This window comes from Lynx rufus, unplaced genomic scaffold, assembly GCF_022079265.1.
Source record: "Lynx rufus isolate CCGP_SWC_20201006 ecotype Redwood Valley unplaced genomic scaffold, mLynRuf1.p SCAF_9, whole genome shotgun sequence".
Lineage (NCBI taxonomy): Eukaryota > Metazoa > Chordata > Mammalia > Carnivora > Felidae > Lynx > Lynx rufus.
Window position 1 is genome coordinate 110,405,627 of NW_025814897.1, and position 124,275 is coordinate 110,529,901.

Genomic DNA, 124,275 nt, shown 5'->3' on the forward strand with positions numbered 1-124,275 from the left:
CAGAGATGTGTTAATATCTTATTAAGGTACCAGCTTATTTCAACCAGGGGTCCTCTTCTCCATGTCTCTAGAAGGCACCTTTCTTTCCTTCTCATCTACTACTCTCTGCATCTCCCTGCAGTTACAGTTGAAGCCATACAGTTCATAGCTCTACTGCCCTTCTTGGGGAATCACCCAAAGTCTATTCTTGACAATGTCCTTTTAGGGCAAGCAGCGAGCCTCAAAATTACACCTTTGCCAATTGGGATTTGGGAGGAATCACTAGGCACCTGACTATCTCTTATCTCACCCTGCACATCTTTCAAATATTAACAAAGAATGCTTGTGTATATCTGTTTAAACGCTATTCCTCCCCCCCCCCCCCCCGCCCCGGCCCCGCCATGCAATGCACACTAGTTAAATAGCTTTCAACTGGAAAAGAGCTGGTTGCAATCTGACAAACTTTTACTCGCAGTTCTGTTCAAATGAAGTATTACTGTTACTGCTCTTAGAGCCTTCTTAGGTTTCCTCCCAGCGTACCAACTGGGTTAAATCTGTAGGAGGTATCTTTTTGCTGAAAATGAGCAACTCACTCGGTGTTGACGGTTAATTACTTAAGGGGGTCGGAACCATAAGAAAAAGGGCAAAAACAAGTTGAGCTACTGCTAGAGACCTCCTTCTCCTCTTTTCGCTGAAGTATCCCACGGGTTACAAGGACAGGTGGCAAGGTAATAAAGCCATTTATTTTGCAAACAGCAATGAGGCCTAACACTTAATCTAAGGCTAGCAAGAGTCCTCCTCTTCTACTTAAAAACAAAGCAAGCTGCTGCCTTTTTCTATACCGATAGACAGCCAGTAGCCTCTGGGACCATGTCTGGTAGCACCAATGTGAAAGACTGCTGCTTTTAAGGTATATTTTACTGTAGTCTGAAAGACTTAAAAAGGCTTTGGACCTGATAAAGTTTTGGTGAAGATCTTCACATCCGTGCTCCTGAAAATCTAAGAAGTCTGAACAAAAACTGGTATCAGTATAAAGAATATTTCCCAGTGACTGGAATGCAAGAGGGTAAGGCCATATTAACAAATCTTTTTTTTTTTAATTTTAATTTTAATCCCAGTTAACATACAGTCTAAGTTTCAGGTGTACCGTACGGTGATTCTAGAATTCCACACACCACTCGGTGCTCATCACCCCAAGCGTGCTAACAAACCTTTCATTTTGTTGTGAGATGTTGCGGTCTGCTATCGCAGAGCGCTGGACTCCTCTCCGTTAGAGTAATTAGGCAAGCTGTTTAACCTTTCCAAACTTCAACTGTCTATCTTTAACAGGAGTATAATACTACCAGGCACGTTTGCTTGACTCCTAAGGATGCTGTGAAACAAAGTAGAGAATGTCTGTAAAACTCCCGACGTATGCATGTAGAAAAGCACCGTGTGGTAATAAATAATAATACCTTGGGTTTACATAGTGCCTTTACCCAAGAGTTCAAATCTTAATAGAAATAGAAGCTATCATTATTTCAATTGTCTTTATCATCTTCCTAAAAGAGTTGAAGGCTGTTTATAGAAGTTATATGATTCACTCCATTCCTCCCCTGCCCTGCATCCCCGGATCCCAGGAATCAGAGGTTAAAGAGTGGGAACCCAAGGCAGGGAGAAAAAGATCTGTGTGACACCTCTCGGCAAGAGTGTAGTGCAGCCAACAGTGCCGACCCGGATGCGTAACGCCCAAGCCACGGTCCTTTATGGGATTTATAATTTAAACGGGCCCCAAAGCACGAGATTGGCTGGGGAAATGCCCTGATCGCGGTTGGGCTGCTCGCATGGCGTTGCTCAGATACCTCTGGCCGGGCTCCGTCGACGTCCCCAGCCTGCTAGCCCGTCGGGCAGCTGTCGAGCTGCGGGAGCCTGTTCGTGGGCAGGGCCGGCGCGGCTCGGGCGGCCGCTGCCCCGTCGCTGACCCTCGCGCGAAGCTGCGCGCACCGAGAGGAGACATCTTCCCGGCCGGGCCTCCCGCGCCCGCCGCGGCCCGGGGCGGCGGGGTCGGCCCGGGGGCCGGGGCGACCCGCGCACCCCTCCGTGGGGGCGCCCCGACTCGCCGGGGGCGGGGTCACGTCCCACCCGGGGCGCCGGGGGGCACCGGCGCTGCGGAAACCTGAGCGTGGCCGAGGAGCGGGGGCTTCCAGGGCCACCTCCCCGGGCGCCTCGGGCCCGCAGTGGGCGCGCCGGCCGCCGCCGCCCCCGGGCCGTCGCGGAGACCACTCCCGCGCCTGGTACCTGTGGACGCCCTTGTCAAGCGCCTGGAGCTCCCCCGGGGGAGCCGAGCCCAGGACAGACATGCTACTCCCGTTTCCTGCCCCTTCGGAGCGGCGAGGAGTGGGTGAGGCGGGGCCGAGCCGCTGCACCGAGGAGACCCCGAGCCGGGGGCGAACGGGCCCCGCGGCGGGGGCGCTGGGGCCTGCCCGGGGATGGCGGGCAGGCCGTCCTCGGCCCACTGGCCGGCGGGCGAGGGGAGGGCAGCCAGCGCAAAGGCGCCCCTTCTCTGCGGCCCCTCGCCCTGGACAGGCCCGAACACGGCGCCGAGGTCGGACCGGCCGGGCCCAGCAGCCTGACCCCGGGAGACCCCCGCTTTGAGGCGGGCAACGGCTGCTCTGGCCCAGGCCGCCTGGCCTTCAGGTTGTGTGACTGTGACGGGCCGACTGGGGCAGAGGGCGGTTGAAAGGGAATGGGGCGCTTCTCCCTACTGCTTGGGGGGGGGGTTGGTTGTGCTTTGTGGGGGGTCGGGGGGGGTCACCACCCTCCCGGGAGAGGTGGGGGAGGGCCGCCGGCGCAGCTGGCCGGCAAGGGGCGGGGTCACAGAGGCGAAGTCTGTGTGTTCGAGCGAGGGCGTGTGGGAGGGGAGGGCGCGCGCGGAGGAGGATCCTGGCCTGCGCGCAGGCGCGAGCAGCAGGTCGGGCCCGAGCCCAGGAAGAAGGCCCTCGGGGAGCGGGGGCGGTGGGCCGGCGGGAGGGCGGGCGGGCTGACGCGAAGGGGGGCGGGGAGCCGCGTCGGCGTCGTCGGGCGCGGGCGATTCGAGGCCGACGCATCCGCGCGTGCGCGCGCCGCGGAGTGTCCGCGTTAGAGGGGAGTGACGCGTGCGCGTTCACGTGCGCCCTGGAGAGCGGTAAGAAACGAAGGGAGGCTTGGAGGGGGGGTGGGGGTGGAGGCGAGCCGGAGGAGGGGTGGGGGGGCGGCGCCTGCGCAGTGCGCCGCGGAGCTGTGTGTATGTGAGAGTCTGACGGGTTCAAAATGGCGGCGGCTGCTTCAGCGGCTCCTCCTGTGTGAGGGAAACAACACCCCTCCCCGGCGGCAGCGGCGGCGGCGGCGGAGGCTGCGGCTCGCAGAGCACCTTCCCAGCGGCTGGGCCTGTCGCCGCTCCGTCTATCCTGGGCAGGGGGCGCTCCGGGAGGAGGGGCAACGCCAGGGGGCCCATCCCCCGGAGTCCCTCCTCTGCGACTGGGGAGTAGCCGGGGGCTCGTCCCGCAGCGCGGAGCCCCGGCTGAGGGGGAGACGCGAGGGGAGCCCGGGCCCCCAGCCCGGCGCGCCGCGCCGCTCCCGCCCTCTCCGCCCCCCGGGGCCGGGGCCCGCGTTCCGGGGGGCCGGGGCGGCGCGGGGAACCTCGGGCCGGCCGGTCTCAGCTGATCGGCCGCCGCTCCTGGGCTCCGGAGGCGGCCGGGCGGCTGCTTGCCTAGGGCACGGCGAAGAGGGCGCTCCCCGCGGCCGGGGCTGGCTCGGGGCTCGGGCTCGGGCTGCTGACCGCTGGCCCGGGGGAGGCGGGGGCGCCCCGGGCTCGGCGCCGAGGGGTCGCGCTCCCCTCTCCTGACGCCTCCGACTGCTGGTCTCCGAAGCCTGAAGAGGAGGTTTGATTCAGCAACTGTTTCCTCTTTTCCGGGTCGCCCTGACCCTCTCTGGATAGTGGGTTGATCCACGGAAAAAACCGAAGACGACGTTTGGGATTTAATTTTTCCTCTCAGTTTTTGGAATCTTTTACTTCTCACTTGGACAAGAACTCACGAGCAAAATCCCCGGTGAGATTCCCCCTCCGCGCCCCCCCCCCCCTCCTGGAAGTTTGGTTCACCGTGGTATCTAAAGTCTTAATGTAAAGTTTCTATTTCTTTTTCCGATGGGCGAACCATTGAAACGCCTTTCCTTTCGGGGATCCCGGCGAGATTTGCCATTTTCCTGGCCGGCCCTGGCTGCTCTCAGTCCCGGGCGACACTCGCCCAGGGGGTGCAAACACGGTTTCTTTCCCTCCCGACTTGGGACAAGGGCTTCCTCTAGGAGGGCTCTGCCACCAACTGCTCTTGCAAACTGTGTCATTGGGTCCTCTGGTCTTGGAGCAGTTTTGAAAGGATGCTATTAACGTGGCTGTAATGTAGTTACAAAAAGGAGAAAAAAAATCTGCGTTCCCTATGGAAGCCATTATCCTTGAGAATATTTAGAAAAAAGAGAAACCTTTCTTGGTATTGTAGATCGACCGTGGTGCAAACCGGTCGTAATTTTTGGAAAAGATGTATTTTACTTATTTCTCTGGATGGATTCGCTCATTTTATTACTTTATCCCAAAGGATCTAATGGAATTTTTGAACCTGATATGCAACTCTCTTGAATTTGTTTCGGAGTTGTACACATCTTGGTTGGGGTGGAGTGTTGGTTTGGGAATGAAAATATCCAGGGAGTCTGGGAAGGAAGGCGACGATTGTGTACGGCTTTGCTAGAGGGGTATGGGAAATTGTTTTGGAATCTTTCTTTATAAATCCTGATTTCTTGTCCTCTTTTTATGTAGTCTGCCCTTTTTCTCCCCCCCCCCCCCCTTTAGTTTCTAATTACCATTGAGAGAGAACTAATTTGATTGGGATCTGGATTAGTTCAGTGCCTGCTTCACCTGGTCAGCTCTCTACAGATAAAAGTCTCCCCCCACCTCTTTTTTTTTTTTTTTTTTTTTTGCTATCGCTGCCATCAAGGGGAGGCTTGCTTATTGTAGTCCTGTGGGGAGAAACAGTGGTGTGGCCCATCCACCAGGAACTGAAACCAGCATCACCTCCTTTTGCCTAGGCCTCGGACAGTTGTAATGTGATTAATGTTGGTCATGACATGGAACCACTTGCCCGAGAGCAGAGGGGTCTCAGACTGATGAACAGGAACCAGATTTGTCAGCCTTTAACTTACACGTATCTTAAATCTTCCTTCTCTGAAAGAAAGCTTGAGTTTGAGGATGAGTTCTCATCTCTGCTCATATCATTATTCTTTAGTGTTGCAATCTGGTTCCTAAGGAGGAAGAGGAAGGCAGCCCTGGAGTGGTTTCTTTACAGTAATTTCAACAGAAGAGTGAGAGATGGAACCCGAAGAAGAAAGGATTCGTTACAGCCAGAGATTGGTTAGTATTTTATCCTCTTTTTTTTTTTTTTTGTTCAATTTTGAAGCACAATAACTATTTTGTTTCTATTTGTGAACCTACTATCATTAAAACTTTTCAGGTGGCTTTTCTGTGTACCAGAGGAAAGAAGGTATATTCATTTGGTTTTTAGGCCAAGCAGTTAGAGCCTTAATACTCATCCTGTTTGGAAATGGACTTGTATATGTAGTCTTAGTTTCTATACAAACTATTGTAAATCAAAGGATTTTGTGGATTACAACGTGACAAGGATTACTAATTTTGCAATACTGATACGTAATCTGATTAAGTTAGATTAGAATGTAAATCTTAGGGGCGAAACTGAGGAAGGATAGTTCTATATTATTTTGTAGATTATGGTGTGTCAGGATTTGTGGCTTTGAGCTGGGGAGTAGAACTATGGATTTTTATTTTTATTTTTTAACACACAAGTAATACTGATAGGTTTAGAGGGTTGGTGGGGACTGAGTGAAAATGTGGAATACCAAAAGTTCTGTGTTTTGTATTTTTGGGAGGGAAATATGAGATGCATCTTGTTGAAAGAAATTTTTACTTAGTAATGATTTGGAGGGAATTTCCTTGTGTGTGCATATGAATGCTTGCTGCTTTAAGACCTACTTTCAGGGTTTCCCTACTGGAGTTTAAGAATTTGATTTTGGTATTTCTTAGTGAAAGAGAACTTTATTAATATTCTCACCATATATTTCAGAAATTTGAATTGTGTCTGTAGAGTAAGGTTTGGGGAAAACCAAAGAATTGTCTGTACTGTGTGAATTTTGGTAAACTGAAAGACCTAGAAGATTACTGAAGGAATTTGTGGTGGTCTTCTTTAGGTCTGCATTTTAGACTGAATTTGGGGGGGGGGGGAAAGAGTGATTCTATAATCTATCTTCTGATGATCTCCACTCTTTTTGAGAAAAGGCTACTTTTTCTTTTTTTAAGTGTGACTCTTACAAAGGTGTGGAGTGCATTGGCAAGTATATCTAGCAGGCGTATGTTCTGGCAAGTCTTATTTCAGAGATTTGCCTCTTGTCTCCCAATTCGTGTATTGAGAATGCATTTCTTTAGCTTTTAGAAATAAACTACGTGTATCAGTAGTGAAATTTTGTGTGCTAAGGATTGGTTTTTGTTTTGACATTTCTTAAGCTTTGGGAACGTGGAAGAAAGGATGCTGCAAAATTCTCTTCCCAGGTGATTATTCCCAGCTCTATATGGGGAATTCATTTGTATCATGTCAGGCCTGTAAGAATTGTTGAGCTGTTACATAAATACCTGAGGGATCTTGGATCTTGGGATCCAGTCATTCAAAGGAAGAGCCTTTTCTTCAGCTAGCAAAAGTTCTTCACATTTTTTAACATTTTTAAGATAGGGAGGTAGCGGTAAGGAGATCCAAGGAATCTGTGACTTTTGTCCTGGCAAGTTTTTTTTTTTGTTGTTTTTTTTTTTTAAATCATAAAGTGCTACCTGTTGCACACATTAATCCTTTCCTTATCTAGCATATTTTTTCTTTTGGTTCATGTGCTATTGTAGCAGTGTTGTATAAGAGGGTACATCAGGTATTTTGGGGGCTCTTATTTAGAATCTTGGGTGATAATTCTGAAGTTTAGAGTGACTGATGTCTGTTTTCCTTTTTTTTTAGTTTTTTTAAATGTTCACGTATTTTAGAGAGAGCTCGCACACACACGGGAGGGGCAGAGAGAGAGGGAGACGCAGAATCCGAAGCAGGCTCCAGGCTCCTCACTGTCCGCACAGAGCCCTGCGGCGCAAGGCTCAGACTCACTAACTGTGAGATCATGATCTGAGCTGAAGTCGGATGCTTAACCAGCTGAGCCACCCAGGCGTCCCATGTATTTTCCTTTCTAAGATTACATGACCAAATTATATCTGAAGTGTAAATCCCTTCTATACCATAATTTTTGATGTGAGAGCATGTTGGCAGCTTATTTGAGTGACAAGTTTGCCTACTGAACTTCATGTCTCTCTCTCTCTCTCTCTCTCTCTCTCTCTCTCTCTCTCTCTCTGGTGAGTGCTCCTATTGATCCAACATTGATTAAGTTAGATCTTACTCGAGGAATTTTAAGGCTATAAAGGCTGATTTTTATAGTAGTTAACTATTTTTTAACACCTTGTCTTTAGGCTAAAGTGTAGAACTTATTTTTGTTTTGCAGCTGTTGGTCATAGAGGATAAAGTTTGAAAGAGACAAATGACAGGTTTACTTATTTGGCTTAGTGATTAAAATTTTCATGGTCTCGTATAATATATATTTGTCAAATTGAATGGAATTATCTGGTACATTGATTATAGTGTTTTTAAATGTTACTTCCATGTTGTTTTAGGGGACAAAACCTAAATAGGCATCCCTCTGTGATATACCTTCAAAGTAGCCTCTTGAGAGAGAAAACAGAATACCAGTATTAAAAGCCTGAGTCTAGACTCATTTTGGAATGACTTTTTTGTATTTTGGACCTTTTACCTATCTTTAAGAAAAAAAAGTGGTATTTTTATTAGTAAGAATGCTGTTAATAGTAATGATCTAACAATAGATCATATCAGTGCTTTTTGCTGATGATATAGCTATTTCTCAAGTGCATAGGCTGAATTTGACAAGTTTTGATTATGTTTGTGTCCTCTTTGTCATTTTTTTTTTTTCAACGTTTATTTTTGGGACAGAGAGAGACAGAGCATGAACGGGGGAGGGGCAGAGAGAGAGGGAGACACAGAATCGGAAACAGGCTCCAGGCTCTGAGCCATCAGCCCAGAGCCTGACGTGGGGCTTGAACTCATGGACCGCAAGATCGTGACCTGGCTGAAGTCGGACGCTCAACCGACTGCGCCACCCAGGCGCCCCCTCTTTGTCATTTTTTAAAGTCAGAAACAGCTCGTTTAAAAAAAAATGGCATGCCTTTTGCCAATCTGTTTACTATTACATGTGGAAGAGAAATTGTACCTTTGAAGATGGTGTGTATGTAGTACATTTGGGATATTCGCTCTACTTTCTGGAGCGAGAATGCTTGTTTTGCAGAGTAGGAAATGACAAGGGTGGGCGAACAATGTTTGATTATTCCTAAGCAAGACATTGTTTTGTTTTGTTTTGTTTTGTTTTGTTTTGTTTTTTAATGAGAAGATTAGTAGTTTTGTGTATAGATTCCTAGAACAAAGCCAGATAGATCTCTAAGGCAAATTGATACACTTGAAAGGGTAATCCAGTGAGAGGGATAGAAGCTTCAGTGTTGGCGATGGGTGGGTATTTGGTTGTCCTGAGGTAAAGAGGATTTATTTCTATGTTTCTGGTAAATTTAGATGGAGAACCTTATTGAGAAATATTGACAAGTACTGAAGATGGAACTTTTTTTTTTCCCATTTGATTTCACGAGCCAAAGTGTTGGAGCAGTTTTGGATGTTTGTTACTGTTCGTGTATATTTAAGTATTTATTTGTAGAGAATGTTCAGTATAATACCTTACAGTTTCTTAATCTAAAATGTTAAGTTAAATCCTTAGCAATTATAATGATCTTTCAGGTTTCTAAAATCATACCAATCCAGAGCAATCCTTATTATTGTATAGAAAATCAAGGGCAAAATAATGTGCATTTAAATGCTTAAGATTTCTATGCTATGTAGTATCACTTTAACATGGGACTTTTTCCATTTTTATTGGAAGAGATGGCCCTTGTTAAATATTTTAATACACTGGATTATGATATGTGCCTTCAACGTGTATAATATTTTGTACACATTGTTACATTTAGTATGGAAAAAATTCATTAGCTTCTGCCAAAGGCAATTGTAGAAACAAACGGACACCTAAATCATTGTAAAAGAAAGTGAAGACAGTATACTTCCTGGTAAAAGAAATTATGTAACCTGAATATTTTTCCTCCTGAATTCGCCTAAGTCTAGTGGTGTTATCTGAAGAAGGAGTTGTCGATTTACTTGAGAATTCAGTTTGCTTGTCAATCTTGATGATGACATTAAGAGATATTCTAAAGGATGTTCTTATACTATTGGATGTTCAGTACTGTTAACGTTCCCAACATACGGTTTTCTTCGAAACAGCTAAATCATTTATCTTTTGTAAGAAACTGGGGGCACTGAAGCCCTAGTGATATTCTCACCATTCTTTGGGGTACCCTTAAAAATTGTCTTCCCAGATTCAGCAGCAGTTACCAGATCATCCCTTTTGCAAACAGTCCTACTCTGAGTGAGTGGTCTTTCTGACCACACTAAGGTCTATTCTGACCAAGAATGGACTAGGCAAAATAAAATCCTAGTTTTAAGCCATTTTTTTTCCTAGCATGAAAGTATCATACTGTTAACAACTGGAAAAAAAATTAAGACGATCTAAATTGTTGAATTTGCTTACTTATAATTATTTCATTAGACTTATAACCTTCAACTGTGTTGGTGGAGGAGTACATTGTTCCGAGTGTTGCAGCCTCCTTACTGATGATGTAGGAAAAACTTGTTGCCCATTTTTTGGGTGATTCAAAATGCAAATAATGAGGGAGCTAATTCTTTATTCTTATGCATCAGTCTTCCACAGTAAGCTATATTTTAGGGACACATAATGAGGACTGTATTTAAGCCCTATCACTTTCTCTTGTTTTATTTTGCTGAGCACTAATCAGTACCATACTTGTTTGTTTGTTTGTGCATCTCTCTCCTTTGGAGTATATGCTCCTTGAGAGTTGAGACTTTCTTTTTGTTTATGGTATATACTGGATGCTTCAAATAGTGCCTTACACATAGAAAGTGCTCAATAAGTAGCCTCAAAAAAAAGAGAAAGTACTCCGTCTACAACACAGAAAGGGCTCAATAAGTATTTGTTGATGTTGTTGAAAGCCCTGATAAATACTTTTCTTTGCTACCAATTTCTTGAGTGCTAGGAATAAGCCACTGGAATGGAGGATAATTTGGTGACTGGGGATGAGCCAAATACCTGGGTATGTCTTGCAGTGTACATAGAACCAGAAGCTACTTTTGAGAGAGAGAATGAGTGGTAGAGGGATAGAGAGAATCCCAAGCAGGCTCCACGCTGAGCATGGACGTGAGGCTCAATCTCACAACCATGAGATCATGACCTAAGCTGATATCAAGAGTGAGATGCTTAATCAACTGAGCCACCCAGGCACCTTGAACCAGAAGCTTTAAGCTATGACGATATATATACAGATATGATATATATACACATACATATATATGTGCATGTATATATATGTAATATATGTATATATATCGTATATGCTTAGCACACATCCCAGATGAACATATTTACATATTTATAGTGTTTGGGCCATTACAAATGAAAAAATGTTAACTTTAAAAGCTCATTCTGAATTTTAAGTTCTCCTACCTCTAATCCTGTCCTAAATCATCTATTTCAAGGTTTTAGCTGGCTTTTAGATAGCCTTAAAGTTGCAAAGTTGCAAGTGATGGTGTTTGTGTTATTCTCAAGTTTTGGTTTTGATCATTAAGCCAAAGAATTGATATATTTACTGTATACCATTCAGAGAGACATGGCATTATTTTATGTCCTGCAAAATTTTTCTTCTTGGGGGCGCCTGGGTGGGTCAGTCAGTTAAGCATCCAACTCTTGATTTTGGCTCAAGTCACGATCTCATGGATCATGAGATCAAGCCCCATGGTCAGGCTCTGTGCATGGAGCCTGCTTGTGATTCTCTCTCTCCCTCTGCCCCTCGCCTGCTTGCTCGCTCTCTCAAAATAAATAAACGTTAAAAAAATTTTTTTTTTCTTCTTGGGAAGTGGACATCCTTGACTGTAGTTTTCATTGATTTGCTCTGTGTAATCTCATTTTTGGAATAATCCTATATTGTTGCTTTGTGCTTTTATGTCAACAAATGTTAGAATTCAGTAAGCATTTATGAGCCACATACTAGGCTGAGTTCTTTCATATACATTACCTTATTTAATTCTCAAAACTGCCTATAAGGTAGATGGTATAGTTTTAAACTTTTTTTTTTTTTTAATGGAAATGGAACCTTTAGCCTGTGACTTGGCCAAGATCACAAAGTTGGTGAGGAATGGAACCAGACCTTGAACCCCATGTTTCTTGTGTCACACCTTGTCATCTTTCTAGCAGTGTTATCTCATACAGAAAACAAATGATAGCCACTCCTGTTGTAGAAAGTTGCAGACTAAGTACTTTCTCGTTTTTTGAAACTGCTTTTAAAATTTCTTCCCTCACAGATCCTAACATCCTAAATGAGATAGCTACAAATATTTGACAGTCAGTGTTTTATCATGTTTAGCTAAAGTTGGCACATTCTTTTTGTGAACTTTGAGCTTATTGCACTTGATCTATTAAAACAGCAGTATTTGTGCAGTTTGTGTGTATGTCAAGCCTTTTATTTATGCATGTCACTCATATCATTGTTTTCTGTTTTAAATTTTAGGTTCTTGGGGGTTTTCTCTATCTGTGAGTACTTGGTAAAAACTTAAACCATAAAGATAGAAGGCAGCAGATAGTGACCAAGCGAGTGGTTTTGGCAGATACAGTGGTGAAGGCCTCCTTCAGGTAGGTAGAGAGGAGGAGGGAAGAGGGTGGCCTTACAGGAGGTAAAGACAGCATAAGCTTTACTATGGAGTGGGACACTTATTAGGCCTATCCTGAGGATGCTCATTAGATTCATAGGACTAAAGTAGATTTGTTTTGGGAGGCACTGTTCATAATGTTGGGAACATACTTTAAACAATTATGAAGGCCAGGTATGGACCATAGAGAGCCATTGGAAGTTGTGGTTTGTTTTTAATCAAATAGCAATTTGATCAAAGTGGTGTTTTAGGAGTAATATTTTTGCAGTTTCAGGTCTGGGATGTGTCCGAAAGAATATTGAAATAAGTTACCTCTTAAGGTGATGGGTATCTGAGCTCTAGGGCAGTGGTTCTCCAAGTGTGGTTCCCTCACCAGCAGCATCAGCATTATCTGGGTATCTGGGAACATGTTAGAAATGCAAATTTGGGGGACCCTGCTCTGTATTTACTGTATTAGAAACCCTGTGTTGGGGCCCAGCAATTTGTGCTTTAACAGGCCAGGAGATTCTGATACATGCAGAAGTTTGAGAACCACTGTTCTGGAGAATAGTTAATAGAAATAGAAAGGGAGGAAAAATGAAGGACTCACAAAACTTGGTGACTGATGGCTAGCAGCATGTTATGATGGAAAAAAGTGCTTGATTGGGGATCACAAGTGCCGAGTTTCAGTATCATCTTAATCACCAGCTGTTTCGACAAGAGAACTGACCTGTCATAGAGGGAATTGTACTTAGGGATTTCTGAGGATTTGGGAGGCGAATGAAGAATTAAGGTGGACCCTGGGATTAAGTCTGGGTTATTAGGAAGATCAGGAAGGAGTTTAAAAATTTTTTTTTAATTTTTTTTTATGTTTATTCATTTTTGAAAGACAGAGAGAGACAGAGCACAAGCAGGGGTGGGGTGGTAAGAAAGGGGGACACAGAATCTAAAGCAGGCTCCAGGCTCTGAGCTGTCAGCACCAGGGCCCGACATGGGGCTTGAACTCATGAACTGCGAGATCATGACCTGAGCCGAAGTCGGACGCTCAACCGACTGAGCCACCCAGGCGCCCCTTTAAATTTTTTTTAATGTGTATTTATTTTTGAGAGAGAGACAGAGCATGAGTGGGGGAGGGTCAGAGAGAGAGGGAGACACAGAATCTGAAGCAGGCTCCAGGCTCTGAGCTGTCAGCACAGAGCCAGACACGGGGCTCGAACTCACAGACCGTGAGATCTTGACCTGAGCCGAAGTCGGAAGCTCAACCGACTGAGCCACCCAGGTGCCCCAAAGGAAGGAGTTTTGAAAGGGAGAGGAGAAAATATTGGGTAGATGTTTTAGAAAATTGGAACAGATTACTTAAAGCAAGGGTTCTCGACTGGGTGTGAGTTTGCCTCTTTGGGATATTTGGCAATATCAGGAGACATTTTTTTTTAATGTTTATTTATTTTTGAGAGAGAGAGACAGAGTGTGGGCAGGGGAGGGTCAGAGAGAGAGGGGGACACAGAATCTGAAGCAGGCTCTAGGCTCCAAGGAGGTGTCAGCACAGAGCCTGACATGGGGCTTGAACCCATGAACTGTGAGATCATGACCTGAGCTGAAGTTGGATGCTTAACCAGCTGAGCCACCCAGGTGCCCCTGGAGACATTTTTGATTGTCAGATTAGGGAAGTACTACTGGTATTCTAGTGAGTAGAGGCCAAGGATGCTGTTAAAATATCCTAAACGCACAGCTCAACCCCCCACAGAGGAGGGTTATCTAGTCCAGAATGTCAACAGTGTGAGATTGAAAACCCTGATTTAAAGAGAAATATCCAGTAGATAGGTTCTATGTTTCCATCCTGATTTTCTGCTGTTAATCTTAAGAGTTTTAAGTCTAACACAACATTTCAAAAGCCTTCTCAAACTGCGTTTCCCTAGGGCTTTGCCCAAAGTAAGTATGAAGGGTTTTGTTGTCAATTGTCAAAAACTAAATGGTTATGGAAAATCCTCAACCCAGGTGCCGATTTAATACTCCTTTTAATTTATCTTGAAATCAGCTTATTTGGATAACCAAAGTAAGTAAGTATGCACTGTCTTGAGATCAATAATTAAGTTACAACAAGAAATTTCCTTTTGATATTCTCTTTGAAGGATAGAAAAATGAGATAAAAGCTGTGGTATTGATGTGAGCAAATATTGAAATATAATGAATTGCCCTGTAGCTCAATACCCTGTGACCATTCTTAAGAAACAACTTCATGAGCTGGTTGTGGCCCTCAGTGTGAATTCAGGGTAGCCCCAATCTTAATCCATCTCTTTATATCCATGGATCATGGAAGCTAGGAACTCTTTCCTGTCAGGGCAGTAATCTGGCCAACACACTCTTGTTCCTGACAGTGACTTCAAGAGAATGTAGATTCATAAATAGTACTGTATAGTACTTTCATAGTTTCCAAAGTACTTCTCTGTTTCTTGTGTCTTTTGATCATCTTTATCTTCTGATCATCATAATCCAGGGGGAGGGGGTTGCCAGAACTTGAGGATGGTGCTACCATGTTGCACAATTCCCAAAGGTGCCATTCAGATATCTGAATCTATCTGAAAGGTGCCCTTGGAGTTGTGTGGTGAACAACAACAAAAAAAAAACATGGTGAGCCTTTTTGAGTGGATAAGATAAAGGAAAAGTCACCCTGTGTATTTAAAACAAGGTAGGAAAAAGTCCGATCTGATGGATAATAGTACACATTAATTGAGTGCATACTGTGTGCTTGGTGCTGCACTTTACACATATAACTGACTTAATTCTCAGCAACCCTTTGAGATAGGTTCTGTGATTCCCATTTTCTGGTTTGGAAACTGAGGCAAGTACAATTAAGTAACTTGTCTGAGGTTAGGTTATCCAGCCAACAAGAGTAAGAGTCCGGATCCAAAGTGGGCAGTCTGGCTACCAAGCCTTCTAAACTGTACTGCTTCTTTTTCTACTTTGTTGAAGGACAGTTTGTATATGTTTTGTTGCTGAACTTTGGGTGTTCCCCAGGTAATCTTTTCTCATTCAGGAGATTCATTCGCATAAATGTTTGTTCAGTGCTTTCACTGTGCCAGCTACTTGGGCCTTACTTTTTAGAACTTCCAAATACTGTGCTTTCAGATAGTGCTGATTGCTTTGAAGAAATTAAGAAGTTGATGAAATACAGTTGAGCCTGGGACAACATGGGGGCTAGGGGCAGTGACCCTCTGCACAGTTGAAAATCCGTGTGTAACTTGTGACTCCCCAAACACTTAAGTCGTAATAGCCTATTTTGACTGGAAGCCTTCCTGCAACATAAATAGTCAATTAACATAAGTTTTGTATGTTATATATATGTTGTATTCTCTTTTTAAATGTTTATTTTGAGAGACAGTGTGCACACGCATGCATGTGAATATGAGCAGGAGTGGGGGCAGAGAGAGAGAATCCCAAGCAGACTCCATGCTACCAGTGCAGACCCTGCAGGGCTCGATCCCACGAACTGTGAGCTCATGACCTAAGCTGAAATTAAGACGCTCAACCAACTGAACCAACCACCCAGGCACCCCTGTTGTATTCTTATGATAAAGTAAGTTAGAGAAAATGTAAAGAAAATCATAAGGAAGAGAAAATACATCTACAATACTGTGCTATGTTGATCAGAAAAAATCTGCATGTAGGTGAACCCATGCAGTTCAAACCCATGTCGTTCAAGGGTCATCTGTACTTACTAGGGTAAGGATTGCTCCTTGAGATTAGATGATCACTAAAGGCTCCCTGAGAAGATGGCATTTTGTGACTGAGACTTGAAGGATGTGTGGAGTCATTCTTGTGAAGTTCAAGGGCTTAGGGGACCAAATCTGTGTCAAAAGAGCTCTGGGTAGAGGGACCAGCTAATGTAAAATCCTGTGGTATGAATGAGAAAATATTATAACTTTGTGTCAGACACCAAACAAAGACACTGGGATACAGTGATGAGCAAGACAGGCATGGTCCTTTTGTCATGAAGCTTACAGTCCGGTGGGGAAGTCAGTAATTAAATATTTCTGCTAGTAATGTCAATTATAGTTATGCAAAGGACTACAAAGGTAAATATAGGATGCAGTGAGAATATATAATAAGGTGACCTAATCTAAACTTCAGGAGTGGGAGGAGGCATCAGAGAACACTTTTCCTGAGAAAGCCTTTAAAACTGAGACCTGGGGGCTCCTGGATGGCTCAGTTGGGCATAAGCGCCCGACTTCAGTTCAGGTCATGATCTCGCGGTTCATGTGTTGGGCTCTCCACTGTCAGCATGGAACCGGCTTTGGATCCTTGGTCTCCCTCTTTCTCTGCCCCTACCTCCCCCCACTGCCCAAAAGTAAGTAAACTTAAAAAGTAAAACTGAGACCGGAAGGGTAAGAGGTAACCAGTCAAAAAGGAAGTCATTAGCATATGCAGAAACCCTGAGATTGGAAGGAATCTGATGTGTTTGAAGAACCTACCAACCAAGCAAGACCAAAAAGGCTAGTGTAGTGCAAAGAAGTAGATGGAGGAGAGAGTTAAAATCTTGACAAGATAGTCAGGGGTCAGGTCAAGTAAGGCTTTATCTTGAAGATGGTGGGAAGGCAGAAGTTTATCAGAGGACTAATATGGGTGGACTGATAAACAGCTGCAGGATAGGGAAGGGATCAGGGAGGGAGGGAGAATGGATTTGATGACGCCAAGTAGGAGGCTACTACAGTGGTTGAGGTAAGACGGCAATATAGTTGCGAATGTGAGCAGTGGAATTCAGGAGGTTATGGAATATTTAGAAAATAGAATCATAGGACTTTGGTTCCTTGGATACATGGGAGGGTGAGTTTAAGGGGGTACCTGTAAACATGCCTCTCAAGGTTTTCTCATGTGAATGGCTTGTGGTGTAGTCCTTTTATCAAGATAGGGCACACTGAAGGAAGGGCAGGGCTGGAGATAGAAGGGAAGAACATAAGCTCAGTTTTGAGTAAGTTTGGATAGATTGAATGTGAGATACCTATGAGACATCTGGTAGAACTGTTGAGTAGGTAACTGGTTCTGGGCCACAGGAAGGGTTTGTTGTGTCTCGTTGGCATAGGTATGGTCAATGAAGTTGGGTAGACGTGGAGTAAGCTTACAAAGGTATTGCGGGGGGTAGGGGTGTGCAGAAAAGTATGAGGAAAATCAAGAGAGACTGGTATCTTGGAAGACAGGAAACTGTGGTACTGTTCATCAAGCACCGTGTTAAGCATTAGTGTATTTTTACTCACTTAATGCTCATAACTATGAAGAAGGTGCTTTTATTTCAATTTTATAGGTCAGGAAAATGACAGAAGAAGGGGCTACATAAACAACATTTCATACTGAGAATGTAAAAAAAGAGGAGGGCAGTGGTCAAGTGAGGTGGATGCTACCCAGAGGCTGAGATTTTCATTGGATTTGGCAACATAGAGGTTAATGGTGACTAAACGGGTTTCAGTGGCATTTGGGAGAACACATCAGATAAATGTTACATTAAACATCATGAAAGAAGAGACATTTAGAGACATTGGCTGTGAAGAGAGAAGGGGAGCAGGTTGTAGCTACAAGTTAAAGTGTAGGATCCAGAGAAGGCTCTCTTAGGTTTTTGTGTGTTATATTTTAAGATGGAAGAGACCACTGCTTTTTTTTTTTTTTAATGGTGTTATCAACTATTACTCCTTTGTCTGTTATCCCTCATGTTTAATCAGTAGCTAAGACCCGATGAATTACTAGTATTCATTGTTTGATAGTTCCCACTGCCATTTAAATTAAAAAAAAAATTTTTTTTTAATTTGTTTTAATGTTTATTTATTTTTGAGACAATGTGAGAGACAGAGTGCAAGCAGCAGAGGGACAGACAGAGGGAGACACAGAATCTGAGGCAGGCTCCAGGCTCCAAGCCATCAGCACAGAGCCCAACGCGGGGCCTGAACTCACGAACCGTGAGATCATGACCTGAGCCGAAGTCAGACGCTTAACCGACTGAGCCACTCAGGAACCCCTAAATTAAAAAAATTTTAATTTTATTTATTTATTTTTTAAGTAGACTTCACGCCCAATGTAGAGCTTGAATTCATGACTCTAAGGTTAAGAGTCAGATGCTCTACTGACTGAGCCAGCCAGCCAGGTGTCCCTCCGTCATTTCTTAATGTTTATGCTCCAAGGTTCTGATCGTGTTGTTCCTATTCTCTGTAGCTTTCCCATTCTGTAGTCACTGGTGGTATGGGAGGGACACTAGGCTTTGGTTCATGTGACCTGGCTTTGAATTTCAGCTTATTAAACTTACCTTTTTTTAACTTCATTTCTTTATTATTATTTTTATTTTTTATTAAGTAAACTCTACCCCCCATGCGAGGCTTGAACTCAATGATCCTATGATCAAGAGTTGTATGCTCTACGACTGAGCCAGCCAAGCACCCCTGGGAACTTTAATTTTTCATGTGTGGAATTAGTGAAAATAAAACTTACTTTTTGGAAATTGTTTATAAGTGCTTGGTTAACTTAAGCGTTTGCCATTGTAGGCACAAACTCCTTAGCCTGATATTCAGGCCCTAATTGACTATAGTCTTATTAGCTACTCTTAACTTATATACGTTCCAGCCAAACCAAGCTACCTTCTTGTTTTTTTCCACACACTTGTGCTATTTTGTCTCCCTGTCTCTACCCTAGTTCTCATTTTTTTTTTTAAAGGTAAAGTTTATCCTTTTTCTCTTTCTGTCTGTCTTTCTTTCTTTCTAGAATCCTAAGCAGGCTCCATGCTCAGCATGGAACCCAGTGCGGGACTCAGTCTCGACCCTGAAATCACGCCTGAGTTGAAATCAGGAGTCAGATACTTAACCGATGGAGCCACCCAGGTGCCCCTTTAGTTCTCATCTTCTAAAGCTCATTTGTGATACTCTTCCTTAGTCCTGTGTGTAGAAGGAAACCTCTTTCTTGAATCCTCATAATTTTTTCCGTATCTCTCATGATGTCTAACTGCGTACAAGATAGAAATTTTTTTATGTTTACTTACTTTTGAGAGAGAGACAGAGACAGAGACAGCACAAGTTGGAGAGGGGCAGAGAGAGAGGGAGACATAGAATCTGAAGCAGGCTCTAGGTTCCGAGCTGTCAGCACAGAGCCCAACGCGGGGCTTGAACCCACAAACTGTGAGATGATGACCTGAGCTGAAGTTGGTTGCTCAACCAACTGAGCCACCCAGGCGCCCCCAAGGTAGAAAATTTAATTATGTCTATATTGTATGCTCCATGAGGACAGGGCATGGTTTCCCTGGCATATACATAGCATAGTACTGTTTACATCATTAAGACTCATATTGCTGGTTGGTTAACTTTTTATGAAGACAAAGCATAATGTAATAAAATTAATCTATTCCATTCTGTGGTTGAGTGCTCACAGTTATGAGGAGGGTGATGTTTAGAACAGAATCAAAGAGAAGGGAGACAAGGAACAAGAATTTGCCATGTCTGATTGCTTCACTTGTTATGGTCACTGGATAGAGAAAGAAGGAACACACTACTCATTTCTTAAGACCATCTGGTTACCCTTGCTCTTATACTGTGTTCGCCAGGCTATTTTCATAATTAGTAAAGTTCCCCTGTTTGTTGATATTGGGAAATGGGTTTCCTAGATAATGGGCATGAGTATTCATAGTCATTGCCAGGCAGTGTGAAGAAGCTAATTGACAGTCTTTTTGTCTTGTAGAGTTGAGTAGTAGCCTACCAATATCCCTCCTTTGAACTTTGAAAGGAGACACAGTGTTCACTTAACAGTAATAGTGTCTACAAACATTCTTACGCACAAAGGTTTGAACATGTTGTATAGAATGCCAAGGTACCATCCTTCAGACCCTTTTTGTAGGGAAGCATTTCTTTGACTAGATCTTCCTGTTATACATTCTCATAAAATATCTCTTACGCATAACACTTATCAAAATTGCGACTTTATGTTTACTTGAATTATTGTTTGTTTCCCTTTCAGATTGTAAGCCTCATTAAAGGCTACTACCATACCTTTTCTCACTGTTCTATCCCCATACTTAGTACGGTGTCTGGTCCACAGTAGGTGCTTGATAGATTTTTTTTTTTTTTTTTCTGTGAATGTGCATCTCTAAAATGCTCTCCCTCCCACCCCGTTCTGTCCTCCTGGTACGCTCCTAATTACCCTCCAAAGTCCCCAGATAGTCTTCTCTGGAGTTCTCCTCCGTTACATTCCTGAGGCACATTACATGCATTTCTGTTGTGGGACCAGTCACTTTGGGTTGTAATTATTTGACAGTGAGTCTCTTTTCATCCAGCTAGAGTAGACTTCTTTAAGGCAAGGATCATGTCTTATATAAGTGTTCAGAAAAATGTCTGTTGAATTGGACAAAATTGCACTTCCTAAAGATACATGAAATATTTATAACATAATAGCTGAACCCTAACAATGGAAAGAACCTTAGATTGGTAATCAGAAAGACTGTGGTAGTTGTTCAGGCTTTATGTTATTCATCTGCGAGGTCTTTTTCAGTTCTAATTGTTTAAACTAGTTGTTTTCAAAGTGCTCCTGACCACATCATCTGGGAGCTTGTTAGAAATACATTCTCAGGTCCTACCCCAAACTTATTGAATCAGACACTCTGGGTTCAATAAGCCCACCAGGTGATTCTGGTAGATGGTAAAGTTTGAGAACCAGTGGAATTATTTTAGTTTGTTTTCTGCATGTTCAAAAAAAAAATTATAGTTACTGTAATTTAAGCTTCATAGCTTAAAGTTATTTAAAAGAATTTTTTTTTAATGCTCACTTATTTTTGAGAAAGCGACAGAACACGAATGGGGGAGGGGCAAAGGGAGAAGGAGACACAGAATCTGAAGCAGGCTCCAGGCTCTGAGCTGTCAGCACAGAGCCAGATGCAGGGCTTGAACCCACGAACTCTGAGATCATGACCTGACCCGAAGTCAGACGCTCAACCAACTGAGCCACCCAGGTGCCCCTTAAAGTTATTTTTTTAAAAATAAGTTTAAAAAAAAGTTTTAACTTTTCTCAGGGTGCCTGGGTGGCTCAGTCGGTTGAGCATCCAACTTTGGCTCAGGTCATGATCTCATAGCTGATGAGTTCGAGCCCCGCGTCAGGCTCTGTGCTGACAACTCGGAGCCTGGAGCCTGCTTCGGATTCTGTCTCTGCCTCTCTATGCCCCTTCCCTGCTCATGATTTCTCTCTCTCTTTCTCTTTCTCTCTCAAAAATAAACATTAAAAATTTTTTAAAGAAAAAAAACAAAAACTTTTCTTCATATGTTGAATTTTGGACATTTTTCTAAGCTACTGATCATAGCTGTATAGCCAGAGTGTCTTTGAATGAGAGGCAGTCCAGAAGTATTTGAAGACTGCTGCTTAATGCTGCTAGCAAAAGCGAAATGTGTGTGTGTGTGTGTGTGTGTATGTATGTATTTATATCTTTATATATGCACCTAGCACACACGCATGGCTTTCTGTCAGTGGAAACTTCTCCATGATTGGTTAAAGGAAGGAAAGATAAAGTACAGGCCTTAATTAGGCAGACTTGAGTGAATGGTATAGCAGAATAAGAATAATATCAAAAAGTAGAGGTTGCTTTTTTGCTGTAGCAGGTGTACATGCTCATTCACTTTCTATACCAAGGAGCTTATTTTATTTATTTTAATTCTAGTATAGTTAACAGTGTTAAATTAGTTTCAGGTGTACAATATAGTGATTACCAAGGTGCTTTCTTAGCAATAAACGTCTGCCTCAGTGTTACCTGCGACAGGTTGTTGTGGACTGAAAAGTGCTTATTGTTGGTATTCATTGACTTCCTGTAGAGGGAGTTGCACACTTTACTGATAGAAACCATGTAATAGTATATCTCAGATGTAAATTTTGTGCTTGGCATCATGCTAAGTGCTTCATATGTGGCCCACTTCCACCATTGTTTTGGCTGAATACCTTGAGTTTAAATTTATTCTCTGTTAAATAAAGGGAATTTTTTAGAAATGGAATTCCTAAAAAGAACTCCTTTTAAGATACTGTGTTGCTGCCTGGTTGCATGCTTTCAGGATTTAGTAAACAGTATCGTCCCGTTTTCTTTTTGTACCTTTAGTTATAAAACATCTCAGACTTTCTAAATTGAAGAAGCCTATTTAGTCTTTCCTTACATGGAAGTTGCTTTTTTTTCTTTAATTATTATAATTGCCTTTTCTCCACATCTTTTTCTACCTGTTAACTATTTTTTAGTGTGGTTATTAAAACTACAGGAATTATAGGTTCAGAAGTTTTGTTCTTTTTGGCTTTGTGCTCATTTATTTAACAAACATTGTCAGGCATACTGTTGGTGCTTAATGAATGTACTGCGTATATAGAAATGAATATCTTGTAACCTCTCATAGTCTGATAAGAGCCATATAAACAAATAATTATGCTATACTGTGATAAATGAAATTTAGGAAGTACAAAGTATAGAGGCAAGAGAAAGGAGAGAATGAGAAGGAAACTACTAAGTTGGGTATTGGAACATTAAGTATGGTCCAAGCATGTCAGAGGGCAAGGAAGGAAATTCCAAGTAGAGGAAGCAGCATGTCCAGAGGCAAATGCATATGAGACAGCGTTACAAGCTCAAAAGAGCATTGCCAGTAGTTTAGAGTTATTGGAACATAAGGATGGGAGGGAATCTGCGATGCAAAAAGTCAATCCTGTAATGTTGTATGTACTTTATTCAATTGGAAATGGGAAGATGTTAGAGGAACTGTAAATGTGGAAGAGGCCTGATGATGCTTTTGTTTTAGAGAGATTGCCCTTGGAGGGTGTTGTGGAGGATAGGCTGGTAGCGGAAAAATTGCAGAGGCAAGGGAATGAAATAAGAATCTACTATTATAGTTAACTTTTATTGTTTTTTTAAGTTTATTTATTTATTTTAAGAGAGAGAGCACAAACAGGTGAGGCGCAGAGAGGAGAGACAGAATCCCAAGCCAGCTCTGTGCCGTAAGCACAGAGCCCAATGCAGGGCTCGAACTCACGAGGTATCAAAAGTTTGACGCTTAACCAACTGAACCACCCAGGCGCCTTAAGAATCTATTATAATAGTTTAGAAAGAAATGATAACTAGAGGTTTGGTATCAAGAATGGAGGTAGAGGCTAGACTGAGTCAAGGTATTTTGACACAGAGTTGATGGGACTTGGTGATCTCATTCGATGTTCTTGGAGAGGAGGGTGACTTCTGGGTTCTTGGCTTTAGTTGTTGGTTGATGGGTGGTGCCATTGACTGGGAGAGAATACCATGGTTTTATACAGAGGTAAAAATACAATTTTGATTTATTTATATTAATCTTTACATCTGTGGTAGTATTTAATTTACCACTTTTGGAGAGTACTTTATGAACAACCCTACCAGAGATTCTTGGCTAATGTAATAAGGTGTCAGCATAGATTTGGGTGACTTTTTATTGGATAAAACTAGTTCAGATTAATTATTATATGTATTATTCTCTAGGCCTTCTCCCTTACACTTGCCCAAGTGAAAGGCTAATTATACAACATTCATTCACTTGGCTTGTGAGCTCTTTCTCAATTTATCTCCCTCTGTTTGTATTGTTACCCCATGTTGTCTTCTATGTCATTTATGAAAATACTAGGAACTGTCCCTAGCATTATGTTATGGGGGACACATTTGGAGATACCTATTTTCTTCTTTACTTTTTTTTTTTTTTTTTTTTACCAGTTCTTCATATGTGGTACAGAATTATTCTAGATTCTATATTTTAAAAATTCTGAGGGTGCCTGATTCAGTTGGTAGAGCATGTGACTTTTGATCTCTGGATTGTGAGTTTGAGCTCCACATTGGGTGTAGAGTTTAATTAAAAAAAAAAAAAAGGGGCATTGTAAAAATTCCGTACAAAGCCTTACTAAAGGTTTTTATAATTCTAAATAAATAAATTATACTTCTTTTCTCCTTTTATGGAATCCATGTGGCCATTGTAATAGCCCATTCAGGACAGCCTCTCTTGATACTTGTGCCATCTTTTTTTTTCTTTAAGTGTATTTATTTTGAGAGAGAGAACCAGTGAGGGAGGGCCAGAGGGAGGGTGGGACAGAAGATCTGAAATAGGCTCTGTGCTGACAACAGAGAGCCCCGATGCCAGGTTCCAACTCACAAACTGCAGGATGATGACCTGAGCCGAAGTCAAGGCACTCAACCGACTATGCCACCCAGGTGCCCCATACTTGTGCCAACTTTGTACCAGGTGTGAGCCAAAGAACTCCACTGGGTAAAAGTAGAATAGGAATTTCTAAGCCATGGTCACGTGTGTGTGATGGTTTTAGGTGTGGGGAGATAGCACATCTCTATGACTCTCAGCCTTCCCCCCTGTAAGAACAGCCTTCTCTCATTTTTCATAGGTTGAGAGTTTTCTAATTACCTAGCTATTTGATGAAAGACTTAGTTTTAAGACCCATCTGAAAACAACTATTGGCTAAAATTTCTCAATCTTGTTCTATTATAATCATTTGAATGATTATGTGTACCTGCCTATATTAATAAAATTCATTGGCTTCTGCTAAAGCTCTAATGGGAGTAGAATCACAAGCTGACACATGTCTGTTTGAATCAAAATGTGTCTGTTCATTTCACAAGCATCTGATAGGTTCATTGCCACGGGATTTTAAACCAGAAACACTGGCTTAGCTGTGAAATAGTCTCTATTCAGTTTCTGAAAAGAAGAAGTTCCTTTGGGTGTATAATGCTTTTTTATATGCTATTAAATTCTAAAAATAGTTTATTGGCTAGTTGTACTCTAGAATTGTAATTAAATATAGGGATAATACAAAGGACTTGAGAAAAGTTCAAATGGGATTTTCCCATGGGTAAAATTTTGTTTACCTTTTTCCATACTGATCAGTCTTTTGAATATAATAGTGATGACTTCTTTATTAGTGTTCTTGCTTTCTTCCCTCTACTTTGATAGAATCAATATTTTTAAGAGGATTTCCCCCCACCCAGGGATAAAAGTTACAAAGGCTGGTGGTGAAAAATACAAGAAGGTAACTCATAATCCCTGACTTAACCAGCATCACCATTTTAGCATATCTTCCAATTTTTTCCCATGCATAAAAGTATTTTATGTAGCTGAGATTATGCTTGATATAATTTTATATATCTTTCAAAATTTATTATGATCATTTCCATGTCACTAAACTTTTGTGAAAGTTACGCTGTGACCTTCTATAGTTCATTTGCTCGTTTTTCTGTTATTGGGCACTAGGTTATATTCGCTTTTAGGGGCGTTAAAGATAACACAGTGAACTTAATTATATATTTGTTTTTCTGTGTTTCTAGTATATTCTTATCATTCCTAGAAGTGAAGTAGTTAAGGTTATGAACATTAAAAACTTATGGAAAAATTTAAACATGCATGGAGTAAAGAATAGTGTAATAGGGGCGCCTGGGTGGCGCAGTCGGTTAAGCGTCCGACTTCAGCCAGGTCACGATCTCGCGGTCCGTGAGTTCGAGCCCTGCGTCAGGCTCTGGGCTGATGGCTCGGAGCCTGGAGCCTGTTTCCGATTCTGTGTCTCCCTCTCTCTGCCCCTCCCCCGTTCATGCTCTGTCTCTCTCTCTGTCCCAAAAATAAATAAATGTAAAAAAAAAAAAAAAAAGAATAGTGTAATAAATAATAAATTCCTGTATATTTATCACCAACTGCAAAAATCATTAACATGAGGAACTCTTCTTTCACCCCAGTCCTCTACTCCCTCTCAATTATTTTGAATTAAATCCCAGATAGGTTCATTTACTTCATCTGCATATATTTAAGTTATATATATCTAAGTGTTTTTTTTGTTTGTTTGTTTTTTTAAGTTTATTACCTTGAGAGAGAGGGCCTGGGTGTGCAAGTGGGGGAGGGGCAAAAAGAGGGAGAGAGAACTGTGAGATCTCATGAAGCGTGAGATCATGCCGTAGCCGAAATTTCACAGTTGGACACTTAACTGACTCAGCCACCCAGGTGCCCCTATATCTAAGTTTTTAGTAAGTAAATAGTAAAAGTAAAATTTACTGTTTGTGAAGTATAATGCACATACAGAAAAGAGCATAAAATGTAAATTTATTATAGTTCAGTGAATGATCACAAAATGAATACCCTGGTAACTACCACTTGGTCAAGATTTGGAATTACCACCACCTCAGAAGCTTTCTCATGCCCCTCCCAGTCACTGGTTTGTTTTTCTTCACTAGTGGAGACTGCTGGCTCTATAATTTAGTTTTACTTCATTTTGAGCTTTTAAGAAATGGAATAATATAGTGTGTATTCTTTTGTGTCTGGCTTGTTTTGCCCAACATTGTGAGATTCATCCATGTTTCTCTGTAATACACAAAGACTTCAAAAGCATAGCCATATTGCCAGTATCTCAGTAAAACAATGAACAGTTTTTTTCTTCCTTTTCTTTCTTTTCTTTTCTTTTCTTTTCTTTTCTTTTCTTTTCTTTTCTTTTCTTTTCTTTTCTTTTCTTTTCTTTCTTTCAGATTTTAGTTTTAAGTAATTTATACATCCATTGTGGGGCTTGAACTCACCACTCCAAGACCAAGAGCTGTATGCTCTACCTACTGAGCCAGGCAGATGCCTCTGAAAAATTTCTTAATATCTTTATTGTTCAAATTTCCCTAATCATCTGACTTTTTTTTAATGGTTGGCTGTCTCATTTTTCTTTCTTTCTTTTTTTTTTAATTTTTTTTAACATTTATTTATTTTTGAGACACAGAAAGAGACAGAGCATGAGCAGGGGAGGGACAGAGAGAGACAGGGAGACACAGAATCTGAAACAGGTTCCATGCTGTGAGCTGTCAGCACAGAGCCCGAAGCAGGGCTTGAACCCACAAACTGTTGAGATCATGACCTAAGTTGAAGTCAGATGCTCAACCAACTGAGCCACCCAGGTGCCCTATCTCATTTTTCAAACAAGGCTATCCACATGTTTTGTATGGTTGCTCTGTGTCTGAAGTCTCTCAATCTGTTGGTCACTTCTCCCCTTTTTTCTTTTTCTTTTCTTGTGGAAATATTTGGTCACTTGTCTTCTAGAATTTCCCACCTTCTGGATTTTGCTGATAGGATATCTGTGGCGTCATTTAAAATGTTTTAAACTTATTTTTATGTTTTTTAATGTTTATTTTGAGAGAGGGAGAGAGTGCGCACATGAGCAGGGGAGGGGGAGAGAGAGAGAGAGGGAAAGAGAGAATCCCAATCAGGCCCCACACTCAGTGTGGAGCCCAGTGTGGGGCTTGATGTCAGGACTGTGAGATCACGACCTGAGCCAATAGGAGAGTCTGATGCTTAACCGAATGAGCCACTCAGGCGCCCCTTGATGGACATTTACATTGTTTTCCATTTGGGGCTATTATGAATAAGGTTGTGGTAAATATTCTTATATAGGTAGATGCAGACTTGTTTTTACATACAAAGGAGAAATTGCTAGGCCATGTGATAAATATATGTGTAACTTTAGAGATTGCTAAGCTCTTGAAATGCTATTCCATTTTATATCTCCCCCCACACAATGATATTTGAGATTGCATTTTATACCTCCTGCCCATAATGATATATGGGATTCCATTTTATACCTCCCCCCCCCCCACAATGATACATGAGATCTGCTGTTGCTCCATATTCCTGCCAGCATTTTGTTTTTGATATTGGCCATTCTAATGAGTACAAAGTAATATCTTGTTACTTTAATTCGTATTTCTCTGATGACCAATGATGTTGAATGTTTTTCCATGTGCTTATTGGCCATTTGTGTATCTTCTTTGATAAAATGTCTGTTCAGATCTTTTGCCTCCCACCCCCTTTTTATTGGTTCGTCTTTTCATTTTTGATTTGTAGGTACTTTATATATTTGGATACAAATTCTTTGTTAGATGTATGTGCTACAAATACTTTTTCCAGTCTGTGACTTGTCATTTTATTATTATTATTTTTAAGGTTATTTATTTATTTTGAGAGAAAGGAAGAGACAGTGCAGGGGAGGGGCATAAAGAGGGAGAAAGAGAGAATCCCAAGCAGGCTCTGCACTGTCAGCACAGAGCCCAAAGCAAGGCTCCAACCCATGAACTGTGAGATCATGACCTGAGCCGAAGTCAGATACTTAACCAACTGAGCCACCCAGGTGCCCCAGATTGTAACATATTTTAAAGTGAGGGTTATAAAATTTTATTTTTCATTCCCCATATACCTAGGAAGAGTTAAAAATTATTGAGTTTGTCTTTGAATAGCAGACATTGATTCACATCTTTCATTTGTGGAAAATAATAGATAGGTTTTTAAAAAGTAACTTGAAGAATTTACAACTGTTCTGTGGTTAGATTAAAGAATACTTTTTTTTTTAAACTTACTTTTAAGAGAGAGAGAGAGGTGGAGGGGGGAGGAGCAGAGGATCCAAAGTGGGCTCTGCACTAACAGTAGAGAGCCTAATGTAGGTCTTAACTCATGAAATGTGAGATCATAGCCTGAGCTGAAGTCGGATGCTTAACCAACTGAGCCACCCAGGTGCCCCTTGTTTTTATAATGTTTATTTATTTATTTTGAGAGAGAGAGTGCACACGCGAGTCAAGGAGGAGCAGAGAAGGAGGGAGACAGAGAATCCCAAGCAGGCTCTGGCATGTCAGTGCAGAGCCTGATGCAGGGCTCAATCTCCGATCTCATGGTTCATGAAATTGTGACCTGAGCCAAAATCAAGAGTTGGACGTTCAACCAGCTGAGCCACCCAGATGCCTCATGAAGTGACATTTTAATTTTTTGTTAAAATATTTAAAAACTGGGGCGCCTGGGTGGCTCAGTCTGTTGAGCATCCGACTTCAGCTCAGGTCATGATCTCACCAGTTGTGAGTTCGAGCCCCGCATCGGGCTCTGTGCTGGCAGCTCAGAGCCTGGAGCCTGCTTCAGATTCGGATTCTGTGTCTCTCTCTCTGCCCCTCCCCTGCTCGTGATCTCTCTGTGTCTGTCTCTCAATAATAAATGCTAAAAAATTTGAAAAAATATATTTAAAAACTATTTCATTATTGGTTATAAATATATGAGGAAATGAAAAACTAGCAAAACTAATATTTATTTGGTACACTAATTTAAACATTAGAAACATTGAATGTTAAAGTGTTTTATTTTGGGGGGCACCTCACTGGCTTAGTCGATGGAGCGTGTACCTCTTGATCTTGCAGTTGTGAGTATGGGCCCCATTTTGGGTATAGGGATTACTTAAAAAATAAAATATTAAAAAAATTTTTTTTTAATGTTTGTTTTTGAGAGAGAGAGAGAGAGAGACAGCACGAGTGGGGGAGGGGCAGAGAGAGAGGGACGCACAGAATCTGAAGCAAGCTCCGGGCTCTGAGCTGACAGCACAGAGCCTGATGCGGGGCTTGAACTAACGAACCATGAGATCATGACCTGAGCCAAAGCCAGACACTTAACTAACTGAATCACCCAGACGCCCCCAAAAATAAAATCTTTAAAAAAAAAAGAAGTTTTTATTTCTTTGTTTAAAAACGTATTGAGTAGTTTAAATAGTGCTTGCCTGCTTCTTGTCATAACTTACAATATGGAGCAAGTATCTTTTGGGTGTTGTGGCTTCCATCCTTTGTACTTTCAGGGTCATGTAATATCTTTGAGAGTTCCTTTAAGAACTCTTCCTCTGGGACATCTTCATCCTTGTCATAATCGCTTTCCTTATTTATGTTGAAAAGTTTGCCTGTACTAATTTTCTCTGATGTGTGTAACTCCCATTTATTTTCTTTCCAGGTTTTACTTCTAGCATTATCACTTTTCGTTTCTTTGCTTCATTTTCGTCTTGTTGGCCAGCTCCCTCTCTTGATTGTCCATTTTGTAAATGGGTTTATCACTGGTAGAGTAGGAGGCAATACAACTATATACTTTGCTGTTTGTGTGTGAACTGAATAACGTGTCCAATGACTCATCACTAACAGACTTTGAAAGAAGTGATGTGATTGGTTACGGATCATGATGTACATCTGTTGTTTACATGGTGAATTGTGGACTAAGGAACTCGCAGTAAAGTTTATATTTTATGCAACAACTCAGAGTTCATATACCATGGTAATTAAAATTTGAAGTATGTTGTTGGGGGACTGATGTTATTTAATTAACCTGTGGTAACTGAAATTTGTGCATATTAGGAGTATGCAAAACAAGTACTACCTGTGTAAAGAGCATGTACGAATGAATACAAATTTTTCTAATGTTAGATTAACTCCTTGCAGGTAGATTTATGTTAATTGTATTTGTTACTGAATTGTAGCTATGGTTTACAGGGAGGATCAGATGATGAGACTGGATGTATATAAAAGTCCTTTGTTAACCACAACACATAGAGAACAAATGTGTGTTATGGTAGGGCAACCAACATATACTGAATAGTTCTAATATACCAGGCAGTATTTTAGATATTTTACATGTATTAGATACGTTATTTGATTATTGTAGCAACCTCTGAAGTTTGGTGGTGTTTTATACTATCTCATTTTATAGATGAAGAAACTGAGGTACAGAGCTAATGTAAGTTTAGTAATTAGCATCAGATCCAGGATTCAAAGTTAGATATCTCTGGCTCCAAATCCATATGTATTTTACAACTCCCATTTTTCATGGTGGTTGTTGGGGATCCTCCCAGAGGCCATTTGATAGTGACTAAATTGAGAGTAAAACATGAGGAAAGGAGCATTTAGCTATATTTTATTTTGTTTGTGGGGCTTTAGGTGATGAAATTCAAGTTAAGTATTTTGGCAAAAATACTGTACCACTGTGTACATATATTGCATTATATCATGAGACACCGTGTCAGGTTACCTCACTCCTGATGATGCTAGGTTTGACTCTGTTACAGTTATGATTGTCAGGTCTTTCCTGTAAAAATGTAGTTTTTCCTTTGTAATTGGAAAGTAATTTGTGGTGTGGTACCTTGAGGTTCTTCAGCAATTTCACTGATCATCCATTTATTTTTATTTTTATTTTATTTTATTTTATTTTATTTTATTTTATTTTATTTTATTTTATTTTATTTTATTTTATTTTATTTTATTTTATTTTTTATTTTATGTATTTTTTTACCGATCATCAATTTATTGTCTTTTCTCAGATATATTTTTATCTTTACAGGTAACCAAAAAAAATTTTTTTGAAGATTTTATTTTTAAATAATATCTGCACCCAACATAGGGCTAGAATTCATAACCCTGAGATAAAGAGTTGCATGCTCCACCAACTGAGCCAGGCAGGCACTCCAAAAATTATTAAAAATTAAAAAAATTAAATAACATATTTTTTATTGTAGGAAAGAATTAGATGAGCTCGGGAAAAAAGATCCAAAGCACCATTGAACTTCTTTTTATTTTTTTTTTATAACTTCGTAATTCCTAAATTATTTTGGAATCATGTGTTCTATGAAGTATGTCAAAGGCACTGTTACTGTATTTTAATTGTTAACACACAAATGCACATTTGACCTGCTAAACTTTTGGAGTTTTTTTCTTACTAAAAAAATTTTTTTTAAATGTTTATTGTTTTTGAGAGAGAGCGCATGAGTCGGGGAGGGGCAGAGAGAGATGGAGACACAGAATCTGAAGCAGGCTCCAGTCTGAGCTGTCAGCACAGAGCCTGACATGGGGCTCAAACTCCCGAACCGCAAGATCATGACCTGAGCCAAAGTCAGACCCTCAACCGACTAAGCCACCCAGGTGCCCTGACTTTCTTTTTAAATTTTTATCAGTAAGCAAAATATAGCACTCAGTTGCAGAAACTCACGAGAAGGTAGAATTTGAGCTCTGCTCGGTTGGTCTAGATGTAGTGGCAAAGAAAAAGAGAAGAGTTCTACTTATGGTTACTGGGTGGATTGTGGTGACAGGAATTCAGGAATCGGGATTAAGTAATGGCTTCTCTGGAAACGGTGAGTCTTGAACTGGTGAGGGAAGAGAGCCAAAGAAATAATAATCTTAGAAAGGAAGACCAGAAAAGCACAATATAGAACTTAGTTGTCTTGACATCGGACTGAATTTCCTGAGACCCAGTGAGAAAGTATCTTAATGTTGGGGGCAAGATCAAAGAGGGTGCGGTTGTCCCAACATGGTGGGGGAGGAAAGCTGTAATTGTTAGCTTTTAAGTTTTGATGTTCTTTGTAAAGTAAGTTATGAGGTCATCATTTGTAAGGAAAGATGATAGAATGGGGAATAGAGTTTGGGAAAGGAACTTGAAACAGCATGTGTAGTATGAACTGATGCTACTAAATACAAAATGAGCAGTACCAAAACTGGAAGGAAAGTAACCATTTACATTTATTTATTTATTTATTTATTTACTTACTTACTTACTTGCTATAGAAAGCTCTTCAGTTTATAATTGGTTACAAACTATAATGCCATGTTTTCCCTATCACTTTAGTGGGTTTTATCTATTTATTCCTTAATCAGAGGATAAGTGTTTTATAAAAGTTCTCAAAGGTACTAGCTTTCTGGTCTCATTTGGGATCATGTTAATGATTGAAACTCCTTGATAACCTGGCTGAGGTCTAAAGTTAATTTGTGGCACTAACAGTAAAGATTTCCTGAGCCAGGTAAAAACAGCCAGAAACGCAATGCAAGATGGAAGTTGAAACAGAACTAAAATTTATGAAAGTGTCTGCCATGTGAGTCTACAGTATGTAATCAACTTAAAAACAATGCTATTATGAAAGATTTGGTGTATGAAAGTAGAAATAAGCCTTGTGTGTATTTCATCCAGGCTTAACCATATCTCTTGTGCCATCTTAGGAAAGGTCAGGTTAAAAGATAGGCCTTTCACTGGATTTCAGGAGTCATTGAACCTAGCTAAAACTTATTAAAGTAAGAAGGAAAGAGAATTTCAGGGATCAAGGGCTTACCCAGGGACTGAGTAATTCCATTACATTAGACATTCTTATAGTAAGACTTCTGGCTGAAATAGTGGTGATGTAAATCGACTTGATACATACATTTTGATTGATTAATGTAGAGTCTTTACTAGATCATAATACTTGGTGTAAGTACTTGTTGCTGTCACTGTCGTTAAAGAAAATGATGGGGTATTTTGGTAGGTAAACTCAAATCATAGATTTTTTTCCCTTTATTAGAAACAAATAATCCATGCCATAAAGTGCAATCCGCTGAAATTGTCTATTGTACTTCACCTAGAATAAACCAAAAGAGCTGAGGTATGGGCCTGTGGTAGGTACCTAACTCAGTACTACAGTTCTACTTAAATCTCTTAAAACTTTCAATAGGTTCAGGATGCCACAGCCCTATTCAGCTTTTCAAAAAGCCAATCAAATACGGATGTTCCTACTGCTTCCTTTATTGAGGCAGACAGGTAAATAAGCAGATTTTCTTTCGGAGCTCTTTAAGGGCAAAAGCTAAAAAGTGTTTTCTCTTTATTCCTGAATTAACTCAATATTCCTTTAGCAGGACTATATATAACCAGTGTGTTAAGTTCCCTATGGTATGCTTTAGTGTCGTTTTGGAGTTCCTTCTGGGTCCCAACATTTGTGTGACCTTAAACAAGATACTTCTTAACCTCTCTGAGTCTCAGTTTACTCATTTCTAAATGGGGGTGGGGGGGGCAATAATGATACCTTTTTACGGTTGTTTGAGGATTTAATGGGATAACGACTGTAGACTGCTTTGTGAACAATGAACTTTTAATAAATGGTATATATTATAATTTTCAAAACTAAGTTATATAATGAACTAGTTCTACATATTTCAAGTCTGACTGGTTTTTAATTATGCAAATAAAATATGAATGCATTATTGCATAAAATTAAAGTTTTACAGATAAGGTTTTTTTTTAATGTTTATTTTTGAGAAAGAGGGAGTGTGCGTGCGCGCGTGCTCGAGCGGGGGAGGGGCAGAGAGAGAGGGAGACACAGAATCCTAAGCAGGCTCCAGGATCTGAGCGGTCAGCACAGAACCTGATGCAGGGCTCGAACTCACAAACCGTGAGATCATGACCTGAGCTAAAGTCAGATACTTAACTGACAGGGGCCCCAAGTTTTACAGAGAAGGTTAAAGAGGCCCTTAACTCTCTAGCCCCAATCCCTTCCCCAGAAGTAACTATTTTATCTCTTCATGTATCCTTCCATGTCTTTTTCTTTACACACAGTTTCTACTTCATAGGTCAAGAATTAAAAAGATAGTGATTTAGTAATTTTGAAAATATTTACAGTTTCTGGTTATTAGAATATGTATTTTTATAGACTCAGTAACAAAATGATAGCAAAATTCAACGATTTGTTACATAGTGTCTGATCTTGAGCCAAATTGTAGAATTCTTTATAACCCTCGAAAGGTTTAGTCAAGGGGAAGAAGCCAGAAGAAATAAACATAGCTTAAGCCATTTAGCTCAAAAATATACATTTGCTTTTCCAGCCAATAAATATAGGTCAGAACTTTATGAAATTTACTGTCTTTCAGCTTATCTTAAATTCCACAACTATGAGTCAAAGATATTGTTTGTTAGTCTGACAAGTAAAAAAGTTTTCCTTTTCTCAAAAATGGGAAAATGTTGCCACTTTCTTTGGGGGCAAGGAAAGCGTTTGGGGGAGGATAATAGGAAAGTGTAATTGAAGCTATTCTTTTCATATCACTGATCCTCAAGTATACTTAAATTATTTTTGTAGTGACCTGTGGCATTTTTGTTAGCAGTATGTACACATTGGGAAGTAGATTCCAGCCCACTTCGGGAAGATTGATCTTGAAGTGATGTTACTCGTTCTCCTAAAGCCACTTGTTCGGACAGAATTTTCTTTTTAAGTAAGGGAAGGTCAAGAGGAAGAGGCTATAGTTAATTTGGGAGCAGGGATCTAAGAGTTGGAGAATATGGATTTGACATGATCTCTCCTCTGTGGAGAATTAGAGGTAAGTTGGACAGAATTATGTGGAGAGGGGTTAGTGGACGAAGGAAAATACCAGTTTAGAGTGGTGTTATTTCTAATCACTTTGGGAGAGTGATGGTGGAGAGTGGAGCAAAAGACTCAGCTCCTCCTCTTTCACTCTCATGTTAGACTGAACCTGGCAATGAAGGTCAAAGAAAAGAACTCCCAGCCCAGTATGTGTGTGACATGGTGTAGTAAAGTTCCTTTTGCCCAGAATAGAGATGTGATAACTTTTTTTGTTTGTAGGGTGTCATGCGGGATACCAGAGTAGGGATTGAAGTTAGTTTGTAAGTTATACCTTGATAAATAGTTGTTGTTTACCTGATTATCATATGAAAATATAGAACATTTCCAGCCTATGTTGCCTTGGGAGATTCATATACATATATTAATCATTTTGTTGGTAGCTCATTTTCCAAGCTTTGCTTTTGTTTCTTTTTCCAAGAGTTAGATCGTCCTGTCCAGTGTAGTAAGCCACTAGTCACATGTGGCTGTTGAGCATATGAAATGTGACTCATCTAAATTGAGACGAGAGTATAAAATACACACTGAATTTTGAAGACTTAGTATGGGAAAAGAATGTAAATTATCCCCGTAATTTTTTCATAATGATAACATACTGAATGCTATTATGTATTACATATGAATAGATTTAATGATTTAAATAAAACAAATTAAAATTAATATCACCTTTGGGCTGCCTGGGTGGCTCAGTCGGTTAAGCATCCAACTTCAGCTCAGGTCATGACCTCACAGTTTGTGAGTTTGAGCCCCGCTTTGGGCTCTGTGCTGACAGCTCAGTGCCTGGAGCCTGCTTCCGATTCTGTCCCCTCTCTTTCTGCCCCTCCCCTGCTCATACTCTGTTTCTGTCTCTCTCTCAAAAATAAATAAAGCATTAAAAAAACATTAAAAATTAATATCACCTTTAAAAAATACAGCTACTAGAAAAAATTGTACATGTAGCTGACATTATGTTTCTTTTGGGCTCTGCTGGTCTACAACAACCTGCGTTAGGGATAAGTAATTTTTTTCTTGCTGTAAAATTTCATATGGGTGGTTCTAGAGATGTTATGTGATTTAGTTCCATAAAAATGCTTCAGGGGTCATTTAACTTGTATAGTCAGATATTTTTCCCCTTTGGGGGAAATTTTTTTTTTCAAGTTTTTATTTAAATTCCAGTTAGTAGTTAACATACAGTGTAGGGGTGCCTGGGTGGCTTAGTTGGTTGAGTGTCCAACTCTATCTGACTCTTGATTTTGGCTCAGGTCATGATCTCAGGGTCATGGGATTGAGACCCGCGTCAGACTCTGCACTGAACATGGAGCCTGCTTAAGATTCTCTCCCTCTGCCCCTCTCCCCACCTCCCCCAGGGTGCTCTCTTTCTAAAATAAATAACACCAAACATACAGTGTAATACTGGTTTTAGGAGTAGAAGTTAGTGATTCAACACTTGCATACAACAACACCCGGTAGTCATAACAAGTGCCCTTCTTAATACTCACCGTTCATTTAAACCATGCCTCTGCCTAGGAGGAGAATTTAAATTTAGTTTTATCTAAATCAGTGGGAATATAGGCTTACAGTGCCAAATTGTGTGTGTTTTGTGTTATGTGCATGCACATATGTGTTATTTTCCAGGAATTCCTATTCTAGTGATCATGGTGCATCTTATACCCATGGGCCTTATGCCCATCAGAAGGCCCGGGTCCTACCAGTCTTCCTACCTGATTAAGCCTGTCCTTGGAAGAGTGATGCTTTTCGGTCCCAGAAAAGAATCCTGGAACCAGGTATAGTCCTCAGCCCAGCTTGTAATAAGCCCTATTCCCGAGGAATATGGAACATTAATCTTAACATATTGTCAGACTTCATATTAGGCAGTCTCAAGCCAGTTTTCTATATTCATAAAATACACTTTCCCCCAAACATTTTTATTTTGAAAAAGTTCTAATACAGGAAAGTTAAAAGAGAAATACAATGAACATTTATATATCCTTCAGAGTCCCCAATTGTTTAAAAAAAAAATCGCCACGTTTCTTTAGTTCTACATGTATTTTTTGGAGTGGAATTATTTGAAAGTAATTTGCATATCATGATGTTATCCCTAAATATTTCAGCACACCTCTCCTAGGAATAAGAAATGACCTTACCACTAATATATTGTCTTACTTAAAGAAAATTACAGTAATTCCACGGTATCCAATGTTAACTTTTCCCCAAATGTTCTGTATAGCCTTTTTTCTGACTTTTTTCAATTCTGGATTTAGTCCAGGTTTCTGCATTGCGTTTAGTTATGACTCTTTAGTCTCTTTTCACCTAGAGTAGAGGTCAGCACCTGACAATCCATGTGCCAAGTTTTACTAGCCACCTGTTTTTGTACAGTTTACCAGACAAAAATAGCTTTTACATTTTTTTCTGTATCATTGAAAAAAAACTTACGGTAAAGTTCACCTAACATAAAAGTAACCATCAACCATTTTAATGTGCACTATTCGTTGGCGTTTAGTATATTCAATATGTTGTGTAACCATCATGTCTTTCTAGTTCCAAGACATTTTAAGCACCCAAAAAAGAAACCTTTTACCATTAAGCGGTCTCCCCATTTTCTTTCCCTGCAGCTTCTGCTAAGTACTAGTTGCCTTTCTGTCTCTGGATTAACCTATTTTGGATGTCTCATAGGGATGGAATCATAACATGTGACCTTTTATGTTTCGCTTCTTCCACTTAGCATGTTTTTAAGGTTTGTTCACATTGTAGTGTATATCAGTATTTCATTCCTTTTTATGACTGAATAACAATCTGCTTTGATAAAGGTATATCACTTTTTGTTTATCCATTCATCCATTTGTTTATCCATTGATGGACTTTGGCATTGTTTCTACCTTTTGGCTATTTTGAATAGTGCTGCCATGGTCATCTGTGTATAAGTGTTTGTTTAGATACCTGTTTTTAGTTCTTTGGTTTTAATATTTTTAAATGGTTGGAAAAAAAATCAAAAGAATAGTATATCATGACATATGAAAACTATATGAAATTCAAATTTCAGTGTCCATAAATAAGCCATGCTTGTTCATTTGTGTGTTGTCTATGGCTGCTTTCATGCTTCAGTGGCAGAGTTGAGTAGTTGTGATGGAGACCATATGTCCCACAAAGCTTAAAATATTTTCTCTCTGGCCCTTTATAGTAAAAGTTTGATGACTCTGAACAGTCTGTCTATCTTTTTGTTTTTGTGACATTGATTATTTTTAAGTTTGTTTATTTGTTTAGAAAGAGAGCATGTGGGGGAGGGGCAGAAAGAGGGAGAGAATCCCAAGCAAGTTCCACATGTTGTCAGCACAGAGCCCGACTTGGGGATCAATCCCACAAACCATAAGATCATGATCTGAGCTGAGATCAAGAGTCAGATGCCCAACTGACTGAGCCACCCAGCCACCCTGTGTGTGTGTGTGTTTAACTAATAAGACTTTATTTTTTTAACATTTATTTATTTATTTTGAGAGAAAGAGCAGGCAGGGGAGAGACAGAGAGAGGGAGAGAGAGAATCCCAAGCAGGCTTCGTGCTGAGCCCCAGGGCTCAATCTCACAACTGCGAGGTCACAACCTGCACCCATACCAAGAGTCAGATGCTAAACCAACTGAGCCATCCAGGCGCCCCTAATAAGGCTTTATTTTTGAAGCAGTTTTAGATTGCAGAAAAATTGAGCAGGAAGTAGAATTCCCACATACCCCTTCTCTGCCCCCCAGCTTCTCCTGTTAACATCTTGCATTAATGTGGTACATTTGTTACGATGAACCTACATTGACACGGTATTATCACCCAAAGCCCATAGTTTACATTAGAGTTCGCTCTTTGTGTTTATAATTCTTTGGGTTTTGACAAACGTATATGGTTATGTATTTGCCATAAAGTATCATACAGGATAGTTTCACTGCCGTAAAATTCTATTATGCTCCATTTATTTATCCCTTCCTTTCTCTGTTTTCCTCTCCCCCTCACACCAGCAGCTAGAGATATTTTTATTCTCTCTGTAGTTTTGCCTTTCTAGCATGTCATATAGCTGGAATCCAAATACAGTATGTAGCCTTTCCAGGCTGGCCTCTTTCACTTGGTAATATGCATTTAAGGTTGCTTCATGTTTCTGTGTCTTGAGAATTCATTTCTTTTTATTGCTGAATAATATTTCATTGTATAGCTCTACCACCACAGTTTGTTTATCCATTTACATACCGAAGGACATCTTGGTTGCTTCCAAGTTTTGGCAGTTATGAATAAAACTCCTATAAATGTTTGCAGGTTTTTTATGGACATACATTTTTTAAAAACAGGCTATTTTTTAGAGCTGTTTTAGATTCGTAGTAAAATTAAGTGGAAGGTACAGAGTTCTCATATACCTCGTGCCCTGCTATGTGCACATAGCTGCCTCCTCTATCAGAATCACACACATCAAGTGTTACATTTATTAACACTTAATGAACCTACAATGACATTAGTCCCAAAGCCTATAGTTTGCATTAGGGTTCACTTTGGGTGTTATACACTGTATGGATTTTGGCAGATGTATAATGATATGTATCCACCATTACAGTATTACACAGAATAGTTTTCATTCTGATTCTTGAAAATCTGTGCCCTGCCTACTTATCCCTTCCTCTCCATATCCTCTGGCAACCACTTACCCTTTTACTGTTTATAGTTTTGCCTTTTCCAAAAATGTCATATAGATGGAATCATATGGTATGTAGATAGCTTTCTCAGATTGGCTTCTTTCACTTAGTAATATGCATTTTAAGTTTCTTCCGTGCCTTTTCATGACATAATAGCTCATTTCTTTTTAGTGCTGAGTAGTATTCCGTTATTTGGATGTATCACAGCTTGTTTATCCATTTACTTACTGAAGAACATCTTGGCTGCTTCCACATTGTGTCAATTATAAGTAAAACTGCTATAAACATTTGTGTGCAGGTTTTTGTGTGGACATGAGTTTTCATTTCCTTTTGCAGATTTTTTTTTCTGGTTGTGGCTTATCTTTTCATTCTCTTAACCGTGTCTCATGCAGAGCAGTTATTTTATTATTATTATTTTTTTAATGTTTATTATTTTTGAGAGAGAGAGACAGAGAGCAAGCAGGGGAGGGACAGAGAGAGAAGGGGGGAGACACAGAATCTAAAACAGGCTCTAGGCTCTGAGCTGTCAGCACAGAGCCCGATGTGGGGCTCGAACCCACGAGCTGTGAGATCATGACCTGAGCTGAAGTTGGGCGCTTAACCAAACTGATCCACCCAGGTGCCCTGGGATTGTGGTTTTGTTGTTGTAGCTAGAAACTTGTTGCCAAATCCGATGTACCTAAGCTTTATCTTCTAGAAGTTTTATAGTTGTGTGTTTTACCTTTTAGTCTCTGATCCATTTTGAGTTTTTGTGTAATGTTGTATAAGGTCAGTATTTGTATTTGGGGGAAGGATACGTATATCTAGTTGTTCCAGTAAAAGTTTCTGAAAAGATTTTTTTTCCACATTGAAATGTTAAATTGTCTTTGGCCCTTTGTCAAAGATCGGTTGACTATGCTTGTATGAGTGACATTATCATTTAAAGTGAATTTGTCTGGGGGCTCCTGGGTGTCTCAGTTGGTTAAGCATCCGACTCTTGGTTTCAGCTCAGGTCATGATCTCTGGTTTCCTCTCGGAATCTGCTTGGGATTCTCTCTCTCCCTCTTTCTCTGCCCTTCCCCCACTCGCACTGTCTCCATAAACCTGGAAAAAAAATGTAAATGAATTTGTTTCTTCATTGTATAGTTTGTTTTCCTAAAATGTATTCCTTGTAAACTGGAACTTGGGTCTAGAGGATTAGATTCACATTAAACATTTTGGCAAGAATGCTTCCTAGGTGACAGAACACTTCAAATAGTATCAAGTCGGGAGGTACCCAGTATTAGAGTGTCCCACTGGTAGTGATGGTTAAGATTGATTAAGGTAGGGTGCTTGGGTGGCTCAATTGGTAGAGTATGCGACTCTTGATTTTGTGGTCATGAATTGGAACCCCACCTTGGGTGTAGAGATTGCTTTAAAAAAATCTCCTTTCTACTCCTGAAACCACTATTACACTATATGTTAACTAACCAGACTTTATTTATTTATTTATTTAAAAAAATTTTTTTTTCAACGTTTTTTATTTATTTTTGGGACAGAGAGAGACAGAGCATGAACAGGGGAGGGGCAGAGAGAGAGGGAGACACAGAATCGGAAACAGGCTCCAGGCTCTGAGCCATCAGCCCAGAGCCCGACGCGGGGCTCGAACTCACGGACCGCGAGATCGTGACCTGGCTGAAGTCGGACGCTTAACCGACTGCGCCACCTAGGCGCCCCTAACCAGACTTTAAATAAAAATTTGAAGAAAAAAAAAAAAAGATTGGTTAAGGTGGTAACTAACCGATCTTTCCATTATAAAGGTAAATTTTTCCCTTTGCAATTAGTAAGTAATTTGTGTGGTCATACTTTAACCATATAACAAATGAATATTTGAATCTATATTTGTCAGGCATGTACTAGGTTCTGAAGAGACAACAGTAAAAAGAAAGATTTCTACTCTCACAGAATTTGCCTTTTTCCCCTCTAGGTTTCAAGACAGTAGTGGGATTGGGTCTATCCTTGGAGAGGGATGCATTTGCATCTTAGGGTATGTTGATAACAGAAAATTATATCATTGCAAAAGTATATGCCAGTAAGTACAGAGTTTCAGTATGAGATGATGCAAAAGTTCTGGAGATAGTGTGATGGTTACCTAACAATATGAATGGACTTAATGCCATTGAACTACATGCTCAAAAATAGTTAAAAAGATAAATCTTATGTTTTATACATGTTACCACAATTTTTAAAAAGTATGTGCCATTATAATTTTCATCAAGCTTCCTATTGCTCTGTTTGGACTAGTTGGGAGAGAAACTTTCTGAAACAAAATTCTATAGTATATTTCTAGTAAAGAGGAAGAGGCAGTGATTTTATATCTCACCCACTGCCTTCAGTAGAGTTTGTCTTTGTAGTTTCTCAGGGAAACCATTGAGACCTCTGGGTGTCCTGGATTGTTCCCAGGCTGTGGGTGGAGCTTCAGCTGTTGGTAGACTGGCTCTGCCTTTCACTATGTGCTGTTTCCATTTGTTGCAGTTCACCAGATGCAGGCCTGCCTTTGTCAGGATACCAAGAGAGATCTGCAACTTGAACCATTGTCTGAATGCTGCAGTTTTGACCCAAGAAATCCTATAGAGTCAGGATAAGAGCAGTAACCATAATGCCAGTGATTTTTGGAAAGTGATTTTTGGCCAGTTTGCTGTGAAGGAAGTATAAGGGCAGGAGCTCAAGAGCACCTTTATTTGTGGCTGATGGAGTTTGGATAACCTCTCTTGCCTTCCTTTTTCCCTGAATTGACTCTGGAAGAGAAGGTAGTAGGAAAGGCTTTAGCGATGGCTGTAGCATGATGTGGTAAGGTGAACTGTGACTTTCTTCAGTCTATAGAAGTTTTATCCATCTGAAACCTTTAATTGCCTTCATGTTGGAGAATGTGTAACTTATCATAAATTCTCAGTTTTTAGTCTACAGATTGTAGGTTATTTGTATGGCCTTTGCTTTGGCAGAATTGGAAATTATGTTGTTGTACAGTGTTTTCACAGTTTTGACCTGCAGTAGGAAATATATTCTGTTACCACCTAGTACTTTGCATACTAGATATATGTAACTAATAGAAGTTTCAGGAAGTGGAAGTGTACTACGTTTTCTGATCTTTTCCATTTCATTCTGTCATTTCATTTTTCAAAAATGCATATATGACTTAAATCGATTTTTATAACTCACGGTTTAAAGATGATTGGTGTGGGAGCGCCTGGGTGGCTCAGTCAGTTGAGTGTCCGACCTCAGCTCAGGTCATGATCTCAGAGCTCGTGAGTTCAAGCCCCGCGTCAGGCTCTGCGCTGCCAGCTCAGAGCCTGGAGCCTGCTTCAGATTCTGTGTCTCCCTCTTCTCTGCCCCTAATCCACTCGCACTCTGTCTCTGTCTCAAAAATAAATAAACATTAAAAAAATTTTTTTTATTTATTTATTTATTTTTTTTTTAAATTTTTTTTTTCAACGTTTTTTTTTATTTATTTATTTTGGGGACAGAGAGAGACAGAGCATGAACGGGGGAGAGGCAGAGAGAGAGGGAGACACAGAATCGGAAACAGGCTCCAGGCTCCGAGCCATCAGCCCAGAGCCTGACGCGGGGCTCGAACTCACGGACCGCGAGATCGTGACCTGGCTGATGTCGGACGCTTAACCGACTGCGCCACCCAGGCGCCCCTTTTTTTAATAAATAAAGATGATTGGTGTGGAACAGTGGTTCGCAAAGTGTGGTATATAGTCAGTGTTCTTTTTTTTTTTTTTTTTTTTTCAACGTTTATTTATTTTTGGGACAGAGAGAGACAGAGCATGAACGGGAGAGGGGCAGAGAGAGAGGGAGACACAGAATCGGAAACAGGCTCCAGGCTCTGAGCCATCAGCCCAGAGCCTGACGCGGGGCTCGAACTCACGGACCGCGAGATCGTGACCTGGCTGAAGTCGGACGCTTAACCGACTGCGCCACCCAGGCGCCCCAATAGTCAGTGTTCTTTTATAGGGGTCTGCAAAGTCCAGACTATTTTCATAGTAATGTTAAGATGTTACTTGTTTTTTTTTCTTTCTCATTCTCTAATAAGTGGAGGTTTTCCAGAGCTACATGATGTGTGATGGCATTACATGCAGGGCTAATGACATGTATATTTGTCTATTCTTGTATTTTCTTTTTTTTTTTTTTTTTCAACGTTTATTTATTTTTGGGACAGAGAGAGACAGAGCATGAACGGGGGAGGGGCAGAGAGAGAGGGAGACACAGAATCGGAAACAGGCTCCAGGCTCCGAGCCATCAGCCCAGAGCCTGACGCGGGGCTCGAACTCACGGACCGCGAGATCGTGACCTGGCTGAAGTCGGATGCTTAACCGACTGCGCCACCCAGGCGCCCCTATTCTTGTATTTTCTATAATTTCCTAAAGTAGTAGGATATAAATGTGCCTTTTTTCAGATATTAAACTCCATTTTCAGTACTCATATTGTCCTTTTGATTATACCTGCCTGCTATAATCTCTATAACCTCATTGTGGTCTAGTGAATCATTACTTTGAAATCCTAAAGTTTTCCTTCAGCCTATGTGGAAATGTAAGTACAGTTTGTTGTCTTGTTTTGCAGTTTTATATATTTAGAGAATTCCTGGGGCACCTGGATGGCTCAGTCTGTTAAGCACTGATTGAAGCTCAAGTCATGATCTCATGATTTGTGAGATCAAGCCCTGAGATCAGAGCCTGCTTGGGATTCTCTCCCTCTCTCTGCCCTCCTTTGCTTGCTCTCTTTCTCTCTTTCTCAAAATAAATAACATTAAAAAATAAATGAAAGTTAAAAAAAGATAATTTCTCAGTTTTAATTGTGATCAGTAAGTATTGACATAAATATCCCATATAAACAAAAGCTGTTTGAAGTCCTCTAATTTTTAAGAATGTAAGGGGTTCCTGAGACCAAGAAGTTTGAGGGTTAAGAATGTAGACTTGGGGGGGCAATGCCTGGGTGGCTCAGTAGGTTGGGCATCCCACTTTGGCTCAGGTCATGATCTCATGGCTCACGAGTTCAAACCCCATATTGGGCTCTGTGCTAACAGCTAAGAGCCTGGAGCCTGCTTCAGATTCTGTGTCTCCCTCTCTGTCTGCCCCTTCCCTGCTCACACTCTGTCTCTCTCGCCTTCAAAAATAAACATTAGGAAAAAAAATTTTTTTTAATGTAGACCTGGAGGTGGGGGAAGTCACACTTTGTATGTGTGTGGTTTAAAAATACACGCACACATACACACACATATATACATATGTGTATGTGTGTGTATATGTAAGATCTGTACTCTTAAGTTTTTAAGTATACAGTGTTCACTGTAAGCACAGTGTTGTACAATAGATCTAGAGATTTTTCATCTTGTGTAATTGAAACTTTATACACATTGAGCAGCAACTCCCTCTTTTCCCTCTTCCCCCAGCCCCTGGTAGCCACCATTTTACTTTCTGCTTCTGTGAGTTTGACTAGAATGTAGGCCTTTTTGTAACTGTTGGACCTAGACTGAAATCCCAGCTTGGCTACTTGTTAAATTATCCTGGCTCAAGTTACCTAACCTTTTTGATTCTTAACTTTCTTTATAACTAAAATTGACATTTTATTATCTTTCTTCATAAGGCTGTTGTGAGGATTAAATGAGCTAGAAAAATGGCCTTGAAAATAAATGCTTAGGACATAGGAAGCATTCATATGTTATCTATTATTATTATTATTATTATTATTATTGAATATGTAGTAACATCTAGCCACATTGATATTTAGCTGTAGTTTTTTTTTTTTTTTACATTTTATTTATTTTTGAGGGAGAGAGGGAGGGAGACAGAGCACAAGTGGGGGAGAGGCAGAGAGAGAGGGAGACACAGAATCCAAAGCAGCCTCCAGGCTCTGAGCTGTCAGCACAGAGCCCAATGCGAGGCTCGACCTCACATACTGCGAGATCATGACCCGAGCCGAAGTCGGATACTTAACTGACTGAGCCACACACGCACCCCTTAAAATTTTTTTTAACGTTTATTTTTATTTTTGAGGGACAGAGAAAGAGACAGAGGGCAAACGGGGGGAGTAGAAAGACACACAGAAGCAGGCTCCAGGCTCCGAGCTATCAGCACAAAGCCTGACGCGGGCGTTGAACCCATAAACCAGGAGATCATGACCTGAAGTCAGATGCTCAACTGACTGAGCCACCCTGGCACCCCTTAGCTGTAGTCTTTCTTTCTTTTTTTAAAAAAAGGAAATAATTTATTTTAGTATTTTTATTATACCATTATATATCTTTTTTTAATGTTAATTTTATTTTTTAATTTATATCCAGGTTAGTATATAGCGCAACAATGATTTCAGGAGTACATTCCTTAATGCCCCTTACCCATTTAGCCCATCTCCCCTCCCACAACCCCTCCGGTAACCGTCTGTTCTCCATGTTTAAGAGTCTCTTCTGTTTTGTCCCCCTCCCTATTTTTATGTTATTTTTGCTTCCCTTCCCTTGTGTTCATCTGTTCTGTGTCTTGAAGTCCTCATAAGAGTGAAGTCATATGATGTTTGTCTTTCTCTGACTAATTTCGCTTAGCATAATACCCTCTGGTTCCATCCACGTAGTTGCAAATGGCAAGATTTTATTCTTTTTGATTGCCAAGTAATACTCCATTGTATGTGTATTTACCACATCTTTATCCATTCATCCATCTATGGACATTTGGGCTCTTTCCATACTTTGGCTATTGTCGGTAGTGCTGCTATAAACATTGGGGTACACGTGCCCCTTCGAAACAGCACACCTGTATCCTTTGGATAAATACCTAATAGTGCAATTGCTGGGTCATATGGTAGTTCTATTTTTAATTTTTTGAAGAACCTTCATACTGTTTTCCAGAGTGGCTGCACCAGTTTACATTCCCACCAGCAGTCAAAATAGATCCTCTCTCTCCACATCCTCGCCAACATCTGTTGTTGCCTGAGGTGTTAATGTTAGCCATTCTGACAGGTGTGAGGTGGTATCTCATTGTGGTTTAGATTTGTATTTCCCTGATAATGAGTAATGTTGAGCATTTTTTCATATGTCAGTTGGCCATCTGGATGTCTTCTTTGGAGAAGTGTCTATTCATGTCTTTTGCCCATTTCTTCACTGGATTATCTGTTTTTTGGGTGTTGAGTTTGATAAGTTTTGTATAGATTTTGGATACCCTTCATCTGTCATTTGCAAATACCTTGTCCCATTCCATAGGTTGCCTTTTAGTTTCGCTGATTGTTTCCTTCGCTGTGCAGAAGCTTTTTATTTTGATGAGGTCCCAGTAGTTCATTTTTGCTTTTGTTTCCCTTGCTTCCGGAGACGTGTGGAGTAAGAAGTTGCTGTGTCCAAGATCAGAGAGGTTTTTGCCTGCTTTCTCCTCAAGGGTTTTGATGGCTTCCTGTCTTACATTTAGGTCTTTTATCCATTTTGAGTTTATTTTTGTGTCTGGTGTAAGAAAGTGGTCCAGATTCATTCTTCTGCCTGTCGCTGTCCAGTTTTCCCAGCACCACTTGCTGAAGAGACTGCCTTTATTCCATTGGACATTCTTTCCTGCTTTGTCAAAGATTAGTTGGCCATACGTTTGTGGGTCCGTTTCTGGGTTCTCTATTCTGTTCCATGGATCTGAGTGTCCTTGTGCGAGTACCATACTGTCTTGATGATTACAGCTTGAAGTCCAGTAGCTGAATTATTTCTTAGCCACACTCACCTGTGTGAAGCTGGATTGACTAAACTTCTCATTCTCACTCTGCTCTTCCCTTTGACTCTAGACTTTTCTTAATTAACTGAGTTTTGTTTCCCAAATTGTGAGCTTCTTGAAAATAGCAGCTCTCTTCTATTTCTTTCTGTTGTGTCTTAGTACTCAGCCTTCAGTAAGCACTCAAGACGTGTAAGTCCTAGTACAAAAACCATGGGACACACAGGCTCGAATTCCCATTAGGGTGGTGGTGGGAAAAGAGCTTTTCAGGTCCTTCTCCTGATTGTTTACTCTGTCTTAGGAACTTTCCTCCACTGCCGAACAGGCTTCCTAAGAAGTATAATGAAGGATGAATTATAATTATTAAATAATATCGATTTCATTGGTTAATTCCATTCCTCTTGGCAGTATGAAGTTCAAACATAATTATCATATTTCTCACCTGGGTTTCTCTCATTACAGTCCAACAATACAAGAAAATTATAATAATAGATGCCAAATAATTCATATTAGGGTGATTTTTAAAAAATTTTTTTAATGTTTATTTTTGAGAGAGAGAGAGACAGCACACGCGGGACAGGGGCAGAGAGAGCAGGAGACACAGAATCTGAAATAAGCTCCAGGCTCCGAGCTGTTAGCACAGAGCCTGATGTGGGGCTCAAACTCATGAACCATGAGATAATGACCCGAGCCGAAGTTGGACGCTTAATGGACTGAGCCATCCAGGTGCCCCTCAGATTAGGATGACTTAATTCTTATTGTCTAGTACGTATAGATAATGATTACTTTTTTTTTTTTTATAATGATTATTGCTAAAGCCCCTGATATTTGGAGCGACACAGGCAAAGATGTATGAATGTTCCTTAAGCCTTTTATTTTTGTTGATCATTCCTCTTCTCTCCAAGTCTACTTACAGCCTTCTGCTCTAGTCTTGACTGTCTTGATATCCAGAAACTTATTCTTAAGCACATTGCTACTCTTTTCTTCTGTTCACATTTGAGCATCCCTTCAAGCTCTCTGTACCCAGAAATCAAGAACAGAACCCACTCTGTTGTTTAGAGCAGAGGCTTCTCCCAAATTACACCTTCTAGAAATGACCATATTAAATTGCTGGCAGTGACGGGTGGAGAGAATGAAGTTGTTGGATTTCATACAATTTTATCCCTAGGATTAGATATTTGGTGTGAGGAGATTTAGAGATGGTGGAATCAGAAGAGAGCTTCTGAAAGGGATGGACTTAGAAAGCTTATTAGAAGCATACTACTTGGGATGATAAGAAAATCTTACTTGATGTTTAATGCTATTTGAGAAGAGGCATATGAAGTATGATTTGTCTCTAGCCACATAGATCATTCTTTTTGGAAAAGATAGTTGGTTTCTCAGTCCAATGTTGATTCATGTTCAAAACCATAATTGCTAATATTTTTTGAGCATGTACTAGCTATTTTTTATTTCACTTAATCCTCCTACAGTCCTGTGCAATGATTTCTGTTAATTAAGCAGCTCGTATATAGTGAGAGGCTCAACCATGAACCTGATTTGAACCCTGGAAACCTGGTTCAAACCCTAGCACTACTCTGTACGGCCTCTTTTTTTTTTTTTTTTTTTTTAATTTCTTAAAATGTTTATATACTTTTGAGAGAGAGAGAGAGACAGAGTACAAACGGGGGGGCTGGGGGGCAGAGAAAGAAGGAGACAATCCGAAGCAGGCTCCAGGCTCTGAGCCATCAGCACAGAGCCTGACGTGGGGCTTGAACCCATGAACTGTGAGATTATGACCTGACCCAAAGTTGGGCACTTAAACAACTGAGTCACCCGGGTGCCCCAGCCTCTTGCTTTTTTTTTTTTTTTTTAAGTTTGTTGATTTTTGAGAGAAAGAGTGCATGAGAGTGTGGTAGCAGGGGAGGGGCAGAGAGAGGGAGAGAAAGAATCCCAAGCAGGCTCTGTGCTGTCAGCATAGAACCTGATGCCGGTCTTGATCCCACAATGTGAGATCATGACCTGAGCCAAAACCAAGAGTCAGATGCTCAACCAACTGAGACACCCAGGCACCCATAGCCTCTTTTTATGTATAGGGCACTTCACAGTTTATAGAATAGTTGTACATTTGTTCTTATATAAACTTCACAAGAATCCTGTGCATCAGGTGAAATTTTTGACATTTTCACCTGATGAAAAGGCATCTTAGGGAATTTGAAGCTCAGTGTGGTGGTACTTATACCCAGGCCCACACCCGCTTCTTAGTTCAGTTTCTTTGTTCTCACTATGAATTGCTAAAGATAGTAAATAATAGAGTCATATCTGAAGGTGAATTTGTTAAGAATTTTAACTTGGCTGAGGGTGATTGGTAGTGTTCTAGATGTGATACTTAAGTCTAGAGAAATTTAGCAAAGACGTGATTGTTAACTGGCACTGTTGGCTTCCCTTGGTAGCTTGAATATAACTGCCTTGTTAAATATTTTGTTGTTGTTGGACTTTTTAATGATGGGCTCAGTTTACCACTCTTTATTAATGTTCCTAGGTAGATTCAGGAGTGGAGACATAGTTTTCTCTGCTTTAACTTCAGTTGGCACAGATGGGTGACTGAAAGCTTAGAAGGAAGGAAGTCTTGCCAGGATTATAATGTAGTCATGACAGTGGGATAGGGAAGGAGTAAATGATTTATGGGGGACAGTTTAAAAAATCAGCTCTTTTGCCAATTCCTTCTAGAGCTTCTACTTCTAGATATGAAATTTGATGATCCCTTTTTTTTAAGTTTATCTTTGAAAGAGAGAGAAAGTGTGAGTGGGGGAAGGGTAGAGAGAGGATCCCAAGCAGGCTCCATGCTTTCAGCACAGAGCCCGATGAGGGGTTCTAACTCACGAACACTGAAATCATGGCCTATGACGAAATCAAAAGTTGGACACTCAACCCCCTGAGCCACTCAGTTGCTCATCGTGATCCCGTTAAATCTCGAGATTGACCTTTGTCTGTGAATCAAAACCTTGATCATTGCTCCACAAAGGGACATAGAGGAAAGCATCCTGATGAGAGCAATGTAGCAAGGCTGGAAATAGGTGCATTTATATAATCTGGCTTCCAGTGACTTTTTGCTGTCTCGCTAAACTCACTGAAAGATTCAGAAGATGTATGTGTGGCACATTTCATTGCTTGTGTTATTTACTGAGCAAATGTCTAGAGTTAGTGTTTTTCAGAACAAGCTGTCCTTTAAGGTCTGCAGCACCTTTTTCAATGACAGGCAGAAAGATCACTTACTTCCCCTTTAGATTTAAGATTTAACTTCGAGGGGTGTTTTCTTTTTCTATAAATTGTTGTTGCCTGACAGACATACTAACCTTTACCTTTTAGGAGCTGCTGTGGCATGACTTGCACCACATATTATACTGATGTCTCTCTGTTGCACCAGTTACATCAGTTACAGAAGATGTGAAAAAACTAGGCATTATCTCTGTTTCTGTGTTCTGGGTGTCTGTTGCTATAGAAACACATCAGGCAGTAAACAGATGTGTTCAGGGAGTATTTGAATCTCAGTGGATATTATTGACTAATGAAAATAAAGTTAAAAAATTGGTCGAGTTGAGGGAGAAATTGAGTATTTCTGAGTTCATTATTGTTTCCATTTTTGGTAGGTGATATTTTTTTGTAGCATGTGGGTAATTTAAAGATTATTTCCTACTAACTGGGTCTTCTAAAATTCCCTTGTTTTTTGTTCTAGGAGGTAAATAATTGGAAGAAGCAAACTTTTTACATTTTGGGGGGAGGATTATGATTTCACTTAGACTAATTTTTAAATGTCAGATAGTGGAAGTGATAAGTTTAAAAATCGTTCTGGGGCTACAAAAAGGAGGTGAAGGTTTGAAAGAGTGGGACAGAAGGTAGAGTGAGGAATTACACACCTTTACGAGGCTACTTGTGGATAAGGTAATTGTACATTTGCATGTTGCTAGAAAGTGTAATATTGCTGATACTTCTTTTGCCAGTATCCAAGGAAAAGAGTGTATGTATATTAGAAGAAAGCCTTTGAGGGAATAAAAATATGCTTTTGGTGTAATATTTGAACTCAGATTATTTTTCTTCAGGATGTTCTTCAGATGCCTTACCTTCATCCTGAATTTCAGAGGATGATTTTGCTACACTTGTAGCCACACTTTTTTCCTTTGCAGAATTGTGGCAGTATCATGGTTAAATCTACAGCAAGCACACTGAACAGTTGATTATATTAAATGGTATGTAAAAAAGCAGGCAGTGTTGGTGGAAGGGATCCAACACTTTAACTCATTTCTCAGCCAGTTGGTTTGTGGAGGGCATATTTGTGGTCAGGGTAAGTGTATGCTGACTCTTTCAGAGAATTTTAGGATCATTCTGTATATGTAGTAGGTATTTGACACTAGTTTTGAGAGAACTTTCAAGAGAAAATTCACTTTGTGTTGTATATTCCTCTTCCCTTTGAGCATTCTGCCTTCTCAGCTGCCTGTTTGGTTTTTTTTTTTTTTTCCCCTAAATCAAGAGAGACTTAGCTGCAAATAAGCTTCTTGCCAAATTCTATAGATAATGTCTTCCTTTTATGGATTACTCTTTTTGTTGGAATTAACTGTGATCTACTAAAGTCTTTCATATATAGAAAGTGTTCTGTGTGCCGTTGATCTCTGCAGAAGTTGATCTAAGTTAGCTCAGAAAATACTTGGAGGCTGACCTAGCTGAATTTCAACAAAAGAAATGCAAGCTTTTTCAGCCATGCCAGTTGATCAGTACTCATTCTTTGAAATGTATTAAAGCAGTTATGTTAAAATGTGTTCTTCCTTAATCCTTATGCTCAAGCCTCTTAATATTTTGGGGGCAATAAGTGTTACATAGATCAAAAGATAAAAACTTGGGCCCTGTGTTCAGTCACTGTAAGGCAGTGATTCCTACAACTTTTGTACTACCTTAGGATGTTCCCATTAATATCCCCCATTAAGTGAGGTGTAATGAAATTTTCAGGTGTTCTAAATAAAGATTATAATTTATTTTTTATTTTTTTAATGTTTTTATTTATTTTTGAGACCGAGAGAGACAGAGCATGAGCAGGGGAGGGGCAGAAAGAGGGAGACACAGAATCTGAAGCAGGCTCCAGGCTCCAAGCTGTCAGCACAGAGTCCGACACAGGGCTGAAACTCACAGACCATGAGATCATGACCTGAGCTGAAGTCGGACGCTTAACCGACTGAGCTACCCAGGTGCCCCATAACGTTTTATTTTTGAAAAATGCTCACGGTCTATCTATAGGTTATTAATGAGATACTGAGAAATCCAGTAGTATGAGAGGGAAGCCCATAAAAGTCTGAAGAGGTCACTGCCATAGAGGAGCAACATAGAGTCTATTTATATCCATTGTCCTTGGAACTTCGTAGGTATTTAGTAAAGCTGTACTCAATGAATAAACATTTCCTCTTATATTAGTACTTATGTGGAGCCTTAACCAACCCTTCTATGCTAGTTGTTCTTCCTCCTGAGCTTTAATAACATTTGTATCTATGTGTTTTACTACAAACCATGGTGAAATGTAATACTGTAATTCATTTACATGTCTGTCTCCCTCTACTGGCCAACAGCTTCTTGAGGACTAGAACTGTGCCTTTTTCTTTGTATGCAGGGCATCTGGCTATTGCTTCATATTCAGTGTGTGTTTTATGAGTGAATAACTATTCAAACAATAGATTTTTATAGCACACACACACACATGCACATGGGAGGGGTATAGACCACAATCTATATGTACAGTGTGTGACCTTGGGGTAATGTTGAGTTTTCAAAAGCATGGAATAAAGAAAATAAGAACAACACTTTAAAGTTCAATTGATTTTGGGGATGTGTATGTTGTTCATATGTTTGTGGGGGTGTTGGGGAGAGAATGAGAGCCTGAGCATGTTTCTTCTTTTTGAAGTGTATATAAATGCATACTAAGGCTATCAAGTGGCGATTTGGTATATGTTGCAAAGATTCAGATTTATTTAATCCATATAAATTTATAAAAATATGCCCTCAAACTTTTTTTTAATAGCAGTATCATGATGTGAGACATGAAAATCTAGTTAGTACTGTACTTCCTATATCATCACAAGCACAGGCTCTGTAATTAAAATTTTTCTCTCAGGTAGTGGGATAAGATAGGTCAGAATTGTAGAGAAAATAATGGGTCCTGTCCCTGTGCTGCCATTTTGTACCGGAAAAAAAGAATGTTCGAGAAAATAGGAGATGAAATTAATCTTGGTAAAAAATATTGGCAATTTCATCTTTATAGAAAGTGTGTAATAAATGTCACTTTGAGTACAAATTTAGAGAGTGAGAACAAGTTTAATAGTATACACAATACATGTGCTAAGTTCAAAGCACTCTATGATATAAAATGGTCTCTGGTTAAGAATAGTATTATTTTTCAGCGAGAATAGCTAAATGACCAGTAACATAATTTGTCAAGTAAAAACTAGAATTAGAAATCAGGAATTGTTGGGGCAACTGCCTGGCTCATTCGGTAGAGCATGTGAATCTTTTTTTTTTTTTTTTTTTTTTTTTTAAGTTATTTATTTTGAGAGAAAGTGTGAGCAGGAGAGGGGCAGAGAGAGATGAAAGAGAGAGACTCACTCCCAAGCAGGCTCTACACTGAGAGCGCAGAGGGGCTTGAACTCACTAATTGTGAGACTGTGACCTGAGCTGAAATTGAGAGTTGGGCGCTTAACCTTCTGAGCCACCCAGGAGCCCTGCATGTGAGTCTTAAATCTCAGGGCTGTAGATTCAAGCCCCACGTTGGGTGTAGAGATTGGTTAAAAGTAAAAAATCTTAGAAAGAAGGGAAGGTAGGTAAACAGTGGCAGAGCTAGAAAAGTAGCATCCCTTAGCAAATACCAGAAATCTCCTACCCTGGGGAAGAATCTTTGCTAACCTCCTATCTACAAAGCACAGTGTTCTAATTTAAAGAAAATCTCCTTTGTTGCCATCACCTCTCACCACTTCTCCTTTCTCTGCCAGAGCCATTTCAGCTGTATGGAGTCTCCTTCCTTTGCTAGTTTCTTCCATCTGCCTCAAGCTACTGGTCTGGCTGAAGTTTCATTCCAAACCAGTGTCAGCATAGAGCAGTAGTTAAGACCATTGGCCTAGAAACAAAGTATCAGGGTTCAGATACCATCCACACCAATTTTACTAGCTTTGTAACTTGGGGAAGTTACTTCTGTCCTTCGTTTTCTTTGTAAAGTGGAGAGGATAATAATCTTACAGGGATGTTGTTTGCCTTATGGCAGTAGCCTTTCTGGGTGTCATTAATAAGAACTGCCTTTTTGTGGGGCGCCTAGGTGGCTCAGTTAGTTAAGTGTCCGACTTCGACTCAGGTCATGATTTCATGGTTTGTAAGTTCGAGCCCCGCGTTGGGCTGTGTGCTGACAGCTCATAGCCTGGAGCCTGCTCTGGGTTCTGTGTCTCCCTCTCTCTCTGCCTCTCTCCCACGTGTGCTCGCTCTCTCTCAAAAATAAAATATTAAAAAAAAAAATTAAAAAAAATAAAAACTGCCTTTTCATACTTTATACAGCTTATTCCTTCTCTGATTTCTTTTGTGCCCTTTGGGGATGAGAATTGCCTAAGCTCTCCAGAAAGAACTACTAACATCTGGTTGATTGAGATATGTGAAAGTTTGTTTAATATGGGAGAGGGAGTTGTGGGAAGATGGGAAGAAGATGTGGAAGTCCCTAGGAGAGCTACCCTGCCAACCGCCAGCAGGTCTCCCTGGTCAGGGCAGAGGGAGCCGGATCTGAAAAAATATTCTTTGAATAAGGACAGACAGACCCGGGGGACTGGTATGCAGCAGATTTTCCACATTGTATAATACAGGAGCAAGACTGAGGTCTCAGCTGGAACCAGATTGCAGAGGACTTTATTTTAGAACACAAAGGGACCTTAACACCAAGGGAAAATTAGATCTGAAGAAGTTAAATGATTTACTTAAGATTGCAGAGCAAAGTAGTAGTAGTAGAATGACACTATGTAAGTTCTCCCTTTAGACACTTCCGCTTTCTTGTTTTTCTGTTACCCAAAAAAGTTAATGTAGGTCAGTTTTACGTGTCTTTTTCATTTGTAAAATAATGCCATCCTATCTCCTGACCCTCACAGGGTGATTATCTTAGGTAAGAAAACTACTAGAGGGGGAGAGGGGTGCCTTAGTGGCTCAGTCGGTTAAGTGACCTGCTGACTCTGGGTTTTGGCTCAGGTTATGGTCCCATGTTTCATGAGTTCAGGCCCTGCGTCGGTCTCCGTGCTGAGCAGAGCCTGGTTGGGATTTTCTCTCTCTCCCTCTGTCTCTGCCTCTGCCCCTGCCCCTGCCCCACTCTTTTTCTTTTTCAAAATAAATACTGCAAAAAAAGAAAAGAAGAAAAACTATTTGATACAAAAATTGATATGATATATAATTGTACATTGGTTCTCAGAGGGTGGTGTTTGGTATATTACATGATTCTTTAAAATTGTGGTAAAATATATATAACATAAAATTTGCCGCTTTAACTATTAAAAAAAATTTATGTCTATTTTTGAGAGAGTGAGCAAGTGAGTGGGGGAGGGACAGAGAGAGAGGGAGACACAGAATCCAAAGCGGGCTCCAGGCTCTGAGCTGTCAGCACAGAGCTTGACTCGGGGCATAAGCCCAGGAACTGGGAGATTATGACATGAGCCAATGTTGAAGGCTGATCCGACTGAGCCACCCAGGCACCCCTAACTAGTTTTTAAATGTTTGTTTATTTTTATGTCTCTCTCAAAAATAAGTAAACATTAAAAAATTTTTTTAGGGGCGCCTGGGTGGTGCAGTCGGTTAAGCGTCCGACTTCAGCCAGGTCACGATCTCGCGGTCTGTGAGTTCGAGCCCTGCGTCGGGCTCTGGGCTGATGGCTCGGAGCCTGGAGCCTGTTTCCGATTCTGTGTCTCCCTCTCTCTCTGACCCTCCCCCGTTCATGCTCTCTCTCTGTCCCAAAAATAAAATAAACGTTGAAAAAAAAAATTTAAAAAAATTTTTTTTTTTTTAATAAATGTTTATTTTTAAAAGAGAGTGCAAATCGGGGAGGGGCAGAGAGACAGGGGGACAGAGGATCTGAAGTGGGCTCTGTGCTGACAGCAGAGGGCCTGGTGCAGGCCTCGAACTCAGGAACCGTGAGATCATAACCTGAGCTACCCAGACGCCCTGCCCCCATTTTAACTATTTTTAAGTGTACAGTTCAGTGGCATTAATTACATTCACAGTTTTGTGCAACTATCGTCAGTATTTATTTCCCAAACTTTGTCATTACCCCAAATAGAAACTCTAACCATACAGCAGTAACTCCCCATTCTTCCTCTCCCCCCAGCCCTTGATAACTTCTAATCTGCTTTCTGTCTTTGTGAATTTGCCTGTTCTAGGTACCTCATATAAGTGGGATCCTACAATATTTATCCTTTTGAATCAGGTCTATTTCGCAGAGCATAATGTCTTCAAGATTCATTCAAGGTGCAACAATGTATCGGAACTCCATTCCTCTTATTGCTGAATAATATTCCATTGTATCTATATACCACATTCCATTTGTTTATCTGTCAGTGGACATTTGGGATTGTTTGTGCCTTCTGACTATTATGAATAGTGCTGTTATGAATATTAGTGTAAAAATATCTGTTTGAGTCCCTGCTTTCAGTCTTTTGGGTATGTACCTAAAAGTGGAATTACCGGATCATATGGTAATTATGCATTTAATTTTTTGAGCAACTGCCCCACTGTTTTCCACACAGGCTTCACCATATTATGTTCCTATCAGCAGTGCATAAGGGTTCCAGTTTCTCTGTTTCCTTGCTAACACTTGTCATCTTGAGTGTTTTTTTTGTTTTTTGTTTTTTTGAGAATAACACATCCTAATGGTGAAACTTCATTGTGGTTTTGATTTGCATTTCCCTGACGACTAGTGATGCTGAGCATCTTTTCGTGTGCATATTGGTCATTTGTATATCTTCTTTGGAGAAATGTTTAAGTCCTTTCCCAATTTTTTTTTAATGTTTATTTTTCAGAGAGAGAGAGAGACAGAGGAAGGGGGAGGGAGGAGCAGGGGAGGGACAGAGAGAGAAGGAGACACAGAATCTGAAGCAGGCAGGCTCCAGGCTCTGAGCTGTCAGCATAGAACCAGGCTCAGGGCTTGAACCCGTGAACTGCAAAACCATGTCCTGAGCTGAAGTTAGATGCTTAACTGACTGAGCCACCAGGCACCCCAGTCCTTTGCCCATTTTTAAATTGAGTTATTTTGTTGTTGAGTTGTAAGAATTCTTTATATATTCTAGATATTAATTCCTTATCAGATATAGGATTTGCAAATATTTTCTCCCATTCTGTAGTTTGTCTTTTTGCTCTGTTGATAGTATCCTTTGCACAAAAGTTTCTTTTTTTAAAGATTTTATTTTAAAGTAATCTCAGCACCCTGTATGGGGCTCGAATTTACAGCCCTGAGATCAAGAGTTTCATGTTCTACCAGCTGAGCCGGCCAGGTGCCCCTGCACAAAAGTTTTTAATTTTGATGAAGTCCAGTATGTCTGGTTTTTTCCTTTACTTTTGGTGTCATGTCCAAGAAATCCAATGTTGTGAAGATGTTCCCTGCATTTTTTTCTAAAAAATGTTACAGTTTTAACTCTTTTTTTGTTTTGTTTTTATTTATTATTACTTCTTTAACGTTTTATTTATTTTTAAAAGACAGCATGAGTGGGGTTGGGCAGAGAGGCAGAGGGAGACAGAGGATACAAAGTGGGCTCCGCACTGACAGCAGCAAGCCCAATGCAGGACTCGAACTCACTAACCCCGAGATCATGACCTGAGCCAAAGTCAGATGCTCACCTGACTGAGCCACCCAGGTGCCCCTATATAGTTTTAACTCTTATGGTTAGGTTTTTGATCCATTTTGAGTTAATTTTTGTATATGGTGTTAGATAAGGGCCCAGCTTTATTATTTTTTTAATGTTTACTTTTGAGAACGAAAGAGAGACAGACAGAGCATGAGTGGGAGAAGGGCAGAGAGAGAGGGAGGCACAGAATCCAAAGCAGCCTCCAGACTCTGAGCTGTCAGCACAGAGCTCAGCGCAGGGCTCAAACCTCCCTGCGAGATCATGGACTGCCAGATCATGACCTGAGCAGAAGTCAGACGCTTAACCATCTCAGCCACCCAGGAGCCCACCCCTCCCTGCATCATTTGTTGAAAATGTATTTAATCTGCTAGTTGCTACCATATTGGACAGCACAGATGTAGATGATCATACCATTTTTGTCCTCTACCCTGTTAACGTGGTGAATTATATCTGTAGATGGGAGTGGAAATTCTTAGAACTAACAAACTGTTTTTGCATTCCTGGAACATCATGGTAGTTCATTAAATACTTAACTTTTTTTTAGTCACTTGTCTATGCTCCCTTTCATATAAAATCAACCTAAATGGCTATGGCAATTATTTAGAAAACAAATTGTGCTTTATCAGAAACGTTATTAAGCAGTGTGTCTTGAATGGGTCTACATCAAACCTTATTCTCATATTATCAAACTACATTGCTTTATTTAAACATATACATGTATTACCCCTTTCTTAACCTTTTTTCTCTTACCGATTGCCAGTCATTTTTTATTGAAATACAATTTCTGTGCTATACAAGTCACCCTTTTAAAGTGTACAATTCAGTGGTTTTTAATATATTCACAGAGTTGTGCAGACATTACCACTATCTAATTCCAGAACATTTTCATTACCTCAAAAAAACCCAAAAGTCATTAGCAGTTAGTCCCCATCTCTTTTCCCTCCAGCCCCTGGCAGTCACTAATCTACTTTGTCTCTATAGATTTACTTATTCTGGACCTTTCATATGAATGTTATCATATAATATGTAGTCTTTTGTGACCGGCTTTTTTCACTGAGCATTGTTTTTAAAGCTTGTTATGTGTTGTAGCGTGTATCAGTATTTCACTCCCTTTTATTGCTAAACAATATTCCATTGTGTGAATATACTATATTTATCCGTTCTCCAGTTGATGGACCTTTGAATTGTTTCTGCCTTTTGGCTATAATGAATAATGTTGTTATGAATGTTTGTGGGCATATGTTTTCATTCTCTTGGGTAGGTACCTAGGAATGGAATTGCTGGGTCATATGGTAACTCTGTTTAACCATTTGAAGAACTGCCAGACTTTTTCCAAGGGGGTCGTGCTAGTCTGCATTTCCGCCAACTGTGTATGAGGGTTTTACTTTATTCACATTCTCACCAGCGCTTTAGTTATCCAACCGGTAGGTACAAGGTAGTATCTCATTGTAGCTTTGATTTACATTGTCTTAATGACTAATAATGAACTCATGACTAATGATACTTCATGTGCTTACTGGCCAGTTATATATATTTGAGAGATAATTATTCAAACCCTTTTCCTGTTTTTTAATTTTTGTCTTTTTATTATTAAGTTGTAAGAGTTCTTTATATATTCTAGATATCCATCTAGATACAGATATGTATTCAGGATACTTATGAGACACATCATTTGCAAATATATTCTCCTATTCTGTAGTTTGATTTTATTTTTCTTGATAGTGTTTTTTGAAGCACAAAAAGTATTAATTTTGAGGAAGTTCAGTCAGTTTTGTTGTTCAGTTATTTTGATGTTATATCCAAGAAGCTATTGCCTAATCCAAATTCATGAATATTTACACATTTTCTGAAGACTTACTTTTAGCCATTACATTTTAAGTCTTTGATCCATTTTTTTAAGTTCTTTAACTTCCCCTTCCTTCCTTTTTTCTTTTTCTTTTTTCTTTTCTTTTTCTTTCTCTTTCTCTCTTTCTTTCTCTCCTTCCTTCATTCCTTTCCTTCCTTTCCTTCCTTCCTTCTTCCCTTCCCTTCCATTTCTTTCCCTTCCTTCCTTCTTCCCTTCCGTTGCCTTCCCTTCCATCCCCTTCCTTCTTCCCGTCCCTTCCTTCTTCCCGTCCCTTCCTTCTTCCCTTCCCTTCCTTATTCTCTTCCTTTCCTTCTTCCCTTCTCTTCCTTTTCCTTCCTCCCTTCCTTCCTTCCTTCCTTCCTTCCTTCCTTCCCTCCCTCCCTCCCTCCCTCCCTCCCTCCCTCCCTTCTTCCCTCCCCCTCCCCCTCCCCCTTCCATAGGCTTCATGCCCAGCATGGAGCCCAGTGCAGGGCTTGAGCTCACCACTGTGAGATCAAGACCTGAGCCAAGAGAGTGAGACATTTAATTCACTGAACCACCCAGGTACCCCCTTGTATGTCTTTTTCGTGCCTAATCGCCTTGGCTAGAACCTCTAATGCAGTGTTGAATAGAAGTGGAGAGCAGACATCCATGTCTTGTTGCTGATCTTAGGGAGAAAGTTCTCAGTCTTTTACCGTTAAGTGTGATATTAGCTGTGGGGTTTTGGTAGATGCCCTTTATTAGCTGAAGGAAGTTACCTTCTGTTCCTAATTTGCTGAATGTCTTTTATCATGAAAGGGTGCTGAATTTTGTCAAAGAGGATCACATCATTTTTTAAATTTTTTTTTTCAACGTTTATTTTTTTGGGGACAGAGAGAGACAGAGCATGAACGGGGGAGGGGCAGAGAGAGAGGAAGACACAGAATCGGAAACAGGCTCCAGGCTCTGAGCCATCAGCCCAGAGCCTGACGCGGGGCTCGAACTCACGGACCGCGAGATCATGACCTGGCTGAAGTCGGACGCTTAACCGACTGCGCCACCCAGGCGCCCCAAGGATCACATCATTTTTGTCCTTTTTTCTATTACATTACTTTTGTAATAAAAATATTAAAGAAGTTAGGTATTGAAAGGAAGATGGTATGGGGAACATGAAAACCTTTCACTAAAAGTTAACAAATACGAACTGTTGTCTTCCACTTTCTTTTTTATGCACACTTTTTTTAAAATTTTTATTTATTTATTTTTCAACGTTTATTTATTTTTGGGACAGAGAGAGACAGAGCATGAACGGGGGAGGGGCAGAGAGAGAGGGAGACACAGAATTGGAAACAGGCTCCAGGCTCTGAGCCATCAGCCCAGAGCCTGACGCGGGGCTCGAACTCACGGACCGCGAGATCGTGACCTGGCTGAAATCGGACGCTTAACCGACTGCGCCACCCAGGCGCCCCTATGCAAACTTTTTAATTTAATGTTTATTTAAAAAAAAAAATTTTTTTTTATGTTTATTTATTTCTGAGACAGAGACAGAGCATGAGCGGGGGAGGGGCAGAGAGAGAGGGAGACACAGAATCCGAAGCAGACTCAGGCTCTGAGCTGTCAGCACAGAGCCCGACTCGGGGCTGAAACTCACAAACTGTGAGATCATGACCTGAGCCGAAGTCGGTCGCTCAACCGACTGAGCCACCCAGGCGCCCCTTTAATGTTTATTTTTGAAGGGGAGAGAGAGAGACAGAGAGACAGAGCATGAGCAGGGAAGGGGCAGAGAGAGAGGGAGGCACAATACAGAATCCAAAGTAGGCTCCAGGCTCTGAGCTGTCAGCACAGAGCCTTGTCTAGGGGCTCAAATTCACATAATTTCATGTGCTGATTTTTTTTTTTTTTTTTTTTTTTGAGAGAAAGACAGAATCTTAGGCTCCACACTCAGTGGGGAGCCCACTGCAGGGCTTGATCCCATGACTGAAATCATGACCTGAGCCGAAATCAAGAATTGGATGTTTAACTGACTGAGGCACCTGGGCACCCCACATGTACTGATTTTTAAGCTTAGCATTTTATAATCACTTTTCAGTGTTATTTGTTGTAATAAATGTGTTAATGGTCACATATTCACTAGAGTATATGTTAGCCTTGGATGGCTTAGCTGTTTTCCTATAGGACAAGTCTGGTTTTATCTGACCTTTAAAAATGATTTCTCTTTCTCACCTCGTTCCACTCCCCAGATATCTAAGAGAGGCAGATGGTTGCTGGCATTAGGGAATTCTCTGCTGTTTTACTTTTTTTTAATTTTTACTCTCTGTAAAAATTCTCTGCTGTTTTACTCTCTGCTGTCTTACTCTGCTGTTTTACTTTTTTTTTTATTTAAAAAATTTTTTTTCTTAACGTTTATTATTGAGAGACAGAGAGAGAGAGAGAGCACGAGCATGGGAGGGGCAGAGAGAGGAGGAGACGCAGAATCCGAAGCAGGCTCCAGGCTCCGAGCTGTCAGCACAGAGCCCGATGCGAGGCTCAAACTCACAAACCGCGAGATCATGACCTGAGCCGAAGTCGGATGCTCAACCGACTGAGCCACCCGGGCGCCCTGCTGTTTTACTTTTTAAGTGTGTTGCATAAAGACATCTTAAGACAGTGTCCTTTCCATCATTGTTTTTTTTGCTACATGTTTAGAAAAGAGAATGCTGAAAGTTTCTATATAATGATTGATACCTGTTTGCATCTAGTCTTGCCTCATTATCTTTTTTTCACCTAATCGTCTAGGGAAATGATTGTGTAATATTTGTATCCATTGAGCTTGACTTACCTGTCGGTAATTGAGTTAATCTAAATATTCCATTTATGTAGCCATTTATATCATTTAATGTAGTTAATTACAACTTGACTGAGAGTGGTGAGTGTTAGGGCGTCTAGGTGGCTCAGTTGGTTGAGCATCTGACTTCAGTTCAGGTCATGGTCTCACAGTTCCTGAATCGAGCCCCATGTCAGGCTCTGCACTGTTAGCTTCGGAGCCTCTGTCTCCCTCCGTCTCCCTCCCTGTCTCTGCCCCTCCTTTGCTCGTGAGTTCACGTGTGCGCTCGCTCGCTCTCTCTCTCTCTCTCTCTCTCTGTCTCAAAAATAAGAGGGGTTAATATTTTTAAGGCAGTTTTAAAATTCTTTTTATTATTTGAATCCTGGAAAACATGAGTTTGCTATATAGTTTGGTCATCTAAATAGAATAAACAATGATTGGTTATTCATGACTACAGCTCACTATTGACCCTGGAAAGTACAAATTGCTTTTGAGTGAAAATGTGGTTGGAATAGATTTCAGTGTTCAGTTTGTACCTGCTATTTATTGTGACCCCGAGTTCAGTGAGGGCTGGCATCTATGGGAGGCCAGTAACTTCCTCTGGGTTGCCTAAATTGCCTTCATGAAAAGCACCTAGAATAAAAAAAGCACAGCATGCTGGTAAACCATTTTGAATTATTTGGTAATGTTGGTGGGCTGGAGGGGATTGGTGGTTGCTTTCCTTAGCATTAAAGTGGCCTTGCCTTTTGGGTTTCACCTGTAGCAAATTGTGTTATTGCCTACTGATTTCCAGGCTTATTACAAGGACTGACTATGTTTTTATAGCACTAAGAAATTTGCTATAGATGTTTACTTTCACCAGGATTTACATTAAGACAAGGAATAGACAGAAAAACAGCAAACACCATTCTTGGCAGTATTAAAACTGATACAAATAATTTTTGCATTATTGCTGACTTCCCATTTACAACACTCAGAAAGAAAACAAGAATCCAAATTCATTTTTCTCTTGTCTTTTACGTGGCTTGGCTAGAGCAGATTTCCCTATATCCTTATATTCTCTATATTGAAAGTGTAAATGAAAGGAGTCTTCTTGAATATTGGAAGGAAGAAGCATATAAAAATAAAGGAAGGATGGGGGAACTTCTGGCTACCATGTTAGAAATTTTGGGGTAATCAGGGTGATTATGTCCTCCTTACTGAAGAAGAATCAGTAATGGTAGACCCAGGAAAGGTTGAAATTTGAAAATATGACTGGAATTTTTTTTTTACAAGTATATTAGAACTTACAGTGCAAATTAGTGCTTTCTAAATTTTGCAGGGGAGAAGGGGAAACTACATTAATTCTGATTGTATTGTCTTTGTTCTATGATACTTGGAATTCATATTTTGGACTTCTCTTCAAAGACACATAAATGAAGTACAGTAAGGAGGGGAGCTGAGGAGGGGCACCTGGGTGGCTCAGTCAGTTAAGCATCCCACTTTGGCTCAGGTCATGATCTCACAGCTTGAGTCCCGCCCCCGCATAAGGCTCTCTGCTGACAGCCTGGAGCCTGCTTCAGGTTCTGTGTCTCCCTCTCTCTCTGTGCCCCTCCCCTGCTTGCACTCTCTCTCAAAAATAAATAAACATTAAAAAAATTAAAAAAAAAAAAAGAGGGGAGGGGAACTGAAGATATCTTATATGGAAGTAAACTCATGCAGTTCCTGTGCCCAAGAAGCTACTGTTGATAGCCAGTATTGATGACACTTGGCTAGGGGCTGTGCTGCCATCATGGGCAACTTCGCCAAGGCCACTTTTTTTTTTTTTTTTTTTTAATGTTTATTTTCGAGAGAGAGCATGTGTGAGCGGGAAAGGGGCAGAGAGAGAGGGGGACAGAGGATCCGAAGCAGGCTCTGGGCTGACAGCAGCCGTGTAGGGCGCCAACTCAGGAACCACAAGATCATGACCTGAGCTGAAGTTGGATGCTTAACCAACTGAGCCACCCAGGCACCCAGCCAAGGCCACTTTTGATGCCATTTCCAAGATAAGACCTACACCTGTCTCAACCCTGACTTCTGGAAAGAGACTGTGTTCACCAAGTCTCCCTATCAGGAATTCACTGACATCTTGTAAAAGAGACCCACACCAGTCTCCGTGCAGAGGACCGAGGCTTCAGCTGTGGCCACCACATAGTTTCATAGAAGAAAAATAAAGTTGATGAGTTTGAGCCCAGCGTCAGGCTCTCTGCTGTCAGAGCAGAGCCCACTTCTGATCTGTCTGGCTCTCTTTCTCTGCCTCTCCCCTGCTTGCATTCTCTCAGAAATAAAAAACGTTAAAACAAAAAATTTAAGGGGCACCTGGGTAGCTCAGTCAATTAAGCATCCAGCTTCGGCTCAGGTCATGATCTCACAGTTCATGTGGGTTTGTGCCCCATGTCAGGCTCTGTGCTGTCAACTCAGTGCCTGGAGCCTGCTTTGGATTCTGTGTCTCCCTCTCTCTCTGTCCCTCCCCTGCTCAAGCTCTGTCTCTCTCTCTCTCAAAAGTAAATAATACACATTTTAAAAAAATTTTTTTAATTAATTTAAAAAGGTGGGGGAGCACCTGGGTGGTTTGGTCAGTCAGTTAAGTATCTGACTCTTGATTTCTGCTCAGGTCTCAGGGTTTGTGGATTTGAACCCCAAGCCCCTGGCATTGGACTCTGCATTGACAGCAGGGAGCCTGCTTGGGATTTTCTCTCTGCCCCTCCCCTGCACTCCCATGAGTGTGTGTTCTCCTTGCCCCCCCCTTCTTTCTCAAAATAAATAAACTTTAAAAGTTTAAAAAACAAAACAAAACTTGTGTCAGAAACTGTCAGTGAAGGGTCGGTCACCTGAGTGGCTCAGTCGGTTAAGTGTCTGACTTTTGGTTGCGGCTCAGGTCATGGTCTCACAGCTCGTGAATCGGGCTCTGTGCTGACATTGTGGAGCCCACTTGGGATTCTCTCTCTCCCCACCCCACCCCACCCCCGCCCCTTCCCAGGTTGCTCTATCTGTCTCAAAAGAAATAAAAACAAAAAAAGAAATGTCGGTGAAAATAACCCCCTCTATCAAGGTACCTAAAAATATTTTGAGCAGTGATGGTATTATTGAAATAAGTGAAGCTTACCAAAATTAGGTCTTCTTTTGGCCTTTGAGCTGGGACTTATGGCAGCAAAGGTGGTAGGTAAAAGTATTATAAAGTTTTTGCCAAATATGGAAAAGATACCAGGTATCCCTCAGTATTTCTACCAAACATACTATTGGTATGCTGAATCTAGCTCTGCTCCAGTGTGTAACAGTCATTCTTACTTTCTTTGATTTTATTTCTTATGACTCGTTTCTGCCCCTTCACTGACCCCCATTCCCCAGGAGACCTTCCCCTAATATCTAACTTTAAATTCCAAGTTTGGTTGTTCTTAGTACCTCCTAGGGTAGGGCTACTTTATTAACCTTTGCCCTTACCACTTCCATACCAGTTGTCCCATGTGTATGTATGCAAGAAATTTCAGCAAAATTGGACACTAGCTAAATATACTAGAATGTGTTGCAGCATAAGCAACGTTATCAGTTTTTTAAAAATAGAGCTTATGAGCTATAATTCATATACTGTAAAGCTCACCAGTTTAAGTGTATATAATTCATTGGGTTTTTAGTATAGTCACAAGAGTTGTACAAATATCACCACTTGCTAATTCCAGAATATTTTCATGACTCTTGAAAGAAACCCATACCATTAATAGTCACTTCCTACTGCTCTCCCCAGCCCCTGGCAACTATTAATCTACTTTCTATCTGTATGGGTTTGCCTATTCTGGATATTTCATGTAAATAAAATTCTATAATCTGTGATGATGTGCTCTGTTGTGCTTGACTTCTTTCACTTAGCATAATATTTTCAGTATTCTTCCATGCTGTAGCTACATACCAGTATTTCATTCATTTTTATGGCCAAATATTATTCCATTGTGTAAATATACCACATTTTTCAATCCATTCATCAATCCGTTGACATTTGGGTTAATGCTATGAACACCTGCGTACAAGTTTTTGTGTGGACATAGGATTTTAATTCTTTTGGATATGTACCTAGGAGTAGAATTACTGGGTCACAAGATGACTCCATATTTAATTTTTTGAGGAACTGCTGAACTGTTTTCCATGGCTGCACCGTTTTACATTCCCACCAGCCATGTATGAGGGTTCTAGTTTCTCTAGATTCTCACCATCATTTGTTATTGTCCACCTTTTGATAGTAGCCATCCTAGTGGGTGTGAAGTGGTATCTCATGGTGGTTTTGATTTTCATTTCCCCTAATGACTAATGATATTGAGTATCTTTTCCTGTGTTCTTTGGCCATTTATATGTTTTCTTTTTCTAATTTATTTATTTAATTAATCCCTATACCCACCATGGGCCTTGAACTCATGACACCGAGATCAAGAGTTGCATGCTCTTCCAGCTGAGTCACCCAGGCATCCTTGTATAGTTTCTTTGGGGAGATATCCTTAAAGCTAAATATTGATGGTCTGCTATTTGGAATACTAAACTGTTTAGATTAACTTCTTTTATCTGATGTAAAGGAGTTTTTGTTTCATTAATTCAAATGTTTTAGCCTATTCTTGAAGATTGTTTTAGAAAACTAATGTAGATACAGCTTTCCCCTATGAAAACATTGTATTTTGTATCCTGACCTAAAATATCTATATACAGGCGCGCCTGGGTGGCTCAGTAGATTGGGCGGCCGACTTCGGCTCAGGTCATGATCTCGCGGTCCGTGAGTTCGAGCCCCACATCGGGCTCTGTGCTGACAGCTCAGAGCCTGGAGCCTGTTTCGGATTCTGTGTCTCCCTCTCTCTGACCCTCCCTCATTCGTGCTCTGTCTCTCTATCTCAAAGATAAATAAACATTAAAAAAAAATTAAAAATTAAAAATATCTATATACATATTGTCTCCAGTCTTTATTGGACTGTGAACACAATTTGGTCATATTTCTTTTTTTTTTTTTAATGTTTATTTATTCTTGAGAGGCAGAGACAGCATGTGAGTGGGGGAGAGGCAGAGAAAGAAGGAGACACAGAATCTGAAGCAGGATCCAGGCTCTGAGCTGTCAGCACAGAGCCCGATGTGGGGCTTGAACTCACGAACCATGAGATCATGACCTGAGCCAAAGTCGGACACTTAACTGACTGAGCCACCCAGGCGCCCCGGTCATATTTCTATTGTAAATTTATATCTCTAGGTCCAAAGAGTTAGCAGAGGTAGAATTCACAAGTAGGGAACCAGTGGCCCATCAAAATTTTGTTATATTCTGTACATTCTGAGGATATTACCTGACCTTTAGTTGAGAGAAAGGTTTATAAGGCAAGGGAAATTGATGTTTCAGATGTTATACCTGAAGTTGAAAGTACATAAAGTTGAAGCGTACATATGTTTGTGAGTACTTTTAGATAAGCATGAAAAAGTACATGATTTGATCCTTCTGTCCCTCTCTCCCCCAGCGTGGTACCATGCGACGACGCTATGAAGATGATGGCATTTCAGATGATGAAATTGAAGGGAAAAGAACTTTTGACTTGGAAGAGAAGCTCCACACCAACAAATATAATGCAAATTTTGTTACTTTTATGGAAGGAAAAGGTCAGTATCATTTTGGTTCCAGGGACCTGCAGTCCCTTGGTGTAGGAAGTTGTAGACTCTGGGAACCATGGGCTCAGTATCTGTGCAGCTAAAATATTGCCTATTGATGCTGTGATGCCGTTTAGTTTATCTTATTACACAATGCCATTCTTACACATGCACGTGCCCACACACACACACACACACACACACACACACCCTCATTTCCCTAGTTCTCCCACCTTGGGAGTCATTCTCTGTGACACAAGAAGAGAAGTGTTTTATTAGGGCCAGGAACATTGTTGGAATTTTTCCCTGAAGCCCTCTTCCTTCTCCTATCCCTTGTTTTAGGTTTAATTTAGAATAGTACACTAAAAACTTTTTTTTTTAATGTTTATTTATTTTTAAGAGAGAACACATGCAGCAGGGGCAGAGAGAAGGGGGAGAGAGAGAATCCCAAGCAGGCTCTGCCCTGTCAGTGCAGAGCCTGATGCAGGGTTCAATTCCAAGAACTGTGAGATCATGACCTGAGCTGGAGTCAGAGGCTGAACCAGCTGAGCCACCCAGGTGCCCCAATGAAGGATGCTTCTTTTGCGTGTATTGTCTCACAGAGCAAAACTATTTACACAGAAACAGCAAACACCATCTCCACCTTAATACTTAGGATCTATTTTATGGTCTTTTTATCTTTTTCCGGCTATGCCTCTTGCCTTTCTAACAGTTGTTTTCTTATGGTGACAGATTTTAATGTAGAGTATATTCAGCGGGGTGGCTTAAGAGACCCTCTGATTTTCAAGAATTCGGATGGACTTGGAATAAAGTAAGTGTTCTCGGCCTGATTGGATATAGTTGTGAAATGGCCATATTACACCAGGGCTATAGACAATGCAGTATTGATAACCCAAAGCAGTAGATAATTAAAAATAATCCCCCATATAGTTTTAAAACCATGTATTTTTCTTCTTTTGTTACAAAAACAACTCATGGTTGTTAATAATTAAATGAAAAAATATAGGTGAGCTAAAAAGAAAATAAATCTCTTAAAAATCTATTACCCTGGGATAATAATCACTTGTTAACATTTTGTTTTATATTCTTTTTTATTATGTATATGTGAATATATAATCAAATTTAAAATATGTCATTAAATCTAAATATGAATGTGAATATGTATCTTAACTTAGGAGTTTTTAGTATGTTAATGAAGAACTCACACTGATTAGAGAAGGTGTGCTTCCATTTATACTTACAAGTGTTTGTTTCATAGGATGCCAGATCCAGACTTCACTGTGAATGATGTCAAAATGTGTGTGGGTAAGTAGTAATATGTGTGGCCGTTGCGCCTATGAGGCAAAGATTTAAGATTGGGATTGATTTCTAAATTTCTGACTGAGATTTAAGGCTTAGGAACGTTGAAGTACAATTTGATTGAAGTATATGCCTCTTGATAAAAACTACCATTTCATTGGCCACTGAGAATTTTCACAGAAAGAGTTACAAAAGTTGCTTCATTTAGTACACACCGGGCACAGAACTTTAAAACTTCTCCTTCTTCCCTACCTACCATTTTATCACTGTGTGCCCCTCCTTCTCTCCGTGAAAAGCCTGTTCCAGGTCATCTCACCCAGGAAAGTGACATTTTATATCTTTGAGACAAGAAGGAAGATTCATTCATATCTGTGATTCTCTTCCATTCTCCAAAAGCAGTAGAGAAATTTCCAGGATATTTTCACCAGTGCTACATTTGGTAACTTGACCAAGGTTTAAAACTTTGCAAACTGAAGCATGTGACTCTTGATCTCAGGGTTGTAGATTCAAGCCCCACTTTTGGAGGAGAGATTACTTAAATAAATATATATATAATAAAAACATATATAATGTATATTTATATATTTTTATTATATATATATATATGTATATATATATAATAGTAATAATAAACAAAAGCATTGTAAGCCGAGAAAGAGATATGTTAACATTTCTTTCAGTGACTGGTTGAGTTTTTAGTCTGATTTATATTCTGTTCAAAATTTAGGGGAAAAAAACAAATTGGATCAACCTAATTAAAGAAGAAAGCTTCCTGGTGTCAGTAAAGGTTCAGGTCAAATTTCTGCAGACCATTTGGTTTTCAGGGTAGCCCTGAGACTCACCAGGATCCTTTGGAATTCAGAATGGTTACAGTCTTATACACGTTAAAGCAGTAAAGTGGATTAAAACCTTTTGGACATGTTTCCAACAGGACATGAAGCAAAAAGTTTTTTCTGATGCTTTCCTCTCAACATTATAGCTTCTGTTAAGTTTTGTTCTCTATGTTAAAGTTCCAGTGCAATGTCTTGCTTTGGAAATTGACACTGCAGTACTATCTCCTAGCCACCGGAGGGCCCTTTTTAGACAGCTGGATAACTCTTCTGTTTATCCAAGAGGTGAAAGTCACAGATAGCCCAGGTGAAGGAAAGTTCTCGAATTCCCTGGTTTTTTCACTCCTTCACTATTTCTGTGTTAGAGTCCAGCTGTCTGCCTGTCACTGGGTATTTCCTAATATCTAGTGCAATCTCTGGAGTATAGTAGGCACTCAGTAAATCTGTTGAGTGATTAAAACGCTTTCCCACTCTTCACAATGCAGGGCTCTCTCAGAGGACCTCAGAAAATCTTCTTGAGTACCTATAGGTCCATCACTGGACTTCTTTTCCTAACAGACCTCCCGGACAGTAATAAGTTTATTGTTGTTGTTGTTTATTTACATCCAAGTTAGCATATAGTGCAACGATTTCAGGAGTAGATTCCTTAATGACCTGTACCCATTTTAGCCCATCCCCCCTCCCACAACCCCTCCAGCAACCCTCTGTTTGTTCTCTATATTTAAGAGTTTCATGTTTTGTCCCCCTCCCTGTTTTTGTATTATTTTTGCTTCCCTTCCCTTATGTTCATCTGTTTTGTATCTTAAATTCCACATGAGTGAAGCCATATATTTGTCTTTCTCTGACTAATTTGCTTAGCATAATACACTCTGGCTCCATCCACGTTGCAGTCTTGCAAATGGCAAGATTTCATTCTTTTTGATTGCCAAGTAATACTCCGTTGTATGTATATACATCTTCTTTATCCATTCATCCATCGATGGACATTTGGACTTTTTCCATACTTCGGCTGTTGTCAGTAGTGCTGCTGTAAACATTGGGGTGCATGTGCCCCTTCGAAACAGCACACCTGTATCCTTTGGATAGACACCTGGTAGTGTAATTGCTGGGTTGTAAGGTAGTTCTATTTTTGATGTTTTGAGGAACCCCCATACTGTTTCCAGAGTGGCTGCACCAGTTTGCATTCCCAACAGTGCATTCTTTCTCTGCATCCTCGTCAACAGCTTTGATATACATTTTTGAAGGAAAGCATTCACTTTTATTTTTTTAATTTTATTTTTTCAAATGTTTTTATTTTTGAGAGAGAAAGAGACAGAGAATGAGCTGGGGGGAGGCAGAGAGCGAGGGAGACACAGAATCCAAAGCAGGCTCCAGGCTCTGAGCTGTCAGCACAGAGCCCGATGTGGGGCTCCAACTCACAAACCATGAGATCTTGACCTGAGCCGAAGTCAGACACTCAACCAACTGAGCCACCCAGGCACCCTTGTTTTTTTAAACAATTGTGCTAAAATACAAGTAACATAAAATTTACCATTATAATAATTTTTAAAGTATATATTTCAGTGGCATTAAATTTATTCACAGTGTGCAACCATCACCAGTTTCTAGTTCAGAACGTTTTCATCACCTGTATCTTTAGATATTTACCTAGGAGTGAAGTTGTTGGGTCACATGGTCATTCTGTGTTTAATTTATTGAGGAACCACCAAACTGTTTTCCACAGCAGCTGCACCACTTTACATTATTCCCAGCAAAGTCTTGAGGGTTCCAGTTTTTCTGCATCCTTGCCAGCACTTGTTATTTTCCTTTTTTTTTTTTTTTTTTAATTTATGGCTATCATAGTGGGTGTGAAATGGTATTACAAGACAATTTTGGTTTATCATTAGCATTTTCTTCCAAAATATAAAGGGTAGGTTTGCTTTATTGCCTTATATTATGAGTTATATCTTATGTGTATTCTGCCATGTCTCCTTTATTATGGCCATATTCTAGTCCTCCTGACTATTATCTCATATCTCTGACTAGACTGTAAACGTCTTAGAGGCAGGGGACCAGGTCTTGATACTAGTTGTTATATCCACGAAGTCCAGGTATATAGTAGATGTTTGCTAGTTTCTTACAAATTGGACAATATTCTTTTTATTTTTTTTTATTTTTTTTAACGTTTATTTATTTTTGAGACAGAGACAGAGCATGAACGGGGGAGGGTCAGAGAGAGAGGGAGACACAGAATCCGAAGCAGGCTCCAGTCTCTGAGCTGTCAGCACAGAGCCCGACGCGGGGCTCAAACCCACAAACCGTGAGATCATGACCTGAGCCGAAGTCAGTTGCTTAACTGACGGAGCCACCCAGGTGCTCCTGAACAATATTCTTAAATTTTTTTTTTTTTCAACGTTTATTTATTTTTGGGACAGAGAGAGACAGAGCATGAACGGGGGAGGGGCAGAGAGAGAGGGAGACACAGAATCGGAAACAGGCTCCAGGCTCCGAGCCATCAGCCCAGAGCCTGACGCGGGGCTCGAACTCACGGACCGCAAGATCGTGACCTGGCTGAAGTCGGACGCTTAACCGACTGCGCCACCCAGGCGCCCCCTGAACAATATTCTTAATATCAGCAGCTTTTTATTCTCTTTCCTTTTCTTGACCACTATTATTTTAACTTTTTTAGCTGTCTTGCCTCTCCATATTGTCTCTTATGCTGCTGCTTCTGCTTGGAATTCTCTGTTGAATCTTTCTTGTTGAAATTCTATTTATTTTTCAAGGCCTAACTCAAAAGTCTCTTCTTCACCTTCTTTTCCTAAAAGGCTTCTCTGGTCAGTCCAATGTTACAAAAATAATAAAAATAATAATAATTTTTCTTTTATTTTTACTACTGTTTAATTGACACCTACTTTGTGTTAAATATTTTCCTTCACAGCGGCCTCCAAGGTAATATTATTCCCAAGTTAAAGAAGAAGATATTAAGGTTCAGAGAAGTTAAATAGCTTTCCCAACTATTATTAGAGCTGAAATTTAAACTTAGGTATCTTTGGCTTTAATTAGGCTATTGTTTTTCCTCCCTACTAATTTATGCATTCTCCTTTTTGTTGTAGTTGTTATAGTTGGTTGAGAATCTGATACAGATCTTTGTGTCCCTCATGGTGGCTTTATCAGTCAGTAAATATTTGTGAAATGAATGAAAAGGGAGGTTTATATTAGAAATGCTTAACAGGTTTTGGAAATAACCCATTTAAACAGAAGAATGGACAGATTCAGAATGAATCTAGTACTCACTATATCACTGTATAGTGGATCAAAGTATAGGATAGATAAGATCCTTAAAACTGCATCAAAGCAGTGTAGCTCAGTGGGTAAGAGCATTAACTCTGGAGTTGGTGTAGAGTTCTGGGATTCTTGTCCTGCCTTGTCCTGCAAGTTACCTAACACCTATTTTCTCATCTATGAAATGGTGATTAGTACTTACCATTTAGAATTGTTAGGGTTGAGTAAGATATTGAATATAGGATTTGTTACCTGACCATATAGAAATATGCCATAGGGAATCGCTTTTTTATATTAACCTGTTGTGTTTCCCATTCTCTGTGGTTTGATTTTCTGTTGATTTATCCACCTTGAGTGACAGCTCTCTCCTTGCTTATTACTGAATACCCTGAATAAAGAAAGGATACTTTGTTTCCTTCTACTTGTATTTTATATTCTTAATATATTTGAGGATAATAGCGGCTCAGTAGAGATGATTGATACATCTTTCGTGGCAGGGAGTCGTCGCATGGTGGATGTCATGGACGTGAACACACAGAAAGGCATTGAAATGACCATGGCTCAGTGGACACGCTACTATGAGACCCCAGAGGAGGAGCGAGAAAAACTCTATAATGTCATCAGCCTAGAGTTCAGCCACACCAGGCTGGAGAATATGGTGCAGAGGCCCTCCACGGTTAGTCTGATCATTTTTTCCACATTGTCATTGTCACCAAGAGAGTTGTTTATATACTGGGAGAATTTATAACTTTTTTTTTTATGTTTATTTATTAGAGTCAGTGGGGGGCGGGGCAGAGAGAGAGACAGAGAGGATCCCAAGCAGGCTCCGTGCTGTGAGCACACAGCTTGACTCCAGGCTTGATACATGAACCATGAGATCATGACATGAGCTGAAATCAAGAGTTGGACGCTTAACCAACTGAGTCACTCAGGTGCCCCCTAATCATTCTTTTAAAATCAAGATCTCAGCCTGGGTGGCTGTCATTTAAGCTTCTTGCTCTTGATTTTGTCTCAGGTCATGATCTCACTGTTTGTGAGATTGAACCCCACATCACGCTACACACTGACAGCACAGAGCCAGCTTGGGATTCTCTCCCTCTCTCTGTCCCTTTCCTGCTCTCTCTGATCCTCCCCCTGCTCTCTATCCCACACCCCAAAATAAAAAATAAACATTTAAAAATAAATAAAGTCAAGATCTCAGTGTTTTATTCTATCTCCATTTAATTATCCTAATTGCATCAAAATTATGATAATTGCTTCTAATACTGTTATTTTATATATACACCTACATTCAGCTTACCAGTAAGATGCATTGTTATTATCACTAAGACATTGATATGTACAGACCAACAGGAAAATGTTCTTAGTATTTTACTATTATTACCTGAAGAGACCATGTAATTTTTTGTCATTGCTTCTTGTTACTGGAGATGGCTACAGCTAAGTACAGAATTTCTTATTAAGGGGCGCCTGGGTGGCTCAGTCGGTTAAGCATCCGACTTCGGCTCAGGTCATGATCTCACGGTTCATGAGTTTGAGCCTCACGTTGGGCTCTGTGCTGACAGCTTGGAGCCTGGAAACTGCTTCGGATTCTGTGTCTCCTTTTCTCTCTGCCCCTCCCCCACTCACACTCTGTCTCTCTCTCAAAAATAGAGATTAAAAAAATTTTTTTTTAATTTCTTAAGAAAACTTTTATCTCCTTAGAATGATAAAAATCTTTTTATATTATAATTTGTTTGGTCATGTGGAAATATAGGAAGACAGAGTTTAGTCTTGTTATTAGCCAAACATGGTGCACTTAATAAATAAAGAATATAGGGCACCTGGCTGGCTCAGTTGGTAGAGTATGCAACTCTTGATCTTGGGGTCACGAGTTCAAGCCCCACATTGAGCATATAGAGCCTACTTTAAAGAAAAAGTTTTTTTAATGTACAATTCAGTGCATTAAAATAATAAGAGAGGGATGTAATAATCACAATAACATTGTTTATAAATTGTTTTTAATATTGCTTATAAATTAACACTGTTAATATTTTTAGAATTTCAACTTAAAAATAAAGTGATTATAGCTATAAAAGTCACACATTCATACTTTTCTGTTCTTAAAATTTAGAACTATGTCATTCACACATGAAGGCTTTTTTGTAACATTCTTAATTTATTCACTTTTGTTCCTAGCTTTAATGATAAAAATCCATCATTATATAACAGAAAAATAATAGACCTAAATGGAGGAGTGGAACTGTGGAAGGGCTCAGAAAAGGAAATTTTCTGGAGGACACAGAATAATGCACCAATATTTTTTAGGGACCTAAAACATGACTGGAAAGATTGAGCTATTACCAAGGTCACTTCCTGAAAGCGGGAAAGCTTTTGATGACTTGCTATGTAAGCAATAATATGCTTATTCTGCTGGGGTATTATTTATTTATTTACTGGAGTATTTTTCCCCACAGTGTATCCTTCCATTTATTTAGGTATTTTCTAACATATCTCAGTAATGCTTTTTTATTTTTATTTTTTATTATTCTTTTTTTTAAATATTTATTTATTTTTGAGAGACAAATTGTGAGCAGAGGAGGGGCAGAGATTGAGAGGGAGACACAGAATCCAAAGGCTTCAGGCTCTGAACTGTCAGCACAGAGCCTAACATGGGGCTCAAACCCACAAACCGCAAAATCATAACCTGAGCCAAAGGTGGATGCTTAACCAACTGAGCCACCTAGTCGCCCCAATAATGCTTTTTTAAAAACCAACTTTATTGAGGTATAATTGACATAAAATATGCTCATTTTAAGTATACATTTCAATGAGTTTGAGCAAATATACTTATTCTTGTAATCTTTCACATAAACCACATAATCTCTTATTCTCTGTGACATTCACACCTTCAGAGTTAGCGTATTATTGGTTCAAGTGCCCACCACGTGCTGAGCACTATGCTAGGTGCTAGAGGACCTGTGGAAGATAAGGTCATTGTCATTCTCACAGTGCTTAAAGTCTCACGGGGAAGAAAGACCAGAGGATAGACATTTCTATAAGCCACACTAATGGTAAGTGCTTCATAAGTGAATAAATATAGAGTGTGGTGGGGGCAAGAAGAAGGACCCCCCCTAACCTAAACTGGATGAGAATTAGGGGAAACTCTTTGGAGGAAGTGATATCTAAGCTTGACGTAAAAGAAATGAGGCAAAGGGAATGAAAACCAGAATTCCAGGCAGAAGAAGTAGTATGTGTAAAAGTAGGTGCAGTGGAAGAGGAAGGTGGGCAACCTTTAGGTGCCTCTTGGGGTGTTAGCATAAAATGGGATTTTCTGATAAGGAGAGAGATTGTTTTCTGCTGTCATTCCAGCAGTACCTGAGAGGTAGCTGGAAAGTAACATATACAATGTGCAGATTTGTTTGGTGGTGGGAAAATCAGTTCATGTAAGGCTGTGAGCCTTTTTTTGTGCAGCATATGAATAGATTAGGTCCTGGGTATTGGACTTCTTACCAGTTTGGCCCTAGTATTGATGCAGAACAGGTAGAAACTGGTGATTACCCCTTCTGGAGACTTGCTCTCACATGGATCGGGCCATTTAGTAAAAGGCCTACCCAGAGCCTAAAGATTAACCGAAGGAAAAAAGTATGAGTCCCATACCACAAGACGATACCTAATAATACCAAAAAATGAGAGGCCAGAATGAGTGACTCAGTGCTGCAGGTGAGAAATTCTGGCCAAAGAAATTCAGCTTTCTCTGAATGAAAATTGAGAAAAAAATACCCATGTGTTCTTAACCCTTCTTTTCCCCATCCAGACATAAGAGCTTATACTGTCTTGAGCAAGTACAGTTATTCATTATTCTGTTAAAGTGTTAGCAAAGGAGAGGACCATGAGATAGAAGGTGCTGACCACTACATTAAGAGAACAGAAAGTAGATTTTGTTTGAGGGAAAGGAAGGAAGTTGGAGTTCATTCAGTGTTTGAGACCCAGTGGATGCTTGGTTAAAACTACTGGCTCCCTGAGCAGAAATCTTTGAAGTGCAGCCACAAGTTAACTTCATGGTTGCTCTCAACTTGCATGTCATTGGTGATCCCTTCCAGCCTTGCTCCCACGGTTTCCTAGACACCTGCCTCATATCATTATGCACAGATTGTATGCATTTGTCCAGATCTATACTGTCAGGGAAATAAATTATTAAATACAGGTATTGTTGTAAAGCTTACTGTATACGTATGTTTTATAGCCTTAAGTTAGATTATTTGTAGTGTCAATACTGTACTGGACTCATGTTTTGGCTCACATTTTATCTACCTGAGACTGTTTCTTGGAGGTCAGTGGTTGGGTAATGCACACATTTGAAGGTAGAGGACATGTTATAGTTGAGTGTAAAGTGCAGATACGTTCATATTGCTTTCACTTCTTTCAGCACATAGAATTTAAAATAGATTACCAAATATAAAAGATCTGTATGCTGAAAACTATAGAAAAAGATCTGTATGCTGAAAACTATAGAAAACTTACAAAGGAAATTGAATAAGACACAAAGAAATGGAAAAACATTCCATGCTCGTGGATTGGAAGAACAAATATTGTTAAAATGTCAATACTACCCAAAGCACTCTACATATTCATTGCAATCCCAATCAAAATTGCACCAGCATTCTTCTCAAAGCTAGAACAAACAATCCTAAAATTTGTGTGGAACCACAAAAGACCCCGGATAGCCAAAGTTATGTTGAAAAAGAAAACCAAAGTGGGAGGCATCACAATCCTGGACTTTAGCCTCTACTACAAGGCTGTAATCATCAAGACAGTATGGTACTGGCACAAGAACACATAGACCAATGGGATAGAATAGAGAACCCGGAATTGGACCCACAGACATATGGCCAACCAGTCTTTGACAAAGCAGGAAAGAGCATCCAGTGGAAAAAAGACAGTCTCTTTAGCAAATGGTGCTGGGAGAACTGGACAGCAATATGCAGAAGAATGAAACTGGACCAGTTGCTTACACCATACACAAAAATAAACTCAAAATGGATGAAAGACCTAAATGTAAGACAGGAAACCATCAAAACCCCAGAGGAGAAAACAGGCAACAACCTCTTTGACCTCAGCTGCAGCAATTTCTTGCTTGACACATCTCCAAAGGCAAGGGAAATAAAAGCAAAACAAACTGTTGGGACCTCATCAAGCTAAAAAGCTTCTGCACTACAAATGAAGCAATCAACAAAAGTAAAAGGCAACCAATGGGATGGGAGAAGATATTTGCAAATGACATATCGGATAAAGGGTTAGTATCCAAAATCTGTAAAGAATGTACCAAACTCAACACCCAAAAAACAAGTAGTCCCGTGAAGAAATGGGCAGAAGACATGAATAGACACTTTCCCTAAGAAGACATCCAAATGGCCAACAGATGCATGAAAAGATGCTCAACATCACTCATCATTAGGGAAATGCAAATCACAACCACATTGAGATACCACCTCACACCGGTCAGAGTGACTAACATTAACAACTCAGGAAACAACAGATGTTGGCAAGGATGTGGAGAAACAGGAACCCTCTTGCACTGTTGGTGGGAATGCAAACTGGTACAGCCGCCCTGGAAAACAGTGTGGAGATTCCTCAAAATATTAAGAATAGAACTACCCTACGACCCAACAATAGTGCTACTTGGAATTTATCCAAAAGATACAGGAGTCCTGATTCATAGGGGCACATGTACCCCAATGTTTATAGAAGTGCTTTCAACAATGGCCAAATTATGGAAAGAGCCCAAATGTACATCAACTGATGAATGGATAAAGAAGATGTGGTTTATACGTACAATGGAATACTATTTGGCAATGAGAAAGAATGAAATCCTGCCATTTGCAACAACGTGGATGGAACTGGAGGGTATTATGCTAAGTGAAATAAGCCAGTCAAAGAAAGACAAATATCATATGTTTTCACTCATATGTGGAACTTGAGAAACTTAACAGAAGACCTTGGAGGAAGGGAAGGGGAAGAAATAGTTTTAAACAGAGAGGGAGGCAAACCATAAGAGACTCTTAAATACAGAGAACAAACCGTGGGTTGATAGGGGGTGTGGGAGGGGGAAAATGGGTGATGAATATTGAAGAGGGCACTTGTTGGTATGAGCACTGGGCGTTGTATGTAAGTGATGAATCACAGGATTCTACCCCCGAAACCAAGAGTATACACTATGTGTTAGCTAACTTGACAATAAATTATATATGTTTTAAAAAATACAGAATTATACATTTAGCCACATGTATTTTTAATGACCAAGTATTATGTTCATGTAGTTAGTGATAATAAAAACCAAGTGATGAAAGATGGAAAATAAAGGTGAAATGAAAATGAAATAAAAAATAGATTACTAAATTCTGCTAACATTATCTCAAGAAATTTTAACATGTATTTACATGTAATCCTCACAATATCCCTTGGAGTTAATTATCCTCATTTTAGAAATGAGTTCCAGGGACTTGCATGTGATCTTGAGAAAACATGACAGACCTGGAACTTCTGATTCCTAACCTAGTAGATTCTACATTGTTCATGTAGGGCTACAAATCCCTATTGGATTTGTTTCTTTTTCTCCTCCTCCTCCTCCTCCTCCTCCTCCTCCTCCTCCTCCTCCTCCTTTTAAAACTTTGGATGTCTTAGCTGCTCTAACAGTTCACTGTGTTACATCTCTGGTAAGTTTAGAAGTACCATCCAGACAGCACCTTTGATTGAATTAGAAAAATACAGTTGATTATACCAGTATTGACACAGAGGGGATACTACTGTGTTATTTAATGACTTCATTTTCATTAGTGCTATCTTTGTGGTTTTGACGGGTCCATTAGCCTTTATTCTCATTGAAAAATTATTTCTAGAAGGTTTGCCTGTCGACCCTAAGATTCACCAACAGATTGTTTTATTTTGTTTATAATTAAATTATAGTTTTTTAGTGTGTATTTTGAGAAATTCTGTTTTTCTGGACTTTAAAGTTCTCTTTAATCCCAGTCCTTCCATTGAATCCTAAATGTTTCCTTCTCCTTTTTAAAGGTGGATTTCATTGACTGGGTAGACAACATGTGGCCGAGGCATTTGAAGGAAAGTCAGACTGAATCAACAAATGCCATCTTGGAGATGCAGTACCCCAAAGTGCAGAAGTAAGTGGCTTTCCCTGCATTTCCTCAGGTGCATCACCGGGAAACCAGAGTGATTGCAAGGAATGGTTCCTCCCTTTGGAGCCTTGGTCTGTGTCCTAAATGATCAAAAAGATGAATTCTTTAAACAGATTTTACAGTTTCAGAGGGAAGAGTATATATAACGGTGTCATAACCCACAATTACATAGTTTAAAGAAAATGTGTCGTTCTGGTAACATGATGATGCAGTTGTGCTCCTCTTACTGACTGGGAATTGATTATGTGGAAGGTGGGGTGCACAAGGGGAGAGTGTGGTATTGTGGTGGGGCATGCTCTCTTTTTCTCATCGGTGCACTAATGGCTGCTGTTTTTTTTGGGTCAGGTACTGTCTGATGAGTGTTCGAGGCTGCTATACTGACTTCCATGTGGACTTTGGTGGTACCTCTGTTTGGTATCACATCCATCAAGGGGGAAAGGTACGGTCATAGTTGGGATGGGGGTTGGAATCTGAAGCTGGTTATATGTCTCTGCTTCAGTTCATGCATGCCTAATATACCTAGAAATGAATCTGCTAGGAAATTGTCCCCTATTCTAGAGAGAAATGTTGATTACGTTGACCCTTTTGGCTTGACTTCAGTAGGAATTCGTATTCTTCTAGTCTGCTGTCATAATACCAATATTGGCATAGTACTTAGTAAACCTCAGCAGCCTTATTTTTAGATTCCCAAGGCAGAATTCTCCACATGAAGACAAGAAAGTGGTTTTAGGAAGACAAGACAATTTCTCTACGTGGAAGTGTAATAAAGTAGTAGATGGCAACACAAATTTTGTGTAGATTCAGGATGAAATCAGCAAATTAGAATCCAAACCACCTTTCCCTATTTTGAAGGCATTGATCTGAAATGTGGCCAGAGGAAGCCTTTAAGTCCTCCCTAAGGATGTGAATAGATTTTGAAAGATTATTCTCATTCGTAAAGAACTGTATTCCAGCTTGTCAGATTGTTTCTGAATGCTGTGTGAGAATGGAAATCTGGGATTAATGTTGGAGGTTTGTAGTATTACGCTCTTATTATTAGTTACCCTTTTTTCCCTTGCTAGAAGTAGATGCGTTTGTGAGAGAAGTAGAACTGGAATGAAAACACATAATGCTTTTAAAATGTGAGGTCCTAATTTAGAACAACTATACCTCCAAATCCAAAGTCATTTTGTTTGCTTTGGATCCATTTCAATGGTATCTCAAGTTTTGTCCTTTTGGTCTTGGTTACTACCCTAGAACAAAGTAAGCTAGGCCTGTCTCTAGAAGATATTGTACCTACTGTATTTCTTAGGACTGTAGAGGCCAGACAGCCAGGGGCAAGTAAGGGACCTCCTAGGTAACAAACTGAATGTCCCTCTTCTCCCTGAGTCCTGGATGGGTTCTGGGTTCTACAGTCAAACTCCAGGGAAGCCCTAAAGCCATTTCATCAAGTGAAGGACAGAAAATATCTGCTTCCTTGGGGCCTCTAGAATTTCCCAAATGGTCAGGTTCTGTAGGCTAGGAGGACTGCTTGCTGCTCTTCTGCCTGTTGGCCTTAACTTTGTACCTGTTTATCAGTTGAGGGAGACGACTGGGTCATGTCAATGGCTGTTAACAGACTGAAGTTTTTTAACTCACAGGTCTTCTGGCTCATCCCCCCTACAGCCCACAACCTGGAGCTGTACGAGAATTGGCTGCTGTCAGGGAAACAGGGAGACATCTTTCTGGGTGACCGGGTATCAGATTGTCAGCGCATTGAGCTCAAGCAGGGCTATACCTTCGTCATTCCCTCAGGTAAGCAAGATGGGAAAAAATTAGTTGTTTACTCTAGCCACTAGAATTAATGGATTACCACCAAGAGTGGTTGTGATGCTGGGGTGGACAGAAAACAATAGTGTCCTTTCCTGTCATTATGGATTAGATGGTAAGAATGTGGATTTTTGAAAAAGGCACTGATTTTCCACTAAAATCAGAATTGTCAGTGGTGGCTTCTCACAGAAGGTCTACATTTGGACTGCACATTAGGTCTAGGTAATCAGAATCTCTAAGGATAAGACCTGGTCAGCAGGCAGTATCTAACGTCTGGGTGAAAGAGACCTACTTTCTAAGGGATGTCTATGAAGGCTGGAGTGTAGTAGCATCAGTGATAATTTTTAGGAGGTCACTAGTTACAAAATAAGTATTTACAGCACAGATTTTGAAGTCACAGACCTGTATTAGAATTCTGACACTTGTAAAAAAAAAAAAAAAGAAGAAGAAGAATTCTGACACTTGTTTACCTGCTAATACCTTTTTGGTCAAATATTTAAACCTCTGTCACATTTTGTTTTGAGGAGTAAATGGAAATACATGTCAGCTCTTGTACTGCACCTTCACAGTAGGTGCTCCTGTAAATAGAAGCAGCATTTGTTAAGCTTACTGTATGCTAAACACTTTACGTGCATTTTCTGATTTAATACTTACTAGTAACCATATAAAGTTTAATTTTTATAGAGGATATTGAGGCTGCAAGAGATTAAATAACTTGACCAACCACTAAGTAACAATCAGAGTAAAAAGTAGGATCTAGGAGTATTATACTAGTTCTCTGAGAGAGCCATGTTGTAATGTGTGCTTACAGTCACTACCCTCCATTCCCTTTCTTCTAGGCTGGATTCATGCTGTGTATACTCCTACAGACACATTAGTCTTCGGAGGCAATTTTTTGCATAGTTTCAATATCCCCATGCAATTAAAAATATACAACATTGAAGATCGGACACGGGTAAGTAATTGTATTATGTAACAGTTGGATGTGAAGAGATGAACTCCATTTAAGCCAGATGTTAGATTCACTGGTAGTTTATCTCAAAATTTCAAAATTTTTCTTTGAGTTAAAGTGCAGTGTTAACATTTCAGGGACACTGAGAAAAAAGTTTTAACAAGATCTACCTGCTTATTTTGGGGAACTCTAATTCTTTGAGGTTCTTGATATCTTGGATTTTTATAAGGCTAGAGATAGACATTTGGTAATCTTTTGAGCCATGTTTTTAATATGTATGCTCGTAGAATAACCCAGTGTAATGGGACTCATCAAGTCAAGAGTCACAACTTTGAGTGCATGTATGTATCTTTATTCTGATTACTGTCTAACATGTGAAATGTTGTACTTTTCTTTTTTAATGTTTATTTATTTTGAGAGAGAATAAGGGAGGGGCAGAGAGAGAATCTCAAGCAGGCTCTGCCCTGTTAGTACAGAGCCCAACTCCAGGCTCAATTTCAAGAATTGTGAGATCATGACATGAGCCGAAATCAAGAGTTGGACACTTAACCGACTGAGCCACCCAGGTGCCTCTGTACCTAATAAATAAATGTGCATACAGCTTTTCTCAGCTGGGGTTCCATGAGAGAATTAAGTCTTTTAGAAAATGATATGTGTGTCTTATTCTCTTGGTTTTCTTTCCCTAGGATGTTACATAGCTGATACCATTCTAGATATATAGGAGAAAAAAAGTTCATTACATGTAGTGGGTACCCTAGCAAGAGTTGGCAAACTTTTTCTGAAAAGGATCAGAGAGTGAAATACTTAAACGAATGAGCATGGCTCAAATAAAATAGAATTTTATTTATGGACACTGAAATTTGAATTTCATATAGTTTTCCCATATCCCAAAATGCTCTAATTTTAGGGGTTTTTTTCAGCCATTTAAAAATGTAAAAACATTCTTAGCTCACAGAAAAACAGGCAGCAGACCAAATCCACTAGCTGCTGTTTGTTGGCCAACCCATGTCTTGGGGAAACAGGGCTTAATTCTTTAGCAGAACCCAAGTTGGTGAGGGCTGAATTATATATGATGAAAGTATAGATGTTGTAGACATTAAACAGCAGTTAGAGTATAGAGCCTTGAGAAGGCATGATGTTCTCACCTTGTTCTCAAGTAGTTCAACATAATAGTAATAACAACAACAACAACCATGTTGGGGCACCTGGGTAACTCAGTTGGTTAAGCGTCTGACTCTTAATATGGGCTCAGGTCATGATCTCAGAGTTCGTGAAATCGAGCCCCCTCCTCAGGCTCTGCACTGAGCATGGCGCTTGCTTGGGATTCTTTCTGTCCTCTCTCTGCTCCTCCCCTGCTCGTGCATGCTCTCTCTCTCAAAATAAATAAATTAAGTTTAATAATAATAATTACAGCCACGTATGTGAATAGAGATTAGCAAATGTGGGGAAATGTTAATAGCTGGTGAATCTTGAAGAATGCTGTAAGCATTCTTAAACTTTTTGGCAGATTAAAAAAAATAATAAGATAAAACAGAGGGGGAGGCAAACCATAAGAGATTCTTAAATACAGAGAACAAACTGAGTGTTGCTGGAGGGGTGGTGGGTGGGGGGAGGTGGGTTAAATGGGTGACGGGCATTAAAGAAGGCACTTTTCTGAGCACTGGGTGTCCTATGTAAGAGATGAATCACTGGGCTCTACTCCTAAAGCCAAAACTATAGTGTATGTTAACTAACTTGAATATTAAAAAAAAAAAAAGAAAAGAAAAGAAAGAGAGAGAAAGAACTTTTTTAGCAGATTTGAAAGTTTGCAAAGTTAAATTTAAAAAAATCACAATTTGGGATGCCTAGGTGGCTCAGCCGGCTAAGCATCCGTTGATTTTGGCTGAGGTCATGACCTCACAGTAGTGAGACTGAGCCCCACATTGGGCTCTGAGCTAAGTGTGGAGCCTGCTTAAGATTCCGTCTCTCCTTTCTCTGTCCCTCCTCTGCTTGCTCTCTCCCTAAAAATAAATAAATAAATAATCACAATTAGTGAAGACGTTACAATTTTTAGAAGGAATAGTCATTGACCTGTTTACTGCGAACATGATCAGTTAGCTATTTTGGTGCCTATTTTGAAATATTTATTTTGGTTAGGAGCTATTACACACAACAGTGGTATTGTTCGTGTTCTAGGGATTGCTCTACTTGAATTAAGAAGATACAGTGCTTTTAAAATAAATTTTATAAAAGTAAATTTCTGCTTATTAAGAGTAATGAGGGGTTCCTGGGTGGCTCAGTCAGTTGAGCATCCAACTTCAGCTCAGGTCATGATCTCACAGATCATGGGTTTGAGCCCCATGTCGGGCTGTCAGCATAGAGCCTGGAGCCTGCCTCGGATTCTGGGTCTCCCTCTCTCTCTGACCCTCCCTGCTCTCACTCAGTCTGTTTCTCTCTCTCTGAAAAATAAACAAACATTAAAAAAAAAAAAGTAAACTACAAAAAATAATTAGTAAGTTTGAAATTATAATAATAGTAAAAATAGTTAACGTTAAAATGTTTCAAAATTATGTAATTTCACAGAATACTCTTATTTAACTCCAAATTATTCTGAGGTAATACCACTTATCTACTGTAAGAATCTGAAAATTAGTTTTTAGAAAGTACTCCCCTTTTCTGGCTAAAAATTATTATACCCATGATTTATTTTTTTTTTTTTTTTAATTTTTTTTTTTTCAACGTTTATTTATTTTTCGGACAGAGAGAGACAGAGCATGAACGGGGGAGGGGCAGAGAGAGAGGGAGACACAGAATCGGAAACAGGCTCCAGGCTCTGAGCCATCAGCCCAGAGCCTGATGCGGGGCTCGAACTCACGGACCGCGAGATCGTGACCTGGCTGAAGTCGGACGCTTAACCGGCTGCGCCACCCAGGCGCCCCTATACCCATGATTGAATTGCTTAGTTGCTCAGTTTGAGGGAAGAAAGGGAGAATATGTATATATTCAGTGGCATAGGTGAAATGAGGTACCTTACCTTCACATGGAGTTTCTTACAGACTGTTAAACTTGTAATAACTGATCTTGATTTACCTATCTAATTTTCTAAGACTTTGTTTTTTGTTTATGAAAAAAATGTCAAATTTCAGTCTAACCACCATATTATTCCATTTTTCCTAAGTATAGCTTAATTCTTTCATTCTCAATAAGGAACTCCTCTGTGTTTCTATAAAATTTCATTGAGTCCCTGCATATGTATGTACAAAGCAATTATTTTTTTATTGCTTTCTACGCCAACCTTTTATGTGCCAATACCAGCTGGTATCCAGTTAATATATTACCTTACAAAAATGCAGTGTGTTGTAAATTTAAGACAATGTTTTTGGTTTCTTTTGCCATGCCAGTGTGGAAATACCATACTATTTACACGAGTGCTGAGGGGCACCTGGGTGGCTCAGTTGGTTAAGCATCCAACTTTGGCTTAGGTCATGATCTCATGGTTTGTGAGTTCAAGCCCCACATTGGTTTCTCTGGTGTCAGCACAGAGCCTGCTTCAGATTCTCTGTCCCCACTGTCTATCTGCTCCTTCCCCGCTCATTCTCTCTCTCTCTCTCTGTCTCTCCCTCCCTCCCTCCCTCCTTCTCTCCCTCTCTCCCTCTCTCTCCTCTCTAAATAAATAAACTTTAAATAAACTTGAATGCTGATAATTATTCCACTGGTGGCACTGAAAAGCTCAATTCTGTAAGGTGGATTTTTTAAAAACTCTCTCCCTGCCCCACAAAAAATTTTAGCCCAGTCTTAGAAACTGATATACTCTGTAGTATCTGGCAACATAGATAAAATATGAGGCAAGTTGGGTATGTGATATCTTGGCTGTTATTAATGCAGTCTGATGAGTTCCAAGTAAAAAATCAAAAGTTTAATGATCTACTATATATTACCTTTTTTTTTTTTACTGTCAGTATTAGCTTTCAACAGAGTCCCAGAGGGCTGTAGAATTTTGGGTTGTCCTGAACGTTTAATAAAGACCCTTCCAGAAAGGTGTTAATACCTGTAAAAGGTGAGCAGAGAGGCCCGTGTATTATATTTAACTTGGGGGCATCTAGTGCCTGTTAATTCTTGTGGTCCCCCTCCCACACCTTACCAAAAGTAAATTAGTTTGACCTTCTTTTAAGCTCTTATTTATTTTTCAGTAGGCTTTAGGCCCAATGTGGGGCCTGAGCTCACAACCCTGAGATCAAGAGTTGTGTGCTCTACTGACTGAGCGAGCCAGGCACCCCCAATTTGACTTTTAAATAAAGGAGGAAAACCTCTTCTAGTTGTTAAAACTGTAGTTGCTTAAGAGACCTCGATTCAGGGGCACCTGAGTGGCTCAGTTGGTTAAGCATTCGGCTCTTGATCTCAGCTCAGGTCTTGATCTCAGGGTTGTGAGTTCAGGCCCTCCATGTTGGGCTCTGCGTTGGGCGTGAAGCCTACTTAGAGAGAGAGAGAGAGAGATTCAGAGCCTGGCTCCTCTGAATTGGAAACCTAATGAAAGGTACATACCTCTCCTGCCTTGCAATGAGGAAAGTAATCTCCTCATTCCACAGTCCTGCTCCATGACCTAGTGAAGGATTTTAAAAGTGGCCTGGCATCCAGATTTCCTTGATTCAGGAATGCTGCCTGACGCGGAGCTTTGAAAAGGAGATGAGAACGTACTCAGGAGTTGAATATTCAAAACAATCTTAGAAGTATCGTACGGCTTATCCTTTTGAAAGATGTCCTCTCTAAAAGATGATGGCAAAATATATATAGGTTAGTCCCCATTGTTGATCTTCCTTACTGGTTAATCCATGCTGATTTGCCTTTTCTTTGACTATGCTAGATCTAAAGGGCAGTTCTTTTTATTATTATTCAGCTGGAATAATTTCATGCTACTTCTGGAGGACATGAAAAAAAAAAAAAAAGACAATGGCTGATTAGGCCATGTGGAACAGTAATCTTATTTGTGGACTTGCCCTTTTGGCAGACTACAAAGTACCGTACAGACAAGCTGAGAGTTGATGGTGGGAAAAATACTGTCTTGTGTCCTAGACTAGACAAAGCTTGAGAATGAGTCTCTAATTATACTTTTCTATAACTTCAACTCATGTCCTGTTTTCCATTAGATTCTTTGTTTCCTGGTCTTCTGATTGAGGTTAAAACTGTAGTGAAGGCAAGACTGCTTGGCACGCCTTTATGTCCTAAGAACCCTGAAACCATTTTCTCAAGTATATTGTGTCTTACTCTAACACTTTACTCCCTGTCCCACAACTTTTTTTTTTTTTTTTAAGAGAGAGAGTGTGAGAGCCAGGGAGAAGGGGCATTGGAGAGAGAGAAAGGGAGGGAGGGAGGGAGGGAGGGAGAGAGAGAGAGAGAGAATGAATCTCAAGCAGGCTCCACGCCCAATGCAGAGCCCGACATGGGGCTTGATCTCACAAGCCTGGGAACATAACCTCAGCCAAAACCAAGAATTGGCTGCTCAACCCAGGCGCCCCCACAACTTCTTTTGATGCTTTCCCAAGACACCTTCTTGGTGGTTCTGAGATACCTTTTAATTTCTAGTGATTGTTTCCCAAGACCAACATTTTTCAGGTTGTCAGATCCACTTAGATTCTTGTTCCAATTGCCACCCTACATTTCAGGTTGACGAGAGAGCATTTTTCCTGGGTTAATCTTTGCAGTGATTCAGTTTGTCTTACTCTCTTTCCTTGAAAATTGTTATCAGCTTGCTTTTTCTCATTGTTTTGTTCCCATGCAGGTTCCAAATAAGTTCCGCTATCCATTCTACTATGAGATGTGTTGGTACGTGTTGGAGCGCTATGTATACTGCATAACCAACCGCTCCCACCTAACTAAGGAATTTCAAAAAGAGTCCCTCAGTATGGGTAAGTGTTCTGCCTACGTGAACTTACCTGCTTGGGTCTACAAAATTCATTCGTTGAAGCTGAATGTTGTTTACAGCTGATCTCTTACCCAGATGTGAATTATTAGGCAAAATGAAATATCTGGATCTCCTCTTTGTCTGAGTTGTTAGTACCTTAGCTCCTTAAGAAAGATGATCACTTTTCTGCTGTGTTTTATTGTATAAAGAGTGGTCTTTGGCAAAGTAAAAACTAAGAACACGCCATCATACTAACTCTTACTGTATTCCAGGCACTTTACTAAGCAGTGTATATATATTAAATTCTAATCATTATTGATGAGGGTAGGTATTATTATCTCATTTTACAGATGGTGGCATTTAAGTTTCAAGGAGATTAAAAAACTTGATCTGTGATCTTATAGTTAATAAGTGGGAAATAATAATAACGGTTAATAAGTGGGGAAGGTACAGTTTGAATCAGATTGGTAAGACTCTACAATCTATATCCTTAACTTCTGTGCTTTAATGTTTCCCCAACTTCTATCAAGAGAAATATTTTATTGGATGGCAAGATACTTTGTTTTTCTCCTGACTCTCACTGATATTGGCAGCTTCAAAACTGAGAACAGTGGATGTGATTAGACAAGAGTACTTTCGTTTTCTTTCTTGATTTTTTTAAATGTTTGTTTATTTACTTTGAGAGAGAGGGAGAGAGAAAATCCCAAGCAGGGTTTTTGCTGTCAGCATGGAGCCTGACATGGGGCTTGATCCCAGGAACCATGAGATCATAACCTGAGCCGAAATCAAGAGCCAGACACTTAACCAACTGAGCCACCCAGATGCCCCAGGATACTTTCAGTTGTACATTTTTAGGCTGTTCTATACCCTAAGGTGCAGAGGAACCAACACTGTAATATCTTGTGGTCATATGTTTCATGGAATCTTCAATCTAAACCAGATATTTTTGGGGCGCCTGGGTGGCTCAGTCAGTTGAGTGTCCGACTTCAGCTCAGGTCATGATCTCGCAGTTTGTGAGTTCGAGCCCCGCATCGGGCTCTGTGCTGATGAGCCTGGAGCCTGCTTCGGATTCTGTCTCCCTCTCTGTCCCCCCACTCGTGTGCACTCTCTCTCTCTCTCTCAAAAATAAATAAACATTAAGAAAAAAAAAAAAACTGGGGCGCCTGGGTGGCGCAGTCGGTTAAGCGTCCGACATCAGCCAGGTCACGATCTCACGGTCCGTGAGTTCGAGCCCCGCGTCAGTCTCTGGGCTGATGGCTCAGAGCCTGGAGCCTGTTTCCGATTCTGTGTCTCCCTCTCTCTCTGCCCCTCCCCCGTTCATGCTGTGTCTCTCTCTGTCCCAAAAATAAATAAACGTTGAAAAAAAAAAATTTTTTTAAAAAAAAAAAAAAACAAAACTAAACCAGATATATTTTTTCTTTGAGGGTTGTTTATATTCTTGTTTGAAAATAAAAAATGGTCGAGTACATGAAAGCAGGATACAGAATTGTGTATGTAGCATAATCCCAGTGCAACTATAGTCGTGCACATATGTGTCAAAAAAGATGGAAAGAAAATACACATCAGTTGTTGAGTTATCTGAGGGCAGAGGGATAAGGGATGACTTCTTTGCACCATCCTATATTTTCTAAATTATGATTATTTTTATTATTTTAATGTTTGTTTATTTTTGAGAGAGAGAGCATATGCACAGGAGAATCTGAAGCAGGCTGCAGGCTCTGAGCTCTCAGTGCAGAGCCCGATGTGGGGCTTGAACCCATGATCCGTGAAATCGTGACCTGAGCTGAAGTCAGACCTTAACTGACTGAGCCACCCAGGCGCCCCTGTTTTCTAAATTATTACTAGTAAACATACATTACTTTTTTTCCCTTTGGATTGGCTAATTAATTCTTATAGGGTATTTTTAATGTTTATTTTTGAGAGAGAATGTGCACAGGTGCATGCGCACATGAGTGGGGAAGGGGCGGGGGGGGCGGGGGGCAGAGGATCCAAAGCGGGCTCTGTGCTGACAGCTCAGAGCTTGGAGCCTGTTTCAGATTCTGTGTCTCCCTCTTTCTCTCTCCTCCACCGCTCATGCTCTGTCTCTCTCTCCTCAAAAATAAACGTTAAAAAAAAAATTTTTTTTTAAGTTATTTATTTTTGAGAGAGAGCATGTGCGAGTTGGGGAGAGGTGGAGAGAGAGAAAATCCCAAGCAGGCTCCGCACTGCCAGCACAGAGGCTAAGGCGGGGCTCAAACCCATGAACCACAGGACCATGACCTGAGCAGAAGTTAGATGCTCAACTGACTGAGCCACCCGGGTGCCCCCCCTTTTTTAACTTTTTATTCAAATTCCAGTTACTTAACATGCCTGGACGATATAGTGATTCAACTCTTCCATATAGCACCCGGTGCTCATCTCAAAAAGCACACTGCTTAATCCCCATCACCTTTTTTAACTCATCCCCTCACCCACCTCCCCTTTGGTAACTAGCTATCAGTTTGTTCTCTGTAGTTAGGGTCTGTTTCTTGTATTACTTTCATAACAAAGAACCAATTCACATTTAACAATATTTCTTTCACTAAAACTTTTGACTGTCAAAAATCTTCCCTTTAAAAAATACTCAGCGTGTGGGGTGCCCAGGTGGCTCAGTCGGTTAAGCATCCGACTTCAGCTCAGGTCATGATCTCACGGTTTGTGAGTTTGAGCCCTGCATCGGACTCTGTGCTGACAGCTCAGAGTCTGGAGCCTGCTTCGGATTCTGTGTCTCCCTCTCTCTCTACCCCTTCCCCCCCCGCAAAGTAAATAAACATTAAAAAATTAAAAAGAAATACTCACTTTGTTAGCCATATTGACAGGATTCAATTCCAAAGTTTAATTTTATGGCAAAACTTTCAATAAAACTGCTTTTTAGGGGCACCTGGGTGACTCAATCAGCTAAGCCTCCAACTCTTGATTTCATCTCAGGTCATGATCTCACAGATTTGTGAGTTCGAGCCCAGCATTGGGCTCGGCACTGACAGTTGAGAACCTGTTTGGGATTCTGTCTGTCTGTCTGTCTGTCTCTCTCTCTCTCTCTCTCTCTCTGCCCTTACTTACCCCACTCACATGTGCATGTGTGCGCACTCTCTCTCTCTCTCAAAATAAACTTGATTAAAAAAAACTGTAAGTATATGCTTCATGATATCTGCCTTTTTGAAGAAAAGTTAATGAAATCATAATCCCAAATTTCAGTTTGGACTTGAAACTAATTTACAGCCATTTTCAGCTGACTTTTTATAACCTCAGGGCCCCTTCCATGCTACCTGTTCCTCTTGTTGATCACACAGTCAAGTGGCATGTTCTTACTATATTTTTTTTCTTGCTGGCAGATTTGGAGTTAAATGGGTTGGAATCTGGAAATGGGGATGAGGAAGCAGTGGATCGAGAACCAAGGCGCCTGAGCAGTAGGCGCTCTGTCCTCACTAGCCCCGTAGCCAATGGGGTCAACCTGGACTATGACGGACTGGGCAAAACCTGCCGAAGTCTTCCAAGTCTGAAGAAAAGTTTGTCGGGGGACTCATCCTCTGACTCTAGCCGGGGCTCCCACAATGGCCAAGTGTGGGATCCCCAGTGTAGCCCCCGAAAGGACAGGCAGGTGCATCTGACCCATTTTGAGCTTGAAGGCCTTCGCTGTCTTGTAGATAAGTTGGAGTCTCTGCCACTGCACAAGAAATGCGTCCCCACAGGGATAGAAGATGAAGATGCTCTTATTGCCGACGTAAAGGTAAGGTCGGTTATGTCGCATGACAGCCCCTGGTCTGGCTGGGGGCAGGCAGTCGCTCAGTTCTGAGAGAGAAAGTACAGGAATTCTGGATAATCTGCGGCTCATTCAGAAAGACATTCATGTGTACCTGTGTGTGCTGCATGGTGCTTCAGTTCTCAGGGCGAGGCTAAGTCCCTGTTGTGAAAACACTGACTTCTGTATGTTCAGTTAGGACTTAAATTTAGTCTTAAAAACAGAGATTTCAGACTGATTGTAAAAATAAAGAAGAGCCTAATCTAAGAAAGTATTTGTATTAGGAAATATTACTTAATCAAGTTACCCTCAGATAAAGAGGCCTGTTTCAGAACAAAAGTGGCCAATAGCAATCTCCAGCAGCCTCCGCCCAAGCAGATGAGAGAGAAGCTTTGCTGTGCTGGGGGTGCTGATAGGCTTTGCATATTTAGTTTCACACTTACCTACTAGTAAGACCAAAAAAAAAAAAAAAAAAAAAATACATTGGGACAGCTTCTGAGAAAGTGTCATTGTAAACATAATCTGTCCTGGGGCACCTGGCTGGCTCAGTCTCTGGAGTGTGCAACTCTTGATCTCGGAGTTGTGAGTTTGAGCCCCATGTTGGGTGTAGAGATTTAAAAAAAACCAAAAGACATAATCTATCCTATTGCTATATCCAGTTTCTTCATGTTATATATTTTTCTTTTTCAAGAGGTCTCCCAGTATCAGTATTTTCAGAGCCTAGCCCACCCCTCATGCATTGATCTCAAAGAAATTAGCTTATTTTTAAGGAATCCAGATTTCAGCTGTCTAAATTGGAGGAAGTTCTTTTAAGTCTTTCCTCACAAGTTACCATTAACATGAACACCAAAAAGTATAAACCTGGAAATATCAATTTTCTTTTTAAAATCATCATTTGGAACTACATCTTGGGTGCAAGGCCTGGGAATGTGTAGTAGAAAGCTAGTTCACAATTAGTAATTAAGTATTTATTTTTAAACCCTGTCAGATTATCTTAAGCCACAGAAGAATTTATATTGAATAATTTTATGTGACCCTAAGGAATATAGGCTGAATATCTGAGTATGTCTTTTCCATTCCTGATTCCTGATTCATGTTTTTCCTTGGCCGCTGCTACGGTCTGAAGTGCTTCTGCAAGCACCTCAGGAAGAATTCCACAGTCTGGGATAGGACCTGAACTGTTTTTTTTTCTCTTTTGTTTTTCTTTTTACAATAGACTTTTACATTGTATCTTGTTGTTTATGCATCAGTGAAAGGGTGAAAAAATAAAGAGGCTTAAAAAAGTGGTAGCCTGGTTAGATTGGTCCTCTCCAATGGTGATAGAAGCAGGACAGTTGATTTTTTTTTTTTTTTAATGTTTGTTTATTTTTGAGAGAGACAGAGACAGAATGCGAGTGTGTTAGGGACAGAGAGGGAGACACAGAATCTGAAGCAGGCTCCGGGCTCCGAGCTGTCAGCACAGAGCCCGACACGGGGCTCGAACTCACGAGCTGTGAGATCATGATCTGAGCCAAAGTTGGACGCTCAGCCAACGGAGCCACCCAGGTGCCCCAAGAGTTGATTTTTCAGTTTGGTTTTACAAGGTTTGTTCTAGAAGACACAGGTGGCATCATCGTGGCTTATATTTAGGGGAGGAAATGACAAAGTTCTAGATAAATGTGGTCCTATTTCTATAATGATTAATGTGCAGCAAAACAAACTTAGTCATACTTTTCCAGACTCACAAACTAGATCCCAAACTCACTTTCCCCCCTTGAGTGAGCAAAGGACATACACAGTTTTTCTTTTCCATTATGATAGGACATATCTATTAATACTTCCTGAGAGTTCGAGTGTAACATCTTTTTTTTTTCCTCAGAAGTTTTTTTTATGTGGCTATTCCATAGATACATTTAGGAACCATTAAATTAACTTGCCTGTAGGATCCCTGAAAAGAAAGATTTCTAAGTTTATAGCTCACAGTCTTTTGGCCTGGGTGTCTGTATTTCTGAATCGTGAAAAAGAATAGTTATCTTCTCAGTCCTATGGGATTTGACTCCATTGACTCCAGTTATAGGAAGCCTTATTGTAATCCCCTAGTCAGCTGTACAAGGTCAAGTGTCATAATAGAGATACACAAACTCCCATAACTGTTAAATAAAGATACTTGAGGCAGAGTGGCAGGGGAAAATGTAGAAAATTTTGGGTCAAATACTAAGCAGAGTAAAAGTATGCAGCGGGAAGGGGGGAAATGAGTTAAAAAGAGGTATCTAAAGAGGGCTCTTAGCATTATGAAAAGTGTCTAGAGAGAGCTTCCTTGTGTTTGTCAGGAATCGTGAAAAACATGGCTGCCACCCCGAGCTCAGTCAGAGTGGCACAGAGACCAGAGCCTGAGGAAGGAGTGGTCAGCGGGATGACTAGGAGACTGACAGTGTTTGAATTCTTCCTGCAGGGGCTTGTCTGCACCTTGTTTTGCTTGCCTGATACCATAGTTAAAATGCAGCTGATAGCAGAAGACAACAGACTTAGATACCAGCTATGCAGGTAGTTTAACTTAAGATCAAATGGATTCATTATTCCTGAATTTGACCATTTATACTTAATCTGAGCTTCAGATAATAGTGAATATAGATCTTGAATACTTTGAGAATCTGAACATCACCCAAAAGAAAAGAAGCTGTGCATTGGGTAGGTGCCATCACCGCACAGCTGGAGACTGCAGTGCTAGAGAGCTTGGTGCTTGTAGCATAGAAGCCTACACTGCAGTGGAGGACAGCAGCAAGCCGAGTTTACTCTTCCTGCAGAGAGAGGGATTGTTTCTTGTTGCAGCCTGTGTGGCTCTTAGGAAGAACTAGCAGAAGAGATGAGAGCTCTACGGTTATATATCCCTGGAAGAAAAGTCCATTTTAGTGTTGGGGGGGGTGGGGGAAGGACTTTGAAGATTCTAAAATATTAAATTCTGCATTGTTAAAGAAAGATCGGGGCACTTGAGTGGCTCAGGTCATGATCTCAGGGTTCGTGGGTTCGAGCCCCACGTCAGGCCCTGTGCTGACAGCTCGGAATCTGGAGCCTGCTTCGGATTCTGTGTCTCCCTCCCTCTCTCTCTGCACCTCCCCCAGGCATGTTCGTTCATTCCTTCTCTCTCTCTCTCTTTCTCAAAAATAAACATTAAAAATTAAAAAACAGAGAAAGAAAGAAAATAGAATATAAAGTTGGGAGGGGATTAGATAAAAAAAAGGGGGGGGGGCATTAAAAACTGTTGACCTGGGGCACCTGGGTGGCTCAGTCTGTTGAGCATGTTGAGTGTCCAAGTCGTGATTTTGGCTCAGGTCATGTTCTTCTCACAGTCTGAGGGATCAAGCCCCAAGTCACGCTCCTTGCTGAGCATTGAGCTGGCCTGGGATTGATTCATATTCATTCATATTCTCTCTCTCTCTCTCTCTTTCTCTCTCTCTCTCTCTCTCTCTCTCTCTCTCTCTCTCTCTCCCCCTCCCTCCCTCCCTCCCTCCCTCTCTCTCTCTCTCTCCCTCTTCCTCCCTCTCTCCCCTCCTCTCCCCTCCCCTCCCTCCCTCCCTCTCTCTCCCTCTTTCCCTCTGTTCCTGAGCCCCTCCCCCACTCCTTGCACTCTTTCTCTCTCTCTCTCTCTCTCTCTCTCTCTGGAAAAAAAAAAAAAGACAGGACTTAGAGCAGTGTCAGTAATACAGTCCCATTAAAGTGAGAGAAAATCTCTGTGCATTGCAGCAGTGCTGGAGAAAGGGACATGCCAACTGCTGACAGTGGGTCGCAGAAAGGTGGTAGGAATCAGCCTGAAGACTGAGTTTTTAATCAGAATTTATTGTTTTGTATTTATTTTGGTCATAAAGGAGCTCTTAATATATATACATACATAAAAAGTTTTTAATATATCAATGTATTTGGCTGCCCAACTCAGTGAAACAAATTCAGTGTTGTATACGTATTTACTTTCCTGTTTTCTCTAAGATATTTTGATAAGCTGGGCAAACATGTGACTTGTGGTCAAGATACTAGATCTATGAAAGCTTGTTTTCTCCTCTGTAAAATAACATCTACCTCAATGGGGCTGTTGTGAAATTTAATGATAATGTTAGTAAATATTTAATAAACTATATCACTATTACAGAAAAAAATCAGATGTCACAAATCTGTGAATAATGCCTGCCTACTCTGTGCCAGAACCGGGCTGAGTGTTGGGGTAAATATGCACACATGCTGTGGATGAGGCCCTCGAGGGTCTTGCAAGTCAGTGGTGGAGCAGGCATTTCAATAGGCTGAGAAAGTAAGTGCATCCTAGGTTTACAGGTACCATGCATGCCATTAGAGTGCTGCCTGAACACTGAGAAGCTGGGTGTGGATTCTGTCCTGAGGGAAGGAAGTGCCAGTCTTCTTAACTCAGAAGTTAAGGGGGCACCTGGCTGGCTCAGTAGGTAGAGCGTGTGGCTCTTGATCTTGGGATTGTGAGTTTGAGCCCCACGTTGGTTGTAGAGAGATTGCTTATGAACAAACAAACAAACAAACAAACAGACTTCTAATATGGGCTCCTGGGTGGCTGAGTGGATTGAGCGTCTGACTCTTGATTCCGGCTGAGGTCCTGATCCCCGGGTCATGGGATGGAGCCCTGAGTCTGGTTCCATGCTGAGTGTGAAGCCTGCTTGGGATTCTCTCTCCCTCTCCCTTTGCCCCTTTCTCCCACTCATTCTCTCTTTAAAAAAAAAAAAAAAAGAAAAGAAAAAGTTAATAAACTTTCCTGTTAGATGATAAAACAGTATATAAATGACGCTCAGTTTATGAATTCTAGAATTGTTCTTTGTGGTGCAATAGGCTACTACTGCTGCTCTGAACTAAGATCCTAACATTTTATTTTGTAACCATGATCTAAAATTTTACACTCGGCTCTCTCTCAGGAGTATGATGGAACCAAAAGCAAAGTCATGGTTTCAGGTAGATACAGACACTAATGAGAAATTTGCTTCATCTGACACTTTGGGGGTGACTCTGGCACTAGTTAAAGAGAAGAACTGGTAGAGGATCCACTATAGTTAGATCTTAATCCATTAAACTAGATTAGAGGGGGGAAAGGCAACCTGTATAAATAAAACTTCATTTGAAATCTAATCGACACATTCTAAGTGGAAAGTTTTATATTTATTTACTCATCAGTTTATTTTTTAAATGTAAACTCTATACCCAACATGGGGCTTGAACTCATGACCCCAAGATCAAGAGTCACATGCTCCACCGACTGAGCCAGCCAGGTGCCCCCTAAGAAAAAAGTTTTGAATAATTTAATAGCTACAAGGCATATAAGGTTAGGTTAAAATACATAATAATTCTTCAAAGTGTTATTATATTATTGTGTTATGTAATGTCATGTTCTTACCATCTCTGATCTTTGGTGCCTGTCTTTTATTCTGAATTAATGGGGCGGGGGGGGGGGGGGCTGGCCTCATTTAGTAAGCGATTTGGAAGCCCTGTCTGGTTTTTGTCCTTTCCTGGTGGCCTCTCGGGGTTTTACTTGCTACAGCGTGGTAACATGTTTCTCTTTAGTATTCCATTCTTTATCACCCCTCCAGGTTAGATAGGACTGAGATAAGAACCAGGATTTTCTAAGAAGACCTCTCACACTATTAAGGAGAGCGTTTCAGACATAATAGTCTGATTGCACTTGGTCTTTCAGTCTTTTTTTTTTTTTAACGTTTTATTTATTTTTGAGACAGAGAGAGACAGAGCATGAACGGGGGAGGGGCAGAGAGAGGGGGAGACACAGAATGGAAGCAGGCTCCAGGCTCTGAGCCATCAGCCCAGAGCCTGACGCGGGGCTCGAACTCACGGACCGCGAGATCATGACCTGAGCTGAAGTCGGACGCTCAACCGACTGAGCCACCCAGGCGCCCCAAGGTCTTTCAGTCTTAAGATAAAGGGCAAACGAGAGGTTTAGGATTAGAATGGCCATAGAAACTTTTTCAGGGAGAGCTCAACCAAAAAGCACAAAACTCCCACCTTTCTTGGTAAACTACCGTCAAAATTGAAATATTTAGCCCCTCCCTGGCAGCAAAGCCCAAGCCCCAAAAAGCATATTAAGCCACCGACTACATCAGAAACTCACTGACACAACTGTCCTGGAAATAAAAAGGTTTCCAGTGGTAAGAGCTAGGTTCTTAGTGACCTGAGATGTTTATTTCAAAGCAGCTCCTGTAATTTCTGAAAAAAAGCCAAGTTATATTTATGAGAGTCTGAAAATTACATAAATCTAGATCCAAAATACAGTACACTGTAGTGAGAGATTGCTTGTTCAGTCCGAGCTTCACCCTGACCGTGAATCAGTGTGTGGAGAGTGTGTGGCACGCATCACTCGAGTAGCTGCCACAAATGGCATCGGGATGTCTGACGGGATACAAGGCTGGCCGCATCATCCAGGGAACATCAAGAATGTGGCAGGCAAAACAAACGACTAGGATAGGAAATGGGCAGGAGTGCTGGTGTCCTGGGGGGAGGGGTAATCTGAGGGGCAGAGTCCCAGGAGACTGGTGGATGTGGAATTGGCAGACACAGATTCAGTGGCTCCTTGCGCTGGTACCAAGGCAGGAGATAAAGCACCTTGACACCTTGACCTCAGGTTGTACCTCAGCTGGCTTTACTTGGTCAGGATGGAACTGCGGGAAGAGCTGCCTAGACGTTTCGGTTATGGTGGTAGAGTGCCCAGTCGTAACCAGAGGCAGGCATCTGTTGTCGAAGTAGTTGATATTAAACAGACATATGTATTGAATATCTCAGTATTGGTTGAAATGTGTCATTCCTGAAGGTTTTTCTGGAAACATGTATGCTCATTCTGGATTCTGGGCTGGGAGAGCAGCAGTGAGGGCAGGTGAAGCAGGCGGGTGTGTGGGGAAAGAAGGGAAGTTGGAGGAACTCAGCTTGGGTGCCTGGCTCTTGCACAGGCTGAACTTCGGGTGACTCGCTGTTTGCCTGAAAAGCAGGAGAGAGAATTGGGGGGAGTGGTCAGTGGGCAAGAGTGCTGGCTGTAACAATAAGAGGTGACCCTGAGGGGCAGGGTGTGGACGAAGACAAGGACACTCACGGGCCCAGATGCAGAACGGGTTAAAGCCTTCCCTTTTGCTGGCGCCTTCCGAAGTCGGCCAGAGGGAGCCCTCCGGGGCCGGCCTTGGGTTCTCCTATTGCAGTGGTGGTGGGAGGGAGCAGGCGGGGGCGCGGCCCGGCTCGCCTCCCGGGCAGCCTTTCCTCCAATCACCAGGCCGAGAGCGCCGGCTGAGCACACCCCCTCCCGACTCTGCAGCAGGACGGCTGGGCCCTCTGCCTGGCTCGCTCACTCGAGCTCAGCTCCCCCTCCTGCCATCTTCCGTTGCAAAGCATTTCTGGGAGCTGCATGTGGGTGACGCAGCAGCATTGTTCGCAGGCACAGGAAGCCGCGGCTGAGCTGAAGGGCTCGAGAAGGAGCTCAGAGCACGACACGCTGCTCCGTCTGGGTAGCCTCAAGGGTTATAGCTGGACTGCCCCGCCTGATGTACTTTGGGAGATTCCAGAATTTTCAAGTAAATCAGGATTTTCCTAGAGGCAGAAAACCTAAACTCCTTCAGCACAACTTCCAATACAGAAAACAAAACAAAGACGCTGGGGAAACTTCAACCAAGAGCTTCAGCAGCTCCAGAGCGACGAGAAACGCAAGGTCAGGCGGGTGGGCGGCAAACCCTTTCTGGCTCGGGGTGTGTGTAACTGTAGGGACTTTGTCTCAGCGGAAGAGGCGGAAGAACAGCCTACCAGGGGACTCCAGGACAATGCTCAGGTTACTTGGTGTTGCTCTAGCCGTCATTGCACTTGTTCCCTCTCCTGGTGGGATGTGCTCTTGAATTGGGTCTCTTGGCTTTGGGGAATCCTTTTTCCTTCTCTTCCCAGACGCCCGCTGTTCTCTTCCCCTTCCTGTGATGTGTGGGGTGTGGGCTTGTGTTTGAATGTTCTCCCGAATGCCAGGAGCCTAGATAGGCGTCAGCCTTTCCGCACTCCACCCCCGCTCCCTGTCCCAAACCCCCTCTGGTGAAGGGTGGTGGCTGCTTTATATGGTTTCTTGGAGGGCCTCAGCTGGAGTCTGCCTTTTTTGATGAAGCAGGGCGAGTTTGGTTGTCTGGCCCCAACAAAATAAGGCTTGGAAGGAAATCTGCATTTCCCTCCACACCCACACAGACCCCGGTAACAGAGTCGTATATGTGTGAACAGCTGCCCCCCACCCCCCACGCAGACACAGTTTCTCCACCTACCTTTCCTTATCCCCCACAAAAAATCTTGCAGGTAGATTTAGACTGCTTTTGGTGAACGGTTAGGTTCCTTTTGCTACTCTTAAACAATTGTGGATCTTTCTGTGAGGTCTGTTTTGCTGAAAGTGGAAAGTCCCTGTTTGTGGACAGCTCAGTGCTCTCCGGGGCGGCAGAGGAAATGGGCAGAGTCCTGCTCCTCAGCAGTAGACATGGGGGAGGGGAACTGTGCACTCCCTCGCACACGTTTTGAATGGACCTGAATTTTTCACCCTAGGGAGATTAGGAGTCCAAACCGGAGTCCAGTCCCAGAGCCTTAGTCCCACGTGGCACCGCACCCCGCCTCTTCACCCCCACGCTGTGCGGTGCTAAACAGGAGACTTCAGAATAGGATGTCATAGCAACTTGAAGTAAATAAAACGTCTGCAAATGAAATCAGTTTGGGGGAGGGTGAGAGGCAGCTGGAGACTTGGCAAAGGGGTTCTTCGTAGAGGAGCTTCCTGGGTGTTTTAAAGGGGCTTTCTGAGTCCCAACTCGAATTTGGAGCATGATCCTTGGTAGAGAAGTGCCGCATGCTTCAAAAAGTCCTGGTCTCTAGGCACTGAGCCCACAAGATTATGGAAATGATTATTAAAGATGGCCTAGGCATGCTTATTGTCCAGGATCAAAGTTGAGTGTTCACTGAAACACTGAAACAGTTAATACCCTGTACACAGTAGGGCAACCTGAAAGGAATCTTGTAACTTGTCTTCTGGATTTGTGTTCTTTTGCTGTTGTCCTTGCTGTAGGGCGCATGAGGTCAGAGGAAGAGGGATTTCGTTTTCTGCTCTAAGGTTCAGGATTCAGAAATTTCTGTCGAAAACATAAAGGCTTGCTTCCAAATAACACTCAACCAGTATGATTCACTTAAGTGGTAGTTTCTTACTGTAGCAGTGTCCTCAAGTCATTCAAACTAGATTGGCTAAAGCCATCAAAACTGTTGCCCCTAAATTGTTCCTGTTCCATTCCAGAATAAAGCCAAATGATTGACTTTGTGTGTGTGTGTGTGTGTGTGTGTGTGTGTGTGTGTGTGTGTGAGAGAGAGAGAGAGAGAGAGAGAGAGAGAGAGAGATTAATCGATTGGTTAATTTGAAGTTGAGATTTCTGTAATCAGACTTAGAAGAACAGAGCTCTGGGTTGAATCAAGACATTAAGATTGTTGTTCTGTTCATATTATTAAGTATTAGCCAGTCTTTTTTGCCACTTTGCTGAGATCTGCAAAATGAAAGCAGTACTTCTTGATAATTATCACTGGTGTTGAAAAGTAAGGGGGCAATATAAAGTTTTACTGCCACGTATAGAACTGTGTGCCAAGTAACACTTGTCGCCCCATAGCTAGTTACTTCAGCATACGTATTAACAGTACAGTGAGTATGCAGGTACGGGGTTGGGAGCAAAGGTAAATTCAAAGTCTTGATAGTACTACAGTAGTTTGAGTTTTCTCTTTCATCTTCAATTTATTTGTTTGGCAGTGAGTCTCTAAATGAAGGGAAAACACAGCTGCCAGCCTGCCCTTCCCATGTCGCTTGTGGGGACTGAGGCTAAGTCTGGATGCTGTTGGGAGTGGTTGGCTCTTTGTTCACTGTGTCCTGCTTTTCTTCCCCCCTCTTCTATCCTATTCTGCCCTTAGATTTTGCTGGAGGAGCTTGCCAACAGCGATCCCAAGTTAGCCCTCACTGGAGTCCCTATAGTACAGTGGCCAAAAAGGGATAAGGTAAGAAACTATTGTTCTTATCTTCAGGCTGCTGAAGCATTTTGCTAGCCGACCGTCACCATTCCGGGAAGAAAAAGAACAACTAGAGGCAGACAGCTTTTGGTGCATTAATATGAACTGACAGAAAATCATTACTCGGTTCTGTTTTAACTCTTAGGTCAGGGTAATTGGCTATCTTTAGAGGTGACTCTGTTAACGGAACTATCAAACCAGAAACCTGCCTCCAGGTTTGGATGCAAAAGTGTGCATTTGTTCACCAGAATGGATCAGTTCCTAGCCTTCTGGCCCAGTGATTCGGTCATTTTCAGATATTTTTTAAAACTAGTTAAAATAATTACATATTCAAATGGCTGGAGTATTTTTATGATGGCCTGAGTGTACACTCAAGAGTCCCCTTCATTTGGATTTTTCAGTATCAAAAAGAGAAGGAAAGGAATCACCTGTAAGCTAATAAATTGTCAGGTATGAATTTTCATGCCTCTTCAGTTAGGTCCTGTGTAATTTTTCCCATATTGTCCTTTGTCAAGGTTATTTATCAAATAAATGTAAGGGCTAGCATTCTGATCCTGCCCATGGGTCTGGCAAATACATAGGCCCTTCTTTGGCTTTCCCCGGTTGAAATTTGCAGAGCCATCACATTCCAGGAGTGTTTAGGTGAATAGCTGTGAAAGATGTCTTAAAGAACCACTTCTTACTACCGGGGTGGAGGAGTCCCACTTGGCCTGGGCTTGACCACATGAGACTGCCTCAGAACAGTTTAGGCATCTCTGGCTGTTCAGTGTTTTGTGTCAGGAACATGTTTGAGGCACCGCGGAAAAAACTGAAAGACCCAGTCCTTGTTCTTGAAAAGATCACCAGCTGGACAAATACAAGCACTAAAATTATAAACATATACCTGAGGGATGTATTTTACTGGAGTGTCTGTTATGTACCAGACTCAGAGTAATAAAGAAATGAGCAAGATTCATCTCGCCCTCAAGTAGTTTATCGTCATCTTTAGGAGTATCTTCTGAGTAGTAATATCCAGGATAGGGAAATATTGGAGGGTCCCTGGAATGACATTTGGTACGTAGAAAGCCTCAGGGAGGGGTGAATCTCACAGCTCAGCAGAGTGAGAGGGACGTGACTGAAGTAGATAGCCTGAAGGGACTGGCAAACCTGGTCTTTGAAGGTAATACGTAGGTGATAAGTAGAGTAAAATCAATAAATGTTTTAGGTTTTGCAGGCCACGCGGTCTCTGTCGGCAACTTCTCCACTCTGTCATTGCAAGTGAAAGCAGCCATAGACCAGACAGAAAACAAATGAACATCATGGTACTCCAGTCAAATTTCATGTACAAACAGGCAGTGGGCAGATTTGCCCATGGGCCATAGTTTGCCAAGCCTTGTGATCTTCTACCCCCTCCGGTCCTTAAAGCTACTTGATACATTTGACCTCACCACTTTCTCTTTCTAGCTTAAATTCCCCACCCGGCCAAAGGTGCGGGTTCCTACCATCCCCATCACAAAGCCTCACACTATGAAACCAGCTCCTCGGTTAACACCTGTGAGGCCAGCTGCTGCCTCCCCCATAGTGTCAGGAGCCCGGCGGAGACGAGTGCGCTGTCGAAAATGCAAAGCTTGTGTGCAAGGAGAGTGTGGTGTCTGCCACTACTGCAGGGACATGAAGAAGTTCGGGGGGCCTGGTCGCATGAAGCAGTCGTGTGTCCTTCGGCAGTGCTTGGCAGTAAGTGGTCTGCTGGATACAGAGCTTGGGGGAGGGGTGGTGGTGCCCAAAGGACTGAAATGCAGGTAGTAGAGGGTGGTAGAGCCTTCAGAGATGGAGAGGAGAAGTTTCTCTCTTTGGCTTGCTTTGTTTTGCCCCATTTCTCTCTGAGTTCAGAAGGAAGATACCTCACACTAAAAATGATCCCGTTTAACCTTTCAGCCTTGCTCGCCCAGTTTTCAAATGAGGGAGCAGTGTTTCAAGGGCAAATCACTGCTTCTTGTCCCCTCTTTAACTGGATTAGAAAGGAAGGACCTGGGAGGCCTGGGATAGACTGGTGAAAATAAACTGGTCTCTGTCAGTCTCTAGTTCTCAGCTGGTTCACTCTCCCTATCCTCTTTTTCATCTAGTTTTCCTACCAGAAACCTCTCTTCTCCACCTGGTTTCCTTGGTCCCTAAGTGTTCCCAGGAGAATTAGAGGAAGCAAATCACTTGTCTTCAGTTAAAGGGAAGCTAAACCGATAAGGATCTAAGTCTGCTCTTTTCTTGGTTTCTGTCTTTGTCCTCTTGTAGCCCAGACTGCCTCACTCAGTCACATGTTCCCTCTGTGGAGAGGTGGATCAAAATGAGGAGACACAGGACTTCGAGAAGAAACTTATGGAATGCTGTATCTGCAACGAGATTGTTCATCCTGGCTGCCTCCAGGTGAGGAGAGGCCAAAGGGGCCCCTAAGGTCTCAGGTACTGAGTGGAGCAGAGGAGGGTGGGAATCCCCGATCTGGACCATCAGCAATGGGCTATGTAGTGGTCTAACATCTGTCCTTGATTCATGGTCTACACTGTGTGTCAGCCACTGGCTCGACCCTGAGGATAGTCTCGGACACAGAATAATAGTCCCGTTCCCTGCCCTCATGGAGCTTGCGGTCTGGCCTCCATAGAGTGTGTTTGGAGTCCCCAGGCCATCATGGAACTGCCTGGTCTATTTGGGAATGCCTTGTGCCTTTAAGCATCTCTCCTGTGTACTTGACTGTATCTCTGGATGTCAGTTCCTGAAAGATGGTTAGAGTAATAGTATCAGCTAACGTTTAATGAGTGTATCAGGCTTGGTTCACACTTGAGGGCCTTTAAGAAAAAAATGATAGAGGTTGTGCCTGGGTGGCTCAATCAGTTAAGCATCTGACTCTTGGTTTTGGCTCAGGTCATGATGTCACAGATTGGGAGTTCAAGTTAAAAAAAAAAGAGAAAATGATAGAGGGGCACCTAAGGTGGCTCAGTCGGCTCAGGCTATGATCCCAGGGTCGTGGGATCAAGCCCCGAGTCCAGCTCTGCACAGAACATGGAGCCTGCTTAAGATTCTTTCCCTCTCTCTCTCCCTCTCTCCCTCTCTCCCTCCCTCCCTCTCTCTCTCTCTCTCTCTCTCTCTCTCCCCGCCCCCCCCCCCCCTCTCTGCCACTCTTCACCTGCTCATGTTTGTGCTCGCTCGCTCTCTCTAAAAAAAATCTTGAAAGAAAAAGTGATAGGGAAGCTGATACAGTCTTTAGGAGGTAGCATCAAATCTTTAAGCATGGGCCCTGGGCCTAAGTATGCGCCAGAGCTCCTTAAGTGATACTAATATGTGGCTGGGGTGGACAACCATTGTTTTATATGCATTCTCTTGTTTACATCTTTTAAGATGGCCCTGTGAAGTTGGATCTACCCTGTTTCTTCATTCTTTAAAGGGCATTGGTGCTGGTACTTTGTCGATTTTTCCAAAGGTGTCAGCTATATCATGACTGCCACCTGGCTGACGATTGTAAGATACGGTTAATTGTGAGAAGCAGCTCAATTTTAGAAATATTCAAATGTGAAAAAAAATATGCATCTTAAGATCAGTAAAATTAAGGTATCCTCTCCATGCTGATAAACGAAGCATTTACTATATGTCAAGATTTATCTAAACACGTTATTTAACAAGTAATTCATGTAATCCTCACCACACCCTTATAGGAGTATTTATGTGCACTGTACAGTTGAGAACAGAGTCACAGACACTAGGCTACAGTCTCTGAACCCAAGCAATCATAATTACTATGCCCCACTATCAAGATGAGGTCTGGCACCATTCTGAATAGTGTGGTCAGTTCCTTTAGCAGAGAGGCATGAGATGCTCAAGAAATAAATGTGTCGGGAAAGATACATATAGAAGTCTGCAGACCCCAGATTGACGCAGACTCTTGGGAATCTCCTCGTGGAATCTAACTTTGATCAAGTAACCAAGAGTGAAGGTGACCAGTCTCCTAGTGGCTAGGAGTGGGGCTGAATGACTCTTGGTTTTTCTCCCTGATGGGCCGATGTGTTTACAAATGGGTAAAACTTCCAGGTTCTTCCCAACCATGTGGCTGTTATTGTTTGATAAAGGAGCCTTAAGAAACAGGCTTTTTTTTTTTTTTGTTTTTAATGAGACAGATTTTTAACATCCCTGTCTTCCTCTAGATGGATGGAGAGGGGTTGCTTAATGAGGAATTGCCAAATTGCTGGGAGTGTCCAAAGTGCTACCAGGAGGACAACTCAGAGAAAGCCCAGGTAAGGAAGCTTTATCCAGACTGCACCAGAGAAGAAAAGAAACGTCCAGCTTAGGGGATGGCTAGAGTCTGTTTGCCTTTGCGTCTTTGTTCACATGGTTTTTCTGACCAGGGAGATGATTTTGTATTTTGTTTGATAACTTTTCCCCCCCCTCTTCGGTTAATTATTTGGTTTTCTTTTGTTTGAGTTTTTGTGTTACTGAATATTGTTCCACTTGGGGTCTGCAAATTGCTGAGGTCCTCTTACACTCTGAGACCCTAGAAAAAGAGGCAGCATAGCTAGGCTGTGTGAGGAGGGCAGTGAGGCGAGCACGGTTGCTCCTGAGGAATGACACTAGAGGGAAGGCAGTGACCTGAGGCAGCTAGTAAATACAGTGGTGTGCCGGAGTTTCCAGTTAAGCGGGCTCACATTTTTGTCCTCTTCACCTTTATGGCCCTACAGAAAACCCTACCCTTGTGCCCTACACAGGCAGCCCCTCCCTGCAAGGGGACCCGTGCCATGACCTTGGCCCTGAGTAGCTGACATTGCTGGCCCGATGGGTAATACCAAAGGGCCAAGAGGACTCTGGTTGATCAGGCCAGGAGGAATAAGACCTGTTGAGGGCATAGACAGAGGAGGCAGCTGGCCTAGTGGCAGCCATCCAGGCGCAGTGGTCTCCTCCAGGCGCATTGCACAGGAGTAGGGACAAGTTTCCTGGTCTGTCTGTTTCTTCCCCCTTGGGTACTGAGGTGCCTGAATTTTCATTCTATATATGTTTGAAGGGCAGGGATTTCTAGAGTGGACTAGTGCTGAAGTTCTCCTTATCCCAAGTTCTTAAACTAGGGGTTCTTAAACATTTTCTCTTCATTGACGACAGCGGAGGCAGTAGTGGTGGTGTTTGCCTCCCTGCCACAGCAGGTAGGGGGACAGATGCCTCATTTTATCTTTTTTAAGTTTATTTATTTTGAGAGAGAGGGAGAGAGCACATGTGTGCACACAAGTTGGAGAGGGGCAGGGGGTGGGGGGGAGGGAGAGAATCCCAAGCAGACCCCGTGCTGTGAACACAGAGCCTGACGCAGGGCCCGAACCCATGAACCATGAGATCGTGACCTGAACCGAAACCAAGAGTCAGATGCTTAACTGACTGAGCCACCCAGGTGCCCCAGGTGGCTGTATGTTAGTATTGCCTTCTTGCATTGTAAAAGCCAGCACCCACAAGGTAGTCATTCTCTTCCAACCACAGTGCCCTGTGAATGTAGAGGAAAGGGAGCAGGCTTGTTGCTGAGGGACAGAAACCATCTCCTTGAGGAAAATGTGAACCACTGCTCACTGATCCCTAGCAGAACACTGGTTCAGCCTCATCACGGCGGAGTCATGGTGGCCCCAGAAGGAGACAAGTGGTGTAGGATGAGGTCGTGGACCTTTATGGAATGTCAGCTTCACTGAACCAAAATTCCTCTTTTTCATCCAGAGTAGATTCCTGTGGAGCAGGGTGGTTCCTCAGAGGTTCTCATTCTCTGCTTTATATTCCATGCAGTTGGTCTCTAAGGATAGGGGAGGGTGCTGAGTAGAAGAAGCAGCCTGGTGGGGTCCAGCTCAGACACCAGTGGAGCTAAAAGTGGTGTTTACTTCTGTCAGATTTTGCGTTCTAGTTTAAATGGTGTATGTAGGCTGCTTTTCTTCTACCACAGGCATCTCTCTTCTATCAAAAGCATCTCTTGGGGCGCCCGGGTGGCGCAGTCGGTTAAGCCTCCGACTTCAGCTCAGGTCACGATCTCGCGGTCCGTGAGTTCGAGTCCCGCGTCAGGCTCTGGGCTGATGGCTCGGAGCCTGGAGCCTGTTTCCGATTCTGTGTCTCCCTCTCTCTCTGCCCCTCGCCCGTTCATGCTCTGTCTCTCTCTGTCCCAAAAATAAATAAACGTTGAAAAAAAAAATTAAAAAAAAAAAATCTCCTGGGTGAAGGAGTTAAATTAGAGATAGAACTAAAAACGGTCAGATTGCATAGGGGTAAAGTTGTGGCCTCTTTAAAAGGGTATCTTTATCCAGGGAATTATAATCCAGAAATCGGGGCAAGAGATGAATAAGGTGGGCTGTGGAATCGTGCAGCCCAAATTTGGATCTCACTCCTCTATACTTGAACACAAACCTTTTTATCACAGGTAGATTTCCCAAGTGACCTATTTTAAGGGTTTTGTTCTGTAATCAGCTTTCTCGGCACAGACTTGAGCTCGGTTGCTGATCGAGGCAGATTGCAGACTAGACTCTGAGGAGGTGACCACCCTGTAGCGTGCAGGTACCCCTTTCCCCATAGAAGAGCGGTGATCTGTCTTCTCTCTAGTCTCCTGAGAGCAGTAGTGAGGCTCACCCCGTAAATGTAGAGGGTTTTGGAGAAAGCACCGATGTGGCTTTTTGGGGGCCTGTTTTGCAGAAGCGGAAAATGGAAGAGAGTGATGAAGAATCCGTGCAAGCCAAAGTCCTGCGGCCCCTGCGGAGCTGCGACGAGCCCCTCACGCCCCCGCCTCACTCACCCACTTCTATGCTACAGCTCATCCATGACCCGGTTTCCCCTCGGGGTATGGTGACTCGGTCATCCCCTGGGGCTGGCCCCAGCGACCACCACAGTGCCAGCCGGGATGAGCGCTTCAAACGGCGGCAGTTGCTGCGGCTGCAGGCCACAGAGCGCACCATGGTACGGGAAAAGGAGAACAATCCCAGCGGCAAAAAGGAGCTGTCTGAAGTTGAGAAAGCCAAGATCCGGGGATCGTACCTCACTGTCACGCTACAGAGGCCCACCAAAGAGCTCCACGGGACATCCATTGTGCCCAAGCTGCAGGCCATCACGGCCTCCTCTGCCAACCTTCGCCATTCCCCCCGCGTGCTAGTACAGCACTGCCCAGCCCGAACCCCCCAGCGTGGGGATGAGGAGGGGCTGGGGGGAGAGGAGGAGGAAGAGGAGGAGGAGGAGGAGGAAGATGACAGTGCAGAGGAGGGGGGTGCAGCCAGGCTGAATGGCCGGGGCAGTTGGGCTCAGGATGGAGACGAAAGCTGGATGCAGCGGGAGGTCTGGATGTCTGTCTTCCGCTACCTCAGCCGCAGAGAACTTTGTGAATGTATGCGAGTGTGCAAGACGTGGTATAAATGGTGAGCAGGGATACAGGGATCAGGAATAGGGGTATGGGAGCAGGTGGCAGGTTTTCCATAAGAGAACTGCATGCGTCCTGGCATCTGGAGGCTTGCTGGGTCTTAAAGGATTGAATCCACTCTGTCTGTTCCCTAGACAGTGGGTCCTGTTATAGATGTGGCCAGTCGTGCCTATAGGTGTGGCCCTTCAGGGAAATGTGGCCCTTTGCCTCCTCTCCCTGCTCCGACCTTTCCCATCTCTCTTTTTACTGAACATATGAAACTGATCTGGGGGATGGATTTATATAGTTTGTGCTAAAACTTCAGTCCACAGAGCTGCGACGGTTTTCCCCCTCAAGTAAGCTGCACTCATCACACATCTGTTGAGAGCCTGTGATGATGTGATGGTCACTGTTATTGGTGACACAGATGACTGCTTTTAAGCCCCTGCCTCAATTACCTCTCCATCTAATGAAAGGTGTGGACATGCTTTTCAAAAAATTTGAATGTTTCCACAGTTTTCCAGTTGTTTGTTCTTATCCCAATAAGACCTACCATTTCTTCTCAAAAGGGTGATGTTTGGACCACTGGCATTACCTGGGGTCATGTTAGAAACGCAGATTCTCAGGGTCCGTTTCAGTATGGCCTGAGTCAGAGCTTTGGGGGTGGAGCCAAGCAAACTGTTTTTAACACTTTTTCCAGGGGCTTCTGATACACTGCTCTATCATAAGCAGCTTGTTTCTGCCATAGAAGTCTTATGTGCCACTGGTGAAATATTTTCAGTCTTTAAATAAAGACCTCATTCTTTACAAACACTAGTTTTATTTCCCAAATCTGAATTAATATGTGATCTACCCAAATTCTCCTAATATTTTCTCTTTGTAGAGCTAGTGGGCCTGCCTGGCTCTATTCCTCAGTTTCCAGGCCGAGCCACATAAGACTGCCATTATGTGCTGTCTCCCCTTCCCCTGCCAACCAGACTCTGAGCCGGGCTGGGAGGCAGGGGCTGTAAAATATTAAACAGAAGCCTGCATGTTGCAGTGCTATTTGTGGCCTGTGGACTGTAGATTGCTGTGGAAAGGCAGGCCTTTCGCTTTCAGTTCTGGCCTGGACTGGACCAGAAAATATAAAGATAGCCCTGAGGCAGAAATGCAAGATGGGAAGAAGACTCTCCAGGCCCGATGATAAAGAGCCTCTCTCTGCCTGATACAGTAGTGGGCTCTTTCTAGAGCTTAAAGGAGGACTGACTGTAGATATGCTGAGGAACGCCTGCATCTCAGGCAGCTGGGTATGACTGACAAAGGAGAGAATGAAGGCAAGCCTAAGGCTTCAGGCAGCAGGAAGTCAATTCTTTAAATAATTCCTTATGTACACTTTGGTGGGAGCCATACCATTTTAATGCACATGAGAGAGTATAGTATACTGTTTGTCGTGTGTTCCTAACCACTGCGCTGTATTCCCAGCCCTTCCAAAGCAAATCGGTGAACTGGTCAAGTTGCCTACTACTTAACCTGTAGGGCTGCCATAGAGGACAGGCCCTTTCGTCTGAGGATTAAAAAAACAAAAACAAAAAAACCCCAGCAGGGCATGATCCTTGTCTGCTTATAGAAGAACCTGGGGAGGGTGACACTCCAGGTGCTCTGTGTTTTCTAGAAGCCTGCAGTACCCTTTGATGGGAGCTCCTCTGACAAGGAGTATCACGTTATTGACGGCTAGTGTTCTCTCCTTCTGTCACAGGTGCTGCGACAAGAGACTTTGGACAAAAATTGACTTGAGTAGGTGTAAGGCTATTGTACCCCAGGCCCTCAGTGGCATCATCAAGAGGCAACCAGTTAGCCTGGACCTCAGTTGGACCAACATCTCCAAAAAACAACTGACGTGGCTCGTCAATAGACTGCCAGGTGAGCAGGCAGGGAAAGCTGAGTTACAGGCAGTGCTTAAAACTGCTTTAGGGCAATTTAGGGCAACAGTCCCATTCCATTGTTGTCTTTCTGCTTAACAAGGGATTCACCCAGGGCCACCTTAACTGCCAGTCCCCAGGCGGCACCCCAGACTAGCTGGACTAGCCAATCATTGCCCCGGACAATGAAGAGAATGGGTCTTCTCAACACAACCACTGAAGAGATTTGAGTAAGATGTTGCCATGATCAGCCCCTTAGAATGCTTTGTTCCCCTCAGCATTTTGAGGTCTTGGGAAGACAGTGTCTCGCATACTACGTTGCTCCTGTAGGAACTAAGCAATTGGTTTTACCACCAAAGCTAGAAAATGTCATATAGGAGACCATAGGAATTTTTGAACTGGATTTCTAGAGTGAGAATCCATTTTACCGTGGTCACATCAGCTCATCGTTGAGGCTTTGGATGTGCTGATAGAGTATACGATTGCATGTCTGTTTCTTCCCGCTGCAGGACTGAAAGACCTCCTCCTAGCAGGCTGTTCCTGGTCTGCAGTCTCTGCCCTCAGCACCTCCAGCTGCCCCCTTCTCAGGACCCTTGATCTTCGGTGGGCAGTGGGAATCAAGGACCCTCAAATTCGGGACTTGCTGACTCCACCGGCTGATAAACCAGGTGTGCTCTGGGCCTGACTTCTCTGTGGTCACCTGAGGGTAGCTTTGTCTTTCGACAGACTTTGTCCTCAGAAACTAAAAAAGTGTTACAAATGATGCTGTGGATGAGTGCAAATGGAGAACAGAGCAATGGACTCAAGGTTAGCTATTTACAGCCAGTTACCTGCCTGCAGATAAAGGAGGGGCTACTCCGTCTCAGGGGTATTGGAGTTTGGGGCCCAGAGAGTATAATCCTGAGGAAGGCCGGGAAGGCTTCATGGTTGAGGTGGAACATTAAAAGCTGTTTGCATTATGGTCTAAAAAAGTGTGGGAGTGTGGAAAGGGGTGGAGCATTCCACACATACCCTTTTGCTCTATAAGTGAGGCATAATCTAGCAGCTGGGAAGAAAGAAAACGTGTCTGGTTTCCTAGAAACTGCCCCCACACACTGCTCACTACAGGCAGGGCTGGGTGTGGGCAGTTCGCTCAACCGCTGCAAGAAGGCCTGGCCAGGAAGGAGCTGAAGCTGCCTGAGGCTTTCGAGCTGGACCAGAGTTAAGAGTTTTGACCTAGGTTCTTTTCTGTGCAGGTCAGGACAATCGCAGCAAGCTCCGGAACATGACTGACTTCCGGCTGGCAGGCCTTGACATCACGGATGCCACACTTCGCCTCATCATTCGCCACATGCCCCTCCTTTCTCGACTCGACCTCAGTCACTGCAGCCACCTGACAGATCAGTCCTCCAATTTGCTCACCGCTGTCGGGTCTTCCACTCGCTACTCCCTCACAGAGCTCAACATGGCAGGTATGCTGCTATGATGTTTCATGACAGACGGTACCCCGTGCCTCCTGGAGGGCCCAGCCCTCCCTGGAACTTGACCAGTAAAACAATGAACTTGGGTCTGTTGACTGAATTGTGTTAACTCTTTTCCTCACACCTGAACAAGGACTCTGATTTCTCGCTCTCTGTTTTAACTGATGGGGGTGGAGGCCCAAGTAGTTGTCAGGTGCCTAAGGTCATGGCCAACTGCCAGCCACAGCCTGGTCAGCTTTGCAGTGCAGGGAGTGAGGCATCAGGGGGCACTTCCCATCTCTGAGGCAGGTAGTTACAAGACACAGAGGGCTTTTGCTGAGCATTTTAAAGGAAAGAGCTGGGGAATCGAGCGGCAGAGGCAGGCGCCTGTGGCAGTATGTACCCAGCATTGTCCTCGTTGTCACTTTCCCCACAGGTTGCAATAAATTGACAGACCAGACCCTGATCTACCTACGGCGCATCGCCAATGTCACCTTGATTGACCTTCGAGGATGTAAGCAGATCACTCGAAAAGCCTGCGAGCACTTCATCTCAGACTTGTCCATCAACAGTCTCTACTGCCTGTCTGACGAGAAGCTGATACAGAAGATCAGCTAAAACACACACAGCCCAGACTGAACAGGAAACCGATCTTCCCCTGACTCCCCAGCCAGGAGAGCCTCTCTCCCCGACCCTGCACGGGCTCTGAGGCCAGCGTCACACTCCCTCTCTGCTCTCCTGTCCCTTGAGCCCTTTCCCTACAGGCTGGGCAGAGAGGGTGGTAGACACCAGGCTTACCTGCCTGCTCCTCTCCCTCCTAAGGAGAAAGGAGTAGCAAGCAAATTGATCCGAATCCGAGGGGAAAGCACAGGCTCTGTGCTGTCAAGGTGCCTGCTCGCTTGCTCGCCTGCCCGCCCGCCCGCTCACTCACCGGCCAGGAGGCCAGGCTCTCAGTTTGGGGTGTCTGTGCAACCGTCATCTGTGCTGGGCCCTGGGGCCCTTCTCCCCATCCACGGTCCCCAGCCGTGCCTGGTTCTGAGCAAATTTCCAGGGAAGAAAGCGGCCCTGTCTCCATGGCCAGGTTCTCCTTGTGGTGTCCAGTGCGTGTCTCTCCTCTACCACACTCTCCCCGCGTATGCAGGAGGGGCCGGCAGCAGCCCCGGGAAGGCTAGACCCGTGCCGATCATACTGGTGCTGTTGAGGTGTCTAAAACCTCTCATCCGTGTCCACGCTCTCCCCCTCCCTGTAGCTTGATCCTGTCCGATGCTCGTGGTGGTTCACGTAATGAGGTTACCCCACCCCAGACTTGCCCGCTAGTCTCTACGAGGTCCTTGTTGCACTTATCGGGGTTGAAGCTCTTCAGAGGAGCCGGAACTGTGTACCCCAGGGACACCCCCATTTTATTGCTTCCTAGGCAGATTCTGAGACAGGCACCATCTCCTTGTTCCCCTCCCTCGTTAGCCTCCCACTGCCCTTTCCACATGTTCCTCCTTCCTGCCTGGACAGGACTTTCCCAGGATGCGTGTCCTCAGAGGGAGCAGCCGATATCCCCCGGCTGGGGAGAGCAGAGAGCTGGGCTCGGTCCCACCTGCCTCCCAGCAGGCTCTGGGTCTCCAGTGGGTGTAGCCCCCAGAGCCCAGGCCTGTGTTTAGCCCCCGTGGCTCACTGATCTGGCACCTTGTGGGGGGGAGGGGGGTCCTGCTTTGAAGCCAGTCACCTGCCCTCTGCCTGCAGCCGTGGAAGGGGGTGTGCATGTGCCTCTGTGTGTGTGGCTGAGTGTATTACACGTGTGTGTGGAGGGAGGGAGGGAGGGGAGCATGGTGTCTCCCACCCCACCGCCCTGTGTTGAGCCCCATCAGCTGCCCCCTTTTACTTTGCATTGAACGGCCTGTCCAAAGATCCTCTCTCTAGGGCAGCAGAGAGCTTTTTGCACTTTAAAAAAAAAAAAAGGAAAGAAAGGTCGGAATTTCTTTTGGGTCAATATTTAAGTGTGTGAGGAGATGCTCAATAGCAGCAGCCTGTGGCAAGAGCTTATAAAGGACGGATGCGGATTTGCACTCTGCTCCCCACCTGTGAGGATAGCGATAGCACAACCTTGCCCCGCCTTCTCGTCCTCCGGCCCCTCCCTTCCTGGCCCCTTTCCTGCAGCCCAGCCTCAGGCTCCCCTCCTCCCAAAACCCTCCAGGGGAGGGGGAGGGGGCGGAGCCCAGGCCCCGGGGGTCTGAAACGTGAGCCACCTTGAGGAGAGACGCCAACTGCACACTCGCCACTTCCAAAGCAATAGAGGCAGAGGGGCCCCCTCTTTGCCACCTAGCCCAGCTTCGACCCTGGCATTGACTGGCCTCCTGAGAGAAAACTGGGTCCTGGTAAGGGGTGGCATTGTGTCTGTTTCTTCCAATCTGCTGATTCTCTTGGCTGCTCCTTAAAAGCAGCAGTCTGCTCCCACGACCCTCTGCCCCTTCCATCGGTCTCCAGGCCCCAGTAACCTGGGGCTGAAACTTTGAGGAAATGCCAGTGACTTATTCCAGAGTGCCTCAGTTAGGGGAACTTCTCTGTAAAGAACCCTGGGTATTGAGCAAAAACCTTATTAATATTATTGTTAATGACCTATAATTGGAAGCTTCCTGCCTTTTTTTGGTTGCTCCTGTGGAAAGTACTGAAAAGATTGTTTTGTTTTGTTGTCTTTTTATAAAAGGGGAGGTGGAGAGACCCCCTCAGAGCAGGGATTGTGCCGGGAGAGTGCCTCTGACTTTGGGACATTTCATCCACAGAAATTTCCAAGCTGATGGTTTGGGTTTTTTGGGGTTTTGGTTTTAATTTGTGTTTGTTTTTGGTTTGGAAAAACAAGCATTTTTACCGTGCACGTAAATTGGTCAGCAGGAAAGGGAGCCCAGGAGGGCAGCAGTTGGACCTATGCCCTTGCCGGGTTTCCTTTATCTCTGGGACTGGAAGGGGGGAAACGGTTTTTAGAGGTGAGGGTTGGTCCGTGTGGAGAACAGAAATGTCTCTGGGGACAGAGGATCCCGGGAGTCCCATCGCATTTCCTGCAATCTGCTCTGAGATGTGGCCTTGCCAGGAGAGCCTGCCCTCCTCAGACCGCAGGGCCAGACACCCCGCCTCCATCTTTCCGAGCACCGGGGCGAAAAACCACAAAGGAAAGGAAGAAAATTTATATATATATAATATAAAATCACTTGGTGATTAAAAAAATAACTGCTCCATAAATAAAACTCCTAAAGTCACTATGTTTAAAGGGTTTGGTTGTGTTTTTTTGTTTTTCGGAGAAATATTGTAAATATATATTTTTTGTTGCTGATTTAGAGTCAATCTCCAATGTTGTGCTAAAAAATTTAAATTAAATGTAAGCATTAAGGGGGCAAGTCCTGCTATCTCATTTGACACATGGGGGTTATTTTGGGCCAGGGAAGGAGGGAACCTAGTTGGACTTTTGTTTTCTAAACGTTCTCCACTATTGGTTTTAGAAAGAGCAAGGACCTCTTTCCTCTGACACGTGGGAATGGGAGATATTTGTGTAATAAAATTTTTAAAAGACAAAAAAAGAAATAGACTCCGATGGGAAATATTTTGATTTGGGTTTTGGGGGTTGTTGTTTTTTTTGTTGTTTTGTTTTTTTGGGGGGGGGGTTGTTTTGTTTTTTTAATAAAAAGGTTTTAAAAACAAAAACAAAAACAAAACCTTTTCTGCCTTGGTGTGTGTGTGCGTGAAAGAGAAGGTCGTGCAGGCTCTGGTGCTGGAGGCCAAGGTTGCCTGCTTCATTCCTCTGAGCAGAAGCAGCAGAACTGCTATGCGTCTGTAGTACTTGCCTTTTTTTTTTTCTTTTATGACAGAAAGCATTACTTGCTTCTAGAAACACCATGATACTTTACTTCATCAAGGTGAACTTTTTGATGGATGTGAAAATGATCCCCTGCAGTCCCCCTGCCTCTCCCATGGTGCTGTCCTGAGAAGGCCTGGGGATTTCTAATCTTGCCATCTCCGCCAACCTCCATCCACTAAAGCTGCAGAACAGGCCCTTCGACACTGCCTGCTCAAGGTCACCGAGCAAGGTCTGGGCCAGACAGGCTCCAGTCAGCATTTGTGCCGCTGCATCCTGCTCCTTCTCATCACCTGGCTTGTTGAGTACGAGCTCGCAGCCTTTAGCCAGCGTGCCAGGTGCTGCCAGCCGACTGCCTCCTCGCCCCGATTGTGGCATCTCAGGAGAGCTGAACCCCCATCTGGGAAGTCCTTCCTCCCACCACTATCTTCAAGGGAGTGGGGAGTCCCTGCCCATCCTATTCCCAAGCTGACAGTTAATGACCATCTACAATTCTGCACATTCTAGAAAAGGACAGGGTCTTGGACAAGGAGCTGATTTCATGTTGGTTTTCTGAGGACGGATACGGATGTGGCCATGTTTGGATGTTGCCAGAGCAGGGGGAGGAACAGTGTCAGTTTTGCGTCCCAGCCATCTCAGAAACCCATCTGCCTCTCGCTTATCTCCTCTCTGCCACCCTACTCAAAGCCACCATTGTCTGGAACCTTGACCACAGCATGAGCCTCCCAGCCTCCACTCCAACCCCTGTCCTCCATGTTGCAGCCAGAACATTTTCCTTAAAAGACCAATTTGACTACTTTGATTAAAACCCATTTAGTGTGTTTCTCAGGATAAAGGCCTCAGTTTCCTCACTCAACATTTGCCCTTCCTTCTCCTCTCCACCCATACCTAACTATTCAGTCCCACCCTCCTTGGGCCTTTGCTGTTCCCTCTGCTGGTGCACGTGCCTCAGTTTATCTACTACTTCCTCTGGGAAGCCACCGTCCCTCCTGTTCAAGACTGGGTCATGTGCTCCCACAGTACCCTACTAGCTTCGGGGATGCAGAGGTCATCTCCCCAGCTAGCCGGGAAGCTCCACGAGGACAGAGAGGAGTCTGTGTTGCTCACATCGTCCACGGTGGCTGGTGCAGAGCTTGGCACCTAATAGGTGACGTTCCCAACAGCTCGGATCCCCAGAGGCCCGTCCCTCCCCAGTGCAGTCCATCTGTTGCCATGTTCTCAAACTTCACTTTTTCCATTACCTCATACATCTTTACCCTTCTTTCACGTGCTAATGCTATAGCCTCTTCGGGGGGGAGGGGGGGTGGCTCTATCCAATATAGCCTGCATTCATCTATGAATTAATCTTCCTCAGATGCACACAAAAAACTTATGTAACCCTCCAGGGTCATATCTAAACTCAGTAAACTCATCCTGCTACTGGCATCTGTAAAATGGGAAGCACCATGGTTGGCACACGGTAGGTGCTTCTAAGAGACCTTGAACGACAACTTGCGTTTAAAATGTTCTACCCTCTGGGCGCCTGGATGGCTCAGTCAGTTAAGCTTCCAACTCTTGGTTTCCCCTCAGGTCACGATCTCGCGGTTCCTGGGGTGGAGCCCCACATCAGGGTCTGTGCTGACAGCATGGAACCTGCTGAGGATTCTGTCTCCCTGTCTCTCTGCCCCTCCCCTGCTCGCTCGTTCTCTGTCCCAAAAGAATAAACGTTAAAAAAAAAAAAAAAAGATGTGCTACCCTCACTGCAACTATGAAAATCTTCCTTCAAACATCTCTTCCTCCAGAAGCCCTTCCCATTTCCCCTCCAATCAAAAAGGATTAACCTGGACATTCTGTGCCTTTGGCAGACAACAAGAGTGTAGTGAAAACAGCTGGCAGCTAGTGGGCCTTACTGTGTGTTGGCCACTGTTCTAAGCACTTACATGTAGTTACTCCTATAATCCTCACAGCAAGCATACCATTATTATCGTCATTTTATTTTTTTTTTAATTTATTTGAGAGAAGAGAGGGCATGCGTGTGTGCACGTGCGCACACTCGAGGGGGGGGGGCAGAGAGAGAGAATCTCAAGCAGGCTCGGCAGTGTCAGCGCAGAGCCCCACGTGGGGCTCAGTCTCAGGAACCGTGAGGTCATGAGCTGAGCTGAAATCAAGAGTCGGACGCTTAAACAACTGAGCCGGGTACCCAGGCACCCCTATCCTCATTTTAAAGGTGAGCAACTGGGTTATGGATATTGAACAACTTAGCTGAAGTGTCTTGGCTAATAAAACCAACCTTAAGACTAGCCCCTGAGTCAGTCCTATCCACCTGGTTCCCTAGCCTCTCTGTGTACACATGATGCCATTTCATTCTCACACCCCAGCCCAGGGGACAGGTGTCCTCATTCTATACATGACAAAGCCAAAACTCAGAGAGGTGAAGTGAGGGCCCTGGGGTCAGCAGCAGAACTGGGATGTATGTGAACACTGGGCCAGAGACTACTGCCTTTGCTGCAGCTCTCCCGTGCCCCTCTGAGCATCCACCCCTCTCCCGTGGCTCCTCGAACTCCTTGGGGGACGGAGGTTAGCCTTAAGTAGCTCAACACACCCTCATCTGTACCAGGAATGGTGGGATAAGGGCATTTACTGAGCGTAATGAAAGGTGGGTGTATGGGAGGGGGAGGCAGGACTGACCTCATGGGTAAGTGATCTACACTGTTACAGGGCCCTGTACTCAGGACCCCCACACTCGGGTCCTCAGTTTAATGTTCTGCCATTGCCATCTTGAATTCTTTTTATAATGTTTATTTTTGAGAGAGAGAGAGAGAGAGAGAGGATCTGAAGCAGGCTCCTCGCTCACAGCGCAGGGCTCGAACTCACAAACCATGAGATCATGACCCAAGCTGAAGTTGGACACTTAACAGACTGAGCCACCCAGGCGTCCCTTTTTTTTAAAACCTTGAAATCTTTTGTTTTCTTTCGTTTATTTTTGAGAGAGAGAGAGAGAGAGAGCATGAACAGGGGAGGAGCAGAGAGAGAGGGAGACACAGAATCCGAAGCAGACTTCAGGCTCTAGGCTGTCAGCACAGAGCCCGACATGGGGCTCCAACCCATGACCCGTGAGATCACGACCTGAGCCGAAGTTGGACGCTTAACTGACTGAGTGCCCCTTTTTCTTTCTTCCTTCCTTTCGTTCCTTTCTTCTTTCTTTCTTTCTCTTTCTCTCTCCCTTTTTCTTTTTCTCCCTTTCTTTCTTTCTCTTTCTCTCTCCCTTTTTCCTTCCTTCCTTCTTCCTTCCTTCCTTCCTTCCTTCCTTCCTTCCTTCCTTCCTTCCTTCCTTCCTTTCTTTCTATCTTGAAATCTTAATAATTTTTAAACAAGGGGCCCCGCATTTCATTTGCACTATAGGTACATGTATATAGCTAGTCAGGGGGCAGCGGAGGAGGAACAATCCTAGCTCTCCTCCTCCCTCCCAGGCCAGTTCTGTGCTAAGTGCCATTTGGGAGGCAACAGAGTAGGCCTGGCAGTTGCTGGCTGGGGAGACCCGTCCTACCTCCACCTTTCCAGGTACCCAGGCCTGGAAGGAAAAGCTCAGAGCTGACACCCTAGTGGGCAGGAAAGCGAGAGCAGGCACCTGAGTTTGCTCTCAGCCTAGTGCTGTGACCCAGTTTCTGCCTCTGCCAAATACCCATTCCAGAGAGTTACGGCGGACAGGAAGGTCCAGCTGCCGTCCCCCCAGAGTGTGTCATGAGAGTGCTAAGATGGCAAAACAGAAGGAACAGAAGCCGAAAGAGACACAGAGGGAGAACACCCCCAAATGATCCAGAAAAGGAAAGGCAGAGAAAGAGGGAGAGAAAGGGAAAGGGAAGAAAAGAAATGAGAGAAAAGAGGCCACAGAGGATGCCTAGAGGGAGATCCAAGTGAGGTCCAAATACTCCACATGTGACCATGACCACTCAGCAAGCCATTTCCCCGAGCGCACCACTGCACGCACTGCATCTTCGTTAATCCTCAAAGCAATCCCGTGAGGTCAGGCTGGGAGGGCAAGGCTCAGAGACGTTAAGTAACTGGCCTGGGGCACCCAGCCAGGGCACTACGAGGTGACACTAGCATTCGACCCCAAGTCTTTTCCACACACATCCTCCCTTTCCCGGACACTGCAAGTACCGCTGGCCACAGCGTGGAGATGACGGGGGTCGGCGTGGCCGCGCTTCGGACACTTACACGCGAGCCAGACGCGTCCAGGGACAAACGCGCTCGGCGCGATCACGGCGTGCTTCAGCGCCAGGAGGAGCAAGGGACGCCGGCGCGCACGCGCGCTAGAGAAGGACGGGTGCGCGGCGCCGCCGAGGCCGGGGCGGGGCGGAGCCACAGGCCGGGGCGGGGCGGGGCCACAGGTCGGGGAGGGGCGGGGCCACAGGCCAGGGCGGGGTGGGGCGGGGCCACAGGCCGGGGCGGGGTGGGGCGGGGCCACAGGCCGGGGCGGGGCGGGGCGGGGCCACAGGCCGGGACGGGGTGGGGCGGGGCCACTGGCCGGGGCGGGGCCACTGGCCGAGGCCAAATCCGGGCTAAGGCTCTGAGGAGGAAAAGGAGGCTGGGGCAGGGGCAGTGCGAGACTGTATGACCTTCCCGAGGGTTCCACGGAGAGGCGCTGCTCGGGAAAGCGGGTCGCGCGGAGCCGGCTGTCTGGAAGCCCGGCCCCGGATTGTGAGCCGGTGCCTAGGGGCCAAGGGGCCACGAAGGGCCTTAGACGGTGCGGGAGGAAGCATAGGACCTGCGTCCTGGAGATGTGGAGCCTCCCATATAAGAGAGCCCTTTCCTTCCTCAGGGTCTTCGTACTTCCTGTTCCACATAACTGAAAAGCTCTTTTCCCTGCCCCGAACGAAGCTGTTTTCCTTCCATCCTGTGGCTCCAGCAAAGACGCCCTTCCTCAGAAGTTTCCCTGACTTTACCTAAGAAGCCTTCTGGCTTTTATAATAATTTGTCACCCGCTAAATGAGATCATCTGGGCTCTATCGGCAGTGACCTGCACACAGTGAGAACCCAGTAAGTGTCAGTGGTTATTATTCTGTGTAATTTGCCTGTAAGGTCATTGTTTGTCTCTCCCTACGTTGGATCCTCAAGGTCAAGTACCAGTGCCTAGTATGTAGCAGGAGCTCAACAAATATTGTTGGCTGAGTGAGTGAATGAAGCGAACTCCTGGCATCCCAGCCAGAGCCTGGCACTGTCTAAGCTCTGACATCAGAGAGGTAGCTGTCCCTGTTAGGCAGGAGTTTCTCCTGGTCAATCCCGACACTCCTGGTGAGGTCAGGGAGGCCCCGAGTTGATCCTCCCGGATCTTCAAAGTCTCGGAGGCCCCAGCAAGAAGGAACTTGCACTCCTGGGTCTTGGCACATGTCAGTCCTCACCCCAACCTCACTCATGCTCACATGTACACAAGTTCGTGACTTTCCCCATCTCTCCCCTGCCCTCCCTGACGCTCTTCCAAGCCTTCCCCTGACTGTCTTCTTCTGAGCACCCCACCTCCTTACATTGTAGCTCTCGCCAGCTTAATTGGAGGTATACATTTAGAGGTCTTCTCTACTGGACTGGGCCGCCACTGAATCCTGTCTCTCCTTGTGACTCTAACTTTGTGCCACACACCATGCTAGGTGTGAGGAATGAACAGTGACCACAACGAACCACCCAGGGAGAGCCCTCTGAGAACCTCTCAACCACAAGATACAGGGGTGAGCAGGAGCCTTCTTTGTCAGAAAGGAGCGAAAGGGCGCTTCAGGCAAGGGGAATTCTGAAGTCAAAACCCCAGAGGTGGAAATGAACTTAGCGTGGTGTAGCGACAGAGGGAAGACCAGACTGACCAGAGACCAAGAGGCAAGGGGAAGGGAAATGGAATAGAGTGAGAGAGGCAGGCTGGGGCAAGACGGTGTAGGTCTTACAGGCCCTGGAGGGTGGGGGTGTCTATTCTTAGTACAGAAGCAGTCACAGGAGGTGGGGTTGGATTTAGGCCTAGAAGAGGGGCAGGAAGCCCAGTGAGGAGGCCGGTGCAGGTGTCAGCACCAGGCAGGAGGTGGTGGGACTTGGATGAGACTTAGCGGGGCGCAGTGGAAGGACTCAGGGTATACTTCGGAGACAGACACGCCAGGTAGTCAACAGGACAGGCCGCATGACAGCATGAGGATACATGGGGGCGGGGGCAGGCAAGGGAAGAGAGGAATCAAGGATGACTCCCAAGTGTTTGGAAGAAGGAGGAACCACAATTGGGATGGGTAGGTGGGAGGGGAGCAGGTTGGACGGGCTGGGTGGTGGGGGTGGGGTGGGGAGCAGGAGCTCCGTGTGGGATGCTTTAAGTCTGCAATACCCATTAGTCATCTGGGAGAGATGCCATGTGACGGTGTCGTCTGTGGGTCTGCCAGCTGGGCAGAGATGGGGTTCCGCTTCTCCTTCACCCCCAGCATCCCAGCTGGAGGTTGCCATGGTCTGGGCCCCGGGCAA

At 42.5% G+C, this 124,275-nt stretch overlaps 2 protein-coding genes and 1 long non-coding RNA gene across 5 annotated transcripts; 2 read left to right on the forward strand and 1 right to left on the reverse strand.

Moving 5' to 3' along the window:
• Positions 1-2,316: 2,316 nt before the first annotated feature.
• LOC124506113 (translation initiation factor IF-2-like) lies at positions 2,317-3,841 on the forward strand. Its single transcript, XM_047072101.1, has 3 exons — positions 2,317-2,450; positions 2,545-2,655; positions 3,253-3,841. Exons 1-3 carry the CDS (start codon positions 2,317-2,319, stop codon positions 3,839-3,841), a joined length of 834 nt encoding a protein of 277 aa, XP_046928057.1.
• Positions 3,738-117,535, forward strand: KDM2A (lysine demethylase 2A). Of its 3 annotated transcripts, XM_047071524.1 has the most exons (22): positions 3,738-4,046; positions 5,271-5,395; positions 11,828-11,949; positions 68,195-68,333; positions 69,054-69,132; positions 69,580-69,626; positions 74,209-74,387; positions 80,762-80,868; positions 81,229-81,322; positions 82,503-82,656; positions 83,511-83,626; positions 89,379-89,505; positions 92,852-93,246; positions 103,189-103,272; positions 104,728-104,997; positions 105,550-105,681; positions 107,448-107,537; positions 109,945-110,657; positions 112,374-112,537; positions 113,046-113,204; positions 113,772-113,987; positions 114,412-117,535. In XM_047071524.1, exons 4-22 carry the CDS (start codon positions 68,204-68,206, stop codon positions 114,591-114,593), a joined length of 3,438 nt encoding a protein of 1,145 aa, XP_046927480.1. In that variant the 5' UTR covers positions 3,738-4,046; positions 5,271-5,395; positions 11,828-11,949; positions 68,195-68,203; the 3' UTR covers positions 114,594-117,535. The 3 variants fall into 3 exon arrangements, with proteins under 3 accessions (XP_046927480.1, XP_046927479.1, XP_046927478.1); XM_047071523.1 differs by lacking the exon at positions 11,828-11,949 and having other exon boundaries at positions 3,739-4,046; XM_047071522.1 differs by lacking the exons at positions 3,738-4,046; positions 5,271-5,395; positions 11,828-11,949 and adding an exon at positions 36,430-36,658.
• Positions 99,407-100,739, reverse strand: LOC124505552 (uncharacterized). The gene is made up of 2 exons (XR_006960678.1): positions 100,334-100,739; positions 99,407-100,221 (listed from the first exon to the last, which is right to left on the reverse strand). It is a non-coding gene; the product is annotated as an uncharacterized LOC124505552 (long non-coding RNA).
• Positions 117,536-124,275: the final 6,740 nt, after the last annotated feature.

Coding starts and splice junctions, on each gene's coding strand:
- LOC124506113 (XM_047072101.1), top strand. CDS start 2,317: ATGCTACTCCCGTTTCCTGCCCCTTCGGAGCGGCGAGGAGTGGGTGAG. Junction 2,451..2,544: donor CTGGGGCCTGCCCGGGGATG/GCGGGCAGGCCG, acceptor CGCCCTGGACAG/GCCCGAACACGGCGCCGAGG. Junction 2,656..3,252: donor CCAGGCCGCCTGGCCTTCAG/GTTGTGTGACTG, acceptor TGTATGTGAGAG/TCTGACGGGTTCAAAATGGC.
- KDM2A (XM_047071522.1), top strand. CDS start 36,494: ATGTGTTATTTTCCAGGAATTCCTATTCTAGTGATCATGGTGCATCTT. Junction 103,273..104,727: donor AGTGGCCAAAAAGGGATAAG/GTAAGAAACTAT, acceptor TTCTCTTTCTAG/CTTAAATTCCCCACCCGGCC. Junction 113,988..114,411: donor CACAGAGCTCAACATGGCAG/GTATGCTGCTAT, acceptor CTTTCCCCACAG/GTTGCAATAAATTGACAGAC.